The sequence below is a fragment of the Atractosteus spatula genome, chromosome 7, assembly GCF_055471065.1.
Source record: "Atractosteus spatula isolate fAtrSpa1 chromosome 7, fAtrSpa1.hap1, whole genome shotgun sequence".
In the NCBI taxonomy this organism is placed as follows: Eukaryota; Metazoa; Chordata; class Actinopteri; order Semionotiformes; family Lepisosteidae; genus Atractosteus; species Atractosteus spatula.
The window spans coordinates 51,454,385-51,576,280 of NC_142712.1; the positions used below are offsets into that span (position 1 = coordinate 51,454,385).

Below are 121,896 nucleotides of genomic sequence, written 5' to 3' on the forward strand. Positions count from 1 at the left end.
TTAAATCGAAATTGTGTTTAGATTTTGCTCTTGGATTGCCATTTGTGTTAAAATTACATTCGCGTTCCAGTTTTCACAGTTCTTGCACAGTGTCGCTACAGCATAAGTAAAAATAATGTACAAGACTTTCTTTATGTACTGTATGTATAGGGACTGTTGGGCGGCACCTTGTACACCTGAGAATCTATCATCTTGCCAGTTATTCCAACAGGAGCTAAACAGAACACAGCAATCGGAGCCAGGTCAGTGTAACAGTCACCGTCTTTAGGTTCATTATTTTCTTTTGTTTTTGTATGCACTGTGTGGTTCACTTAATAAAGCCCTCTCCTCTTTCATTTTGATGCTTACAAAGGCTTTCTGTTCATTTTAACGATCCAGTTTCTTGGATCGTCACAGCATCAATTGAGTTGCTTAGTGAACTTTTCGCTTTCTAATTTCACCATTGATCATGAAGAAAGACCAGTGTCCCTTGAGCCACAAGTTTTGACCCTTGACTTTGGACACCTTTTTTTATAAACCATTAATACAATTGTACAGTATTTTTCCATATTAAAATAAACAAATGCAAACATTGGAATGATCACAGTTCTGCACATGTAATAGAAATGTAAAACTATTAAGGACAGGTAAGGCACCTTGAACTGATAAGGAGTCTGTGGAAAACAACAGAAAAATACACATTTTAAATGAAATCGGAGAATGTCTCATACCTTAATAAATATGACAATAAATGTGTTCAAAGCAAGCTGTTTAGAGTGGCTATAATCCCTGATGTTTTCTAGTTAGATCCTGCAGGCTCAAAAGGCTATCAGAACTGATGAATACAATCCACAGGAAAAAGACAGAAGAGAGTCCTGCATTACTCTTCCGACATTCCCACTTATCTACACCTCACAATATGCCATCGATAACTGAGCTGCAGGCAAAAAAAAATCTAGGGCTCTTGCACACTAATCTCTGGACACCCATCTCAGTTAGTTACAAGGTGATCCAGGCAGTACTGGGTAACATCCCTGTTGTCTTCAGGAGCAAGGCAGTATCGGTTTTGCAGGAGTGATGGGAGGCAAGATGCCTTTTGTTTTTATGGTTACATTCAACAAAAACTAAAACTTAATGCATTTAAGGACTAAATTAATTTCTAAACAATAATTTAGAACAAAAAGCTTCTTGCAGGATATAAGCGCAGCAGGCAGTCTATAAACAGTTAATTGATAGCAAGAACTGCTTGCATTAACATAGCGCTTTTCATCTCAAAGTAATTCACACGTAGGAAGGGACCCACTGAAGCAGCTGCTATACTACATGGCAGATCAAGTAGAGACGTGAGAAATTAACAGATCACATTATGTCAGTATGCTGTAAGAGTACTTAGTGATTTCTGACAAATGGCATACTAAATCCACTGGAAAAACTATTGTATTCAAGATTCGTAAATCTAGTTCCATAACCTTTTTACTTAAGAAAAACGTTTCTTGTGTTTAGAGCAGGGACCCTCCAGCAAAGGTCTTGAGAGCCATGGTCACCTTCAGACAGAGCTCTCAATTGCTTAATCAAACCCTCAACTTAGTAAAACAGCCACTCCATGAAGACACCTGTAAAAACAAGAGGGCCTGGGGCTTGCTGGAGCCAATAGGGTGAGAGGCTGTGTTCAAACTCTGCTTCAACCACAAGAGTCATCTAAATAATAATTAATAATAAGTGCTTACACTTATGTAGCTCCACTCTGGACACTCCACTCAAAGTGCTTTACAGGTAATGGTGATCCCCTCCACCACTACCAATGTGTAGCATCCACCTGGCTGAAGCAACGGCAGCCATAGTGCGCCAGAACGCTCACCACACACCAGCTCTCAGTGGGGAGGAGAGCAGAGTAATGAAGCCAGTTCATAGATGTATGAACAAGGCAGCTGTGTGGATGGAGATGGCACTTAAGCTCTCGTGAATCAAAGTGACAGAAAAGGTAACTCAAAGCCAGGGCATTGGTCTGTGCTGAGGTTGCTCTTGACTGGAGAGCAAGGCTGGAAACCCCAGAACATTTGGGTTTGCCTTAACAGGAGTTAAATAAATTACCTGCAGAGTGGAAAATACACAAAACATTTCATAAAGGTGGTTTCTTAAACTGATCAAATTCACAGAGATAAACATCTTTCAAGCAAGGTTAATGTCAATTTACCCACAGAAAGAAAAAAAATCAAATGTGATAACAGCCTTTATCTCAGCCTGCAGAGCTGGGGAAGGCAGTTTAAGCCTTTTGGAGAAATCCTGGGGAAATCAAAATAATGAACTTGACATGGAGTTATCAGTCTCTGAATACCTCAGATATTTCATCCAATAATAATGTACATCAGAATAATGTCCAAAAAGAATGACATCATAGGTACAGAATCATTCCTTTTAATTTTATCTTTAAAGTACCCTTTCTTTTTTAACAATTTCCTCTAAGAGAATGAATGATTTTATGGACCTACAACATTGGCAATCCTTAAGAAAAACACTGACATACAAAATTTCAGTGTTGCAAGCTTTCAGCTTAGTTGAGAAGTTTTAAAAGTAAATTTTAGAACTGCAAAAATTAAGTTAGGATCATTCACTGACAACGTAACCATCCTTTTCAATAACTGGCATTAAACTGAGCATTGTCACCTTCTAGAGAAAGGCACCTTCTGCCATTTAAACCTGATAAGCGGTTTTACTGTTGTTTGGCTACAAAATCCCACAATAAAAAGCAAATTCACAATAGCTTATTGCTATATACTGTATATATACACCGATGGAAAAAAGAAACGCAACACCACCTCCTCTGCACACACCACAGTTCTGCATGGAACTGGCTGAAGAGACTCATCCGTGAAGAGGACCCGATGCCACTGCTGACGAGTCCATTGCAGCCTCTGTCTGGCCCAAGCCAGTTGGATATGAGGTCTAGGAGGCGAGCAGAGGGCCTCCGACAGGTCACCTTGCTCTAAGGCCAGCAGCATTGAGCCTCACTGCCTTGTCACTGTGGCGGGCATTTTGTCTGCCAGCAGTTTCAGCAGCAGTACGGGTGGCAGATCTGAAACGATCTCTCAGATGGACCAGTCTGATGTGTCGGTCCTGCTCTGGTGTGGTCACTCGAGGGCAACCGGGTCTTGGATGGTCATCTGTCCTGCCAGTCTGCTGAAACCTTCGCTGCAGTCGGGACAGTGGAGCAGCTTACTCCATAGTATCCGGCAAAGCTGGCACATGACATGCCTGCCTGCAGCATGCCAATGGCCCCCCAGCTTGCTTCTGGTGACATTCGAGGCATTATGGAATGGACAGTGTCTTTAAGTGTTTTAGAAAAGTCTTGCACCTTAAATCAAAATTAATTTCCATTTAAGCATTCAGGTGAAAGTTTATTTACAATGTTTATATACAAGAAAGAAAAATGCTGTGAAGAAATCAATTATAACAAATTTCAGTCCTAACCAAAGTCAAAACAGACTTTGGAACAAAGAAAACATTTACAAAGAACATATTTAAAAAACATTTAGATACAAACAGCTTTGCAACATAGTATTACAGCACCTCATGAAAGTTCTTCCTGAAATTTCCTTTACATCCACCATTTACACAGTACAAAGCTTTATAGCCTAAGACTTAACTCAGCATTAATGCAGACTGAAATGGGTGTCAGTGCCGTAAATGACAGTACCATTGCCATGTAGTCCTTTAAGTAGATTTTAAATAAATCAATTAAAAAAATCTTCCTCCATAACAGGGTCTTTTTTCATCTTTTGCTGGAAAAGAAGCACACTACTGTTGAACTTGTTTATTCTTCATACAGTAAACAGCCACCTTATTAACACTGATATTTACCTTAAGTAACTGAGAAATTAAAACTTGGGGTATTTAGCCAGTGAATGATCTCTATTCTCAATAGCAGGTCTGAACCAGCATTTAGTACAGATGGCAAAGTATTTTCAATTAATAGAACAGGGAATGCTTTGACATAAGTGATGAACTGCAGAATCTCATCTGGAAATGCCAAGTAGAATTACTAAGTTTGCAACAGACATTGCAGTGCTCACACTTGAAAAGGTGTTATGACAATACTGGGTAAAAAAGAACTTTAGCACAATAATACTTTCTGGTTACATTCCCTGGTAAGTAACTTTTTAGCAACCTTCTACAGATCACGTGTTAATTGAGCTGGTTGGGACTGAAGAGGAAGGAAAAGAAACACAATAGACAATGCATCTGCCATGGTGGGCATGTTTGGAGTGATCAGAAAAACAAGAATTGACAAACAGTCCCCGCCACCACAGCCTTGTTCTGACTCGCATCCCAACCAGTTTACAGTCTTTCTAGAGGGGGACAAAGGAAAGACAGAAACGGGGAAGAGAAGGAGACATATGACAGCAGTCCTTATACGGGAGTAGCCAATGGCTAGGCCAGCCTCAGGATGTGGGGTTTTGACAAAAGTTCCTTAGTCCTTTTTCACTATGCCCAAAAATCAGAGAAGCAGAGCCTTTGAAACCAATCACACACTAAACACAAAACTGACATGAAGCAGAACTTACACATGAGAAAAAGTATCAATGTTTTATTATATACAGTATCACAACTGTCATCAAAAAGTGTATCTGGTGTCTTGATAAAAATCCCTTTTAATTGTATCACGGTAAAGTCCTTGGTTTCACACCACACTCTTATGAGCGAAAAGTGAATGAAAGAAATCGACAAAGTTCTTTGCTGGTTTCAGAACAGCAGTAAATGATACATTTCCAAGATAACTGTTTGAAATTTTACGAGGTGGACGTGTAAATAGTCCCACTAATAATGACAGAGAACGCCAATTTCCATTAGTCGGTCAAACCTTTCACAGCAATCAGCGGACATACTGGAGGTCTGTACATCACCGTAGTTATGTCACACTTTCCAGCACACTCTTTTAGGCCAGTGCCCGACGTTGATTTAATGTCTTTTTCCTCCGTGAAGGTGTTTTCAAGGTCAAAACCATTACCTGTGGTCTAGAAAACACTGGAGGTGAGAAACACATGTACTTGCATCCACAACAAAGATCCTCAAAAAACCATCAAGATCAGACAGGATCAAACCGCTTTCCTGTGGTATTCGGGAGGAGCTACTTCATAGTCACTGGCACTAAATAGAGCAGAGGCATTCTTCACTAGATACCTGCAATACAAAAAATAAAGCTATGAATGGGATTCCATTAAAGGAAAATTGATGAAGAGCAAAAGAACTTTGTAAAACACCATGGTTCTTAAGAAGATTACTCAGAAGTTGTTCCTTATGAACTCTTACAGAGGTGCCAATAAACTGGCATGCAATCATTTGTTACCCTGCCAGTGCAACATTGAAAGAAATAATTGAGATAAATTGTGATACATTACTTAAAATTACACTCTATTATACTTCTCCAAGAATATATTCTTTTTGTATTCAAACAACTGCACCATAAAAGCTTTCAAAATTGTTATAAGCTCAAATTAGGTGTGTAGTAATATTCAGGCAGGAAGATTGTTTTGCTATGTTTAGACAATGAAGCCTTTTCAATCAAACAGCCTTCCTTTCAGGAAACGAATAATGGAAGTTCCTCCAGTTACAACACTAAATTGTCTTAATTTCACCACCAACTTAAAGGCCCAGAGAAAAATCTCAATAGGTGTTAAAGGCAACACATGAAAACACTTTGACAGACAGAACACATCAATTTACTTTTTAAAAAAATCCAAAGCTGTTGGAAATCAAATGAACATACAAGGACAATGGTCTCAGGTGCATGCAGCTTTCCCATGCATCTGCTCCACTGCAGTGTTCTTCACAAAGAAGGGAAACTAATTTCTTACCTACTCAAGCACATAAGAGAGCTGATCATTAACTAGCCTTAAAGGGTCTTGCTCTTCGACACAGTCACAAAACGGTCACAGCCCTCTTGAGTTCCATCATACAGCCGTATTATTTTGAAGAGGTAAACAATACCTTCACTACCTTGAACACATAGCGGTATATTTTTTCCCACAAAAAACTAAATATGAAAAATAATGGGTCAGTGGGATTTAGGAAGATGACTCCATGCTTTCCCAACCCCCCTGTTCAATTATAGAGGATGACCACATAGTAACTGCAATTTCTTTGTACAAATCCAACTGGTATGCTTACCAAAAAAAATTAAAGCTGTTATATGGATAAAATACTGTATATTTTCTTCCCAAGCTGAATATTCTGCTAGACAAAACAGTAATGACGCACAGAAGTGACGACACCTCAAAAAGCTAACAAATTTGCTCTCTGATGAGTAATTCAACTTATTACTAGCTGAAGATTCAACTCTGCTTTAAAACCCTCTTTTCTCATCAATTCTCATTACAAGGCAAACTGTTTAAATGCACTGAGGTACTAAATCTTTGCTTCATCTCATGATCCTGTAAACAATGGTATTTTAGACAAAACTCCAGCTAGGATGTTCTTTACAGAGCATGGCAGATGCAAACAAGAACAAGACTAACTTAGGGGGCCATCTCTAGTGCAGTTTATTATTCTTCAGTGGGAATGCAGCTTTGAATGCATAAAGTTTTGAAAAGGAGTTTCAATCATGCAGCAGTTTAACTAGCCTAGCAGCAAAAGTCTTATAAAGATTTCACTAAGAACTGCTTACTTTAAGAAATCTTGCAGGTAGTTCAGAAGCAGAGCTAGACTCTTTTCATCAAGGGGTGTATAGGCCAGCATTGCTCCAATCCGCACTGTTGAAAAAAAATTAATAATGCGTTCAGCTTAGTTACTAAATTGAATAAACTAATTTAAATGCATGTTTTAAAGTGCATTAGCCTCCATGTGAGCAGACAATTTTACTTCCTATCAAACTACATCTAATTACCCTCCACAGTGAATGCAGGCTCATAAATCTGCAAATGAATAGTCATCTACACCAGTCTGTTTGACTTTCTCAGCTTCTGTTAACAGGAATAACTGCTGTTACTAATGTGTGGTCAGCTAGCTATACTAAACTTTCTCTCTACCACTTGCCCTCACCTCCACTCTGAGAAATTCAGATGGATTCCCTGAACAAGACACTTACATAATAGAAATAACCGATTACTTTTATGCAAGTCTGAAGCATCCAAAAAGCAGAAATTTGGGGAAGGAGAAAAACTTGAAAGAATTCTGAAGTGCAGAAAGAAAGCATGCATCTATGACTGCCTTAAAACAGCTACCTGAGGGAAAAGGTTTGGAATAGAGTGAAACGGCAACCCCTCGAGAAAGACTATTCAGAAAATTAACTTCCAGTGTCCATGTATTCAGTACCCGATGAGAAATAATTTATTCAACGGGATTCGTACATTGTAGGCGTTTGTTAAATACATTTAAATTCAATTCTATGTACTCTCTTCTTAATGATGATAGGCATAAGTTAATTCGTTTATAAAGACCTTTCATTAAGTTGAACACTAATGAGCAACTCGCATTTTGCTTAGAAAAGGAGCTAACATGCTTCAGGCATGCTCATTTTACATTTTAAATGAAGACACAAATTAAGGTGAATCATCAATAGTGTTCTTTAGGAGCTTAACTGCCTGTTTAAAACACTGAAATTTAACAGCATCAAATTAAAACAATCACTATAAACTTGTACTATGAAAATAACTTATTCACCTCATGTACATAACCATTGCTAAACTACAGTTTTATAATTTCATAATATACTGGCAAAATCACAATGGACACAGATTATTCTCTTCCTGATGCTTCAGTCCTGACAACCTTTAAACAAAAAAAAAATACGCCACACTCCAGGTACTAAGAAAAACCAAACCTACAGCAGCAGACGTTCTACACCTCCAGCTGAAATCATGACTGGAATTATCAGACTTACCAAAAAGCCTTAAAAGGTGCGGTGCTCCGTAGACCTGCGACATGGGTGCATCGGGGTGGTCGGCCAGTATCTCTGCATACTGCGGCCTTTCAAACTTGTATAGCAACTGAGTGCCCAGCATCACGTTGAAGTATTCCCGGATCCCAGCCACCACTTCGTTGACTGCATACTCCCTACTCAGAAAGGGAGGGAATATTGAAAAATCCTGGCCATTGTGAAAAAGCCTTTCAAGGGCAGCTGCAACAATGCTGCAGCCCTACCGGAGGCAGAGACACAAACCACAACACACAACTCATGACCAAGTCAATCATGTGTTCACCCCCACAGCAAGACTACTTTCTCACTGTACATTGAAAAAACTGCTTTCCCTTCTAAATCCTGATGAATGCCCCACAGGGCATAACTTTCATTAATACAACTTGATGTAAGCATTTCTTTTACAGAATAAATTAGACGTGTTCTTGCTAAAATATCCAAAGGCTCATCACGTTAAAACTTTTGGTTCTTAGTTTCTCTGTTTTCTAACAATCTGAACAGCACAGATTTTTATAATGACCTCAAACATTAAAAACTACTTCCAGACACCTTTAAATACTGCATGAGGTTACCCTTAGGCATTTTGAAAGACGGTCTTTTTATGTTTTCAGACAAACATAACAGTCTGAGCCATATACAAGTTAACAGAAAAATACAAGTGGATTAACTTTACTTACTTATTGTCAGAGTTTCCTCTTGATTTCTTATAATTTGCATAGTCTTCCAAGACAGAATCAACATTCTTTTTAGCAGGCAGGTGAAAAAGCTGGAAGGTAAAGTGAACATTGAGATTTTGTTACCAGGACAAGCTAATGAAGGTCCAACATCGCATCCCTCCTCCACACACATGAAGGCAGCTCTATTTGACCCAGAATAACCCATACTGACACTACACCATTAATTTTGAACTAGTTCAGGTGGGTAGCTGCGTCAGCATGCGTAGGCTGCAAAGGAACAAGCAACAGGTTTATTCCATGCTGAAAAGAGAGGAAAGAAAACGCAACGTTTCGGCCATGGAGCCTTCTTCAGTTGTGAGGTCCCACACCTGAAAATGGCTCCACAGTCGAAACGTTGCTTTCTTTCTTCTCTTTTCAGCATGGAATAAACCTATAAATTCTTCCTTATTAATTTTGAACTACATGTAGCTTTTATCAATCTGGAATTTTTAACTAATAAGAATGAGGTTAAAATCATATGACTGAATTATTCTAAAAAGAGAATAAGAATGAAATCTGAGGACCAGGCATCATTCAGCTGGCTTGGTTTGTCTTGCTTGTGAACCTGCTTCACCTTGAGGGGAAAGCGTATCACAGCCCACTCCTTGTCCCTCCATTAAGCCAAGACCACCCTTACACCGATACAAAACAATTTTTATTGATGTTTCAAATAACTGACCAAACCATGCCTGGGTACCAGCTGAACAATTATTCTCAACAGTGATCCTTTCCAAACTAGGTAGGAAAACACCTTGTATGCATTTTACAGCTGTAAACAGACATAACAGTCCCGCACTTCCAACGGTCCAGAGAGAAAAGTGGACAGAATAACCACAGTGGGATGAGCAGTGAAGAAGTGACAGCTAGGTAATCAACATGCTCCCCCTCACCTGTTTCTGTCGGGTGATCAGGTCCCAGTCATCCACCAGCCAGGGCTTCAGCTCCTCTGGGATCTTCACCTTCACCTCCACTCGGTTTATAAACGTTTCTTCCTGCAAATACAGGCAAGGGTTTGCGACAAACTATTCTTCTCAAAACTCTCTACCCCCTGTCATCAGCAGTCATTTTGAAAAACAGAAACCATACTGAAGTCTTTTGTATTCTGTCGAAAGACTAGATGTGCGGTGAAATCCATCACTACATATTGAGAGCTGTGAAGCAACATCATACAGAAGTTCTGTCTAAATGGATGGATGTTTGCCCATTACGCCTTCCATCACACAGGGGCAGCAACATCCTGTTGCGGTTACTGTAACATTAATTTTTTATGGGACAGGGTTGTTAGCCTTGTGCCCAACCTCCAACGTGGAGGACCTGGCGCCGGACATTGGACCCACGACCCTGAGATTATGGGTCTCATGCTCTAACAGAGCTAGCCGGGGTGCTTTCTGTTTACATGCTTAGCCTTAAAGATTATGGGAAAAAAAAAAGTTTAAAAGCACATTTGCATGACCCCTATCTAGTGCTCTGTACTGGATGAACAAAAAAGCAGATCCAAGATGAATTATGTTCAGAATGAATAAAAACCCCAAACAACAAATTCTTCTTCTTGCTTGACATGTCACTAATGGACCTCTTGCTTTGCATCATAAAAATAAATTGGTTGCAAAGGAATTTTCAACATTCTGGTTCAGTTTTCCAGTATCTAAACCAGGTTGTTCTTCAAGAGATCGATAAAACGAGTTACAGACCACCAAGAGATTACACTAGAAAGACTTCGCAGGTTAAAATCTTGGACGAAACAAAAAAAAACGTACGCTCTCAACTGTAGGGTCGACACGTGCCCTCTTCTTTCTGGGGGGCTGAGGCATCTCCCCAGAGCTGGTCCCTTCGCCAGCTCCTGGTGCTGTCAGACACAACAGTCAATGCCAGAATCGTGAGTACATTTCTGTCACAAAACTAAGCTATTCTGCAATCAAGCAAGCAAAGCGTTACCTAATAAAATTATTTTTTACAGAATTAATCTTCATTTTTCTCTGACAAAGTTATCTTGGGCAACTATTTTTTACTTGGCAATTAATGACAGTTTTCCTACAGGCGATACAGAGCTGTAATAAAATAACGATTTTTTAAATTAATGTTAATATCTAATATGTAAAACATATCAAATTTTTTAATCAAATGATAAACTTGATAGATTATAGATTAATTATTCTTTATGACAAAAGGAAATTGGAAAGTCACTAAAAAGTCCAGAAAAGCAAAAAACACTTACTTTTCTGCTTGTTCTTTTTGGTTTTCCTGTGGAACGAAAGATTAATGTTGGTTAACAGAAACATTAGCAATGGAGAAAAAACATTCTTCTAGTTATTTCCAGTAGGCCACAAGATTCTAATTTTTTACCATTTGAATATGTGTTCAACACCTATACATACAGATGCAGAATTTGCATCTAAAACATTTAAATGTTGGTTGTGTTGTAGTTAAGCATGACATCAAAAATAAAAAAATCACAATGTATTTTCTCTATTTACAAATTTGTAAATTTAAATCATTTAAAATTATAGAGGCTACTGTATGTGTACAATGCTATCACAGAGGATACTTTCTGTAATGCCACCCTCGGAAGAGTGAGCATCAGTTTTAAACACTGTTAGAGAAGTCCTTAAATTAGTGTTTTACAGAAAAACAGTAGACAAGCACATCATGGGTGACTAAAGAAAGCAACTGGGGATATTCATTCAGATCAATTGTTAATCCGGGAAGCCCTACAACTTTGAAGACCCCTATTCCCTCACTCGGCTGCACTCAATATCAATTTCAAATTCCTCCCAGATACACAGCACAGACAGTGTCAGTATCTGACATCTGGCTGATGTCTGAGACCTACAGAGATAAAACTGAAAACAAAATGAATGAAGGCATTCCATCTTGAACAATGTACACCTATCACCTCTGCAACTAGAGTGCTGATTCACCAAATTTCAGGATGTCACACTAGTTTTTAAAACAGACAAATGGGGAGCTGCGGAGATGTCAGATGGCTTCATTTCAGAAATTCTTCACTGAAGTGACTAAAACAAGCACCAGCTGCCAGGTTCAAACTGTAAATTAATGTGGGTAATGATGCAGACAGATCAGCATCCTATTGTTAACAAACTGAAGCCCAGAACATTAACATTTTGTTCCTTGGGATTCAGCACAAAACAGCTGCCAGTGATACTCCAGGGTTTTTATTTTAAAGCAAAACCAAACAGTTTAAACTATGACCACATACAGACACAAATCACTTATAAAACAGTGTAAAAACACAGTAAACATGTAAAGGCTGGCTTCTTTACCATTCTAGTTCAAGAACTTTTTTTAATCCTTCATTTCTATAAAGCTAAACAAACCCACACCATCAAAGCCTGGCTTTAAACAGCTTCATCCAACTCCTCTACCCCAACCAAACACCATTACCCTCCTGGCAGCAGATTCTCACAGTCACACTGATTTCTTTAAGTGCTGAAATGCCTCAGAGTATCATAATCTGACCTGCTACACTGGTAAATCAAAAGGCATCAATAAAGACCTTTTAAGTGACAGTTAAAGGTACAAACAACTAATATTTAATAAGAACAGAATTTTTTTGATAAAAAAAGGCTGGATATTTGCTTTTCAATTTGTAGTAATGAAAAGGGACATGTATGCAATAACTTTTTACTCACAATTCAACATTTTTTTGCTGCACAGCAGCAATCTTCTTGCTTGGCGCTACACCCCTCATCTTTCCCTCTGCATATTGTTCCCTAAGGAAAGAAAGGAACAAGCAATTACAGAGGCATTAAAAGCCAAGACCAACTTCATAGAAGGTGAACATGTTAACTACTCAAACATTCATTCAGAGTCAAAAATCTCTGATGTAGACATAATCGCTATTGCTATCTACAGAAGACCTCTGTAGAAATGCTGAATTGTTAATGCTCGAGCAAATAGTTATAAAATGTTACAGAAAGAAAATGTAGTTGCCATATTAGGCATTGTAAACCACTCTACACTCCAACTGATGTTTTACGAATTTTCTATTAAGGCAACAAATGTACATAGGAACAAGTAATAGGTTTATTCCATGGTGAAAACAGAAGAAAGGAAATGCAACGTTTCGGCCGTGGAGCCTTCTTCAGGTTTCTCACACCTGAAGAAGGCTCCACGGCCGAAACGTTGCATTTCCTTTCTTCTGTTTTCAGCATGGAATAAACCTATTACTTGTTCCTTTGCAGCCTACACATGCTGACGCAGCTACCCACCTGAACTAGTTCAAAATTAATGGTGTAGTGTCACCATTTGATTTTGGTATATTTCAGACATAATATTCTATCACTGAAAGTTCTTAGATAGTTTCAGACCACATTTGGTTTAACAAAAACTATGCCACAAAAACTCACTGATTAGCCTTTTGAAGCTCCTTTTGTTTCTGTAGATTCGTGTCCACATATTTGAGCACTCTGCTCTCAGGAACCCATTCATCCCAACTGGAAAAAAAGAATTGCCATAGAAAAATAATGTCTATACCGGCTTCCATTATCATGCATTTATAAAGGGAAAGATTTAACAGCTAAACAGTTGTCCTTTCAATTATGTAAAATTCTTTATGTAAAGAATAATTGCGTTTTGTGCGGACAAAGTCTGGATGAACTATAATGCTTGTCCGAGCTTAAGACATAGCGGATTAAAAAGAATAAACTTGCTGAAACAATTAGCACATACAATATAACCAATAAGTAAATAACTCACTTTTTATTCCATCCGCTGTAATGAATGAAGTACTTCACTTGCTTGTCCTTGATATTAACCTTTACACACTGCAATCAGAAGACAAAAGGTAAATCAGTAATATGGTTCCACATTCACTATAAAAATTATACAGTATATGTATATACTGCACAAGCACAAAACCTTGAAATCAAAATCAGGTTACTCTAGTGCATTCTAATACAAAAAAATAGGCTTTTTTGTGATAAGCTCTTATGATAGACATTAAACCACACAATGTGAAGGAAACTCAAATGTTTTGGGATGATGTTGTAGTGCTTTGTGGTAAAGCAACAAAGGATCCCAATACCTACAGAACAGAAGAGATAATATGTACACCCAAGAAAAATAAGAATCGAGATACTGGGGCCATGCAAAGCCAGTCATGAACATAAGCAGAATTTTTTTTAATGAACCTAACTGGTCCAATGCAAGGACTCCAAGACAGTGATATCACTTGTGCAATCAGGATTCTAGCTGCCATATTTTAAACATACTGTAATTTTAGAGCAGTTACTCTTAGTAGTGAATGCTGCAAGTAGGGTATTCTAATAAGCATGCCCTGAAAAAATAAAGGCATGAACCAGTTTTTCCACAAGACAAAGACAGCACAGGACACAGCCCAGCAACACTTCTTTACAATATCACCACAAGATTAAAAAAATCAATACAGGAGAGAAGATCACCATTAAATACTTCATGATGGACTAAAAGTCAAGAAAAGTGCCATCAACTGATAAGGCTACAGCACTGACTTTGTTCGGCTGGGGAGAGAAACCCAACACCACCACCAATGTATTATCATAATTTAAAAAATTGTCATCTCTGTGCTTACTACTACCTTGGTGTCAGGTTTAGTGTGGACGGAGTTGAGCATCACCTACTGTATTTCATGTTACTAAATGGTATATAATTTTTTGTATTTGACCAAGGGTGAACATATACTGAATAGCAGAAGGCCCAGTAATAACCCGGTGTAACCAACCCAACCTCAGAACTAAATCTAAAAAAAATATAAAAATGTTGATGCCCAATGAGATAAGATTCAAGCCATTTAAGGGCTGTACCAGAGATGTAAAAAACTCTCCTACCAATGAATGATTTCAACATTGAATGCAGCACTGAGATCTTCAAGAATTAAGACAATGCACCCATATAGGCTCCTATGAGATCATAAGTACCTGTAAAAATAGCACATCCATTGCTATGTAATTATCTAAAATCAGCCTGAAAGAGTTTGAAACGTTCACAGCAAGAGCTTAAGTTGTGGTACAATAGTATGTTCTAGTACCTTCACAAGAAAATGCAAGTTAGAAGTGGGTCAGATATTGAGGTTTTAAAATATACGTTTTAGAAGGTGCAATCAATGTTATACGTTTATGTAAAATACTTCCTTTTCCTTTTTTAATGTATCAGATAGACTTTTTAGCTCAGCTCAACTTTTACAAAAATCAGAAAACTATTACAGAGCATCCAAGTTATTAAAACATGAGAACACATAGTGCTAAACATACTTGTGATCATTTCTTAAAAAAGCTCCCACCCAAGATGAAAGGGAATTGAATTCTTTGTCAGTTCATATTCTGTAACAATGTGCTTAAAACTGCTCATTCCCAATTCCTCACCCTGAACATTTCTTAAGAGATAAGTCTTAGGTGTAAGATGCACACACAGTAATTGTTTTGAAATATTATGAACTGGCTTAGGAGTAGGGTCATGTTTCTACTAAGTCTGTTACAATAATTACTGAAGCTAATATTATTCACAATTTTCTTTAACATTCAACACATTAGGGCAGGAAAAGTGCATATGAAACTATATTAGCATAAATAAAAATCATAACTCTGTAGACTATCCTGAAGAACAAAGCCCCTTTAAGACCCTAAAACCATCACTTTTATACTTAAAATATAAAATGAGAGGGATTTATTTAAAAATTTGAAGCTTGTATTATAGAAACACGATTCAGAACGACAGTAACACACGTACCTTAGCTTCGTAGAGCAATGGCCCATGAAAACACAGAACTCGTTCACCTGCAAAGCAAAAGGGAAATTAATTGAGATTAAGTTGAGATCGAAATTTTATCAACATAGTGGTAAAACAGACTCCTCTGTTTCTGATGGCAGAATGATAAAAACAATCAAATGCAGTTTTTAGCAAATCAGGTTACTGTAATTGTAATCCCACAAGAACAATTTGCAAAATCTTCTACAAAATTGTTATGTAGACTTAGAAAGACATTCTAGTATACATTATACATCTGTAACAGCAGTCATCAGAATTTCAGTTTCAACTTAAGATATTGGCTCTTCCTGTATAGTACAAGATAATAAATATGTTTTGCAGACTTGAGGCAACGGTCTACTTTGATGCACTGCCTGTGTAAGGTTCAGAATTTGATCATTACTTATTGTGTTTCAGTCACACATTGCTTGAGAACAATGGAAATGATGTCCCTTAAAACAAATCAGATTCTGGAACTTGGAATTTGCATTTGTTCAGAAAAGGAAGTGTTCAGAAAGTCTCATTACAGACTCACATTTTAAGTAGTTTGATGTGACAATTTCCTGTCATGGGAAGAAAGTAGGAAAATAATGCCGTAGCAAGACATTTGTTGTGTGCTGACCTCAAGTACAATAACAGCTAAATATTGCACACCTGCAAAGAACAGATGTGTTTATGTCTGCCAAAAATGTGTATACCTTTATTTTTCCATGTAACAAAACATGACATTCTACTTATGTGGTCTACACACAAAACTGCTTAAACCCTAGTATGGTAGATCTACATTTGCAAATGGAAAGAACTAGGTTTGTAAATAAAACAAGCTTCCTTATTTTGGAATAATACAAAGCATTAATAAAACAATTAGATAATATTTGGTAGTAAAGCAAATTGGACATTTTGTAAAAGAGACTACAACACATTCATGGGTTGTCCACAAAACCCAGAACAAGAACTCAATCAATCCTTGTGAAAGTGTTCCAGTAATACTCATTTTCAAGGCTCTCTGCTCATGATGCAAGGGTCGGGGTGCAGTAAGGTAGGCCGTGGCCCCTGACTTGTCTAATTTCTATACTCTCTTCGTATACGGCAAACTGAAACAAAACCTGCCGACACCAATGAGGCTGGTGTTCTTTTAAATCCGAGTGTCTGTTTAGAAAAGTCTAATTTCCATATATGTATAGATGCAGTACTACATACTTGCAAAACATCCATACACATTTTAATATAGTTTACAGTGAACTGTAATCTGCTATTAGATAGAAAGACTGCATAATTTAAACCTCTACATGCAGGCACTTCTCAGACATTCCTTTCACCATAATTCGTTCCTTTAGTTCACCAGCTAATTAAATGCAGAACAAATTCTCACTTCCAGTGGAAACCTGGCGACTTCTCTATACAGCTGGACATGTCTCTATACAGCTGGACATTTACTGGAGCATTATCAGTGAAGTACCTGCTCAAGAGTACAAAACCAGTCCCACCCTGGATTTGAACCCATAACCCTCCACTCTGGAGTCAAAAACCCTAATCATTATGCTGCTAACATACATACACACTGCCTGTACATTTCTTGAGACAAATATTAAGCATATGGGCTATGTACACACCATACTCAAAACTGTATTTCAAGTAACTGTACCCAATACAAATATACCTAAGTCTTAAAACATCATGCAGCCTTCTTAATTTTACACAGTATTTCTAGTTGGATTTCATTTCTTTCTTGGGTCCCTCACATTGGATTTAGCCAGCAGTTCCCCCCCTGTTTCTATACAGGCTTGATGGTTCGTCTGCCCTGCTATCATTTGTAATTGTACTTATGCTCTTACCTTTAGTTGACTTGATTGCTTACGACTTTTCGTTAATTTGTTTCTGCATTCAGTATGAGTTTAAAACACACACTACTTTAAATACAGCATACTGTTTTCAATAATGTCAGCACAAAGGAGCCTCAAGGAGCCTCTCCTGCATTGCTTACACTTGTTTTTCTCTGAACACCTAACAGGTCATTTATAATGAACTGACAAGCAAGTATGACACTGACAAACTCTCCCACTAAGAGAGTTTTTTTTTCCTTTTTGCAGAGATCTGATTGGTTACATTCCAGGAAACATGAAAATTAGGGAGTTTCAGACATTACTACAGGTCTGACACCAATTACAAATTCCATTTGACCGTTTAAAAGCTGAATGCAAATTTAGAAATGGCCCCCAGACAGAAAAGAAATTAACTGTTCTGTGATTAAGAACTCAGAGCACAAACCACACGAGAGTTTTCCATTTGGACTAGGATAGGGAAACTGTTGCAAGCCATGTGATGCAAGCCTTATGTGGATAAGCCTTACTGAGTGAATGTACTAGTGCACTATGGCTGCTGTCGCATCATCCAGGTGGGGCTGTACATTGGTGGTGGTGGAGGGGAGTCCCCATTACCTGTAAAGTGCTTTGAGTGTAGTGTCCAGAAAAGGCTATATAAGTGTAAGCAATTATTATTATTAATTATTATGTTTCCCAAGTTTAAATAAGGTACTGCACCTTAGTGTATCTTCATGTTTATAAGAGCGATTAAGTACCAGAGACTCGCCAAGGTTTACAAAGCACTGCTAATATCTAGCAGACAGTTGTTGCTTCCCAGTTGCAAGTTGATTGATGTTAACTTTAGTTCACAAGACTATCACAGAACACTAGATCTCTTCACACAGACGCAAAAAACTGGAGAGTTAACCCCTTTTAAAAGTATTAGGTCACTTAGTTTCAAATCGAACAGAAAGAAAGAGCCGACCCTAGATTTGTGGGCTATGCAAGTGGCACGTTTTGGCAAGCCACAGGACTTGAATGCAAATCTGGGTTGTTGTACTGTTTTTAATCAAGGGTTTAAGTGCCCATTGGTAAACTCTTGCTTTGGTACATGTCAGGAAGGCCTACGACTCACTGAGGCTTTTGAAGAAATACCTTGGTGTGGACCTTTAATATATTAGAATATCGCATGCAGGTTAAGATCAACAAAAGAAGCTGCATCTCTCTCTCTCGCTACAGCTTCGAAGAGGCAAGTAGTCGCTACATAACTATATTTAGTTACGCCGTGCTGGCACAATGTGATATATTTGTATACAAACGTTATCTGAAGAAGAAGCGCGACTTTTCCACATTACAACTTGTTACTTCATGGCAAAAAAATTTAAAACATTGTTTGCTGAAATATCAAGAAAAAAATTAAAATAATTACCTTAGCCAAAGAAGGACGAATTATCAGAGCAACGTTATCAAACCTAAGTTAAGAAAAGTATATATGAAAAGCTGATTTGCTCATAAATTAGCATTACTAACAGATATTAATGTAAAGGCCGGAACTTATTTCAGATACGACGAGAGAAGCATCGATTATATTCGACTGTTTTAAGGGACAAGAAATATGGTTCTCAAGCAGAGTTCGACGAAGAATACGCTCAAACACACGGTGACAATCAAGACTCAGAGTCCAAAATTAAATATTGTAAGTTTTAGCTGAAAAAACTCCTTGTTCTCCTTACATTACTAATTACAGACACAAACAAAATGCAGATATTTTATAGCCTATTTTTTCTTCAACGAAGACAATAGATCACTCTACTTGAAAAAGACTAGCTAGCTCATACATGTTAGGCCCTTAGAAAAATGCACCCAATAAATCTGGGAAAGTGAACATTTCGCTAGCTAAATTGCTAAAAAAAAAATCCGCCCTGGCCCTTCGTAGTTGTATTCCTTTTTGAACAAGGTTTTAATCTTTACTTAAGCGCGGTTTTCAGTTCTGCTATCTACACAAACACCGTGGAGTGACTGCAAATCACCGCCCTACCCCTCAGTCACACACAGGGCGAAACGCAGGCCTGCTTCCACTCCAAAATTTTACTGATTAAATCGTTCCTTACCTTCTTGAAATTTAGGCTTAGGGTCCTGTTTTGGCGCCATTCACAGATTAAACTATTAAAATAACTGAAAAATCAAATTTAAGCATCGCCAGCTCTGAATTCACCCCGACACAGTGAAGGCGCCGCTCTGCGTCACTAGAGCGACGCACAGGAATTGCGCGCTGCGTCAAATGACCGTGTGACTCGTTTTCTATTAGCGCTAGGTTCCGCCCTTCGGATGTCTATTTGAAAAAAAACAGCTAGCTGGGCATCCTTACTATTAAGATATAGCTTTTCCTTGTTCGTTCGTCTGGAACACGTGTTAATATTAAATCTTCCAAACACTAACTGCTATTTACTAACGAAAATATGCCTCTTTCTAGATCAGTTAGCTACATTTACAAAGAGACAAAGAATCCTGTCAGATACGTAGAAATCCACGTGCTGTCACAAATTGAATAAATTGAATAGATATTTTTATATTTTGCTTTGCAAGATGCGTTTGCCTTTTAAGTCTTCTGAATGAGAGTAATTTGTTTTCTTTGATATAAAAACAATTATCCGATAGCGTTGATTAAAAAAAAATGGTCATAGCCTACTTTTAATCACAACCTCAGAAAAATAAAGTGAAGTGTCAATGCTGTCACTCTGCATGATTTTTAAATATAGATTTTGAAAACGGGTAATTCGTTCCCTGTGCTGGAATGGACTGCATTGCATCCTCTAATACACACAGAACAACCCGTATTAGATAACCATGTGAATGGACAGAGTGGATTGCCAGGGTGAAATCAAAGCTGTGTCTGTGGAAAACATGGTCACTGACCCTCACTTGGAAGGTGATGATGAAATCTGACATCCTGTGGCTTTAGTTTACCCTGCCGTGGTGGGCCTGCAGCCTCCTTCAGGTACTATGTGTAACGAAAGCGTTCTTTCAGGACCCTACGCAGACGACATGATCCGGGGTAGAGTGAGGAAAACATGGGGAAAAAAGCATGCGGGAGTGGGGAATGAAAACGGGGGGCGTGTCCATGGTGCGCCGGTGTTCGGGGAAGGTGTGGCTGAGGCAAACAATCCAGAAATAAGTCCAAGAGGGAATCCAAGAGAAGGCGAAAATCCAAAACTGGTTGGTCCATCCAAGACGAACAGAATAAAAACGGGAACCGGGTCAGAACCGGCAGGAACGGGAACTTAAAAGCTTGACGGGACCAGGCGCTTCCAGGTCCCAGACTTGCCTGGTACAGAAAGCAGTGCAGAGCCCGGAAGAGAGTGAGCGCCCGGCTTTTATAGGACGAGGGGCAGGAACCGGAGGCAGGTGCAGGGAATGAGTTCTGAACAAGGAAGGGCTGGAGCGTCCTTAAGAGGAGGGGTTTACGATCGTGACACTATGGGACCTGATCAGCCACAACTACTAGTACTTAGTCAGGCTGTGGTTCTCCCTCCTGATGAGGCACCTGGTCCAGTGTTTGGCAGAAAAGCAACCAGGAATCCACACCCACGCTGTCAAGAGGAACCAAAGATACGAGACCACGACATGGCCAGAGCTCTGCACCACTGAGCCCTATACAAGGAGGTGAGGGGGGAACTGGTTCACAACTGCCAACCCCAAATGAGACCTGGGAGTGGGCTCAACTCAATGAACTGGACAACAAGCTGTAGGACCTCAAATGGAGGGCTGTGCAGCCAAGGCTGGCGATCAGAGAGGACCTCGGCAGACACTTGATGACCAGGAACACACACTGCCCCTAGGACATGTGTTTTATCAGGAGACAACGGAGCACGTGTTCTGGATTTGCCCCCTTCACCAAAGTGGTGCAGGGAAGGACAGAAAACACTGTACGACTCCTGGGAGTAGGAACAGTGCTAAGCTACCAGTGTGCTGTGGCAGTGAGTGTCCCTCACAATGCTAGGACTGCGGAATGTGAGGAACACTGCCATCCAGCACAACACAGAGTTGGGAGTGAGGATCCTGGCAAACGTCAGAGGCAGAATGAAGCGCAACGTAGCCGAGTGGGCTTTCTCTACAGCAAAGGAGTGCTGGAACTGACTGTGTGCACCGCTGTGCGAATCCAACCATCGTCACCACTTGCTAAAGAACTGTGTAGCAAAGCAGCGGTTGGAAAGAACGGGTGAGTCATCAAGGGGCGGAGTCATTGTATTCAAGAAGCTAAATTCTTGGGATTCTCACAGGGAAATCACGGGATTGGCTGTACCTGATGACTTCAGCTCCCTATATAAGTGGTTCCTAAGGCAATCAAGGTTGTTTTCTCCCAGAGTTCTGCTATAGAGCCCTGAAGGTTATGAGGTAGTTAGTCTGGGGATAAGGTTACGATAGCGGCCTCGGTCGGTTAAGGAGACCGTTAACGAGCGCTCCTTGCCAACCGGAATCGACGGAGACAGGTTATTATGGAATTATGGAAAAATAAGGTTACAGTTCATGTGGAAACCCCCGGTCACGCTACCAAATAAAAGGGGGCTCTTCCACAAACTAATAATGGCCAATCGCTAGTTTAAGAAACTTTTAAAAACATGTCAGAATTGAATTGCGTATGAGAAATGTATACAGAACTGTGATAATTTATTTTTATAATAAAAACGGTGTTTTCCCTGTAAAATTGCAGCTTACTAAATTATGTAATGCAGGACAGTGTTTTTTAGGTCGCGGATTCTGAGGATGCAGACCTTCATAGCCCAAGCACGAGGTGAGCTCTGTATTGTACAGAAGAGAGAGGAATTGGCAGCACGGGGGCGTGTCCTGGTCCTGGATTTCAGGGCTCAGATGCCTTGTGTGTTGAGTGCATGTTCTCCCTGTGGATGGTTTCCTTCTCTCACGCTCCAAAAACGCGCTGTCTAGGTCAGTTGGCATGTTTCCATATGCATGGGGAAATGTGCGCCATGCGGTGGACTGGTGTCCCAGTAAACGTCTGGAATTCATATGTGTGTATTAGACGTTGAGAGTCTAAAAATCTACGCTACAGAAGCCTTTGGCGTTAGCATCATTCTTCTGAACGCTAACCGCAGTCATTTAAAACTGCGAAAACGATGAGGAATGACTTATCCATACAGGGTATTTTAGAAAATAACTGCTATGCCTTGTGACGGAGGCCTACAGCATTCTTATTCCATCTCTTTAAAAAAAAAAGAGGCTAAACAATTGGGAATCTGTCTATTTCTGTATACAGGTTTAAATCACTTGGCTTTTCTCGAATGTATATCACGTAAATTGCAAAATAATCACTCCCCTAGGATCTCCACAGGTTAGAACGGAGGAATTACTTTGAAGGCGACAACAAATTATAAAAGTAACTGCTGGTTTCCGCAATTTGCACAATCTTTCCAGAATGCATACTGGCTCTTGTTCAGTGTCTCTGTAAAACATTTTAATTCATGTTTTTTTTTTCTGTTGATTTGTTTTATATTCAAAGCCGCACAACTCCATAATAAACGAAAGTGCAACTGTGTAATAGGCCAACACCCGAATAACATTGATCAAATGGGAGCTGCGAGCGCCAGGGGAAAGGTTGCTGTGTTGTGTGCCCGTAAATACTGCATGTACATGTGGTGTAATGTGCAAGAAACAGTCGTATTTATGAAAGCAATCACCTCTACTGTTCTTGCATGGAAGTTACCTCCAAACCCTGGGTTAAATTTGCATTAAGACACGTGCGCGTAAAGAGACGCTATTTTCAACCACGGTGCTATTTCGTGCAGAGCTTTTACAGGTATGTTTGCAAACTTTTCGTGCCCATTTCCTTTCTGCATTATAGAATTCTTGTTGAATAGAGAACCGACTGTAACGAGAAATCGTGACCTAATTCCTACTTGGTTTCACCATCTCCACCAGAAGTATTACAAGTCCTGCTGTGTTCGAACTCCAGTTACTTTGTGTCTGTAGGATCAGTGCTGTCAGCCAGCTGCTTTTTCTTGACTGACGCTTGTATTCGCATCACACAGGTAATTGTGAAAACTTATGTTTTTAAATGTGATTCAGGTATTTATGCTTACGGCTGTTGAAGCGCATCACGCACAGATCTCTCTTCTTTCAAAGCGAAGAAGCGCGCCCAAAGAGACGCACTTAAATCAATGAGTAGCGGAGCCGTTCCTTGACCGCTTCCAATGCGCGCTATTGGAAACGGAGGAACTCGGAGAATACAGCGCGATAGTGTTCAAAATGCGACGCGATTGCGCGTGTGCATGCTGGTTTCTTGAACACCTCGGGTCTTTTCCGTCTTGATGGTGTATTTACGCCGGCGAAGATCATTTTCAGTCTCGGATGCTGTGGTGATGGTGATGATTACAACAGCACAGTAACGATAATAACATCTAGTTATAAGCAACGACAGCACCCGCAAGCTTAAGAGCCTTCTTGACAGCGTGAGGCAGTGGCATCCTGTTTGTATTTGTGCAGGGAATGCGCAAATAATCCAATCTAATTGATAGATTAAAGCCATCTTCACTTTTAGCAGGTTCAGTTTGCTACTGTTGTACTGCTAATAAGTTCATTTTCAAAGCTGACACCTTTGTTCGTAAATATTAACTCATAATACAGGTATGGGCAGTGGGCAGTGCGTACATTCCACTTGAGCGCTTTCAGATGGCTAGTGGTTAGTGATTTTCAGGTTAGTGTTTAAAACAAAGGAACCGCGCGATTTAGTTTCCCGATTAATCCAGTGCGCTTCAGGTAGATTGTCTTGATTCCTGCTTTGTTTATTGTGTGTGTGTGTGTGAGTGATAAGGGAAAATATGTATAGGATATCATCCTTTCGAAAAACAATCCAGTGTTGTTAACCATCTCAAAATACGTGATGAATCTGGTATGAGATTATAAGAAATGCCACCTCCCATTCACAGAGCTTTTTGCTCTTTATTTAAAGGATTGTCATATTAATGGTGCGCGTCTGTCTGAAAAGGTACCTTCTTGATTCTGTGATCAAACTGGTAGCGCACGATCCTATTGAAATTCGCGCCAACTGGGGGAGGAAACGAGTTTCATCATCCCAGGAAAGAGGGAACATGAGCGGTACGAGCGGGAGAACTGTGAAGTCGGGATTCGTGATGTCAGGCCAAGTTTCACCTGAAACGCTAAACAGAGCGCTGCTACGCCCGATAGTTTCCAAATCGGGGTTTGTGCTGTGAGATCAGTGAAACCATTATGTCACTAGACAATTCAAATATCCATCACCACAACTCGGGGCAATGAGCAAGGCAGCCTAAAGAAGGGAGTTCTCAGTCCCTTTTGATAAGAGGTGAGAAGTTTAATGCCACAATAAATGCACTCCGTGTGTATTACGCCATCCTCTTACTGAAATCTTACCGTTTCTGGCAACTGCCAAAAGGTCTCGTCATGTCACCATTCGGCAGCAGCACAGTCACCAGACGCGATCTGCAGGAAAATAAAGGCTGCGATTGTCTTCCACGTCGCTTCGATTCTTCGAGCGATAATCGAGTTATTTCTTTAGGGAATGCGTTTGTGCAGATCTAGGTCAAAATACGGCTTTCGGGCGGATGTAAGGGAGTACCATGTTACGCTGGTACCACGCTGCCACAAGACGCAGCACCCGAAAAATAATACTGGGTCGTTTTGAACAACTGTTTGTAGGAAGTAAATGTTCGAAGGATGTATTTTGGATCTGATAAAGACCAGAAACCAGCAAAATCATGGCCCGTGCAAAATATAACGAGTCCGTTTTGCTAACTTCAAATATACTTTTTATTTCTCGTCAAATAAGGGCCGAAGGGAGTTCTGGGGGCGATTCGCACTTTCAAACACTACACATTTTAAGGACTCATAACATTTATTGATTTGAGTAGATTTACACCTTCGATGCATTCACCTAAAATTAATTGATCAATAAACATTGACATAATGGTTGTGGTACAATCTTAACAAATGAACTCTCTCACAAACAAAATAGGAACAGTACAGACACAGGTGTAAACAGATCAATAGAAATTACCTTTGAGTGATTATGATGCTTTGGTTATATGAAGTGTGGGTTCGGCGCACATTCTGTACTTAATACAGAGTACTCGCACTGAAACTAATAAAGCAAAACCAATAACTAGACAGTATTAATTACAAAATAATTTCTTAACATTTTCGCTCTGCTCCCATATACCCACATTGTACTTTAATTGTTTGGTCTAACTCTCTTGGGAGGATTTTTTTTTTACCGCATATTAAGATTTCAGATTGTTTTCTTCAGATTATTTCTTATTTCTGCTGTCTTTCGAAACACTTCACCTCAGTTACAGAAAAATAGATGTGAAAGTTTTAACAGACAGTGAAGGGTTCGCTGATATGCTGTAGCGGTTGCTCATTCTTTAATAAGCTCGATTAAAAAGCTCGAGGTTCACTTGATGAATGACAGTTTTACATACGCGAAACAGAGACGCCATTAAACAGACCAGTATATTTTACCTTTAAAAGATTGTGTAGATTACAGAATATTGGGTATGCAACTTTTCGGTTTACATACTGTTTGATCGTGTTTTTTTTTTGTTAAGATTGCTGTTTTTAAAGCCTCTGTTAATCGATTTTGGGTTTTACTGGTAGAAAATAAAGGTTACAATTCTTTTGGTATAGTCGTACATGTATAGAGAAAGACAAGTCAGAAACCGTCATGCGCTAGTTGTTAAATGCCAGAAGCAGTGAATCTTTTCTAGACAGCACTTATCACACTTTTAACATGTCTTGAAAAAGCAACACCAGACGCGAATGCTTGCAATAGACACGCTGTAGTAGAAGAATAATTTGGCATATTTAACACTTTTAAATACAACAGTATGAAATATTACAATCAGATATACTTTAACAGATTTCCGTACATTTTCACGCCGGTCTTTTGATCTTGTTAGTGGCTGGCTGTTGAACGCTACATTCGTTACTTATCAGGTAACAGTTTGCACTGAACTCCGCGGCGGCTGTCCTTTTTCCTCAAAACTCAGTTCTGCTTTGATGCGACTCTGATCAGGTGTCGCTTCTCGTTTGGAACACAACACAAATGTCTCGCAATTGCGCGTTGCCTTGTGTACTTTACAGTACATCAGAGTTTGTGAGAGGATTTTCTTCTTTATATGGTTTCGTGAGCTTTCAAATTAGATCCTGCTCGCCGAGCGCTCTCGTTTTATTTCTGCATGAGGGCGCTTGAAGAAGGCAAAGTGTCACAGCGCCCGTTGAAGACCGACGTCAGTCTACACTGCTCGCTCTCAATGATGTGGAGAGGGATAACTACTTGTGTATCTTCATGCTCAGGTTTGAAGGAACCCGAAAACGGGCGGATGGGACAGGTGTTGGAAATTGTAGGGGACGAAATCCGCCAGAAAACATCCTTTAGCATCTTTCTGAACTCTCTTCTCATAAGGCAGTACAGAACAGGGTTCAAACAGCTGTTGGCATGAGCCAAGCAGACCGTGACGGGAAAGACGTAGGTGTGAACCATATAGTAAGATTTATCCCAGTGGACCGCATTAAATTTCACGAGAACTCCCCAGAACGTGATGGCGTGATTGGGCATCCAGCATAAGAAGAACGAAAGGACCACGATGGTGACGGATTTAGTGACTTTGGACCTTCGTTTTGGATTATTGTTGTTCATGCTGCGCTGTCGGAGGAACCGCAGGAGCAGCAGGTAGCAGACGGACACGATCAACATAGGAATGACGAAGGCGATCATGATTTTCTGCAGGTGGTATAGCGCTAACCAGTACTGACCATCGGGGAACCTGAGGAGACAGAGCTTTTCTCCGGCCACGGTGGTGACCGTTGAGAAGATGGCCGTTGGGGCCGTGGCCACGGTGGCCGAGACCCACAGCAGCGCGCTCACCCACTTCACTGAACAGGTGATCTGGCGGGTCCGGTTCTTCAAGGCCGAGGCAACGGACCAGTAACGGGTGACGCTCATGGCCGTGAGAAAGAACACACTTGCGTACATGTTCATGACGGTGATGGAGAGAATGATCTTGCACATCGCATCCCCGAACGGCCAGCTGAAGTCCAGAGCGGTGTCCACCGCCCAGAATGGCAGAGTCAGCACAAACTGGAAGTCGGTGACCGCCAGGTTGATAATGAAGAAGTTGATGGTGGATTTCTTTCTCCCTTGTCTCACCTTCATGAGGAAAAAGACCAGCAGGTTGCCCACCAACCCCGCAGCGCACACCACCGAGTACACCAGCGAGATCATAATCCTCAGAGCTGGGCTGCCGTCCGCCGTCACATCGATGTCGTCCAAATTGCTGAATTTGTGCAGGTCTGCCAAAGAAGCGTTCGTTGTCCTCCTGCTGTCGCTGTAGTTGAGAATGTCCCCCATCCTTTCAGGTAAAAATGCCACTGAGGGTGCTCTCGCCAGCACCAGGCTGTTTACTGATAACATCACCCGTGCACTTTACAACTTTTATTTTTCTAAAAACAATCTTGACGCTTCCTCTTTCCACACCTCTGTCACTTTCAGGTACAGGCAAAATATTTTTAAGGAAACGGGCTCACATTTTTTTAACATTTTCCCAGGTCAGCCCTGTGTCACGCATACCCGGTGATCACCTGCTACTGAATGAAAAGCTTCTAACACGAGCTTTTTAATGCAAGTGCGCTTTCTCGGAGCCCGCCTCAGGTAAGCGGGGGTTGGATAATATATTTTGATTGGCACGGGTGTCGGGCAGCGTAGAAAGCTGAAACAGGCTCTTAAGTCTTCATCCCACCAGATAGGATAAAAGCAGGCTGGGGCGTCTATAACTCCGAAAGAGGTGTTGTGCAAAGAGTTTGCCATGCCTGTTAGTTTATTACATCAGTCACTATATACTATACCGAATGCCGTTATGTCTATGCAGTTATGTCTATGCTTGTATACAGCCAAATGTTCTGTAAGAAACAAGGCGACGGATATCACAGTTTGATGGAGACTGTGATTTCACACCTAGTGTCAATAGAATGTGTTAGGCATTGGCTACTATTTGCAGAAAAGGCATAGGATACACCCATTCAAAAAAGAGCGTAAAACAGGCTTTACAATTTGTAAGAAAGCTTTAGCAACTGCAGTTTTAATTAGAATTTAGTCGGATAAGCTACAGCTTTATCTATGGATGGACACAAAATAGATAATTTCAGTATCCAGGGACTGGATGTTTTAGAAAATTATGTAAATGTATTCAGACCATTTCAGTTTCTGTAGTAGTTCAGGTGGGTAGCTGCGTCAGCATGCGTAGGCTGCAAAGGAACAAGTAATACTGTAGGTTTATTCCATGCTGCAAAGAGAAGAAAGGAAACAACGTTTCGGCTGTGCCTTCTTGGCTCCACAGCCGAAACGTTGTTTCCTTTCTTCTCTTTTCAGCATGGAATAAACCTTTACTTGTTCCATTTCAGTTTCTGTTGCTATATCCCTCGTTATTGCTTTTATATAATAATACCCCTCACCTTTAAGTAAATAATTTTTATTACGGTGATTTGGATTATCATTACGAATGTCACATCTCATACCTTATTAGCGATTAAAAGAAAACATTTAGAGCTACACCATGCTGCAGTTTCACTGATCTTTCAGGTCTTCCGCAGTACTTCAATTGCCGGCCTCGTGTATTCGCTAATTAGCAGATTCCCAGCTACTCGGAGCTACAAGAGGCGCTCTATGCGAGAATAGCTTGAAAAATTCTCTTTGACTGCAGAACGTTTCTGCTTGAGTTGGTATCGGCAGGGCTTCGTGCTCGGGGTGCTGAAGGAACAGCGAACTGATCTGGCCAAGCTGTGACAAGCCACAATGAAAACAATTCTAATTGAGGTTACAGGATGTGAGTGGCAATTTTTTCCAACGCAAATGAGACGAGAGCTACAGTTTTAGAGGTGTCTGTATTCCCTGACTAACACCGTCACAGCCTCATCACCAAAATCTCAGATGAAGCATCCTGACCGTATTGTACATGTGCGAGCGCTAAGGAACAGGGCGAAGACGGGGTTAAGGCAGGACAGATTTGTCGGATGTTCAACATTGAAATGGCCGAATCTGGTGATTAGAAGACCTGCGATGCTCAGGCTCTTTGTCTTGGCTGTGGTGCTGTGTCTGGACTGCTCAAAACTATTGTCCAGGTTAGCATCTTCCCAGAAGTTCAAAGAGCGGTCTGAGCGAGTCGTTCTTCGTGTAGAATTCGGAAGTCAATGCTGTCTAAATTTAAGATCCCTGGATGATTTCTGGTGCTGGATCTGGTGATGGTCTCTCCCTACTAAATCTCGGTTACGATAGGGCTTTAGGAAGAAGACCAGTTTCCATTTAATAATGTCTTGATTTAAATTAATGGCATCTGGTTCTTAAGTCGTTTCTCATCTTTTTTGTTTTGTTCTTAACACCCGAAAACGTATAAGCAAAACCAGTAAGAAACCTTCATTTGTTTCAAGGAATATTTCATTAGTTTTTTCTCAGGTTGAAGTTTCCTGGCTAATATGTTATCCATATTTTTGTACGTTGTCATTCCTTTAAGTTACCCACTATCCGAAATCCAAAATCAATGCTGTACACTGGCGTGTCATTCTTTGGAACAAACAATATATCGATCATCTCTGTTTCGATGTTTTAAAGGCGTTCATCGGTGACATTGATCTGTGCAGATGTAAAGCGTGCAAAGCAAATATTGGATTTGGAAAATATGGATTGTGTCTAAACAGAATGTATGTTGAAAATGAAATATTAATAGCGTAGCTAGCTTTCCAAGCTTTCCATGGACAGGGAAATAGGGCGTTCGTTGCTGTTGAAAATACCGCTCTCTTTTCGCTAGAGGGCGCACGGAACGAAGATAATCGCGGGTAAAAAATGAGCGCTGTTTAAAATGAGCGCTAAATAACTCAATTCAGTGAATTCGAATGTTAGAAGTCTGTCAATTAACACTACGATTATATGTAATATCGTACAATTTATACTGTAAAAAAAACATTATAATTTGACTTGAACGACAAGAGTTTTTGTCGGGTACACTTTGGTATTTCCAATCTAGCCACAGAACAGTCCTAGCTCATAATGTATTTCAGTCTTACTACAGCGCCGTTATCGCTTCATATTCACTGCATATATCGTAGCTTCATTTTTTGATAAAAGGCATTTTTTTTTACTGCTGTGGGTAATTGCTGTGCTGAATCACGGTCCTGCGGATGTACACAGACAAACGTCAGAAGAGCCCCCTTGACGAGTGCAGACAGTAAATGAATCTGACAAGCGCTGAATAGTTCTTCTCTGGGCTATAATTATAACTTACACTCGAGCCCGTTATGTCTGCATTAGTGCAACATTCTTAAAATAGCAATCAATATCAGTCAAGCAATTTACTATACGTTGCCACACAGAATGATAATTACCATGGGTAAAACTTTGTTTTAGGAACTTTGAAAAAACAAAGGCTAAAGATAGCGTTTGACTGTGATGTGCGAGCTTGCGTGTGAAAATCGCACAGTATTCATTTTCATATTAGCTCCTTCTTTTCCAGTTCCCAATACTTCATAATGGTCTTCAAGGCAGCGTAAACATTTCTAATGCTTTATGAATAGAGCAATTATTTTCCGCCTCCTGCAGACTTGTCCTAGTTCATATTATTATTCATAGCGTAATTTTGTTTTTGATTTATTCTTTTAGTTATTGACGATATTAGCGGTGTTATACAAATGAAAGTTTTTTTTTTGACCGCACTATCCCATTATAGCGAAAATAATCCAATCCAAAAATGAGTGTCTACAAAAAACAATTCTCGCTAAGAGAATTTCCCTTCTCGGTCCTAGACCAGAGTTTGGTTGTGTTGTCCTGGGACAATGTGCTCACACACTGCCGGGTCTTCCTGTGGCGAGAGGCGAGCGTTCTAGGACATCAATGAATTCCTTCTTTCTCCTTTGTTTCGGCACCGGGCTTCTTATCCCAAAGAAGCATTCACAATGAAGTCCTCCCACAGCGATACTAGCGTTATGAAGGCAGGGCGTTTCACATTCACAGTTTTGCTAACTTCTCAGGAAAACTTTTGAGCTGCAATAGTTCCACAGATTTGGGTGCTTTTAAGAGGAAGAAGTCTAAACCAAGTCAAACTAGCGAGCAAACAACCAAACGGACCTACTATTTGGGGGGGATGGCGAAACCCTATTTGCTAAGAAGTTTCAGCAAACTGAACAGAAAGCGGTGACAGAGGGTAACATTATCCCGATGACCAGTGAGCCCGGTACTCAACAGTATAGAACTCGATTCGTTCTCCGTTTTGCTTCAAAGAAACTGTAATCTTTTTGCGGTAGACTAAACCGTAGCGTTTTAACCTAAACTTGTTTGGCAACTGTTTTTCAGTTATGCACTAATCCTTAAAAAAATCCACCTTCTGCGAAATGACAGTCGGCTTTGCAGGGTTTAGGAATCTTGAATAACTTTTTTTTTTGTTTAACTCTCCATCTGCTCTAACAATGCTAGTTTTGTGGGACAACGAACCTACGGGCTCCAAAGTTTTCATACAAACTTGTGCTCGCTTCATGGTAGCGGCAGGGATTTTAGCTCTTGTGGGCAACGGCAAAACATTTGCACATCAACAAGATCGAGGTGAGTGACGTCCGTGCAATTAAACAACTCGAAAAGTTTGGAATTTGGAGCCCTTATTATCAACAACATTACGACATGCGACTCATTTCAACTGTTTTATTATTCTTTGAGTTTGTTTCGTGTTGCCAGCAGGCTTTTCTTTTTTACCTGAAACATACAATGAAGAACAAATCTTCTTGGGGTTTCGCATTTCGTAATTATTATTTACTGTATCAGTGCTTGGTGTGAAGAGAGAGTTCTGCTTAGCGTTGATCATTAGGCAGGTTAAAAGTAAATTTATAAACAACGTTCTTTATACAAATGAGCTAAAAAATGTTAGCACTCTGAAAGCACCGAGCCAGACAAGCGATTCACCGAGTTCACTTTCTTCGTTAGTCGTTTGCATTATTCACATGAAGTGAGTCCTTTCATTGCTTTTGCAACTTTGTTCTTCAAAATACGTTACATATTATATAATTCAGTGCCACAGGATTTTCCATTTTTACTGTTTTGTCGCAGGAGGCAAATAAAATGTATAAAATGGAATTGGAATACTCCGAACAAGAATGAGATTTGGAGTGGTGTGCGCTCACTCCTTGGGATCCCAAATGATTTGTAGAAGACACTTTTTTTTTTTAATCTATGGTGTTAGATAATGTAAGCCCCAGTTTGTACCAGGAAGATGTATTCCTTCCTTTATTCAGAATTCCCTTCCAGAAGAGGTTTTACGTGTTGTTTTCTGTAAATCAGTGCTCATCGGGACGTGCAGCTGTCATGCATTGTAAACGTTTTGGTGTTGCTCCTCCACAACACCTTATGTGGGGGTACAGACACCCATCTAATTCCTTGCAATGCTTTTCTCCACTTCAACTCCTGCCTCAGTCAGCCGTCAGCCTTCTTCGATGCATTCAGCCACAGGATTTTTAAATTCCAAATTCTGAAAGTTGTTTTTTTAACTGTGCTCAGGAAATGTTTTATTTCAAACTCCGTGGCTATCAAATTATTTTTCTTAATTTTTTTTTACTGTTTAAAAATTACTGCCTTAACACTAGTCTCCAGATAGCTCAAGTGCAAAAGAAGTGCTGATTTGACTTTCTTCTGGTTTAACCCCGGCACTAATCTTCACTCACTGTGCTCAGTCTTCTCTGTTATTGCTTTGTTTGTCCTGAAGTGGCATTAACCTTTGCAGAATGAGCTTACTACAGTACCTGCACAGGCAGAATCGGAACACTCTGTTCTTTTCGACATTCCAAAAAGAATTGACAAGTTATCCTAAATTATTCACTTCTTTTGAGGCTCCCAGAATAAGTGCTTTTCATTAGAATATATTAAATATAACATAAAAAGATTTGTTGGAATACTTTGTTGTAGATGCTATATTGTATTGCAACCATGCTGTGTCAAGATATAGTTTTTGTTGCAACATTATTCCTGTTCCCCATGTGTTTAGTACATTCTGAATCAGACAAGTGGGCAATTAAGCCAGAAGTGCTTTTTGGAACACTTGGGGGTAGTTGCACTGACCCTGTTTAGCGATTTCTGTTTAATTAACTTAAGGGTGGACCAGGAGAAGTGAAACCATTAGGTTAAACAATCTCTGGTGGGCTGAAAAAAAGATTTTTTCCGGATTTCTTTGGATTGTAAGAGAAATCTATGACCGACAGAATGCTGGGATGCAAAAACATTAAGGATTCTCAGCACCATAGCATGAAGTCAGTCAGTATTAACAGAAGTGACACACTGTTTACTAGGGGATCCTGATATTGATTTACTATAGTTCATTTGATTGGAAAACAGATGTACACTAAGATACAGAGTTGAATACTGTTAAAACATATTCTTCCCCAGTTTGCAGCAAGAAAATCCTTTTTGTGGTATGTTGGTAGCAGTCCATATTTAAATATCTTACACTCAGTAGTTACAGCTCAACTCATGGTTTATGTAATAGACAGGATCAGGGGCAAGTGTAAGTCTTTCTTTAAAAGCTAATGCTACATTAAATTATTAGAAGTGCATTTTTTATTTCTGGCTTGTGATGTCAAGATGAAAAGAATTATGTTAATGCCAGCTATAATTTTGCTGATTTTACTTTCATTTCCCATTTTGCTGGAGGACAGTGAACACTGTGATGGATAGATGCCAAATGAATAATGGACAGACCTTAAACTGTTTAAAGTGTGACGTTTCCTTCCTTTTTCCATCGCAGAGGTTTTGCTTTTTGTTATTGTGATGACTCAATAACATGGCAACTCGGGCGTTGTGATCCCAGATTATCAAGCGGGTTTTTAAAATGGAGCAGTGGTTAGGGTGTTGAACTTGAAAGTGCAAGCTGAGACGGGCCTGTTGTGCCCTTCAGCATGGTACCTCACCCAACCTGACCCATTAAAAATACCCAGTTGTCAAGACAGGTGCAAATTGAGTTCACTGACACTATTGCTTTGGACAGAAATATCAGTCAACTCTACAGATACAATAAATGGGCTGACATTAGTTCTTTGAGCTGACCGTGAGGTACAGGGAGCCATTTCTTTCACAGTGTAGTGATCTTCACGGTTCTTACTCTGTCCTCGGTGCCATCATTCTGTCACTGCTCACGTTGGCATTGTCAGCCCATCAGTCTTGGCCTGTAGCTGACCTCACTGGCACATGTGCGAGTCATTGATTCATTGTAGCCTGGAAAACAGAAAGATGCTTCATAAGCGTCTGAGAAAAACATAAGGTTCACAACACTTTCAGCACCTGATTACTGCATTTTATATCTAGGTTGCGGTTCCTATGCAGTGTTCCTTCTGACTCTACTGTGGGTGCGGCTTGTAAAATGCTGTTTGCTTCGTTCTGTCAAATAGACAGATTTTTCTGCTCCAGACGTGCACTTGACACATGGCCTGGTGAAGCGAGGAAGGGAGTTCTCACGTGCGACCAGTCACAGCCTCTGCTCTGTCCCTTTCAGACGGCGATCTTCAGGGACTGGGTCAGTACGAGGTGGTCCACCCCTCCAAGGTGGACGCCGTTGGGCGGTTTGTGTCCCACTCGCTGTCCCACCACGTGAGCCGGCTCCACAGGCGGGACACGTCCTCGCACGACGGGGGCACGCGCGTCTTCTACCAGCTACGCCACGGCAGGCAGGACCTGCTCTTCAACCTCACCTTCAACCCGCACCTTCTGGCTCCAGGCTTCGTAACCGAGAGGCGCTATGGGGGCCTGATGGGGGCCAAGATCCGAACCCACGGCCCCTCCCTCTGTTACTTCACGGGGGAAGTGTGGGACGAAGCGACCTTCCGGGGCAGGGCGGCGGTCAGCACCTGCAACGGCCTGGTGAGTCTCGGACCCTCTGGGACAGCAGCCGTGGGACGAAAACGACACGGCGAACTTCGGGTTGGAAGGAGGGGGGGAGGGGTTGGTGGAGGATGTGGGCCATTAAGGGGCTCACTCACAAGTCTCTCAAGACCTTGCACTTCCGAACCTCCAGTAAGAATCGGGTTGTAGGGAAAACGCCTCCGGCGTTTGCGCTGATCTGGAAAATAATGAGCTGAGCTGCATGATGGTGAAACCAAGCTCTCGTTCATAGTCCAGGCACGGATGGACGTGTGTAGGCTGTTAAATGTCTGGTTTTAATTTGCCCAGCTCCCAGTACGTAGTGCTGTCTGCTGTGAGGATACCAAGGAAAGGTCCCAATGCACTGATTCAGTGGTAAAACAATCAAAGAAGCAATGATATGTGCTGTATCTAGCAGCTTCTGTTGCACTCTGTTAAAAGATTGACATTTACCCCTCTCTCTGAACTTAATTATATGACCAGTTTTAAGATTTTTCTCTAAATAAAATAGCCCATATTTTATTAAAATCATTACAAGAGATTTAGCCAAAATTGTTTAAACTCTGTTTAACATCTATGGTGCGGCGTGCCAGGGAAATTATATTTTTGACTAAAGGCATTAGTCACTATTGATTGCTTTGTTTTTCCAGACACGTTTGTTGATTAAATGTTAAAATAATGACTATAGAGACTGTTTTTCTAACCATAGTACCATATGAATAACAAAAGCACTCATAACAGCTGCCAGAAAGTCCAAAGTTTGGTGAAACAGGCTACATCATTCCGTTTTGGAGACAGCACTGAAAACGAGTTTGTTGATTTGTAATGAATATTAATGTCAGAGCTGCCTGTTGTGAAGAATCTACACTGCAGGTCTATCAAACAGGGTCTTAAAGTATTAAGGTGTCATAAGATATTGGTCATTAACCATTCAAATTACGTACCAAAGTTGGAACAGTCCCGCTAGGCTAGGAAAAACTTCTGGATTCATACGAATTCCTGTCCTTTCAGACAAATAATGGAGTATAATATAGCACAAACCTGCCTGCAGCCATAGAATAATTAGCAGATTGTGGTGTTGTTAAAGCTTCAGATGGCATGTTGGCACAGTGGGTTCCCAGTCATGTTCCAGGAGAAAGCTGACAGGCCTCCTCTTGTAATTCATCTGTAATCCAGGTGTTACCAGATAATCATGTTGCCAAACTCTCGTAATAAATAGATTCAGACTGGCAAACTGGTGTTTAACTACGGACTGTTAAATGCTTGAATTTGTGTGGTACAAAAACAAAACGTGACAGCCATTTCTACCTTTGTTCTCAGAAATCTTCTTATCTCTGTCTTCTGAAAGGAAGAAGAGAGCTGACTTTTAGCGATTCGTAACTCAAAACACTTTATGATGGTTCTTTTATATAAAACCTTTTATGTTAGACACTTTGCAAAGTAAGGTAACAAAAGGACACGAGCATAACAAATGAAGACAAGATGAAACACTGTAAAACAAAATCTTACCTTATATAAACGAGTACAGTCTATTGTAAAAATCAAGAAAAGCCAGTTTAAAAGGGGTTTTATGGTGTCTTGGACAACAATCCAAACTCTCCATTTGTACAGGGTTGGGCATTCTAGATGCTTACTTGCAGAAGGCCCTTTGAACCCATAGTATGGTGCTCTGTTTTATGGACATTTAATAGCAGAGTCACTGCATCTAAGGTACCATAATGGGTATAGGTCTTATCTAGTGACAGAGTTAAGACCCTATTGTCAGTTTAAAAAAAAAACAAATCCTAAACTTTATAGGTAGCAAATTCAAAACTGCTAAAATAGGAATAATGAACTTGAACATACAGTAGAGGTCACAGCTAACAGAACCCTACCGTAATCTACTCTAGAAAACACACAAAACATGAACTCAAACCCCAGTAAGATAAGAACAGAATGGACAAAAGTCTGACAAGCACTTCTCTCTTATCATTAAGTTGCAAAACAACTTTCTGCATCCATTGCTTAATTTCTGCCAGGCAAGTAAATGGGCAGGGACAGCACCGACAGTGCCAGGCTTAATCTCTGAAGACATAAATCTAAATATCATCAGCATTAGAATCACCTTGCTGAAGTTCCATCACATAGACACCAGAAAAGGAAAGGCACCGAGCCATATGGAACACCCTTGCTTTTGACCAGACAGGTGGGATCTAAACAAATCAAGAGTAATTCCAGCTATACCGACACATCAAGACACCATGAAACCATCACCCACCTTATCCAGAGCCATTTTGGTTTCGGCAAAAATATCGGACTGAAAATATTGAAAGCACTGATTTTGTCAAATGCTCTTACAATTAAGATGCCACAACACTTTTTAACATTTTAGAGAAAGAAGGAAATCTAGAAATGGACACATAATTTGAAAGAAATGATAAGTTTTATTAATTCAACAAATGATTAATACTAGCTTATTTTGAGTATGGTGGGCACAGTTATGAATATCTACTTCAGATCTTTCCAGACTTTGTGCTTTGCTACAAATTTTGCTCCATTTTCATCGAACTTCAAATGAGTCACAGCAATCTTTCCAAAGTTTGAGAGTCCTGAAAATGTTTCTTTAGGGTGATGTTTTGAAACTTTTATGAAAATCTGTGTGTTAGCATCTATTACACACCAGTGCTTCTTTTAAAACTGCCAAAAGCCTCAAGCTGTCAATGGCTGTGTGTCTACTCAATAGGATCCAGTGAGGGAGAAAGGAGAGAGTAACACCTTTAATAATGTTTCCATCCACTGAGCCTCTGGGTATTGGGGACACTGAAAAAGGAAGCATCCATTTTGAAGCATCTCTGTGAATGAGAGCATAGAATAGATTTTCAGATGATATAGAAAGCCTCACACTGGCATGAAAACCACACAACTACAGGCCTGTGATCAAGTCAGCATTGTTGGGAGGGGGCTGTTTCATTTTCTGCTGAGATTAACATAACTCTTCAGTTATAAAACAAACACAGAAAGTTAGCAAGTAGCTGTTCAGTTGGAATCTATTTTTGTTGCATATCTTATCCTGATTGATTAATTTAGATCCAAAGAAGCAAGCGGTTAAGATTTTATTGTAACCTGAGGTCCATTTTTTATGGACACACAGCACTCCTGTACATTTAAATAGAATGCAAACAAAGAAAATGAAAAACATTGCACATTATTCTATTACAAAAAATAAGAAAAACATTGCACATCACTCTATTGTACATGTACAGTATAACACATAACAACATGTAAGATTTATAACACGTCACAAAACATATTGCACTCAAGTGGGTTGTAAGAGTCAAAATTGTTTACCCTTGACATTTGCGTTGACCGCTTTAATGGATAGTGGAACAAAGGAATGTTTGTATCTGTTTGACTTACATTTGGGAACCCTAAAATGTTTGCCAGAATAAAAAAGTTGATATTCAGAGTTGAGGAGGGGGGAAGGATCTGCTAGAATTTGTCCTGCCTGTTTGATTATGGATGTTTCAAAGATCCTCTGCAGGGAGGGGTGCTGTTTCACTCCCATGACCTTCAAAGCTGTCTAGATGAGGCGGGTAATTTGCGATCATTTCATCATTTACTCCCAAATATTTCACCTTTTCCACTTATTTTTTCGTCTCATTTTGTTGTCAATTTCAAACAAGAAAACAAAGAAAGGACAAACTTCCAAGCTCAGCATATTGCGTGTTGTTTTTTCTATACTGTGCTTGAACAGTCAGCTGCTCTTCCATCACTGTGAGAAAGTTCTCTGTGTCCTCAGACAGGGTTGTTTAAACTGTCTGAAGAGGATTTCTTCATCAGGCCTGTGGAGCCAGCGAGAGAGGAGGGCGTGGCTCAGGCACATGTGATTTACAAACGGCACGCCCCTGCCCCCCTGAGTCACTCCTATGAGGAGCACAGGGTCAATGGGACATGTGGAGTGAAAGGTAAGGTGTCATTTCTCTCCAGTTCTACTCAACAAAACAAGCAGCTGTGTTGTCAACCCTGTTTATTAATAGCAATTACGTAGCTTACATCAGAGGCTACTTAATGAGCTCTGAAGATGCTTCACTTCTCTATCTCCACCACCATGATCTGCTATCCAAAGCAAGGGTGATGTTGCAGATCAGTGGAAAGTGAAGCAGGAGGCTGAAACTTCACTGCATTAGAGGTGCTCTGTCACTTGCAGAATGATTGCAGACCACACAGGGGGAAAAGGCTGCAGTCATGAATGGGTTTCCTATAAATAATAAAGCAGGGCTGCTCCACTTCCGGCTCTTGCAGTTAGCCCTGCTGAAGCACTTAAGGACATCAGAAATCTTGCAAACAAGAAGAGACCATCTAGCCCGCCTGGTAGTCAGCAGCTAATTGATGTGAGGATCTCACTCAGTCTTGACGAAGCTAGAACTCTGAAACAACCCGTGCCTCAGTTGTCATATTGATCCCAGTGATTGCTAGTGAAAATAATAGAGGAACTGGACTTAGCAAAATTAAACAGTGGAGTGACCACAGATTGAGGCTAAATGTAGTATATTATAGCTGGCATTAAAGCATGAGATTTTGTTCTACTTTCAAAACGTGAAAAAATTATTTGAATTCTAATTTAAAAAAAAATCCTTTGAAGGGTTCTCTCTATCTCCAGCAGCAGTTTTATGCAATTCCATGAAGATTAATGAGCTTAGGAAACAGAGCCACTGTATTGCTCATCTTTAAAAGCATTAAAGACGTGTGTTTTGTATCATGCAAACGGATATACTTATTTTTTCACGACTCTCTGTACTGTTCTCAAAAGCCTTTTAATTCAGAATGCCTCCTGAGTTTTTATCTTTGTCACATTTAAACGTATCGTGTTTCTTTCATCTTGCATCTGTAGGCTTGTGCAGAAGCAGCAGCAGTTTAATTCGATCCCTTCCTACACCAGCCTGTACAGGAAAGTGGCGAATGAGTAAATAAGCAATGGAAGTACATGCATTGCAATTTTCTGTTAATTGACCAGGCTGTGGGTTGCATGGTGATGCTGTGGCTAGCATTGCTGCCTCGCAGCTCTGGAGCCTTGAGTTGAGTTCCTGGGGTGCTGTTTCCGTGGAGTTTGCATGTTCTCCCCATGTTTGCGTGGGTTTCCTTAGGGTGCTCCATTTTCCTCCCACAGTCCAAACATGTACTGGTTAATCGGCTTCTGGAAAAAGTGGCCCGATGTGAGTCTGTGCCCTGTGATGGACTGGGGTCCTGTCCGGGGTGAATCCTGCCTTGTGCCTGTTGCTTGCTGGGATTGAATCCGTTTCCCCCCACAAGCCTGTATTGGATCAAGCGGGTAGAAAATGGATTTATGATCAGAGTATAAACAGATTCCATCTGAGACATTAGTTTGGGCTTGAAACTAGTTAGAACCAGTTAACAGAAAAGCAATGCCTCATCATTATCCCAACGGAGCTCACTGAAATCCGCACTTTGACCGAGCTGTGCTCGCTGTCTCAGACTCGCAGGACGGCGGGGAGCGGGCGGAGCGCCGGCGGGAGCGGTGGGAACGGCGGCAGCAGAGGCGCCGGATTCGCCAGCGCTCCATCAGCCGGGAGAAGTGGGTGGAGACTCTGGTGGTGGCCGACCCCAAGATGGTGCAGTACCATGGCAGCCAGCAGGTGGAGACCTACGTACTGACCGTCATGAACATCGTGAGTCACCGCTCCCCTCCTTTCTCCTTTTTTGGTTTTAAAACTGCAAGATTCCCGGGTGCTCTGGAAAACCGGGGATGCTGCGGATCCTCAAGCTTTGTAGTGGCGTTGTCTCCTCTAGATTTTAAAATGGAAGGGATCTGTAAAGCTGAAGTGTGGTCAGCTGTGATTGCCAAGTTAAGATCTTGTTCTTGGATACACTGGGTAAAGGCATCAGCTGCAGAGGTGCATCTGGAAGCTGAGATTGGCCTGGCATCACACTTCCTGCTGATACTGATGTATACACATGGCATTGGATCATTCTGGCTGGATCCACATCGCAGGCCTGGCTTGTTGTCCAGTACGGCTCTGGATCCTAGCTTGTTCCTGGAAGAGGTTGACAACACATGACTGCCAGTTAAAAAGCACCGATTTAACTTAAATTATATATAATTCATTCACTAGTACTTTTCATAGTGCGGTATGTGAACTGAGGTGACTGGATTCTTATCTGGAAATGACAGAAGCTGAGAAATACACTTTGTCATCACGTATAACTTCAGTCAGCACAGAACAGCTAGAATACCAAAAACACATGAGACCAGGAGTGTGGTCTTCATTCTGTATTGTAGTTTAAGGAAATGCCTTTTGAGCACTTTTCAGTTAAGGGCCCCGTTAAGCAGTTAGTCACATTTTAAAGCAATCGGAGGATCTCTCATTCTAGATTTCATCTTGTCAAGTAAAGTAAAGATGCTTTGGCATTGTGAGAAATTATTACTGCAGACATTGTAGATGCTTGGAAAAGAAATTGATTCTTAGAAGGATCTTAATCTGATGTAAAGCAGTCCAAAATATTATTACAGTAACCTACAGTGTATTCAACAGTGTATTCAACTTTCAACAGTGATGCATTAGTGTAAAGTATCCAACATGCCATCAATGTTCTTTTGGATTTTGTACATACAGTAGGAATGTAAGAATAGTAGAATGGTTGCACGTGAGAGCAAGTCTGCTAGTTGGTAGCTTTGTGTATAGAAGTGCCTTCTGTTTTGGATTTCAATTGCACGTCCCTCTAGTTTCCACTTGTGTGTTCTGATGTCTGCAAGGTTTGACTTTATCAGCAACATAAAGGCTTCTGGTTACTTGATTTCTGTACTGTTCAAGACAACGCTGGTCTAGTCCAAGATCCGTTGTATAATCAACATCTGTTGCACCTTGATGATGTTTTAAAATACGATCAGTTCTGTCATTCACACTCACATGGGACCTGGTGCTGGAGGAAAGCAGCCCTCCGGGGAGCAGGATTAACATTGTGTGTTCTGCAGGGTTGCTGTGGAAGCATTTTTATGCAAAGGAAACACCTCTGTGCCCCCCCACGAAGTGTTCCGATCTGCTGCCTCACAGATATTCAAGGCAGATTTAGCTCTAATCCTGGACAAATGTTTTTTTTTAATTGCTCAAAATTAAATTCCTTCTATTTAAACAGAATCTGTTATCGGAAAGCCACTCGTTCCTGGTGTAAAGGTCACCAGAGCCTACCTAATCCTCAGGCAGGCCTACAGCTGTGGGAGATGTTTATCCATCACAGGGCACACAAGCAGAATCTAGAGGCAGCTAGTTAATCCAGGCAGCTTTCTTTTGGAATCCAGCGCACCTGGAGAAAACTCACAAAGACCTAGGGAGAACATGCAAACAGCCAAAGGGCAGAATCAATCCCAGGACCCAAGAACTGTGAGTCACACCAGAAACCACCATACCACCCAGTGCCATCTGTTGCTTAGAAACAAATGATGGCAGACAAATATCAAGATAGAGAAATGGCGTCTAAGAAGCCAGTCGATACGTCATAAACAAATGCTGCATTGTCAGATTTTGTTTTAAATAAGTGAAACTAATAAGTAATAAAAACATCTATTTGAAATTCAAATGTAAACATTCACGCTGTTATAAGCCGGAATTAGAATAGCTGTTTTTGGTCATTCAGGGTGAAAAGCAGTTGCATTCAGCAGCAGCAGAGGCAGAGTATTGTAATCAGCGTTTTGAGCAGTCATTGGTCAGCCAGATACAGTGATCAGCTGGTGGAGTGCTGGCTGAAGAGTGTATTACTGTTGCTCAGCTGTTGCAGTACTGTTGCACTATCCTTTTCAATGAAGGGTTTCCTCTGCGGCTGCAGGGAAAATTCCAAAACAGCCAGCTTTGGGATGAATGAGTCTCTTTGTACATTGTGTGGTAAATATAAAGCTGGCACAGAAAACGTTCCAGATGAAAATTCCTTCTGATGGAGTGATAACAGACTGTTGACAAGTCATTGTTAATGAGTTGAATTTTGCACAGATGACTCTAGCTCCATACCTCCTGCATGAGCTGTGTGGAAAAGGAATGCAATATAACTATAGGGATAAGGAAGCCTACCTGGCTATGTAGAATTCCCACCCTGTCTGGTTTCTTATTAACAAAGTATTAGTGGAACAGAAGATACCTGTTATACCTCATTGGCTGGCTTTAAAGTTGCCACAGTCTTCTTTTAAGGTTGCACTGAAAAAGGGATTTCTAGCCTGCTAACTGCACAGCAAAAAATAAAATCAAATTACTCCTGTCCCAAGCTGAACTGTCTGTTTCGCATTCCCACAGGAGCAGCTAGAAGTAGATCTACTCACGCAGGCAAGCTAATTCCCCTTTAAAACACCTGACATCTGCAATGAATTAGTTATAAGGGTTAGCAAAATGTTGCAGCAGATTTTCCTATTGTTAATAAAAAAATAGTCCTTTATTTTACAGAAAAACACATTTAAGAAAAAAACACCCCCTACAGATAACAAAATAGTTCAAATTATATGTAGTGTCAGAAGGTTCCTCACACCTTGTAGACAAGTAAAGGTTGAAGACCACGTCTAAGGCTGAGTAAGAATAAGTACTTCTTGAGTGGTTATTAAGTTATGTGCAATAACTGACCTTATTGAATTCAATTCAATAATATGCATTCGATTAATTTTTTAAACAGTGCCATAGAAAAGAATAGTGCTGACATTTTAAAGAAATCATCCACAATTTTATGCTTAAATGAGAACATTCTTGGGAAAACTCTGAAGTACGAAATTAATTCCTACTTTTCGCCCACAAATAAGTCTGAGGTCAGGATTTCTTCCAGTTGCTATGGATACCACATAGGCCTCTCACAACGTATTCTGAAGGACAGTGAAGAAAAAGTTCTTTTCAGTGTTTATTAAATTGTTTTTTTTTACTATGACAAAGCACCATAGTTGTTTTTTTAAAACATATAGCAAAGTGGGGAGTAGTTTCATAAATGCTTATTTGTTCTTCAGGAATGCAGCAAACAAAAAGGACTACTCAGAAAAGATTTTTACACTTGACACAACAAAACGATATTCAGGAACAAAATGAAAAGCAAAGGTCAATAAAATTACCCTGTGGCATTGACACATTGGGCTAATAATGTATTATTTAATCTCTCCACTAACATGGTAAATCTGGAGAAATGAATCACGGAGAGCTGTCCTGGTACCTGTTAGTGTCCTTGTCATGATGTTGAGGGCAGTGTGTGGGGATTGGTTTTGGATCATTTAGCCCCGTAGCAAACAGGAGGGCTGCTGAGATCCTGAAGCAGAAGGACACCATATTAGTCCACTGTCACAGACCTCATTGTGGTATTTGTCTCTGTTCTAGGTTGCAGGACTATTCCACGATGCCAGCATTGGCAATTCTATCCACATCGTGGTGGTACGGTTGATCCTTCTGGAAGAGGAAGAGGTAGGAGGGGAGAGCCTGGGCCTTCTTGCGGATTAATATAAATACTGTAGATCTTCTCATTCTCTCGTTCAGCTCGGGGGCCACTTAAGGGGAAATTTGAGTTGCTTTATGTAAATGGACACTGCCTTCTGTTACAGTGGTTTTAGTTTAATTAGCACTAGAGGTTACATAGACAGATTGTTAGTGAACTTTGAAATACTGTAGATGAAATGCTAATGGAGGCTTCAAAGGTGAGTCATCCTTGTCTCCTTAAAGATCAAGCTAAAGGAAAGATCATTACCATGAATTGTCAGGATCTTGCTGTGGTTCTCGGAGTCTGTGTTTTTTAAAGTCCTCTTAAATCAGAAGAAGTTTCTAAAAATACTGTAAGTTGCAGATGGACATGCTGCTCCTAAGCCTGCAAAATGAATACATCCTGTACAAGAGACTCAAAACAGCACTTAGGCTTTCGATAAAGACCCAAACTCTGTTCAGAAACAGTTGGAAGAAGGTTTAGATTCATTTTGCTCCTAAATTATTAATCTCTAAATTAGTGAGTAACATGGGGCGAATTACCTCCTCTCATTACAACCTTTCCTGTGTTCTACTTTTGTCCTTTTAAAAACCAAAGAGAATATCATGGAATGGGAGAATGGCATATGAACAAAAATGCTCATAAATAACAATGTTTTTCCTTCTCTACCCACATAAAAACATAATGCATGCTTATGAGGTGTTGTAAAGTGGTTTGACCAATCTTTTCAAGAGACGTGCTCGTTTTCTGCCTAGAATGCTTGAATACAAATCTCCAGGCAGTTTTGTTTTAGAGAGACATACATGAATGTAAATCAGCATAACTATAGGCAAGTTGGCAGCTTTTTGTTCTCCTTTTACAAAAAGGTTCATGTGCCATTTCATTGCATGAATGGTGTTGAAGAAACCTTTTTTTAATTACCTTTTTGACCAGATATGTCATTTGAGAACAAATTCTCATTTAAACTGGCGATCTGGAGACTCATTTACACTAGCAAGGGTGCAACACTAGCAGCCCTGGGATTTGAACATGCATTTTACAGCCTGCAGTGAAAAAGCTCTTTTCTGCTGCTGACGTAAACTAAACTGACAGTTTCCAAAGACACCACTACAGATGTGGGGAAATGCATATCTGTTCAAACAATCTATTCTTTATTTTAAAATTAAAAATTAGATGGCATTTAAAAATGATGCTTGCAAATGATTACAAGTCACAAACCCAGTGCTTGAAAGGGGGTAGTTTTTGACAAAGACATCTTTCATTTAACCTACTGGAAGATGATCCTCAAGCACAAGCAAATTATTAATCTGAGCTTTAGATTGAAGACTGAGGAACTGGGGACTCCTCACCCAAAGTAGTGTGTTTTTTGCTCCAGCAGATTATTCATATCACTTTAAGTTTTTCCTGTGGCTTAATTGAATCATTCACAGTCATCTGTCAGTCCGTGGGAAGCGAAGATGAATTTCACACCACATAATGATAATGCAGGGATTTCAAAATGTCACAGACATAGCTGTGCTCTGGGAGATTTTTTAAAGCATAGCCTACCAATTCTTCTGTCATACATTGTCATTACTCAAGTTAAATATTTTCTACTTCCTCTTGTGTAAAACCCCAAATGTGTTAATTTAATGTTTGTAGGAGGTAAAGGAGATGTGGCATTATGAAGCACAGTGACCTCCTGGAGTCTGAATTAGGTTACAGAGCACAGCTTCTCTATTGAGTTTAATTACATACTGTAGTGGTATCTGTTCCACACAGAGCTCAGGTAGGCATCAGCACTCTCCCAGGTGCGCTGCAACCAGATTAATTAGAGTAATGACTGCATTCATATGCCTCCAGAATCTTTAACTAAATGCCTGTTCAGTTTGTACTTCACGCACTGTTTACCAAGCATGGTAAGGCTTTCCCTCAACAAGTCATTAAACTACTCACCACGATTGCACACACTCCGTGTTCCTGTCTTTTGCCCCCGAGGAGCAGAACTCCTAATAGTCTCTGGAGTTTTGTGATGCCCCCCCCCCCCCCAAAGTAATATATAATCTTATTCAGGCATATAATTTTGGGTGGTGTAAGCCTTGAGGTGATTTGCTCTGTTCATTTGAGGAAACGGCTCTTGAGTTTGTTTTGACAAATAGCATTAGGAAAGGAATGAAACTGGAGTGTATAGGTAAGGGTGTTTTTATGCTCCATTGCTAAGACGACTGCTCCCGGCTAAAACGCCAAGCCAGTCTTGAATGCCTAAGGCTAGTGAAGAGCTACTCCTTAACTCGGAAAAGCTTTCACACCCTGAGGTTCTTGACCGTTATACCGCACTCTAACGGCTGTGCGGGAGTGCAGTATTAAGCAGAGCGCAGGAGTAAGGAAGGAGAGAGGGGAGAAAGACGTTCACAATTGTGTTTTTTTTTTCCTGTCAGGAAGGCCTCAAAATAACCCACCATGCAGACAACAGCTTGAATAGCTTCTGTAAATGGCAGAAAAACATCAACGTGAAGGGCGATGAGCACCCTGTTCACCATGATGTGGCTGTACTCATCACCAGGTATGCTGAAGCGTTTGTACTGTCAGGATCCACCTGTAGCCAGTTCTGTCTTTGGAAGACTGTGGTGCAAAAATCTGTATTGGTTGATGCCTGACTTCAGCTTACTAACATTACAGGTCAGGTGTCATCTGTGTCATCTGAATTTCATCTGGAGGAAAACAGTACACCTGACGCCTTATATCCGAAATCATTTGCTTTTGAACAGTAAAAACTAAAATTATACCTTCAAAGCAATTCACAGTGACCATTCAACCCGTCTTCTGTTAAGTATGATACATTAACCTCATATCAGCCTAGTAACGATGTAAGCAAAGACCGGCCAAAGATAAAAACAGAAACGAGACGCATAAATCTCATTATAAAATAAAAATATATTTTATTAACTTAAGCCTGTTTTTTGTTGATGGAGGCTAATTGGGTCTGATTCATTGTTGGTTCTGCTCTCCCGATTAAAGGCTTTCTCGGCACTTAGCCTCATTTCATGGACTGCCTATAGTTGGCCACATTTTTAATAAGCTTAATAATTAAAATGCCAGATCTAAACGCTAATCTGCATGATAGAATGAAGGGGTCCATAATGGCTTGATATGCTGTTGGCAATGACCAGTTTAAATGATGGTCACAACAAGTACTCTTTATATTTAATTACTCCAGCACAGAGGAGCTTTAGATATATATTTTTTAACGCAGTAAGTTATTAATTCTATTCAGAATTGCCTTTGATTACTCAAATGAATTGCTTTGGGGATAAAATCAGAAACATATCATTTGCACTGTTCCTTTTGTGATAGATAATTGGAAAATCAATTTGCAATTTGCTCTCCTGAATAATAAATATGACACTTTCTTTTATGGTCTGTAATTCTTGTTACTGGGTTTTATATTCATAACATTTCTCACTTAATTCCTTTTGCTAAGCTGTGAACTAGGGAAAAAAATACATCTTGGTTTGGATAACTAGAATTCAATATGTTCTCAAGGCACGACCAAATGTTTCTGAATTAGTGGAGCTATTAATGCTGAGACAATTATCACCCTTAAAAGCTGCATTTAAAGAATATAAGGTTTTTGTAAAAACAGGAATCAATGTGATCATTTGCAGCTGAAGTATTAAAGGTGTTTAAAGAGAAGGTTTTTCTCACTATCAAAGCTTAATTCTCTGCTGAAGTTCTCAGACATCCTTTTCGGAAGTTGTTTCTCTTTTAAAATCTTGCTCTGATAGGAACGCTGCATCACAGTGAATCCAAATGGGTGAGTTTCGGCACAGGATTTGGTTTATGTTGGAATGTTATTAGATCAGATACTGGCTGGGTTATTGCAGGGTACAGCCGTGTCACATCTTGGCCATGTTGATAAAGCCCCATGCAACCATGCCAAGGATATACCTGATTCTAAGGCAGCACAGTACATCTGCTGAATGTCACTTTATTATCTCAAGATATTTCCTGTATATCCCTGGTTTATCTGTCCTTCACTGCAGTGTTTGTCCTGGACAAAGCCCCGCAGGTTTGTGGAAAAAAATAACAGAAGGAACTTTCCCCTTGCTTGTACTTCTGCATTGAAGCTCACTGACATCCTCGTGCCCAGAGTGAGTGAATAGCCCTGAAACACACAGCACAGGGGTTTCGCGCAGTAGCAGATTGAGCTGGTCAGTGAGCTGGTCATATGTGCTTCCCTCAACAGGAAGGACATATGTGCAGCCATGAACAAGCCCTGCGAGACGCTGGGTCTGTCCCACGTGGCAGGCATGTGCCAGCCTCACCGCAGCTGCAGCATCAACGAGGACACCGGGCTGCCCTTGGCCTTCACCGTGGCACACGAGCTCGGGCACAAGTAAGACTCCCCCAGCCCCACCCTCTGGGAGCAGACAGTTTGAGATTAGACAGGAGCTGGAGGACGTGTGCGACCATGTGTATTGTAATGCTAAACCTCCACCTCCTTGCTATTTAAAGGCGAAAACGTTCAATGCAAAAAAAAAATCGTATTTCTGATTATAAACCTCTCCAGTGCTTTAGTAATTGTGGTGTTCATTTAAAACTGGAGGTTTGCTAACTATGATTGCATGTTCATGAATCTTTTCAAACTTTTCATGTACTCAGACTGGAGTTTTTGTCTTGCTTGTTTTACGTCTTGTGTTGTGTGTATTAATAAGAATACGGTGTTGTGGAGGTTAGCACTGCTGCCTCTCAGTGCCTTGATGCAGTGGGACTGGGGTGCTGCCTGTGTGGAGTTTGCATGTTCCACTTGGGTCCATGTGGGGCAGTTTTCACTAAAACCGTATGCATGTGTGCCCTTGCTCCTTTGCCTCTCCCTATCTTGTACCTCTCTCGCTTCAGGAATAGGCTCCGGGTTGCTAGGAGTCAGTGGCTTTGTACATATGGATGGACAATGTTAGCATGAGTGAAGTAAAGAGCTGCTCTTCAGTGTTCTCATACCAGAGTTGAAAAGGGTTTGCCAATAGGGGAGTTTTTGCACTGTTTTATCTCAGACTGAGAGGGACAGGGGAGTTTAAATGGATCCCCATTGCATACATTCCAGAGGCTGGGCTGCAAATGTGGAGCGAGCTGTAAATCTGTGCCCACTAGGGCTCTTGCTGAGCCTTCCTAATGAGGAGCAAATAGATTCTTCACTCCGACTCGGCTTCCCAACGCATGTCCCCGCTCCTGGAGGGCCACACAAACCAGCTCTTGCAGAATACAGTCAATATTTTGCCTTGAGGAATAAAAAGCTATTGAAAAGTGCTTAAAAGAAGGGACAACACCACTGTGAGTCACAGTGTAAACGCTGCCCACAGTGATGCCTGTTATTGTGGATTTTAAAGTCTTTTTTCACACCTTTTCAGAAGAAAACTGAAAGCAAATGTATTTTTAGCTTGTGTTTTTTTTCTGCAGTAGGGAAGATTAAAAGAGGCAGAAGGATTAATACGAGAAGTATAATAGTACCAACTAAAAATAAATACAATATAAATAGATTTTATTTTTAGTAAGCGAGAGAGGCTACCATTCAATGTGGATCATGTGTAATAAACAGCCTCTAGGAGCTTCATTTAGAGTTCTCTCCACTCACTGTCACATCACCTTCTTAATTCCCTGATTTAACAACCAGGATTAAGTCATGTTAGGCTTTGTATTTCAATGCGTTTCACCCTTAATTATAAACCATAAATAAACTAACACTGCGAACTAAGAGCTCTTATGATCAAGTACAATAAAAATTATCGTTAGCCATCTCTCTACTGCCCCATCTGTCAGCATGACCCATACTGCATGTGTTCTTTCTCTTACTCTTCATTTGACTGGTTGGTAAATACGAACATGCGACTTCCTGCCTGGTTGGGCTTGGAGAATCTTCCTGTCGAGTACCCCAGAGGTTCGGGGTTCAAGCACTAGCTGTCACACAGAAACACTGGAGCAAAATTCTTAAGAGGCTGTAAAAAAGCAATGAGAGAAAGCTCTGCCCTCAGCTCCTTGTTCAAAAGTTTTCAGATTTAAATTGGATGTTCATTTTTTTCCCCTATAAACACGGAAGTTGGGTGTCAGTGTATATATCAACCCACGTCAGTTACTGAAAGTGATGTATCCTTAAAGCTTTCCATTGTGAAGAAAATTCCTCCTTTCCTAACAATTTACTTAAACATTTTCTAAGACTATGTGAACACAGTGGAAAATAATTAAAAAAAAAACCTTTCTTTCAATCCTCTCCTCATGGGATTATTTTGAGGTTTTGAATTAAGAGTGAGAAATTGTGAAAGAAAGGGAGCATTTTGTCCTGGGTTAGACAGAAAACCAAACTCTGTGTGTGCATTTGGCAGCAGTGGGGAGGGTGGGGGGTATTTGTTTAGGGTCTGTGTCTCTGTATGTACAGCTGGCCACAGCCAATAAAATTACAAAGTGGCATTTGCTGTTTGTGTCCTGTCAGCACTCCACTTGACTGAGTTAAATGGCTCAGGTTCCAGGTGCCCTGTGTTGACTGTCTGGAGAGAATATTCAGACCACCAAACAAGACTGAGAACATGTATTGTTACCTATGTTCTGCTGATAAGAACTTAATGCCAATTGCAATGAACCGACTTCATTGTTGAGGTCAGCAGTGGTAAATGAAATGACTTGGCTTGTTAATGTGGTCTGCCTTTGTGTTCAAAAATAGTACAGCTGTGAGCCCTAGACAATCAGGTGTGTGTGTGTTAGAAGACAATGATAACTGCCAAACCCAGATGACCTTGCAGTGCATCACACTTTATCACCTGGGCCTTAGAAGTCAAAGAAACACTTTATATTTTTAGTGGAGTAAAATTCTTACCCAGTTACATACTGTTTGATTAGAATATTGCATTGGATCACTAGAAATGGGATAAACTAAAATCCTTATTCTCCTGGTAGGATGGGATGGTGCCTTTGTGGTTATGTGCGTGTGTGCTTGTTTTTTAGGAAAAAATATTGCCCTGCATAGTTCATGGGTGCCTTAGGTGAACATGACTAACTTGCTTTCCAGTCAAAGACCTCACGTTTATCAATCTGGCTGCACTAATAAAACCTGCTCAATGAATCAATCAATACATCAACCACTTCCTAATTCTGAAGTATGATGATGGAGAGACATTGTAGAGAGTTCATATTCGTCGGCCACTATAAAGGGTTATGTGACAAGCTGTGCACGTTGATTTTTCTTGATGTCTGTTTCATTGGCGTGGCTCGATCGACAAGCGTGAGGTTTCAGGCTGAAGGGCTACTTTGTCTGGTTTGTATTCACCCTTGAATTTCATGGGCCCCATGTGTAATCTGACAAAAAGCTCACTGTGTCTGCAGATTGTTTCTGTGCAGCTCTCCCTGTAGGGCCCACTCATTTTCCCTCTCTCTGGGATGTGCTCTTGCGTCACAGCTTTGGGATTCAGCATGATGGGAACGGCAATGACTGTGAGCCGATTGGGAAAAGACCTTTCGTCATGTCTCCACAGCTCCTGTACGGCATCACGCCCCCCAACTGGTCCCGCTGCAGCCGGCAGTACATCACACGTTTCCTCGAGTAAGTCCTGCCTCTCTCGCCACGCGTCCGCTGTCTCTCTGTCTCTGCTAGGCCCTATTCACGCTCGGCTGAGCCTGTTCTGTTGACTGACTTTACAGTCTACTTCCTGAGCCATCTAGCGAGAGAAAACATGGCGCATTATAGTGCTATGTGACTCCTGGGTCAATGTGTGGGAGATCTTAAAGAATCAAATGTCAAAAGATCCGCCTCATTGTTTCCTTCTTTAAAGACAGGGGAGGCTGCATCTGTACCTTCCAGATTGTAAATTGACAGCTTGACAGTTGATGTCTTTTGTCTTTGGCTTTCACTTCACTTAGCTATCATCCTCTGAGCAGAAGCAACAGTACCATTCTTAATTGTGTGGTTGTCTTGACTTCTGCATGTCAGCTCCTGACAATATGATTGATAAGAACTGGCAGTGAACTTAAATACAAGGGATGGGAAGATTGAAATGTACTATGATTCATTTATTGTCAGAGACCTGCTTGTTGCTGACTAGGGTTGTAGCAGCCCAGAGTCTGCCCTGGAAGTACAGGACACAAGACGGGGGTGCACCCCGGGTGAGGCACCAGTCCATTGCAGTGTACACACACAAGCACATACTGACAGTTTAGAGACATAAGTGATCCTATTCTGCATGTCTCTGGAAAGTGCGAGCAAACGGGAGCAGCCAGTGAAAACTCCTGCAAACATGGAGAGAATGTACCAGCTCCATACAGAGAGCACCCCAGTACAGAATCAGAATTATTCTGACCTGGCTGGGCCAATATAACCGGATACCCAATACAGAACCCAGGACTCAAGAACTGCGAGACTGCAGTGACAGCTGCAATGTCACTGGGATACCCATGTAATCATTTAATTTGGAATTCCTTTCATTGCTTCTCTAATAACATAACATTTATTATAAGAAATAGCCACATTTAGTCATAGTTAGTACACTTAACGTGAGAGCAGATAAAGAGTTGTACAATCATGACAGATAGTATACATAGCAGAATATGAGAAAGTATATTGAAAGCAAGCTAGATTTGTGGTACATGCGTAGGCAATCAGTTCTCTGTGCCTTCACAAGTCTCCCAAAGGGCTTGCCTGATTGTAGGTTGTAGGTTCAAATGCCGGGTGGGGCACAGCTGCTGTAACCTTCTGCTAAGTACTAAGATTGCCTAAATAAATGCCCAGCTGTAAAAAAAAAAAGCGGTGTACAAATTGAAGTGCTCCTCATATAAAAACATCAGCATCATAATAACATTGAGTCCAACCATCTATTTCCTAACAGCTTCTTCCAGTTCAGGGTCACAGGAGAGCTGGAGCCTGTCCCGGCAAGCAATGGGTACAAGGCAGGAATAACAGAATATTTCACTTATTTCTATTCTGTATAAAAAGAGGAATATCGATGTAATAATTCTGAACTGTGTCAGAGTGTACGTGTTGCAAGGTGTTTTTGCCCTTCTGTGCTCCTTGATGCAAGGATGCCGATGGGATGCCAGACTGGTTAGAACAGTGCCACGCTAAGACTAAGAGCAGAAAATGTCTTTTTTTTTTTTTTACACTTTTGTTCTATTTGACTACTCTGACAGGCTTTGAGATTTCGTCAGCTCCATGAAAATATGGGACCGCATGTGTTGTCTTTTTTTGTGTGGAAGAAAGGCTGCAAGTTTCTCAGAACTGATGTCCGTGACGCCCCTCCTCCAGGCTCTCCTCCCCTTCCTCTCATGACACATGCTCGAAATGTTGGTGGTGGGAAGGCTTGTTGTCAATGAGACTGTTTCTAGTGTTGCAAATTTGCCTCCGTGCCAAACATATGATGTTTCCATATGGAACAAATTAAAACATCCGTCTCCTTGCTGCAGGATGACCTTGTGTCAGTGATGGATAAGCCCTCCAGGGATCCTCTCAGCCAATGTGTTTGCTGGGACTTTTCAGGGCAGCTCAGCTAAAATCTATTGCTGGCTGTTTCTTTAGGACCTCAATAATTGATTTATATTAAGTGGCTAAGATTCCTGCTATACCTCTGGCCTCAGTAAATCCCCTCCATCCCCCACTCATCCTTGACTTTGACCTTATCGGAGGCTCTCGTTACTACTTTTAATGAGGTCGCTGCTTGCATGGTTGTTAAAGCATGCTGGTGGAATGCAAATGGACAATCAGACAACAATGTCCATGTTGTGGAACCCAATACCCTGACTTCAAGAGACTGCTGGAGGAGAACTTTGGATCAATTAGCTACTAACTACCAAACAGACTGGACAGACAGAAAGGCCTCCTTTCGCTGGTAACTGTGCCTATGTTTTTAATAAGAGAATGATGAAATAGTGAGACATTTAAGCAAGGATGGTTTAATGGTACAAAAAAACTACTGTCTTCTGCCTTCTCAAAAACTGACTGGAAATACTGACCACACCGAGGTGTTTTTGTTATATATAAATTAGACTAATAAGTGATCACACTGGCTCTGATGCCATTTGAGAGCTACACTCCCTCACCAGTGTCTGGCTGTATGGCATGCCCTGCCAGGGGAGAGGGAGGAGGCCGTCTTCGTGAGTTTCTGTGATAACTTCCCTCCCCCTGCCTGAGAATACTGTTTCTCTTCACTCCAGCTGGCACCAGCTGAAGGCTTCCCTGACCTCTCTCCCTGCTGCCAGCAGCACATTCCAGCTCTCAGGTTCTCCCCAAGAAACGGCAAACAGCAACGGATAAATTTTTTTAAAAAAAGCTGCTATGAACGAAGCTACAGTACACGAGAACGAACCAAAATAAAAGAGAGGCGAGTCTCATCTAGGAGACGGACAGTTTGCGGCCCATCATATGGTGTTTGCTAGGACTGAGCCCGCGGCTGGGCAGGGTGATAATTGAGCAATGCAGCCCTGAGCCAACAGGACTGTTGTCAGGACTGGCTGTGTCTGGGTAGAAGCAAAAACTTTCTTTTCTTGTTTAATCCTGTTTTTCTTGTTTGAAAGATGCATCATGGGAGGGGCGGGGGGGCAAATCCAGTCTGATTCCAAGACACGGCTTTCAGTTAGCACCCGATTAAGACCCACAAAACACAGCCTACTTGACTTCTTATCCCCGTGGGTAGTTCAATTAATACACTGTCAATGATTGATTGAAAAGCAGGAGCGAATCCCATGCTCAAGAACCAAAGGAAACTATCTTCTGTTCTACAGTATTATACTGTATATACTAAAAAATGTATGTGGTTTTAGTGAACTACAGGAAATTGGAAAATGACCACAATTTTTTGAGGAATGGGGACGACTCTTACACCACATTCCCCACGCAAGCTACAGAGTGTTGATGTGCCAGGAGACTGCAGCTCTGCCGGGGTCTCGGTAGATGATTTTTGTTCCTTCTGTTTCACAGTGTTTGTTAACTCATTCAAACAAATTGGCTGTAAATATATGTATTTATTTCATTTTTGCTTTTTACCAGCTCATAAAGCATGCAAGGTTTTGCTGGGTGAACTGTAAGCCTAAGCTCCTTTGTGCACTGAGAAAATGACTAGGAATCTTTTCTAATGACAACAGTAATGTTGGGGAAATAACTGTTTTTTCCTGTTTTAAACAGACCATTTCGCTTGCAAAGCAGCAAGTATGTTAATACTGAAGTTTTATTTGCTTTTATTTTTATTCTTGAACACTTTCTGTAAATTATAATAAGCTGCAAATTCATTGTTGTTTGCTTATTAGAAAACGGATGGCTTAAGCTTGGCATGGTGGTAATGTTTCATGAATGCCTCTCTGGACATTTGTTTCAAATTACACCTGACACATGGGTATTAAGCCAGCAGCCATATCACCCTGCAGCTCTCAACTCGGTACCCACTGAATTTGAGCAGGGTCGAGCCTGGTCAGTACCTGGATGGGAGACCTCCTGGGAAGCTATGGTTGCTGCTGGAAGTGGTGTTAGTGGGACCTGTGGGAGGCGCCCACCCCGAGGTCTGTGTGGGTCCTAATGCCCCGGTGTAATGGTGGGGACACTATACTGTAGTGGGCGCTGTCTTTTGGCTGAGACATTAAACCGAGGTCCTGACTCTCAGTGGTCATTTAAGATCCCCAGGCATTTCTCGATAAGAGAAGGGAGTTATCTCAGTGTCTGGGCTGAATTTCCCCCCTCGGCCTTTACCGAGGCCTCAAAATTGTCCCAATGTATTGTATGATTGGCTTGCACTTGCCCTGCGATAGACTGGCGCCCCGTCCAGGGTGAACCCTGCCTTGCGCTTGTTGCTTGCCAGGTAGGCTCCGGCTTCCCACGACACCGTATGGTATAAAGTGGTTTGGCAAATGACATGGGTATTAAAAATGACACGGGCTGTACAGCCTGAGTACCTAAAAGAGCCAATTTTCCAAAAAACACAAATGCTAGTTGTTGCTCAACCAGTTCAACTAGGCTGAAGATCATTGATATCCCATACATCATCCCTTGTGCAGAAAGAAGTTGACCTTTCATTTACAGTAGATATGAAGCCATACATTTAAGCTTTTGAAAGACTTCACAAGTATGATTAAACAGAAAATAGATACACAAGTCAAGAGCTATGACATAGACCCTTTCTGCAAGAGAGTTATTAAATACACAGGATGCAGGCAGTTTATCTCTCAGCAGCTTTTGTGATGTCCTCTTAATTCAATGAGTCATTTTCCATCATCTCTTCAGAATTTACAGTGTATGGAATTAAAAGGGCGTTTGATGGGCTTGTGCTTCATTGCCTATCTCCAAGGAAAAATTCTTACTAAGAAAAACTGGTGTAGCACATACTGTAATGATCACGTATTATATTCCCTTTCTTAAGATCCTTTTCTTTCTTGTTTCCTTGGAAGGAAATGAGGCAGTGGCAGAGTACTGTACATCTAATTTGAACAAGAGTGATTTGAAAACGGGAGGCACAGTGGTGCAGTGGTTAGCTTTGTTGCCTCGCAGCTCAGGGGCCCCGAGTTCCATCTGGGGTGCTATCTGCGTGGAGTTTGTGTGAGCTCCCCATGTTTGCGTGGGTTTCCTCCCATAGTCCAAAGGCATACTGGTAGATTAATTGGCTGCCAGGAACACTGGCCCTGGTGTGACTGCGTACGTGTCTTTGTGTGCCCTGCGATGGACTGACATCTTATCCAGGGTGTATCCTGACTTGCACACGTTGTTGGTGGGATAGACTCCGGCTCCCCTGCAACCCTAAACTGCGGTTGGAAAATGGAAGGATGGATGATTTTAACAACAGGCTGCGTGTATTGCCAGATTGCAGGGTGACATGGAAGAAAAGTATTAATTTGTCTGTGGGCATCGTTCCCTTTTGTTTTAAACACATCTGGAACATTATGCCAGTGGTGTACTAAAGCATGTTGAATACTATTGTTATCAATAACCCTTTTATTTGCAAAATAAAAGGCTGCATGTTTTGTTCAATGTTTTAAACATTGCAGTGTAACTCCCATAGCTTATCTTAAACCTGGCTGCATCTAGTACCATGGGGTTAGTGGATTCAGTAAGGAAATCTGTCATCCAGAGTTTAAATCCATTTTTGGAGAACCACTGAAACCAGATATTATGGTCTTATTTGTGGGTGTTTGTTTTAGAGCTTGTTGGCAGTACTTGTCACATGGATGTATTGTTCCTGGAGTTGTAACCATTCCTCACTGGATAAACTGTAGCAGCACCCAGAATCTCCAGCCTTCCTCTCTGTGTGCTGTTAGCTTGCCAGAGGGCTCTGAAGTATTTTGTAAACTTCCTGCTCTGATCATAATACAGCAATTACTGAGCATGTTACCAGGGCTTGCGAAGCAAATTAAAAAGAAAGACTGCTTGCCAGCCGGAGTCAGGGAAGTTATGCTTGTGCTGTGTATGAAAATGCCACTGTTGCCAAAGTAATCATTGCAAAGAGTGGAACTCCTGTTAAACTGCAATTGCTTTTGTGGATCTTAATGGATTATTTCACATGGGTATTCTGTCGAGAGTGTGAAGCTTGAAGTTTTGCCAAACTCCTAAGAGAAAGGCCTGTCAAAACTGCAATTCCTCCACACTCTATCATGTTCAGCATCTTCATTCCTTATCCATTAATTAAAGAGAACTCTCTACTCTGCTCTACCAGAAAAAAAAAAACAATTCAAATTTCATCCATGTCATTTCTTGGCAAGGCAGGTGTGTGCGCCTCTTCTATCCTAAACACTCCCTGGCCTGATCATTCAATGAAGTCTAATACACCTGTATCTGTTACCAGTCCACCCTAAAGATGAAAAACATCATTCTTGTTTTGCACATGATATTTTTAAAATTGGAACAGTTTTTTTCTGCATTTTGGCAACATAAAACCCATATTTTTGTTATACAATAAACCCTCGGTTTAACAGACTTCCCCTCTCAATGATGGAGAAAATGCAAATATAATTAAAACAAGGGAGAAATAAATGCTACATAGGTTTAAAATTCAGGAATACAAATGGTGCCCTATAGGGGTAGGTCATCTACTTACAATGAGTGTTTGTGTCTTGAATGCTTTAACATTTATGACATATGAAATAAAGAGCTTGCATATTTATGATAAAAGCACAGGAATAATTTTCATTGATTGTGTTGATTGTAATTGTTAAAAAAATTATGGAAGATTCAGATCCAAAAAAATGTCAGAAGATCCAGAAAGCCTATATATGTATTTCTCACACAATTATGTGTTTTGGGGCTGAAAACAATGTCATTGGTGATCTAATGGACATTTGGCAGTAACAGATACCCCTTTCCGTTTGCACCTGCTTAAGTCTGTTCAACTGGGGATTTACTGTAGTTTCAAAAAATCCCATTAAAGATTATAACCTTTTTTAAGAAAAAAGAAAATTGCCTTCCCTTAGTCTGAGCTTTGTACAAAGAACGATTTTTATGTATAACCTACTCAGCTCTTAGAATCTCTTTGATTGCTAAATGGAAAAAAAGTAATATATCCCTTTTGCGTATGCGAACTGTGGGAGTTCCGGCTGCTGCTTTTCTAAATTTCACCCTCAGTCCTAGCTGCTGCCAGGAGAGACAGTTTTTTAATCACAGCTCAGGGGTGCTAATAATGCATCAAGAACTGAAGCAACATGAATGATGCATAAAAGCAAAGAACAGGTAGATTGAGCGCTGCAGGAATGCATAAATTCCTTATTAAAATGGGATGAGGAAGTGTGGTAATGCTGTCAGGGTAAGTTCAAGTCACATTGTATCTCTGCAGGCCTTTGCATTATTTCTAAGGGAGAGTTGGTGGGAACATTAACAGTGTCACCCGAACAATACTGGGTACGACTAAGTGGAAGGGGACTTACTGATTTCTTAGGTATCATGTGGCCAGTGTCTGTGCTACTGTGATGAGCAGGACTGAATGACTCCCAGCAGACTGTCCTGCTTCTGGTCCAAAGGATGGTGCCTTTTTTATGGGTAGTCTGCAGGGTTAGCACTCCTTACTAGTCCCACTAACACCTCTTCCAACAGGAACGTCAGCTTTCCCAGAAGTCTCCCATCCAGGTTCTGACCAGGCTCACATCTGCTGAGCTTCAGTGGATTGCCAGTTGTGAGTTGCAGGGTGATAAACAGTAGCTGCTTGCTTTTGCAGCAGGGTCCATTGTGATAATAGTTGTTATTTTGCAGTGCTTACCTTGTAGGGGTTCATCAAGGAACTTTCACTAAAGATAATTTTAGCAACGGAACCAACCCACTCCTTATTGATTATCTTGTGCAGATTATTACTTCAGTTTTCTGCCACTCCAGGAGTCAGGCACTGCATTAGCGTATTAGGGGTTTCAGCTTTCCTAAGGATCCTTATGGGCAGTGTGGACCCGCTAGCGGTCTCATCTGTCTGATGGTGCTACTGTTGTCCACAGCCGTGGCTGGGGCCTGTGTCTGGACGACCCTCCAGTGCGGGACGAGCTGGAGTTCTCCACTGTGCCCCCAGGGGTCCTCTACAGCGCTGCCCACCAGTGCCGCCTGCAGTACGGCTCCAGCTCCCAATTCTGCGACGATGTGGACGTAAGAGACTACTGCCCGTTTGCCTGCTCACCCCCCATCCCAACAGCTATAGCTAAGGGTATTCAGAGTTTTTGCACCCCATGAGGTCCAAATCACCTTAACTAATAACCTGGCTAAGTGGCTACAATTAAATTAATTTAACAGGTCTTTAGAAATTAACAATGTATCGATTACCTACTGTATAAAAACCTGTTGGATTGGACATGTTTGGAGACTTGAAGTTACACCACATCAGTAAAATGATGTTTTAATCCAGGGGTATCAGACTCAATTCCTGGGTGGCCTGGTGTCTTCTGGGCTTCATTTGCAAGCTTATATTGGGCCCTTGGTTACATGGTTGGTCTGAATATTTCACTGTAATAATTCTAATAAGGCTCTTAGGTGCTTTACAGACAACTTGACTGTTGTGAGTAATTAACTGTGAAATAAAAACGCTATAGATGTCTAACCAAGTCAAAAATAGGTTAATTGTTTGACTGCTCAGGCCGAAACAAAACCAGGAGAAACTAGGCCCTCAGGAGCATGAAACCCCTTTTATTTCTTTTGCTTTCAGCGCAAGTACCCCTCTCTCATTCATTCTTTGCTTGCCATTAGTGACCAACTTTGACTTTGAAGTTGAACCTGGGTCTTACGCAGAATCAAAAAGTAGGAGTGTGAACTTCACACTGGAGCAAAGGCTTGGGAACTTCCACCAGTTTCCTCAGTTTCTCCCCCCTATCATCTAATAGGCTTTTTTTGATTTGGTAATACTTTCCACTCTATAATTCCCAATTCGTGGCAAAAAAAGACGGAAAAGCAGGTTTAACTTACAAGTGAATCGGCTTGCAGCACACCTTGGGTAGCAAAACACGAATGAGTACATACAGTATTGGCCATTCTGTTCACCCTTTCAATATCATTAGAATTATGTTTGCGCACGTGGCCAGTTATGTGAAACTCAAGCCACACTAAAAAAGGGATCCAAGTTTTGAGTTTAGTAAATTTTATTATTAAAGTTTATTAAAACAACACCGAAATCTTGTGAGCATTTTACCATGCTTTGGAAGGTTAAGTACTTCCTATTCAGCACGAACGTTAATGGATTGTGACAACTTCCGATCTGCTCCCTGTGCAGGTGTAAAGAAGATGTAAGTGACCTCCCGCTACAATGCAGCAAGAACATTTTAAGACCAATTTCATTTGCACAAGCTTATATTGTTTCAACGATGGCAGCAGGAAATGGAAAATGGCTGGAGAAATAGGCTATGAAGCTTCAATTAACCTATTGACTGTCGTTATGATGTTATTGGTATCAATCCATTTTCTTGTGCAGAGCAGCTCTTGATTGAACACATTGCAAAGTGCATGGTGAAAAAGACATGATAATGCAGAGAGATTCAAAAGTAGAGAGATACAGAAGTTATTACTAATGTCAGTAATAGGATCTTTAGTTAAATCTTTATTGCAGCTCAAAAATGAAATTAGTGATCTCTAGTGACATTCTAAGAAGTCATTAAAGATTATTAAAGTGAAGGCAAAAACTTTTGAAATGCTAATAGCTGCAGGAAAACCCTATCCTGAATAAAAACACACTTTCCTAATTAATTGATGCAGGTTGTGCCTGACTTATAAACCACAGGAAGCTGCTTCTGTAATTATTTGATTGAAAAAATATTAAATGCACTGCCTTTGTTTAGAATTTATCTTCCAAATCCCACATTTTGGGCTGGATTCGGATGAGTAATGCAATAGTCTATCCACTGTGGCCTTCAAGCACGAGCTTATCCTGGTTTCCATGCCAGTAAGCAAACGGAGCACATGACTCCTCCCTTGGACAGGATACCAGTTCAATGCTGGGTTTACACCTAGTAAATGCTGGTCCCCATTCAAACAGACTGAAGCAGTGGGGTCAAATACCTCACTCACTTGTACAATAGCTGTGACTGTAGGGGAGTCTTGAACAACCCACCAGTCATGAGATAAAAAGCTTACCTACTATGCTACACTGCTCCCTGGCACTTGAGATGAGTGAGATTTGATTAGTCCTGCACATTGATTTAATACATATTTCTGGATAATTTAGCTCGGCACATTCTTTTATTTGTTCCAGACATTTCTGTTATCAGGAAGGGAAGCATTTGGTATGAATTAAAGTGGACTGTGGTGTACAGGCTGTTCTGAAAAGCCCGTTTCTAGTTGAAAATTCAAAGCAAACTTGGGTTAAAACTGACTTTGCTCTGTGATAGACTTAATCAGTACTTACAAATATGTCATTTGTTGATACATAGGTGTGTGAACAATGTTGAACATTCTTTGCAAAACATGATGCTCCTATTTTTATTAGTGAAAAACTGTTTTCTTCTCACTTTTCTTCACAGAATTAACAACTTGTCAATTAAGTACTTTGTTGAATGTAGTGAGTTAAAGACACTTCACTGAGATTTAATCAAATATACATCCCATGTTGTCTAGATCTTGTACCGTTTTTAATATTGAAACTTGCTTTACTTTGCTGCAATGTTAAGACATTTTAAATATGAGTTGTAAACTGTATATTGTACAGGTGTGATATTAAAAATTTGCATGCAGACCATACATACAGTACAAAGATTACTCAAACTATTCTCTGCCTTGGGTGCTGTGGAATATTACAGGGTTTTCAGGAAAAGGCCACGTAGAGCCCACACAGAAACAACAGGGTCGTCTAATTAACCAGTGCTCTAGCTGTGCTCAGCTTGTGTGTGGTTTGGGGCCAAGTTGTACAGATGTTTGGAGTACATTAACTACAAATACCCTTAGTAAAATTGACCATTGACACATTTCCCAAAATCACACCTTTCTATGGTTTTGCATTGTTTGTATCGTGCTTTATGATACTCCCTTGTACTTTACCTTGATTTCACTGTGTTTTACTACACTGTACTTTTAAATGGTTATTGTAAGATATGTGGTGTGGCTGCTACAGGCAGACCATTTCTGTTTGATTTTTCTCTCTTTTTAACACTGTTCTCTTAGTTACAGTCAATGCCAGATTCAAATGGAAAGAAATCTGAGTGTAATTGTAGGACTTTGAGTTTTCCCTTTTCCTGTTTTTGTTAGGAGGGTGTAGACTGTGCTGTGTGGTGGCCCAACTGGTTTTAATCAGAAATCAGTGGTTTTGGAGAATACTACTCACAGTGTAGTAGAGCAAAACCTTTCGTTACTGACAAAGAGTCTGAAGTAAGTCTTTAAAAAGGATGAAAGTTTTAATATTCAGATTGGCTCCTGCTGCTAACAAATCTAAAGAGCATATGCCTGTGTTTGAAAAGGCATAGAAAAAAGAACCATACCTTATTTATTTAGCAGGGACTGAACATCTTTGCAGGTTATATACAGTATTTGAATGTTGCACTTATTCAGATGGTCATTTACAGTAATTTTCTTAGACTGGAAAAATCAATAATAAGGGACAATGCTGACCCAGTTTTTGTTGCTAGGTTGGCTGTCTGCTGTGATGAAAGGTTAATTTTTCCTGCACTGTTCTGTTATAATTGTCTGAAAAAAAATCTTCAGGAAAAGGAAATCTGTTGTCCAGTATGATGAGACTTTGGGGTCGGATCTGAAATGGTTATTTGCAAAGGGCATCTGAATTTTGAAATCTTGGTGAACGTTCAGTCAGTCTCTATCTTACTCTGTAACGTGGCTCTGAGGCAGCAGACTACCCTTGAGCATTTGTCATGGCCAGATGGACTATTCTGATTACATGCTGGACGCACAATTAATGGCTTCCCATCACCAGCTGAAATGTCACAGCAAACGATCAGTGAAGTTGATCAGCTGGGCTTCACGCTGCGATAAGCCCTGAAATTTTGCTTTGTCTCCTTATCTGCACCGCTGACACCAAATAGAAGAAAGTTTATCAACAGGGAGGGATGATGAATTCATTCTGGGCAATGCATGTAGATCTGCATTCCAAGTGGGTCTGTAACCCTTGAGACTCAGGTGCAGTGGTAGTTCAATAATGGTTTTTGACACTGGTGCAGTCCTGATTTGCAAGAAAATGTCAGCTTATGTGGAGATTATACTTTACCTGACGGAGAGTCTCTCACTCCTGTAGTATATGTTGTTCCTTTAGTTTAGTGACGCGACATCCTGCCGAAACCTTTGAAGTGGCAATTTAGCACCAGTCCTGCCTGGCCTCTTTGCATGCTGTTTGGTCTGTAAAGGTTTTGTTAATTGCAGAGGATGGCAATCGTGCTACACTTACTACATATCTTCTCTAAATATATTCAGTTTCTAGCATGCTTGTCTCAGTCTCATGTTCTTTCTCTTGTTGAAATGACCGCACTCCATTTATGCAGGCATTTAGTGATAATCAGGCTCTTAAATAACAATTGCCATGATGTATTGCAATTTGTATTAAAACTAAAAAAATATTGGGGTGAATATTGGATCTCTCTAAGAGGCAGTGCAGGTATTCACAGGCTGTGTTAGACACAGTAACAGTCCTGCACTGTTGCAGGCCTGGGCTGAGAGGACTCAGGATGGGAAGTGTGCTCTTGTTGGGAGCTTTCTATTCTCTCAGACAGGTAGTATAAGCCCTGTTTTCTACTGTGGGCAAACTTCAATCTACAGTAGTTCATTGACCGCAGGATGTAGGGTGGACAGTTTGCCTAGGGTGGAAAACTCGGATGTAGTAACTCCAGTCACTGGGTAGAGGGGTGCAGACTGATGAAACAGACTCTACTGGATAATAGAAGGGGACCTTGCAGGACAGGAGCCCTGAGTATGCAGGCCTATGAACAAACAACTCAGCTGTCTGAGTATGACTGATGTCAAGGAGTCTCTGGGCCAACTGGTCACCCATTGTTTTCTTTGGTCAGTGTTCAAGAACCATGAAAATCCATAAATCTGTCCTCAGAAATCACATGATCCATTATGGCAGAATATCCATGTTAAAAGATGTTTGCAGTGCAGTAAAGATGAATTGTTTTTGAAATTATGCGAGACAAAAACTGCACAATTATTTTTTAAATACATTTATTTCCTAAGTCTCAGTAGCCGCAGTAGTAAATTGGGAAAACATTAAGCATGAATAGATGGTCTTTTAAAAATTGGTTTTGTGCTTTGGTTTTTAAATTTGGTTCAGACATTTAAGCCAATTACTATTATCTATTTTCTAATGGATCCTATCAGACTCTGCTCAGTGCTGTTGTCCATACTGGAACATTTCATGCAAACCAAGTTCTGTTATTTAAAGACCCCTGTGTTACTGTACACCAATATATTGATTTTTTGTCAATATATTGGGAATGACTATGACCTTTAAGTTTGCACTGCCAAGTATTAAATATGTATATATACATTAGCCAACATCTGGTCTTCTAAATAAGAACTAACTTGTCCTGCTTACCTGCAGATGACCTGAAAGGAGGAAAACAGAAGTCGCTGTACACATCACACGAAATATTTATACATATTTTCTAACATACAGTTCTGCATAATACTGTTTTTATATTTATGGGAGAAAATCAAAAAGGTCAATCAGTAGCTGTCATTTTTTATGATTAGATTGCAAAGACATTGGTTTCAGCTCATGAAGAGAGCATTATTTTTAATTCATGTTGCCTTCATTTTTCCTGATATAATCATTTTAATCGGTGAAACTGCCTTGTGTTCTAATTCGCTTTGTGTTTTCAGAGTTGTTAATATTCATATAAATTGTCCGCATAATTTAACACCATCTAGTCCCACAGTGATATGTAGGTTATGTGTGGATGTGGTAATATTTTTAAAACATGGACATCTCGCATGTTTTAAAAAGCAAATTACTTTCTTCTCTCGTGTTTTTCTTCAACCTTGCAGAATCAATCCCTTAAATTGCTCTGAAGTCATTGTGTTATTCCCAGTTTATGATTCTAGCACTGTCTCTGTGACAGGATGTCTGTAGCACACTGTGGTGCACTGTGGGTAATACGTGTCACTCCAAGCTGGACGGAGCAGCAGATGGGACCAAGTGTGGCCTGAACAAGGTAAATAAGAATGTCATTGCTCTGCGGTGCTGATGTCAGTCTGACTCCATAGTTGTGGTGTTCTTCTTCTGATCAGCTCCCATTTCCCCCATTGCTGAACAATTAACGTCAACATCAATCCCAGCGACGTTCACAAGACTTGGGAAGTTGCTCGCTGACGTGCCTCGCTTAATTGACCACAAAGGTAATTTTGCATGCCCAGCATGTGTAAGCTGACTAGTTCCTGTCATTTTTGCATTAGCATGTGAAAACGGAGTCGGAATTCTTGTTTTGCATTCCAGCTGCGACCGAGTGGTGTTCCTTCTGCGGTTTTCTGTGTTTTTGCTCTGACCTCTGTCGGTCTGTGTCTCCTACAGTGGTGTTTTGATGGAGAGTGCGTGCCGGTGGGCTATCGGCCTGAGAGCCTAAACGGAGGATGGTCATCCTGGAGTGTGTGGTCAGCCTGCTCCCGGACCTGTGGCGCTGGAGTGCAGAATGCGGAGAGGGAGTGTAACAACCCTGTGTGAGTCTCAGCCATCAAGTCCTCCTAGTCTTGGGTCACGAAACCACAGGGCTAAAGCACAGCAAGGGTTAATGGTTTCATTTTTCTGTTGTTGTGAATGACTAATTTAATAATGGGTCAGAACACATTTTAATTGCATGCAAATGACATATACTTCCAATTTTCTTATCAACGGGACATTAAAATTTAAGTCCTCTCTTTTCATTTTGTTTTTAAAATGGCAGGACAAAAACGTTTTAGAGCAAAGTAATTCAATGAAGGGCAAAGGGTTTGCAGAAAGCTGTGATATATTCTAAATGATCAAAACTGTTTAAATCCTTCATGTTAATAAAAGTGGACGACAGAGTGGATAGCATTGCTGCTGGGTTCAGTTCTGGAGATGGGAAGGTCAATTGGCTCTTGTGTAAGTGTGTGTGTTGTCTGTGTGCCCTGTGATGGACTAGTGTCCTGTCCAGAGAGTACCCTGCCTTGCGTCCACTGCTAGCCAGGATAAACTCCAGCTGCCCCACTACTCTGTATTGGATAGAGTGGTTAGAAAATGGATAGACAGAAGTAATATAAGTAAAAATCAAATCTAAAAAAAACTACTAAATGGTGTCTATTCTGTATTGATTTTTTCTATTGAAATATACAAGCTGAGAATACTACATCAATGAGATGAATTTAAAATCCATAGGGTTTCATATTCTCACTTGAACAAGATCTTTTTGGACAAAGTAGGTCCTAATTCAAGATTAGTATTCATACATTAGGATCCAAGCTGCAGGTGTTTTTATAGGGCTTGTTAGATGAGCCTGTGTGTTGATGATAATGTCATTGAAGGTCACTGGTTTGATTAAAGGCTGTGTTCTGGTAAGCAGGAGAGTTCATTAGTTTCAAAGGGTTAAAACTTTGCTGTCACCAACCTAAAGGGCTTCTGGTCACCCTTTATAGACTGAATTATATCTTTTAAAAGTTTAGTCTTGTCCTTTTTATCTTTTTACATTATCCAATGGGGTTGCTTATCTAACCGCAATACATTTATAGAACAGTCTAGGGAATGACATTGGTTGATCAGGCTTAACTGGGATTTTTAGTTTGATAGAGATGTTGTATCATAGTCTCATTGTGAAACTTGTCTTTATTTTGGCAGAAGAGTGGATTTTTAATAATAAAAGCTGGGGATATTGTTCAGATGATCAGTTGATTGTGCTTAGTAATAGAGTCATGCATTTTTTCACATTGGTAAGCTCTACAAGAGAATTAAACTTCAACTAAAATGCATGTAAATTATAATTTAATATGCTCTTGGGGTAAAATGTGATATGGGTAGTGACTTTTTGCAATCACTATTTTCCTTTTGGATTCCCAGCTCCATCCTCCAGTTTGGAAACAGGGATTGCTAATAAACTCCGTTTTCCACTAAATTCCTCTATCAGCATGAGGGCCAAAGCCATGCATTCCTTCTTCCAAATGCCCATTGTCAGGGTTCTGCAGGGCTCACAGAAGAGTTAGCATCATCTGGAGGAGTGATGCATCTCTCACTAATAAAACTGCAGGCTCACAGGGCATCCAAGCAGGTCAGAAGGGTGAAATGGAGTGCATAGGCTGAAAAACTAGGCTAAATATCTGAACACTTCAGCAAGTGATTTTAAATATCACTTTCCTATAGAGTAGTTTGTGTAGGCAAGCATACATATCATGGCTGTGCATGTATCGAGACATTCCCTTTGTAAAGGGACCTCTGAATTCTGAGTATACCCACCCATGTGTACAGTACAGTATATAATGCATTTCTCTAATGTACAGCAAAGCAGTTCCAAACAAATTTTATCTACTACTGCTAATTGCTACTATTTTTGGCGGAGACTCTTCAAGTGTTTAAACAATGGAAAATGGGAAGAGCATGATGACCACAGGCTGAAACAACTGGTCTCTTTGTTGCTCTGCAGTAATGTTATTGCAACTGTAGCAGAAAAGCCTTATTATAATAATGGAATTATACATACTCCCTTTAGACTAGAGCTTAGGCAGCACGGTTATTGTAACACCGTCATACAAATAAAAAGCCCTTTTATAACTGAATTCTGAAGCCTGTTGAAAAATCTTTTGAGAGAACATGTGTGACAAAGATATGTGCTGTTTTTTTGTCACTGATATTTTCAATCTCTTATCAGTCCTCCGTATCATGTAATCAACTGCTTTCAGAGCATTGCAACTCTATTTTCTTGTCAAGACACTTTTTGTGAGAGAGAATGAGGTAAACGGAATTAATTTTTTCTTTTTGTCACCCACAGTCAGGCATGCTTTCAGAGTAAACAAATGTCAGTTCCATGGGAAAGGAATGCTGAAGGAACGTTCTTCGTTTTAATGTCCTGCTGTTCAAAGAAGATAGGATTTATCAGCCGCTGTTAAATGACTACCTGTCATCACGCTTATGGAAAAATTTAAGATGGAGCAGGAATTGATGTCCCTGGTTGTTCTGAGAATTTGAATGTCTGTCTGTGGATCACCTAGACTGCAGTGAGACTTGAGGGAATCTTGCATGCTCTGAATCTCAATGGCTCTGTGGGGATGAGGCCGTTCTCTGCATGCACTGTGCATCTCAACACCTCACACTCTCTTACATAGGGGTGGTTTTCATAGAAACAACTTTGTCTGCCACTTCAGCCTTCTCTAGATGAAGAATTTCAAACTTCAAACACCATTGCTGAGTGGCTGTCAACATTTTGAGTATGCAGGCTCCCTTTTCAATTTCCAAATCTTTTTGGATCACTGCATGCTTCTACTGTAGTTGCCCTGGCTTGAAACACTTCAACAAGACTGTTCTACAATTGTGTTCACCATGTCACTGTTTCTGTAATGTACATCCACAAGGGTGATGTCTGAAATACTTATTCTAAAACATTTCCTGAATCTGATTTGACTTCAAACAGATGCAAATATATATTTTTTATAAGTTTCTTATAATGCCAGCATTTTACAGATCTAAAGTGTGCGAATTAGTGTATATATACTTAAGCGCAGCCTGCAGACACGACTTTGATCTGTAGGAAGAGAAAACAAGATTAGCAAAACCCCACGGAGCCCTACATTCACTCCATTAAAAAGAAAAGTTGGTTACGTATCACCTTCCCTTGACATCTTTGAACCTGATTCCTCACTACCCTTTGTTCTACCGTTTGCAAGCTAAAGTGAAACCTAATTCCTACTGAAAGGAAAGCAAACAAAGATGCTAGTTTTAAGCTTGACAGATCAAAGCTTCTGGACACAGTAACGTGCTGTAGTGTGGGGACAGTGCAATGAGATGGCAGCTGTGACTGACCAGAAAGGGCAGCGATAATGATAGTCAGAACTTGTGACTGAGATACTGCGGCAGACCACTTCCCTGCACTGTTCCTGCAAATATTTTACTTATCTGACAGCAGTTAAGTTGCTTTGCAAGTGGATTGAGTGAATGACATAAGTGCTGCGACTTAAATTGGGCAGAGGAGATTTAAAATATCGGGCAGCTTATTCTGACATCAGGAATTAGTTCAGCTCCATTTATGGCTTTGTTTTCCAGCTGTTGCACTCGAACTGAGGGAGGAGATTTGGACTGGGCAAGCTTGTGTTGGTCTTTTAGATGTTTTTTTTTTCTGGCTGTGCACCCTTCTTCAATTTCTAGCAGAAAATCAAACCAAAATCTGTAACTGATTAATAAATAAATGGCTGGCACTTTGCATCTTAGTTATCTAATTATGCTGGAATAAAAGTATTCATTTAATCCATTTAAAACTCTTACAGTTTCTGTAGTCAGAGGAAGCTTAAACCGTTCTAAGCTTGAATAAAAGGGTGCAGTGAAGCTTAAATCAAGAATTTAAAATTGCGTACAGGGCAGAGGGCAATTATTAGTATTATAAAATATCGGATGCTTACCACTGGTTTCCCAATCCTACTTTTGAAGTATTAACCTGGATTTATATCACAGTAAGCAACAGGGTGCAGGTAAGCTATAATCTCCATCCTATTGCACGTTGTGATATGTTCCCATTTCAATTGGCTCCCTTTGCGTTCCTCAGCCAGATCATGATAAATGGTGTCATACACTGTTCTCAGAATGTAAATTGGGATTTCTCTTGTGTTGGACAGGCCGAAATATGGTGGGAAGTACTGTCTTGGGGAGCGTCGGAGGTACCGGGTGTGTAACACTGACCCCTGTCCAGCAGGGCTGCCCTCCTTCAGACACATCCAGTGCAGCCACTTCAACACCATGCCCTATAAGGGCAAGCTCTACAAATGGGTTCCTGTGAACAACAGAGGTAGGCAGGAATACAATTGCCCATGATAATGGACTCAAAGCAACAGTTTTTGTTTTTAGTTTTAGAGCAAGACTTCTTAAAAGTTGAATGAATGTCACAATAAATCAAATCAATCAGCAAAATAAATTTGCATGTACTGTGTCTTTTCTGTCATCACCACCTCCTCCCTTCTCCCACAGAGGAAATGCACTACAGCTGTAAATGGAGAACAGTGCCCAATGACTCATGGATACTAACCAGATTTTGCCATTTGATTTCCCTTACTTCACGTATTTTTGAGAGATTGTGCTGGTAAAAGGAGGTGAAATGACCATAATAGAAAAGAACGAATGGGTAGAGGGTTTAGTTCTAGTTGTGATCTTGGGTGTTCTGGTTTCAGGATCTCCTTTCAGATGGGTCTTATTGTATCATGACAGTGCTGAAAATAATAATAATAATAATAATATATTATTATTATTATTATTATTCTTTGACCTATATAGCACTTTTCTGGACACTCCACTCAAAGTGCTTTAGAGTGTATTTCAGGTATTTAATTTGGCCAGGATGCCGGGGTGACCACAGAGATTACGTCTAATCCGAAGGACGGCACCTTTTTACAATGTAGTGAAGGGCATTAGGACCCACACGGACAGCAGGGAGAGTGCCCCCTACTGGCCCCACTAACACCTCTTCCAGCAGCAACCTTAGTTTTTCCCAGGAGGTCTCCCATCCAGTTACTGACCAGGCTCACACCTGCTGTGCTTCAGTGGGCTGCCAGTTGTAAGTTGCATAATGATTTGGCTGGATTATAGAAATAGGTCCATCCGGTCAGGTTCCCAGCACCTCAGGTGGGGGGTGAAAGCTTTTTCTCTCTCCTTAGATTGTCTTGTTTCTGAGAATGGCTTTTGTTTGTCTTTTTCTGGTTAGTGATTTGCAATGATGCATTGCTGAAAATGCATTCCCGGGTGCTACTTACACACACAGCAAGGAAATGCCGGTCATGGCATTAACAAAACATGTCCGTATTTACAGGGACTCAAGGGGCAACCTTTAATAGGGAAAAAAACCAGACATTTGCCATCCTTGTCTGTGCCCTTGTGTTAATGTCTTAACTGCAGCAGAGGCTCAATGTGAAGGCTCAGATCAGCTTGCAACAGGGCAGCTAAGAACTCCCTATCCTGCTTCCTGACCCCTGAACTGACCCGTGCTCGTGTGTCTCTGCCCAGCGAACCCCTGCGAGCTGCACTGCCGCCCCCAGAACGAGTACTTCTCCGACAAGCTGCTGGACGCTGCCGTCGACGGCACGCGGTGCTACGAAGGCAGCTCCAGCCGTGACACGTGCATCAATGGCTTCTGCAAGGTAACGCTGAACCGCCGTTACTAGGCCCTGTTAACGCTTCCCTCCACTGAATCGGTCTACAGATCACCCATAAAATCCATCCACACGTCCATTTTCTACCCGCTTTCTCCAGTCCAAGGGTGGGGAAGCCAGAGCCTATCCCAGAAGGCAACAGTAGGCAACAGGACACCAGTCCATCACAGGGCAGACACAAAAGCAGACATACACAGTCACACCAGGGCCATTTTTCCCAGACGCCAGCTAACGGGTATGTTTTTGGACTGTGGGAGAAAACTGGAGCACCCAGAGGAAACCCATGCAAACGTGGGGAGAACGTAAGAAATTCCAAACGGATAGCACAACAGAATTGCACCCTGGGCACCTGAGCTGCAAGAGCTGACCACTGTGCCTCCGTGTTGCCCTCACCTGCATCCAGTCACAGGGGATGAAAAGATGAAAAAGCCTTCATCCTCATGCTGCCTTGATGTTGGAATACACAACAGTGCATCAAGAAATAAACGAGCTTGTGCTATCCAGGGAGGCTACTTCAAACATATATTGAGTGCAAAAAAATCCTGGCACGGTATCAGAGCAGATGGCTGTTATTGATGGGAGGATGCTTTTATATTACTGTTATCTTAAATGGTGTTTACTTCTTAGTATCTAAGAGTTCCAGATTCCTTCAGAGTAAATACAGATGTCTGTACTCCACCATGGTTTGTCATCTGCAGAACATGAAGTGTTCATCTGTGTTTAATAGATGGTGTTTGTCATTTACGTGGTAAAAACATCAATATTTATTACCTGAATTCCACAGTATTAAGTTAATATTTGAACATCTTTAGGTGTTTTTTAATGTTTGGATGATTTCTTTAAAAAAATAAACTTAACTCAGGAACTATCTTGCTCTTGCTATCTGTTTTCAGGTTTCAGATACCTCATAAATATACAGCCCTTGGTTATTTAATAAATGTTTAGACTATTGCTGCAGAGAGAAGAGTAGGTTTAATGGCTCTCCAACACTATGTGGCACGGCTACCAGTTCACTGAAACAAGGGTTTGACTTCAGTTTTAGGTGTTTTTAATGACAATCTTTGCATGTTTAGTCTTTTCCTTGTCCTTTTAAATATTTACACATTCTTTACAATATTTGTATCTTCCGTTTTAATTAACTTTGGGTAAAGGCCAAATACAGTATTGTACTTGGAGACCACTTATGAAAATGAACTGAATATGAACTGAGAGGGGAAGATATCAAAATTCCTATCACAGGTCACATAAACAGGAGCGGTCATCTGCCTGACCTGAGAAGTGTAATACAGCTTAATTTTCTCAAAACATAATACTAGACAGACAGCAACACCCTAAAGTAAATCAAGCAAAATTCCTAGGCGCTGTCACAGTGATTTGTAGCTGTGGTAGGTGAGAACCTGTTGATCCTCTTCTCTTTTCCAACGTGCTGGGCGCTTCAGAACGTGGGCTGCGACTACGAGATCGACTCCAATGCGGTGGAGGATCGGTGTGGGGTTTGCCATGGCAACGGCTCCACCTGCGAGACGGTGAAGAAGACGTTCGAGGAGAGCGAGGGGCTGGGTATGGCAGCACGCAGCATTGTGGGACAGGGGAGGGGGGGAATGGGGCTCAGCACAGCTGTGGCATGGAGAGATGGGCGTGGAACAGGGTAGCTGGTCTCACAGGGAGGAAGTTGTGACTTTTATGGAGATGTCACTTCCTAGAATTCCCAGTAGTGCTGTTAGCCATCCTTCCCCAAAGCCTTCTTATATAGTTGTTGGTGGCGATAGTGTAGTTCTGGGCTGGGAGATGCCCAGCAACCAGAACTATGAAGTAATTTGTGTTAGCTGTGGACCAGGCTATGGTATACTCATTGACTGCTTTACTTCAGCATGGGATACACTTGAGCAGCTCAAAGTTCTAGCAGAGGAAAGCAAAGCCATGTTTGGGGCTCTTGCATGGCCCGTTTCTCTGCGTCTTCAACGTGGATTCTACTCTCGAGTGGATCGAGTCAACGGCGCACAAAAAAAGAATGAGTTCCTAAAACCTTTACCTTAAGCGATGCCTTTTGAAGCTCTTGGGCCATTGGGTAAGAGTGGAAAAAATTTAAATGAATCTCCACTCTACATAACCCAGAAAGAAATGTAAGTCTGTTTCAAACAAACCGGCACTGCCTTTCTCTCACTGTCAGAGTCTTTGTGCATTTGTTTCTCATGTCTCTCTCTCCCTCTCTCACAGTGCACACGTCCAGCTGATCTGCTCTCTTCCTCTCTGTGTCTTTCCCCCTCACTCCCTTGCTCAGGCTATGTGGATGTCGGCTTGATCCCAGAGGGAGCGAGGGACATCCGGATCGAGGAAGTGGCGGAGGCAGGGAACTTCCTGGCTCTGCGCAGCGAAGACCCTGACAGGTACTTCCTGAACGGGGGCTGGACGATCCAGTGGAATGGAGACTACAAGGCTGCGGGGACAACCTTCACGTACGAGAGGACAGGGAACCTAGAGAACCTGACCTCCCCAGGACCAACACTGGAGCCTGTCTGGATACAGGTAGTCAGGACAAGAGTTCTGTGCTTATTCAACAGACGATGTTGAATCAGTTACTGGAGTTAAGATGAGATGAACATGCAGATGTTACAGACGTTGCAATATTTTAATTTTTTTCCATTCATTCTGAGCTCATGCTTTGGGCATAAGTACCTTTGCTTTTTACAATATTCTTTTTTTTGAAGGCTTTATTCTTAAACGATTCCAAGGCTGCGCGAAATAGGATTGTATTTTTTCCGAACAATAGTTTCTTGTGTGAGCCACACATCAGAGCACGAGGAAAGATGGAAAAAAAATTGACGTTCTGGTATTGCAAAAACTTCAGATGGAGGGACCTTAAAGGCCACAAAGCTGAAACAGTTTCTGAAAGCCGTGAGGCACAGTGCCCTGTGGAGTCATGCAGCTGCAGTTCCCTTTGTGTTTCTTTTCAAGCAGCCGCAGTAAAGCACAGCGTCTCTGAACGGCTGAAAGAAGAGACATTTCAGGAGCAGTGAAGAATTATTGCAATTTCTTAAGGCATCCATCCAGAGACTTTCTTCATTTAATATATCATATCATGTTCTCTTTATTTACTGTATCATGTCACTAAATTAAGGCATCATCAAGATAGAAATTATTATGTATGCAGCTGCATAGCCTTCAAAAATAACTTCAAATAAGTAAGATTAGCTTTGCTAAAGGGGCAGGGCTTGTTGGACAGTACAACAGAAGTTAGACTTCTGCTAGATCTTCCCATTTCATCTACCCTGAAGTAAAGTATCACAACCTAATACCTGCTAATACCTGCACTTCCTGCCCTGATCCTGTCAGATTTCTTCACCAGAATGAAGGTTGTATGGCTGTGTTAATCAGTACAGTCAAGAGAAGAATGGGAACAAACTGAGCAGACACTGAGTACACCTTTTAATTCTGGAAAGAGACTTGTTAAAAAGGTCTGCAAATGCATCATGCATTTGAAGTGTGAACCACATAAAAGCTGCAATGGGATCATTAATAACCTAGCCAAGCTAGAAAAGAGACAAAGGGCTCCCACAATAGACAGATAGCCATTCAACTAACAGCTCTTAATGATAGTGGGAATGATGAATTGTCTTTCTGTATCTGGAAGTGTAGAGGAGGTCACCCTCTACACACTAATAATAATCCCTCTGTTTGTTTCCTCCACACTGGGGGCTGTGAAGTAAAAGATCTGATAGTGTAGAACACAAGCTGATCCAGGTGTTCTCATTAGACAGGAGCAGTTAGGGGTGATTCTGACTTAGAGGCGTTCAGTCATAATCTCACAGACGGTAGCTTCTCACCAGAGGCTCCTCAGCCAAACACACGCACCAGACGTCTGAGCCTGCGGTTCCTCTCGTACTGAGCAGGATTACTATTGCAGCAACACATCACCAGCAGGGTAAAACTAACCTGTTTCAGGACGGTCTAATCCCAGCTCTCATTCCCTATTAGTGACTGTATGAGCAGCTGCCTGGTGCTGTGCAAAAAGGGGCCACACGTCCCATTGAATAAAGATGTGACATCAGGCATTTGTGTGAGTGTTCAACAATGTTTTATGCCCCTAGTTGTTCAATACATTCCAGTAGTGCTGTTTATCTCTCACATATAAAATATTGACTTGAGTGTGTCTCGGTCTATTATCTTCGTTTAGCTCATAGAGTAAGACATTCAGTTTTGAGTGTGCATATTTGCTCTGGACGTTTCCCCAGCAGAATTTAGACTTTTGAATTTTTTGTGATTATGAGAAAGCAACTGCCTCCCCCCCCCCCCTCCTCCATCACACCTTTATTGTTGATGCTTTTTTGTCTGTCAGTAGCTGAGAAATTCTGCCTTCTCTCTTTTGTCCTTTAAAACAATATTAACACAAGAAGCAGTGTTTGTTGGAAAGGATTTCACAACATATAAGCAGTGCCTTGCCTTATTTACATCCAGCATAATGCAACTGGGACAAAACTCTGAGCCCAGTCCGGAGAAGACATCTCTGTTTGTGCCTTGTGAGTGTGTGTATTCGGTAGCTTGGTCATGATAGGGCTGATAAAGACATTCTTCAGAGAAAGCTGATATCAACATTATTTGTGCAAATCTGCTTTATGGAAAATTCCACTACTTGTTTCTCATTTTACCATGACAGCCTTTATCATACATATCCTTGCAATATGTAGGAAACTTCTTTTTAGTTTCTAAAGCCCCTGAAAGAGTTCTGGCGAGCCTCTGTAGTCCTTGCAGGTGTAAACTGGCCTTGAGTGAGAGCCCAGCAGAGCTGTACCTGCAGTGACAGGCCCTCTAAGAGAGGACAGTCTCAATTATACATCCTTCTTGTGCTCCCTCTTGCTCTGTCTGGGAGGCATGTCAGTCTCCCTGCACATCAGCGTGGCCGGTAGTTCTGGGCTCTTTTTCAGTTGGAACTAATTAGAGACTGGACTGGAAAGCTGGAGCAGGACAATCTATTGATTAATCCATCCTTTTTCTAACCACTTTATTCCTTATATGGTCTTGGGGGAGATGGAGCGTATCCCAGCAAATTAGTGGCACAAGGATGCCATTCCATCACAGGGCACACACCGCCACAGACACACTCACACCAGGGCCAATTTTCCAGGAAGCCAGTTCACCCACAGTATGTCTTCGGACTGTGGGAGGAAACCAGAGCACCTGGAGGAAATCCACACCAACACAGGGAGATCATACAAATTCCACGCAGACAGCATCCCAGGTCTTGAATTGAACCCAAGTCCCGAGGCCATGCTCTGAGGCAGTGGTGCTAGCCATAATGTCCAGTCCTATCAGACAGTAGCAAAGTTACTTGCAATTTATTTTTTTAACTGGGGAAAAAAAACAGGGACTTGTGGAGGCTTGTCTATGTTGAGTCTAGTCTGGGAGGAGTCAGAAAGGCGGAGGTTTATAGGGCAGCTGGGAAAGACAATGTTAAGAGCAGTGCAGCATTTTTCCCCAAGCAAAGTTTACACCTGTTTCTCCGAACAACACGGCAGGTTTTCCATAAATGTTTTAGGGCTCTGGTTGAAAGTCCCTTTGAGTTGTTTAAATATTTGCTTTTGTTTCTTTAGCTTTGGGGACTTATTTTTCCAGTAACTACAACTAAATGAGTCAAGCTTATTTAGCATGGCTGGCAATATCTGCCTGGCACCCGTTCATTTAAAAAAAATGAGCAAAATAACAGCACATGAAAATATTGCTCCTTGCTGATGTGTGTATTTGACTGACAATGAAGTTGAAGCAAACTGCAGGATAATGCTGCAATTTCTTAAGGCTTCTGATCCAGCATTCTGTCAATTTGTGATCTTGGTAATGTGTCCTCTGCTGTGCACTAAAAGCTGCGTACAGCAGGGAAACTGTCTTAAGTGTAATTTTGATTTAAAAATAGCAAATTAAGAAAAAAATGTTAGATGTATCTACAGGGAAAACAATTACATCCGACTTATTTCTCTTCCACTGTTGAACTCTGAGCAGGCATTATCCTCATGGGGACACACCATCTCTTTTGAAGACTGCTTGAAAAGCAGCAAACCTCCCCCTCAAGAAAGTTTCTCATGAGCATTGCCCACTGTGATTTCCTTGCACCCAAGTCTCTCAGCTTTCCATCCAACAAAGGGTCTCGGGTTTTTTTTAGAACAACTGAACCGCACAGCATTGACTTCACTTAGTTATTTTTCATCTCATGTCAAACTTGTTTTTTTTTTTTGTAGGGCTGGTTTTGCAGAGCTTTTTTTTCCAAGCTCATCACTTGATTTATTGCCATCAGCAGCAACCTTAAGAATTATTGAGGTTGCTCTGCTTCAAATATACTCACATTAAAAAAGTAAATTAAAAATTCACATTTCTCTATCCTTTACCATTAACTTCATAAATGGTAGGAAATTGTAAGGCATTGTGTTTTTCAGTGAAGGAGGACATGTTCTTCTGTGTTATTTACAGAATCTTCAATGTCCAGTGAAACAGAATCTCAATGAATATGTGGCATCAAAAAAATCTGTTTGCATTTTTGTTCTGGGAAGAACATTATCGCACACACCTTTTCTTGTTCATGATCTTGTAAGATGTGTTGCAGTGCAAAAATCTCTGTTTTTCCAACTTACAAAATGAAATGTACTTTTTCAGATCCCATTCCAGTTACTCATGATAATGATTCGATATGATAGGTCGCTAAATGAAACAAATCAGACGAATCGGCATTAAATAAATCGCATGCAATTGATTACAGGATCCAAAACAACACGTAATAGTTCATTAGTGCTGTGATTGCACAATCCTATGGTCCCAAAGTCAGACAAAGTAAAAATGCGTTCACCCGTGCTTTAACAATACCATGATTGATAGCACTGAGGGTGCTTGAGCACACACAGCCCCCACAGACCTGGTGCCTAGGGCTTCAGATACAGTATGTGCAAGTGCGGCCATGTCAGTTTTTCAAAATCACTCAATATTCTGAAGTGTAATAAGCAGCAAGGTATGAGTGCTTATACAAACACATGGCTTTATCTGAACAATAAACAAGCCGAGTGTGGGCACAGTTCCCTCTAGCTCTGATGATGAGTTAGTGATTGACAGTGGTTCACTGAAATCAAGGTTGTTTAGCTAGCCAGCTATCGGAGCAGAGCTGTACAGGCTTCAGATTTCCATTTCCCCCGCCCTGGTTCTGTTTGATTGTGTTTTGGCATTGCTGTGGTGCACCGTGCTCTCTTTGATTATTACAGATGATCCGTGATTCATCTGGCACTGCAAGAGAATCAGCAACACGTCAGTCAGGCACTGCATATGCCAATTGGTACCATTTGGCTTTGTGAATACACTTGGAAAACAAATATTAAATGATTTATATGCACCTCATGTCTTTCTCAATCTTTGCACCTGTAAATGTGTAGGAGACTAGGCGGAATTTCTGCCTTTTGCCAAAAGTAAGTGTGACGGTGGTCTGTGCATCTGTACAGTATGTACAGTACCACTACAGATAGTGCTAAGGTGTTATGTGCAGGAATAGAAGAATGTCAGAAGGGCTGAAAGCTCCAGGAATCCATGTGACCTGTCTTGCTCGTTTGAGTGGCGAGAGCGAATCGATCGGGGAAAATCTTCTCCAGTCACTTTTTGAAAGATGCCTCTCAAAGGGAAGCAAAAAACCACTTTCCAAAGTGGGTCAGACAAAGTTGAGGTGACTTTGTTTCGGAAGGTTGAGCAAGTTTTATGTGGTCAAAATAAAATATATTGTCAAGTGCTTTCTAGATATTCAGTAATCCACTGAATCTGACAGCTTCGGTAAATGTGACTGCGCAGTTAGTTCAACAGCTGTCAGACTCGGCGCGGGGTTTTGTAAATGCTTTGAGCAAACATCAGTAAAATATATTGCTCTGTTCCAGTTGTAAGCTACTGCACGACAGCTGCGAGCGAAATGCACTCTCCTGGCTGCTTTTCAGCTCTGCCACTCTTCCTCTGCACTGTTTGACAACTTGAAAGGAGTCTTCTTCCAGTGTGACCGATACATTTCTTAGGCGCCCTAGTGTTCAGGTTAGCCAGCCTGATATTTGAGATTTAAGGGGCCCTTTTACACTTTGCGTTCCCTGGCTTGCTTTCCACGACTTACCATCTCAGCTGCCATGCAATACGAGGCGAAACAAGCTGCCAGCTTTCAGGCAGAAAGGGCCCTTTTGGAGGAAATTCATCTGCGGGAGCTTTGTCCAGCCCACACAGATTAGTTCAGGTGTCCAGATGCTGCGAAGACATTGCCCCTGGAGTAGCAGTCTCTTCCAGGGCTCAGGGCTGTGTTCCCACGCGGCTCCATGTGTCACAGGGTAGGATATTACACATCGCTGCCCCCGCCCTCCTCCCCAAAGCAAACATCCTCCTGGAGCAATCTCACCCGGCTCAGAGACAGCCTCGGCCTGGAACCTCCCCTGCAGATAACCCCAGGAGCAAATTCAACAAAAAGGGAATTAAGAGTTCATTAGAGCCTGCTATTTTTAAAGAAGTGATAAAGTTTTCAACCCCTGCTGACTGTAAATCCTGAATCCATACAACATGCTTTTTTTTTCCAAAACTAGCTCTTGAGTCTTCCCTTTTCTTAATCACCTCCTTGTTTGCTCATCCTCTGCTTGCTTTCTGCCTCCCTTTGTTTCTCTCTTCCTGTTGATATCGTGACTGTCTCTGATATTAACCAGGGTTTCTGCAGTCTGAAGACACATAGCCAGTGGGTGGCTGGAGCAACTTTAATTTATGTGATTCTATACCCCAGGAATAGACATGCAGTTCCATCTTGATTGTTTGACACTACAGGAAGTGAACAAAGCATGATGCTCTGAGAATTGTTGTAATCTTTATATTTTAAAAAGACTGTAATATAAATAAATCACAATTCCTGAATTCTCCCAGGCTCTGGCATAATTAAAAACAATGTAAAGATTTTTTCTCCTGTTAAAAAATAAATGAAAGCTTTATTTTACAGACTATTTCAAATAGGTAACTAGGGGAAAATATTTCTTCAAATTGCATGTGCAGGGCATATGTTTTGTGGGGTTTTTTGTGTGAAATTCAGTTGAATGGCTTATGTAAGTCATTGGAACATGTTGCTGTTTTGCAGTTGCTGTTCCAGGAGACAAACCCTGGTGTGCGATATGAGTACACCATCCAGCGGGAGGCCGAAACCAACAACGACATCGCCACCCCAGACTTCTTCTGGCGGTATGGCTCCTGGACTGAGTGCAGCGCCACCTGTGGGACAGGTGAGGCGGGGCAGAATTTAAGGGATGGCTGCTGACTGGGCTTCAGGTTTTCATTGTTATTGTTTTGTATTGTATAGCACTTTGCAAAGTGTTTTATAATGGTAGTAACACATCAACAGTAAATAGGTTGAACTATTACAAAAAAAGCTTCCAATCTCAGGATGCTGAATGATCTGTCTCAGTCAACATGCAATATTTTATTATGATTTCCCCACCCATTTCAAATTATGAATGCTTTTATGTGGGAATTATTATATATACTCCCTTGTGTAGTTTTAATTTATTGCCAGAAATGTCAGATTCTTATGATTAAGGAAAACAACATGGAGTGGGAAAATGCATTACATCATAAAATAGTCATAAATTCTTTCCTCTTTCTGTATTTTCATAGAGTACAGCAGAAATCCTTCAGTATTGCCCGTAAACTTTTTTTTGTAAACTTCCAAAACTATTACTCTAGACTTTTGGCTCCAAAATCCCTGAAAGCACAGATCCTCCTCAAACTCAACTGTTTCATAAGTACATACTGCCGTCTAGTTTCTCATACAGTGGCAGAAGAATTATTACCATCTGTGAACTATGTTCACAGTTTATCAGCAGCTGTTCTGTGTTTACACTTGGAAACGTCCAATTTGTTTTATTTTCAGTATTCCTTCCCCCCCCCCCCCAGAAAAAATAATCTGCAGTTGGTAAACATCAACGCTTGTTTTTTTGGCGGAAGAACATCAGTTGAGCTCTTCGACGTTTGGCCGATTTGAGATTCTTTTGGTTCCTAGTTGCTGTGTGTGATGCAGAGATCTCATCCATCTGGTTCCTTGAAAGAAACTGGGGGTATTTGATACGACAGGGGCTAATCCTGCCACCCTCCTGCTTAAAAAAAAAACATTCCTCCTGTTAACAGTTTTAAAATCTATCCCCGTAGTTTCCGTTTGTGTTTTCTGCTTCATGCTTCACATTTCAGCATTTTGAATGCTGTATTTGAAACAGCTCTTCTTTTTGTCTTCTCTTTTCAAAACCCTAAAGGTTCCATTATTTTAGGCCATTAAATCAGAGCATTTCTTTAAATGGGAAATGTAGTAGGCTGTATCTGAAAGAATTTCAGAGGAGGAATGTTTTTTTGTGATGTGGGGACACTATTCTAAATTAGGTCCTTCTAAAGTATTGTACTATGTAAATGTATATCTTAACATACATGTAGCATCACTTGAAATTGATGATGGAAATTCTAAACTTTAAGCTATATACCCTGACATTCTATTTTATCTTTTTTATTGCTTTCAACATAAACACCTACAGTTTTCTCATGTGTACCTTTTTTTAAAGCTCAGTGATTCACATTTTATATACTGTACTTTGCTCTTGTGTACGGTAAATGTCATCTGGCTGGGTTTCCAGCACATGTAACACTTGCGCCTCTTCTCTGCTAATATTATTTAACACAGCACTCTTGCTGATTTCTTCCTTGGCAAACCCCTGAGTGAAATATTTTTATTGCATCTGCCATTTCCCTTTCATCATCTAGACATTTCCAATCATTACCTCACAGATCCTTTACTTCATTCTCGTTCCTTGTTTAAAAATGTTTTTTTTAATTTGGATTTAAACTTTTGCGGGAGTCTAGAAAGCTTTAACAGGATTATCTGTTATAAACTGGGTTACTAATTTTGTCTTTAGGTACTCTCAGTTCTCACAGTGATCAGTGACAATGTTTTCACACAGAAAATTGAGATGCAAAACACATTGTCATTCATTTGGTACTAAAGCTCCACCAAAACATGAATGTCATTTGAGGTAGTCATAAATTAACAATTTTTGAATTTGGGAATTTGAATTGGGTTTACGGGTATTGTTTATGTTATGAATATTTTCCTCTCAGGATACACTGACTCCTCATTTAAGGACAGGGATGTCCTCAGTAAGTAAAAATTGATTAAGAAAAATGTAGGTACCATTAGGTGGCAGCAGAGTGGGTGGGGTGGCAGTGGGGAGCATTGCTACCTCACAGCACGGGGGCTTGGGGTGCATTTCCAGACCTGGGGTGCTGTCTGTATGGCGTTTGTATATTCTCAATGGATTTGCGTGGGTTTCGTCCTGGTGCTCTGGTTTCCTCCCGCAGTCCAGAGACATACTGGTAGATTAATTTGCATCTGAGAAAAGTGTCCCTTGGTGTGAGTGTGTGCGTGTCTGCCTGTGTGTGTGTCAGCTCTGCAATGGGCTGGCATCCCACCCAGAGTGTGGCTTGCACGGAGCTCTGCAAGGCAGCAGTGCTAACCACTGCACCGCTGAGCACTGTGCCCACCAGAGCATGGTCGTTTTTCAAATGCATTAGAATTTTCACACTACAGGAGAAAGCACAGCCTTTTAAAAGAAGAGTTTTTAATCCCAGTAGATCAGCTGTGTTTAACAGGCTCAGGTGGGTCAGTGCCAGGATTTTTACTGTGTTGTGCTCAAAACTCTGTGAGGTTCTTGTTTTCCCTGTAACCACGGAAGCTCTCATAGCCCTTCACCCTCTACCAGAACATTTGAAACCTCATCGAGGTCTTTGGCATCCCCAGCAGTTCATTATACATCAAAGTAATGTTATTGGTGGTAGTGAAAGTACAGACATTAACAATTTCAAGACCTGATTTAACTGGCAGATATCGGTGCCCACTCATTTTGTGAGTTAATAAAATGAAGTTACTTATATATCTTCTAGGTTAGCTTGTCTGTTGTAAGACATCAATATTGCTCAGGCCATGCCTACTTATCAGTGTATATTATATATATATAATATATATATTATTATATCATGCTCTTGTATGTTAGGCTTTAGAGCACAGCAGCTGTTATATCTAGACAAATTCAGGCATGTTTAAACGGATTCTGAGCAATGTGCTGTTTGATCATCTTAAGCCTCATATTTTCAGCCTGAAACCGTGAAAATGTGTGTCCTGAACAATTTTTTTCTGTCTTGTCATATTTTCCATTTGCTCTTTGATCCCTTCTCTGTTGTTCTTGAGCCATTTTAGTATCCAAGGGATTTCTCAGATCTATTCCCGTTCATGCATTTAAATTAATGATAACACCTCGAAGTTTGTTTTTAGAAAATCTGTGCTGCTTAAATATAGATACCGCAATGGCCTGCTGGCCCATAGGGATAGGTAATTACTAGGCATGCCAAATGGAAATAACATTACCTTACATCTTCTTACATTTCCACTTCTTAAATTTAATCTTTGATAAGGCTTATCATGGTCAGCAGCCATATCACCCTGCAACTCACAACTGGTAACCCACTGAAGCTCAGCAGGTGTGAGTCTGGTCAGTACCTGGATGGGAGACCTCCTGGGAAAAACTAAGGTTGCTGCTGGAAGAGGTGTTAGTGGGGCCAGCAGGGGGCACTCACCCTGTGGTCCATGTGGGTCCTAATGCCCCAGTATAGTGACGGGGACACTATACTGTAAACAGGCGCCGTCCTTCGGATGAGACGTAAAACCGAGGTCCTGACTCTCTGTGGTCATTAAAAATCCCAGGGTGTTTCTCGAAAAGAGTAGGGGTGTAACCCTGGCGCCCTGGCCAAATTTCCCATTGGCCCTTACCAGTCATGGCCTCCTAATAATCCCCATCTATAAATTGGCTTCATTACTCTGCTCTGACTGATAGCTGATGTGTGGTGAGCGTTCTGGCGCACTATGGCTGCCGTCGCATCATCCAGGTGGGGGCTGCACACTGGTGGTGGTGGAGGGGAGTCCCCATTACCTGTAAAGCGCTTTGAGTGGAGTGTCCAGTAAAGCGCTAACTAAGTGTAAGCAATTATTATTATTATTATTATCCTCATAGATGCTTAGGCATCTGGAATGGATTTCTTCTGCATTGCAAGAACAGATTTGGCAGTGACAGTACAATTATTATGTAAAACATTAAAAGTTCTCTTACATTAATTTGGTATATGCCCAGCACAAGTAGGACCCTCGCTAGGGAAGAAAAGTTGCTTATCTTTTCCAAAAAGTGTTTATTTTCGAAGTCTTTGTTTCTTGCTAAATAATATGGATCAAATGGTTTATAGCCATCTTTTAAAAACCATCTTGCTTTCAGTCTGGAGAAGTTTCCAGTAAGAACAAATATATGCAGTATCCTGAAGCAGACAAGACAACGTTCCATGTTCAGTGGATGTGATTAGGAATAGGGTTGGCATTACTCCAGATCTGCTGGGTCTGACTCCCCAGCAGCCTCCTGCAGGTCAGCTTCAGCTCCAGTCTGGCTCCGGAGCTGATCAGGAAACCCCAGCTCCAGCTCCGGGTCGCCCTGCTCCAGGGTCCAGAGCTGCTTTTTATAAACTGGGTATAAAAAAGATTTTGGACTAGAAGTATAAAATTTACAGTATGAATACATAGGTTTTCACAATTAGAACTGTGCTTTGAACTGTAGTTACATGTTTTGAAAACAGAGGCTCTAAGAATGTCGCAGTGAGCTCGGCTGACAAAAGCTGAATGAAATGGCTTTTGAATAGCTAACATTTATGGCTTGCCCTTGATTTAAAAGTGAAATAAGTCACTGATTGCCAAGTGCTTTAATCTCAGATAGGGATAAACAAACCTTCCCACAGCAGAAGAAACTGGAGTTTAGGGTTCCCATGCAGTTTTACCAGTAAACAACTGGAGATCCAGTTTTAGATGTTGCGAGTTCAGTTTGGTTATGTTATAAATTGTTTTAGTGCAGGACTCTCTGAGCAGTAGCCATAGTTGACTGTCTGTGTAGTTGGGTGGTCTAGTGTTGACCCAAGTATATTGTTTTCAGAGTGTCTAGTGTTTTCAAAGCTTAAGGAACCCAATGATATGCCAGCTGTCTGTGAATTTGCAATGCTGTCAGTGGAGAATTCGCCGAACTTTTTGAGACAAAACTGGAGTTTAATTAACCGTTAGAAGAAAAGAGTTGATTAAGCATTGGCAGATCCTGATCAGGGATTACAGGAAGAAAAATAATTAGGGATTCTGATTTTCTTTTTTAAAGAGTTAACTTATTTCATTTTCTTTAAAATGAGTTTCTTATCTATAAAATTGGGTGGCGAATAACTGATTGCAACCCAGCTGATAAGACGTGTACGCATAGAATGCAGACATTTGTGAGAAGAATTGAATACTTTTGTGAATATAATTTAAAAAGTGAAGCTGGAACAATCCTGTGTAACAGGATCTGAGAGGTAAAGGTTTAATGGGTTTTAGATAATGCTTTGTCGACTTGATTTGTGGTCTGTGTGGGGTGGATGTTTTAACAGCAGCCTCTCTGTTTGAAAGAGATGGAGATTTCACTTTTTATTGACTGCTGAAGCCTGAAAGCTCTGCAGGGCTGTGCTCAGATTTAAATGCATGAAGAAGATTGTATCCCATCAGCTAATATTATGAAAGCCTAGCAGTTAGCTGGATTACAGCTGAAGACAGTCTGGAAGTTTGGAACCCACATAAAACTGTCTGAAACAAGAGTGATGGAAAAAATAAGACTAATTTTCTGTCTGCACAAATCACCTTCACAAAATTGCCACTGGCCATTCTGTGGTATCTCCTGGGCTGTAACCAGTGTTTTCACAAGAGTACACTGTGCATTGTAAAAAGTCTTGTAAAGTCTGAAGACATTTTGAAAGGCAGCATATGTCCTTAGGATATTGGTAGTCATTGTAGTTGAAGTGAAACAGTGCACACTGTTGCTGACACATCCTGGGGAGGTGACTAATACCTTGGATCTTCTTGACTTTATTTGTTGTGAAAGTCTTCAGAAGAACCTCCAGCTGAGGGAGATTCGGCTCTCCTTCCCCAGTTACTACCTTTTTCAGCACAATTCACTGGAGGGGGTGTTGTAAGAAATGATCACTGTAGTATTATTATAACAGAAACATTCTGGTGTTCATAGGATACGTTCCACAAAATTACTGCTCATACCACTGTCTTTGAAATACACAGACCAGTGCTCAAACACTTGGTGAAATAATAAAATGAACTCAAACGTTGAAAGACATTGGATAGTATCACTATCATCAGAATACACCTCTTTTTCCATCTTTAGGGGTTTACAAGTGTGGGCGGGGGCACCTACTTATTCAAGACGCCTTTCTTTTAAAACCACGTAATTGCTATTCCATCAGTTCAGAAACTTGAGAAAATATCTTGTGTTGCGATTATTGTATTCAGCTGGGATAAAGATCATCAGCATTACGGAATTGTATTGGAAATCAAATAATTCTCGCATTCTGCCATTGAATCCATTTGTGTGGTAATTGCATACTCTTTTACGAAATTTAATTAACAATTATAATTTTTAGAACTTGGATTAACAGTACTGTAGAAACCACATGAGAAACACAAGAGATTCTGCAGCAACTGGAATCTTTGCCAATCTAATATACATTTCAATGTCTGTGGAATCATATGGAAATGTTGGAATAATTATAGAGGTTACCTTAAATCACAGTGGTTTATTTCACTCCCTCAAGCACCGAATAACAAGACGTCTGCATGGAGAGATATGTTGTGCCTGTTTACTACAGTTGAGGCTGGGGGTAATGGTTATTGTATAACATATGGATTCAAAAACCAGGAATTATAAGCAGAAAACTGCTTGAGTCCTGCCTGTCCTCAGGAGTGGAGCTGCACAGCGCGTGGTGCGAGCAGATTCTCAGTGTTGTGGCTGATCAGAGTGTTAGGCTTTTGATGGCCATACTCTGGCCCTCTGGAATGCAGGGTTTTATTTTTTCATTTGTGGTGATCCCACGATCCTCTAATATTTTTTTTCCCCATTTTCAGACTTAAATTATTGGCACATGTTGTGGCCTTTCCTCCCTCTTTCCACTCTTTAGAACAGCAGCGTTCTTCGGTTGTTTTTTAGTGCTGTAGGGGTTTCCTTTATGCTTGTGACAAAAGAGAAATGCGTTGGAAAACTGGGCTTTGAAGCTGAGTAAATTGGCCTTTGCATTGATTCTTCCCCTAACAACCTTGCGTTTACCACGTGTGGCCTCCTCACTAGCAGAGGTGAAAGGTGAGGGTGAAAGGACAAAGAACCTGAGAGCCATGCTTTCATTGGGGGTGACTGATGAGAACCGGTCTGGACAGCTGTGTATCCTATCACAGCAGGTCCTGTGGTGATTGCAGGGGTCAGGAATTAGGGGTCAAGAGGCCCTAACAATCTGGCTACAGAACGACTGTGATTTCTGCCACAACCACGTCCCTCCTAACCTCCACTTGTAACCTCTCTCCAGCTGAATCCTGCAGCACTACTTTTTGGCTAATGTTGATGTGCATTGAATATATAATTTACATAGAAAAAAATGTAAAAATATTATGAAGACTTGTATCTCTTTTAGTTCTCTAAGGTGTCCATTAATGAAAAAGTTGTCTGTTTTAAAAACCAGTACTGTGTGTCATCACTTTGTTAAAGGTCTTATTTTCTTTTAATCTGGTAGGGTTTATTGTCATTTATGACAAATAAACTAGTTTGAGAAAAGAGTCCTGTGTTTATCTCAGCAGATGCAGTTTAATTAAGGATTAATGCATGCATTGTGGTAGCAGGCTTTCTCCATGGAAATACAACTGCCCAGATGTTTCAACTCCTGTCATACCAGCTGTTAAAAAACTTACATTACCACACTCTCTGAGCTCGGTCCTTATATATTCTGTCATTATAACAAGGCTTCTAAAGCTGAAGCAGGCATCTGAATGACAACAGAGCTCTTTCTGTCCACTGCTTCTGTCTGAAACTTTACATGTCTGTGAAAGGGTGAAAGAGGGACTTGTTTGGTCTTATCTCTTTAGCACAAAATAGGGCAGCAGGGCTATCAGCCTCTGCTCTTTTGTGCCGCTTTAATGGAAATGCAGAGTGGATGGTTTGAAACCTTGTTACTTTTGACAACTGATTTCTAGTATTGGTCTAAGTTGTTATCTTTATTCATAAGGTTGCATGCAGACATTCAACACCAAAGGCGAAATGAAATGTCACCTACAGAAACTCCTTTGTCAGCTTTTGTTGTTGTTGGAAATGACTATGGGAGTTTGTAGAACCTTCAACTCTTAAGGACATTGTATTGTACTGTTTGCACGCGTAGTAGGGAATGTGAGTGGAGTCTGGGGGCTGGCAATAAGGAAAAGCGCATTTGGAGAGGCCAGTTTTGACTTACCAGTCTCCTACAGCTTTACGTTGGAGTTAAGATATTAGATTGTCCATGAAGCACTTACATCATTTTCTTTTTGCCACATACTTTGTGATCTAGAAAATACAGACCTGTGAAAAAAACATTTAATTGTCTTACCAACATTTAAACTAATATTCTTATATCCCAACCATGACACCAGATATTTTATGAATACAGACTCTTGTCTTTACTTTCACTTTGCTTTCAATTTTCAATTTCCCTGCAATTGGTCATCTTTAGAATGCTGAGATGTGATGCATATATCTAAGTGCTTCCTTTATATTCCAAATCTGTGTTAAAAGCAAAGTCATAATTACTACTGTTGAATTTTTTGGGAAGACTTGGTGGGATAACAACCAAATTGCAAATACTATTCAGACAAATTACAGCTAACCTTTTACACTTCTCAAACTTTTGTTAATTATTATAGCAATTCCATAGCAGTGTCATAATTATATTGCAATCTGTTTTATGTTTGTTTGCTTCTTCTACACATCTTTTTGACAATACGTGATTGCATGCAGCAGCTAATTTATTCAGACTCATTATGAGGCTGTGACCTTCCTGGCTATTGTAGATTGTAGATTGCTGTCGCATCTGACACATGTACTTTAGAGCTTTGCTATTATTTTGAAGCAGTATTAATGTGGAGCTTTGCAGACTGAAAATTAGGCTGCTTTGGTGTGCAGTACAATAGCTGCATTGTTATTCCGTGACTTGGCAGCCATGCGAAGGAGGGAAGTTAATTACATGCATTTGAAGACCAGAAGCAATCACACAAGTAGCATAATATGAGGATTTTTTTTCCTTTTTTTATTAAATCTCTTTGCAATAATCATAATCACTATTTATGATCTGCAAATTTGATGTGGCTGTTTCTGTTTTGTTATTTTGCTGCATTTGTTGTCTTTTTTTAATTCTTTTCTCAGCCTTGGTGGGGAAGGTGCTGACACCCCTTAAAGGTTTCTGCCTTTATATAACATGTCTTCTGTATTTCTGGCAAGGCGGGTGAAAACTAAACCTGTGATTAACTGTAGCTCTAAAGCATTTACAGAAATTCCCACAAGCTTAATTCCCAACGAAGCTCTGACAGAATTTACTCTGGTTTCGTTTTCAATGTAGCTTGTACGCAGCTGTCAAGCTACTTTGTCTCCATAGGCTTTGTTACCATACCTGTCCTTCTGCCCACAGAAATACTGCTGATCTTTCAATGTCTTTTGTTCCAGCTGGGGTGTGAAGTCGATTTGCTAAATACAACAGTATTTCTCACCAACGTATATGGGTGCAAAGTGAATAGAAGTGACTGATTCAGTCCACATACTCGTCTGCACATGCAGAGTCAGAGAGATGGGTTTTGGTTTTTCTTACTCAATATCCATCTGGATATTGGCTATGCTACAGAAGTGCAGTTTACCAGCTTTCCTTCTTTTTCTAGGTTTTCATCTATTTAATGGTGTCCAAGGATCAATACAATTTTAACAGTAGTTGTTAATATATCTGTCATAATCCTAATGGGGTTAAGAGTATTTATAGACACCTGAATTTAAAGAAAAGAGAAACAGAAATGTATTCTAGCAAATTAAAGCATAGCAAACTAGCTTCCAAGAATTTACTGAATGTAATTCCCCAGTGACTGGTTTAGGATCATTAATCCATATTTTGTTATTTGTCCTTAAGAGGCTGGAAGCCTGTACTGACAGTGAATTAAGTCCTAAAACCAGAAGAGAACATTAGTCTGAGGGCGTTTGTTTCTTGCGCATGTCTAATCTACCTAACTTTCAGCCTCCTTCTGTGACCTGTTTCACAGTGATCATCTGGCTGTAAGCTGACTCTCTGTGGAAATCACATTATGTATTTCTTCCCATTTTCTTGATTTTTCCACATTCAGCATTCTGCTCGCTGGGGTATCTAAATCTACTCTGAACAAACTGCAGTATGTCCAAGACTCAGCAGCCAGAATCCTGATCAGGTCTTGTGCAAGTGTTCACATTACTCCTATCCTGGAGTCCTTGCACTGGCTTCTGGTCAAATTCTGTGTAGATTTTAAAATCCTCATGCTCGCCTATTAGGGTCTGCATGGCTTGGCACCTCAGTACCTGTCTGAACTATTATCGCCCTACTCCCCACCTCGCAACCTTCGCTCTTCTAATTCTGCCCTCCTTACTGTCCCCCAAGCCCGTCTACATTGTATGGGTGACAGGGCCTTCTCCTGTTATGCCCCCAAGCTCTGGAACTCTCTGCCCAAGGATATCAGAGAGTCACCTTCTCTGAACTCCTTCAAATCCAGACTCAAAACCCTCTTCTTCAGAAAAGCCTTTACTGAACTGGTTCCATTCTTCACCCCTCTGCTCTTCTTAGTACCACCATCCACGGTCTCCCCTATATATTGTAATTGTGTTTTATCTTGTGTATTCTCCTTATTTATTGTTGTTGTCATCCTGTAAAGCGCTTTGAGAAGCCACCTTTAAAGGTGCTATATAAAATAAAGTTTATTATTATTATTATACTATTATTAATCATGGGTGAAGGACAAAACCAAATTAATATTTGTTTACAGTGTTCTTGCAGAAATTAACCAGAATTGTGAAAGCACATTGAAAGGTTGGGCCAAAGTTGTCTGTTCACTGGCTTCAATCCTATTTCATCTTGCCCTTTTAGAGCAGATCACTTCTACTTTAGTTCCAGCCTTATTTTTCATTTTCTTAACTTGGATGGATGTGATCGTTACTTACCCGGTGTAAATTTAAAAGCTCGTATATTTATTGTATGTCACCATTGAGAAGAATTTATACGGATGTCTACTGAACAAGTGATTATTACTTTTATTATTTATTTAAGCTTTTTTTAGAAGTTTTAAAAGATATCCAAAGGGAATTGTTAAAAAACAAATTTGTTCAAGGGAAATTTAGCATTCCAAAGAGACAACAGGTTAATGCATGTTAAATGGTTCTTGTTGACTAGCGGCTTCAGCTAACTGTTAAAAATTATTCTTTGTTTTGTAAGTGATTAAGAGTTGTGAATTCCAAGAATTCTCTGTGGGAGGCTAATTAAATTCCACCTACAGTACAACAATTGAGGTTTGCTGGTACATTTTTCTACTCTTTGCCTTTTAGCAATGGTATGCAAATGTTAACCAAGAATAATTGATCTTGTAAGATGTAAAATGCTTGTGAAGTTAATAGCCCTTTTCTTGAGCAGTTGGACCACTGAACACATAGTCGAGAAATCTGGGATAGTGTGTTCAATTCCACTAGTTTTCAGCTGAGATCAGATTAAGCAGCACAGTAGTCTTTTTGTATTCAGTAATTCACAAGCATTGTTCTTGCAAACCTCCATTGCAATGTTTCTGAAAGGAGGAAAATACTCTTTTCAAGTCAGAAAATATGAAGTGAAAACTAATTCTATGGAATGTTTAGAAGAGATTATTAAAATGTGATTTCCTGATGACAGCAGGACATTTTTTGGTGTGTGTTTTGGTACAAACACAACATGGCCTGAAGGTCCACTCTTTAATAAATGCATAAAAACAAATATATTAGCAAACACTTTTTGAAGAACCTTTATCTAAAAGAAACTCTATAGCAGGGGTCTTTAATCCTGATTGTGAATAGCGTCAATCTAGCTGTGTTTGCAATTCACCTGAAATTTCTAAAGACTGGGAACACTATTGATTAGTTAAGCAATTAACTTATTTAATTATAGGGATCTGGTCAATGAGGGCAGAATAGTATCAGGTTTTTTCTATCCAGATGTTCTCTGAAAAACTTAATTAGACAATGCTTTTGTTCAGTTGAACCACAGTTAGTTTTAGGTCTTTAGAATTTTAAAATTACCTTATCTGATTGGTGGTTACCTATGCAATCTGCCAGACTCCAAGAATAAGAACAGGAATACAATGCTGGTGATGAATTACTCATCTTGTGTTCCTTTGTAACATTATTAGAAGGTGAGAAGCTACCGGTCTCCTTACATGCATCTTTCAGAATTGAAATCACCTACAGTAATTGCTGTAGGAATTATAAGACTATATAATAGATAACAAAAACAGTGTATAATATATTCTCAGGTCATGCCTGCTCTCAAAAATGTGAACAAGAGTTTAAAAAAAACATGCATCCTGAATATTGCAAGGGTTGTTAGTGAGATCTGTCCGATTTACCACACAGAAGACAGATATAAAACTCTCTTTGATATCTAGTGCTGTAATTGTGTCATTAAGACTGTCTGTCTCCTTTGTTGTACCAAGTTCTTAATGTAAAGCTCGTAATATTCTTTCTCCCTACCTTCCCTCTCTCTACCTACCCTCTACACCCTTGACTTTAGGGCTTACTTCATTTATTCAGGAGACTTTACATTTGGTGTATTTCTGTAATTGTTGGCAATCTGGGCTGGCAGTTAAAAAAAAAAGTAAATTAGAAGATTAAAGTGGAACAACTGCCTGAAGGAGCTGGGAGAAAGGTGCTTCACGCAGACAGAATGGCTAGCCATGGGAGACAGAGGACTGCAATCAGCCAGCAACATAAATCTCCCAGTGTCCTCTCACGACCCACACCACAGCCTGCCTCACCTCAAGGTTCATGTCATCAGCTCACTGGCTTTGAAGACACCGCTCCGCTGTCAATTAGAAATGAATTCAGATACAAAATGAGTTACAAAGTTTGGTCCTCTTTTTCCCGTTTTTTTTTTTCCATTCAACAAAAATGTCATCGAAGGAGATATCACCTTGCAAAAAAAGAAAATGGACAACGTTTCATCTGAAGTGTGGTTGTGCTTCAGCAGTCTGGGACGGGTCATTTTTCTTTGAACCTCACTGCACCATTAACATGACACCTTAATTGTGACCCTAAGGCGCCTGCAGACAGTGGAAGAGGTCTCATGATTGCAGCATTCCAGACGTGAACTGCCTGTCTGGTTACTAGAGCTCCCTGCAGGTGTGCTACTGAGCCTGCCCTTTGTTCACGTTTGGGAATTTCCTGGCTGTCCAGACTTAGCAGTGTCTTTGTGCGTCTCTGCATCTGCGTCTGCTTGTTGTGTCTCTGTGCCGCGCCTGTGTGTTTATACATCTGCGTTACTTTGTTTCCCCCTCTGGCTGTGCCTTGGCTGTTTTCGGCACTTCCAGGTGTTCAGAGGCAAATCGTCCACTGTGTGGAACGGACTGCGGGGATAGTAGAGGAGCAGTACTGCGACCCAGCCACGCGCCCGGATGACAAGCAGGCCAGCTGTAACGAGGAGCTGTGCCCAGCCAGGTCAGTCTTCAAGTCAATTAAAATGCAGTAAACCCCACTGTAAGTAGCCGTCAGCAGATCATGAACAGTTAGAGGAAGGCTAACATTAAGCACCAGTAGGGTCTTTAAATTCTAATCCATGAAGTCAAGCTTTTAAATACACCAGGGGTTTCAGCTGACTGTTTCAAGTATACCCCAAATTCAGACTTTTATACTGGGGAAACTGGAGTAGGCCAGTGCAAATCAGCTTGAAGCTAGTACCTTACTGATAGATTTTCTTCCAGTTTTCCTGCTGTGAAGGAATTCTGTTTAGAGTTGGCATTTAGCCTGATTGTGATCGCGCCGAAATTCCTGTCGTTCTTTCCATGTGCAGATGGTGGGCTGGAGAGTGGCAGAAGTGCTCGGCGAGCTGTGGGGACAAGGGGCTCATGAAGAGGACTGTGCTCTGTGTCCAGAGTGTAGGGGCGGACGAACAGCGAGCCCTGCAGCTGTCCGAGTGCGAGAACATGACCAAGCCCAAGTCCGTGTCTCCCTGCAACACACAGCCCTGCCCTGCTGACTGGACTGTGGGCAACTGGTCAGAGGTGAGGAGGTCAGATTAGTCATGGGTCATCCTGAAAGCGTCCAGAATTAGTTAGGCAAACATTCTCAGCAAGCCACACCCTGGGTAGAACAGCACAAGTGATGTAGTCTGTAATGCTTCGTGACCCTTTTCAACCCTGATTTTTCTTCTACTTCTTTGCATCATCATGTTTTCTGGCTGCCCTTATGTTCCAGAAGCTCTTGGATTAACTTGGCATTTGTCAGTGAATCACATACTTCTGGATATGAACAATTGTTAGTCTTGTAAATGACAAAAAAGACAAGAGCTCCCTTTCCAGAGAGCTGACCTATCATTCCTGTATTTCCCAAAGCTCTGTCAGCAACTTCTTAGTACAGGTCATCATCTTTGTTAAAAAAAATCTGTAGCTTAAAAAAATAATCACAATATTACAATATTAAACTTAATGTGTATTCTAGTACAGTGAAACTAGTACTTGAATATGTGCTTTTTTATCAGAATGCATAAATGCTATTTTGTTTGCAGTGTTTTCAATACCCAGATTGAATGAAATTTAGGTGGATAGTGGAGATCAAGAAAAAATGTAATTCATATAAATATAAAAAATAAAGGTCAGTCTTCTAGTCATCTTCATTCCTGTGGGATACAGTGATTAGTCCCACAGGTTCCAGAGGTGTATATTTAAATATGGCAGGGCTCATTAACATCAATGTCCATGATGTTCTTCTGCAGTGTCCAGTGACATGTGGTGGGGGCAACAAGAGTCGTGATGTTATCTGCAGCAGAAACACAGGGGCTGACTGTGATCCCGAGAAGAAGCCTCCTTCAGAGACTCCCTGCAATGCACACAAATGCCCAAAGAAAGTGGACATTTTTGGAACAGATTGGTCTGGAAGTGGGTCCTCCAGCAAAGAGCTGTACAATGAAATTAATTCCATTCTGGACGGAAGTCTCCCACCTAAACCTGGGCAAGGAACTACCAAAGCACGCCCTCCAGACTACGCTGACCTGAATAACATTATCAAAGATGATTTTTCTATACAGAATCACATAGACCAGACGGGTGATGATTCTTTTAGCAAAAATGTGTTTGTTGATGATTTCTACTATGACTACAACTTCATCAACTTCCACATTGACCTGTCTTATGGCCTGGGAATTGAGAAGGAAGATGACAAGGAGACTGAAACAGAAGAGAATATGGGAACAAACAGGGCTGGGGAAGGGCATGATCACAGCTCAGGCACAACAGATAATATTGACCAGAAATCTGCAAATGCAGAGTTACATACAGTCAGCCCGAAAGGACCAGAAGACCTGCATTCCACCATTCACCCACTTAACTGCACTGAAATTGAGCTAGACAAAAAAGAGGCTGATGAAAGCAACCCAGAGATGTCTAAAAACGAAGGGGAGGAGGACGATAAATTCTATTTATTTAATCACTTGCTGCCAGATTCAAGTCCTACAAGTCGGACCTCAGTGACTGTGACTCCCAGCTTCTTAGACAGTGAGGAGTCAAATGAAGGATCACCAACTGAAAGGCCTTCCTCTTCTCCTTTGACTTACAGTCCTGATAAAGTCCACACTCAAAGCTTTCCACATGGTGAACCAGAACTAGAAGACCACTTCTCATCCAGCTTGGTAAATTTCACTGCAAATACTGAAGCTGAAAATAGTCAGAAGCACCAGAAAGATGGTGGAAAGAATAATGAGCATCTAACAGAGGACCTCTGGACAGAGGGTGACCTAAATGATTCCAGTGATGCTGGAAATCCTCATGGACTTACAGAAGATAGGAGGGAAGATCAGAAGGTTCATACTGCTGATGAAAGAAATGGGACAAGTGATCGTGATTTTGGGAGCCATGAGCAAGCTGAGACAAGCTTTCCATCAGAAAATGAAGAAGGAGGCATGCTTGACATTAATGAAGATCAGGAGAGCATCTTAACTTCAGAAAAAATCCCAGATGCTCAGAAGATCCTTGATCAAACAGAAGGAAATTTACCTCCTCTTACTCCTCACCCATGGTTTTATCTCAAAACTGAGACACCCTTACCAACTGTACCAGACCAGTTTGATTTGATGTCAATCGTGGGGCATACCTCAACACAGTTTTTTAAAGAGCAGGCCCCCGATCCAAATGATAAAACAGAAACACCTCTTTATAATGAAATGCCAAAGCAACCCGACATTAGTCCAGAAGCTGTGACTTCCTCACCATATGTTTTCTCACAAACACCACCTTCTGCTCTGCCTGCTTTTTGGGATCCAGCCTTGGAAATCTCTGCTTCTCCTGAATGGGACAACAAGGCATTACATCCCATAGGTCAGGAAGAAGAAGCACAAACTGTGTTAATTTCAACAGGACCCACTTCAGATGAAGCATCAACAGCTTCGCCAGATGGTCATCGTCCCTCTCCTGGTGTCACCAAAGTTCCTGTTCAGATGGTGACCAGTCCCCCTTCTCCCACTGCTGCGTGGTCTGAGATTGATTCCAATGAAATTATAAATCCCTATTTGATGAGAAGCAGAATTACACAGCAGCCTGTCACCGATCACCCTGATAATGACAACTCAAGCCTTCCTGAGGAGTCCACCAGACCTCTGGGACTGACCCAGTTTCTTTCCTCTCCCACACCAGCTCCTGACACAGCTGGCTTTTGGGTCGCTGGAAAATGGAGTGCGGTAAGTTGGAGATTCTTCCGATTTAAAAAAGGAGAAGTAATCGCTATTTTAAGTTTCTAGTGATATTAAAAAACTACATTATTGGGGGCACATTATGCTTAAGCTATTAATTACAATTTGAAGTACAACATTTGAATTTGCTTATTGGCGATTCGGTATTATTTGCAAAAGAGTCTTGGATGGCAGAAGAGCAGAACAGGGTGAAACGGAGCTAAAGGTTGTTTAACGAATTAGCGGCACAACAGACTAGAATTGTGAGACGAATATAGCTAGTGAGTGAGCCACTCCATGCCACCTGCAAAAGTACCTGCTACCCTGCATCCGCAGCTCAAGGTGCTCTTGTTTTTATACTGTAACAGGTGCTCCTGGTTCTGTGTCTGGAGGTGACTTCACAAGCTCAATGACAAGTTTATTTGCTTGTTTATCTGAAGTTTATTGCCCGTTTCATTACACTGGGATGTGCAAATCATGAAGGCAGGAAGAGAAAGTGCAGACATCTGCTGGGCACAGAGGAGAGATTCATATGATTTATTTTAGTGGATTACTATGTGTTTGGGATGACTTGTTTTTTGTTGCTCACTTTTATTTTAGTTAACTTAAAGCCAATGCATTAGTACTTTAATTACCATATAATGGAGGCATACTTCTGTCTTACTATATACTTTCTGTATACTTCTGTCATTCTATATACTGTAGTACATCATGTGATGGTATAGTGGCAGACTTGCTTATACTGTAAGTGAATTTGGCTAGTGGTGATAGTTCTCTGCACCGAACCCTCACAAATATCGAGACTCTATTGTAGATAAAAGAAATGCTGATAAAACACTAGAAAGAAATCCATCTAGTTCTTATACTACTATTTTCTATTACTATGGGTGTTTCAGTTAGTGCTTTCATTGTCAACGCAGAACTGCTCCTTCTTTCAACATCCACTTCTAACAGACTCCAGCTGCATCAGTGATCCTTGCTCTTAATCTTGGAGAGTCACAACCATGCATGTTTTAGAGGATCTTAAGATCTACAATAGCTAAAGCTCCTAAAGCAGTGGAAGTTCAGACAGACTAAATCAATAATTAAATGAAATGAAAACCACCAGACTCTTCAGGACTTGGAGTGAGTTGCATCTGATTAAGATTAAATTATTAACTCATGCATTTCCCTCTTGAAGTATGACCTCATTTGTAAAAGTACAGTGAAATCTGGTGTGCAGTCCCATCTCCCCGAGTCATGACTGCCACGTAATCTATAAAAGTGTTCCTTGAAAGGATGCAGAAAATTAGTATTACATGCAGTAATTAGTGCTAAAATATACCCAAGGCTTAAGATCCTGCCAAAGCAGTGCTAACCAGAGAGTCAAGGCAGCTCAGCAGCTGAATCCTCTTATCTCCACTTTGCTTTCTGATGTAATTTTAAATATTTGCATATTTAAGAGCTTTTCATTGTGGTGTGTGAATGATGGGTTTATCTCCAAGTCATGATATTGGGTATGTATTTACTGCAATTAAAGGATTTATTTACTGATGCAGTTTGTATCTTAGCATTTCACAAAAACTACTGCTCTCTTTGGCACATCGCTCTTCTTCCGGGAGCATATTAATCACATTAGTGATCTCTAATGACAATTTTATATCTAACTTTATTTTTTTATGTTCTTCCATAAACATTAGTTTTTCATGGTGTAATAAAACATGCTGATATTATTATTTTTTTGTCTGGAGCTTTATCCAAACGCAGCTTACATTTGTAGCCACTAACGGCTACATAACGGCCACTAATTCCATAGCAGCAGTCTGAGTGAAGCACTTTGCTCCAATGTGCAACATGAGTGCCCAGCCTGGGATGTGGCTCCACAACTGTGACCAGTCCCCTGGACCCTGACCGCTCCTCCACATTGTTATCCCTAGTAAAGCACTCTTTGGCATTTTGACAGTTTGATCCTGGCTACTTCTAAATCTTTAACAGTCTTAGAAATGCATAAAATATTTAACATTCTCAGACGCCTATTACTGTTTCTCAGACGCCTATTACTGTTTCTCAGACAAGTAAGCTTAATGCAGTAAAAATATGCAAAATGTAATGAACTGAGGGCTTCATTGACCCTGGGGCAGAACTGGTGATCAGCAGAGCTAAGAGGTGGAGGGTGGACAGTGTCATCATGGACATTTAGAAAGCTGAAGATGGTTTTAAAAATGAAGCTGGCTTGTTGATCTGAATTACTGTGTCTGTGTGCTCTGGCATGCATTTGTATTTCATGAAGTGAATGCGACTTCAAAGACGATCAATGAGAGTTAATCATGTTTAAAAGGCCATGAGCATTGCCAGGGGTACAAAGAGCCAGGTCAGTCATGTGTGGTGCTGTGTCGTTGTTGCAGTGCTCCACCAGCTGTGGGCTGGGGGCAGTCTGGAGGACAGTGACCTGCAGTACAGGCAGGGATGTGGACTGTGACATCACGGAGAGACCCCCCCCTGCGCGCCGCTGCTACCTGCGACCCTGTTCCGCCTGGCGGGTCTCAGAATGGGGGAAGGTAAGGCACTCTTTGGCTGCAGCCACCATTAGCCAATGCATTAGTACTTTAATTATCATATAATGGAGACATACTTCTGTCCTGAGCCATACATACTGTATACTGTAGTACATTATGTGATGGTATAGTCACATAATGGTATAGTGGTATAGTGGCAGTTACATGAGGGCACAGTGGCAGACTTGCCTATAATGTAAGTGAATTTGGCTATTCGTGATAGTTCTCTGCACTGAACTCTTGCGAACATCGAGACCCTATTGTAGATAAAAGAAATGCTGATAAAACACCAGATAGAAATCCATCTAGTTCTTACACTAGTATTTTTTTATTACTGTATGGGTGTTTCAGTTAGTGCTTTCATTATCAATGCTGTACTGCTACCGCTACAGTACTGCTACAAATGCCATTGCTGCCTGTGACCCTGCTCTGCCTGGTGGGTCTCAGAATGGGGGAAGTTAAGGCACTCGTTGGATGTGGCCAACCACGTATGGAAAAAATAAGCCTCAAAAATGGTGAGCTAGAAAAAGCAGGGAAATACACTGACATTTCTCCATTCAGACTGTATTCCTCAAGTGTTCAGTTTTCCAGTTCTTGCCTTTTACTACCTTACTTGCCTTTACTACCCAAGAACTGTACTGTACTTCAGGAAGGATGGCAGCAACCAAGCAACCTCTTGCCAACAAGCTACAAATACAGCTTTAAGCCTCTCTGTCTTGTTCGCATTCATCTTTCTGTATCCCTTCTCCACCCCATCTGTATCTGTGCAGCTGCCCCTTGATTAACTCCTCTCTGAATGGATGTCTGAATATTTTCATCCTGGTGGCTAGCTTTTGGTCAAGTGGATTAAACCAAAACTTCTAAGCCTGACTTCTCAATAAAAATCACCAATGCATTTGCTTATTGAGTGATGTTATTCCCTGTGAACAAAGGGTTATTAGAGGTCTATGATTACACAGAAAGGGAAAAGGTAATGTGTAACAAGATAACTGAAATACCCACACATGCTTTCCACAGTTAAGGCTGGGTCTATCCTGCCTTGTGTCTGTTGCTTGCCTGTGACCCTAAATTGGAGCAGCTAGAAGTTGGACGGATACATATAAAACACTTTAATCTCTTCCAATATCAAACCAAACACATACTGTACAATCTAGGACTTTCATCCACATCCATTGAATTTTCTGAGTGCTACACAGAACATGCCAAATTTCATGTGAATGTGCACAGACGTCTGTGAACGATTAGGCGCCATATCAAACTCCTGTGAACGAAGTGTTGCCCTGTATGTCCAGTGCTTGGTGAGTTATGCGCTGTGCGCCCGTGCCTGGTTTTGCAGTGCTCCCAGAACTGCGGAGGCGGGGAGATGGTACGAGAGATCCAGTGCTTTGACACGCGGGACCGCCGGCCATTGCGTCCCTTCCACTGTCGCGCAGTGTCCCACAAGCCCCCAGCGCTCGGCGCCTGCAACACCCAGAGCTGCCTGGACTGGTACACCTCCTCCTGGGGCGAGGTAGGGACCACGCCTGCTGCTGGAACAATACTTTTCAGAAATGTACCCAGCAGTGAGAACCTCTATGTTTTCAGGCAACACGGAGTTTCTTGCTGTGTTTTTGAGCTCTAGTGGCTCGGCAGTGATACTCCTGCTTCCTGTTTCCTGCAGTGCTCTGAGCTGTGTGGTGGAGGAGAACAGCAACGCTTTGTTACCTGCCCGGAAATGAGCAAATGTGATGACTCCCTACAGCCCAGCAATGTCCAAAGCTGCAATACCCATCCCTGCACAAAGTGGGTCTTGGGTTCCTGGGGTCAGGTGAGAATGTTATATCTTCTAACATGGGACAGAAAGCTGTTAAGTTTCAGTTACATGTAGAACTAGGTAATTCAATGATTCTGCATAACTACTCTTTTCAGGTTAACTCAGTTATACAATATCATGCTCAGACCCCTGTTTGAGTTGTAAGAGTACATTGTGGTAGTGCACTAATGAAAGAAAATCTGCTCTTTGTTTTTAGAGCCTCAGTTATCAGTTCCATACATATCTACCAACACTTAGCCATGAAAAAGAAAATAAACAGACAAAGCAAAGAATCAGAGTGCTCTGATTTGTTGGTTATCTTACAAAAGGAATGCCATGATTTTAATTTAAAATGAGGGAATCGGAAATGGGTCTCTTGTTCTTTTTCTTCTATAAAAATGATTGCATGATGAGTGAAGAAGGAAAATAGAAGTCAAAAACGCAAATAAAAACCTAATCCCTTTTCATACACAAGCAAATCTCCTAGCTACTATATGACTCACCAACAATATAATACCTCCCCCACCTCATCTGAGCTTGCTGTCTGGAAGCCCTGTGATGCACAGTGTCGCTTTAATCCAACAGCACGTCAACATTGCGCTGTCTTCCCTGGGAGTCTTTGTGCACCACATGCAATCAAACAAAGAACCCGTGAGGGGGTTTCAGATTCGCAGGCAAGGTGGTAATGAGAGATTTCTGCTGCACGTGTCTGCTGAGGATGACTGATGCATGTGTTCGTGTTCAAAAGGAAAGTTCAGGTAGAATGTCCAGGAAATTTTTTATCTATGTGTGCCATGTCACCATCCACAGTACGTGATTTATATTTCTTATATAGAGTACATGGGCGGCCTGGTGGTGCAGTTACATTAACAAATTGAACTAAGTACAAAATCATGAACTTTGTGAAAGTACTGTAAGTCGCTATGTTGTCGAAGACCGCGGGTCTCGCTGTGAGCGAGAGCGAGCGTTCCCACAATTTGTGCCGCGCTGCAGCCCTTCCTGCTCACTAGTCACTGTAATGACTAATGTAATGCGATGTACGAGTGAATTAAGTACAAGATGTGCAGCAGACATTTCACCTCAGAAGTTTTCCAACGTGATCTGCGTGCAGTGTTAACAAGTAAGTTCCATTTATGGGCAAAACCGCCTTGAAGTTGAGAACAATATTTCAATTGCATAAAGTGGTTATCCAACCAAGACTGCTTGATTGCAATTTAATAAGCCCACAACACTTCACAGAACGTTTTGTTGCCTCGTTCTGAATTGCAGTACATGGTCTATACTGTACCTGGAAATTTGGTCTATTTTGTAATCTAAATTGGAGGTTTTACAAGCTCTGGACATTTTACTGTTATTGTTTGAAATGCACTCATCAGTGCTGATTCTTTCTATCCCCAAAACATAAAAATAGCGCTGCAGTTCCCCATTAATGGCACCTAGCGGCAGGTCGGCTGTGAAGGCCATCGTTTTCTTTCCTACTCTGAGAGGGCTTGCTGCGCGGGAGACCTGAGCAGGCCCTGTACAATGAGGAGAAGGGGGAGGCAGTGACGCGCCGGGCTCACTCTGCTCTGTCCTGACAGTGCTCGGCCTCGTGCGGGGGGGGGCTGCAGCGCCGGCTGGTGAAGTGTGTCAACACCAAGACGGGTCAAGAGGAGGAGGACCGGGCGCAGTGCGACCACGAGCCCTGGCCGGAGAACACGCAGGAATGCAACCCCCAGGACTGCGAGAGCGTGCCGCCCAGTGAGTCCGCCTGACCACACTGCTCTGCCGCGCCAACGTGTACAGTGGCTTGAGCTGAGGCGTCCCGCGCTACGATGTTTTAGAGAAAAGAACACTTGTGGAGTTGGCAAAAATGCCATCATCGGCATTTTTTATGCAACTGCTGGAGCGCTACGGTACAATTCAAAAGGCTTGCAGAAGCTGAATGCCTTTAAAAAATGCTTTCAGGTCTCCGAAGTATCTAATGTTGGAGCAGCGTTGTAACATTTAAGTGTGCACATGTTTTTTGAGGCCTCATGGCATGCTTTCAGTCTTGAGCAGTTTACTGCAGCCTTGTACTGAAGGTTTGTTTCTGATTCTAGTTTTCCTTGTGCACCTGATGGGATTACATATCTCTAACCATTGAAGTAATCCTTTGTCTCTGTCTACATTCTGTATGTTGGATCCCTGCCATTTCCTCTCCGAACTCTGAGAGTCTGCAGTCCTTCACCTCAGTCCTCGGTGACCTCTTAAATCTCTGAGCTCACATTTCTTTTGTGGGCAGCACCTGCTGTCCCAGAAGAAGGAGATTCTGGGCTGCTTAGATTTCATTATTCATGTCTCTCCTTTCATGGAAGCATTGTCTGGAAGCCTTATTAGGATTATTAAGAAAAAACATACCATTTAAATACCAAACAATTAACTTCCATTATAAAACCATCTCTTCTTTAATAACATCACTTATCGGGTCATCATTATTTTTATTTTTTCATTATTTGGTTTGATTTTAGACTCCGCAGAAGGATTTTTTTCGTAGCTTACAGAACCTTGAAAGAGCAGACAAGGCTCAGGATTTAAATAATCAGACGATTACACAATGTCTACCTCCATGCTGTGCTGAACACTCTGATTTGCATAGTTAACCTCTTTTAATGAGCTGTGCGTTCTCAAAGCTCTTTGCATAATGTGCACAATTACCATCAACATTGGACTTAATTTCCTTAAAGGACTTTCTTTCAGAATGTTAAATGCTTTTAAAAAGGATAGTTATTTGCATTTTTTTATTCATCTGTAACTACATTTAAATTTGTAAATAGACAAAAAATGTAATTTGGTTATTGGTTACATTCAAATAGTGGCATCCATTGTAAATATCACAGTGGTAGAGTAAATAGAGGACTATTGAATTCTACAGTAAAGTTCTCTTTACAATTTCTTTTAGATCAGCAGTGCAAGGTGTTAGTCATATTTAACAAGAGCTTTGGCTTTTTCCATAAATAGCTTAATATCAGGAAAGTGTGGAGCACCCTTTTTGTTTTTCATTTCTGAGGTCAATTTTAAACATTTTTGAGCCATTCTCAGTTAAGAATCAGAATATTTGGTTATTGCTAGGCACTGTTTTCTATTTCCTTTTCGGACAAGCGAGGCCTCTCCCATTGCTCTCTGTCTGAATCACATCACATTCTCCCAAGAAAGGAAAATAAAAAAATATGAAGTTCTGGCATTTGGGAATAGTTAATTAACAGGCACAAACCTGTGAAAATGTCAGACATCGTCTTTGTTGTCTGATTAGGGTCTGTTTAAGGGTAATGGAGAAAAGGATTTGGTCTGCAATGATTCAGATTTAATTATTTTTCCCCAAGATGGGAAATTGTTCCCCAAGAACAGCAAGATTTTAATTCACTGAGGACTGTTTTGTAGTAGAGGGTATGATTTTTCAGGTCTCTGAAGAATTAATTCTAGACAATTTAATGGCAAAGACTAAGTGCTATATGCAGTCTGCTACCTGCTTGTTGATTTTATGAGTTCACTTTATTGGCCATATACAATTTCTTGTATTAGGAATTTTGTCTTTTCGAATACCCCAGCTTGCTCTCCATGAGACACACAGGCAGGGAGAGAAACTTGGGGTCAGAGTGCAGCGTCAGCCATATTATACAGCGCCCCTGGAGCAGTTGGGGTTAAGGGCCTTGCTCAGGGGCCCAACGGAGTAGGATTTCTCTGCCAGCTGTGGGATAGGAACCAGTAACTTTCCAATCACAGGCACAGATCCTTAGCCACAGACATTATCCTGTTGCCACTGCTCTTGTGCGGATGAAAGAATAGGAACTATTTCGAGTAAGCAAGGCGTGGTAAAGAAGAAAAACCAGGAACTTTTGCAGAGTAGAAATTTGCTGTGCTCTAGCTCAGGCATTTGAGTTGCTCCACTGTTGCTGAGGAAGTTAAATGAGAGCAATGTGGGTCTATTAATAAGTATTGCACATTTTTTTTGGCAGTCATTCCCCTCTGCCCCCTCTTTGCCTTTCCCCTCCTTGTCAGGGAGTTGTTTTAGTATCTAATACTTCCCCCAGTGCTGCTTCTGTTTATAAAACAATTAACGGAAAGCAGGATTCTCACTGCTCCGGTCTTCAATCTAATTGGATTCCAGAGGGCCTCTGTAAGGCATTTGTAATTCAGCTTTTCAGCGAGAGATTTTTATTGCCTTGGATTCTCAGCTAAAGAAAGAAAAGCAAAACGAAAACCGAGCCCATCCCAGAAAGAGTGAATGTGGTGTTTTTAAGAACAGAAGAAACTGGGCAATAGCCAGAGGAGGATGGGGGGGGGCGGGGGGATTCTACTTGACTAAACACATCATTCTTACTTGATAAATTGAGATGCAGTGCATCGACTCTATTTAAGGAGAAAACCACAAAAACGGCAGTGCCGTAAGCTCTGTCTGGCTTTCTTTAGAAATCTGTCTCCAAAGGCAATTCACCGATGCTCTTCTGTAAGGAGGGTGTGAGGTGAGCACCTACTTTGACTGGGGCAAAGCCAAGCTGCTGTTACGGTTTGTTCGCCCCTATCTTTGGACTCCCTGCTGAAGGAGCTCTATTAGGTATAAATCATGGCCATGGAGCGCCCGAGGGCCAAGACAAACAAAGGAATCTGTGAACACGACACTCCAGCCTAGGCCCTGCAGTATGGGGGAAGACAGCCTGTCAGCACTAGTGCCTGGTTACACTGAGATCTGAAATAATAGAAAGGATAAACATGTGGGATTGGACGCGAGTTTAATGTAGAGGCCCAGGGCAAGAAATTTAAGAGTTGAATCATCTGGCCATTAAGATTTTTTTTTATGTCTATGGTAAACAAAACCATTTCTTGGGCACTTGGAGAACAGCCACTTTATTTAGGGTTCCAGCAGTGGCGAATGGAAAAGAAGCAATAGGCAGCTAATAGCAGCAGTCTGGGATTCGGTGATGCCAACTGTGGTCCAAAATACTATTCAGGCACAACACGGCCTCAGACAGAGTGGATTGTTTTGTTTTGTCAAGAGAATTGCAGCAGTTGGGCTACAGCAGAGTAATTGTTTGGTTACAAGATGAATGGTTTCAGAAAAAAGAGGAATAAAGGGACACAACCTAAAAAAAAGAAAGAAAGCAGACGAAGGTTTATACGTCCTTCCCATTTGACACAGAACCCGAAACGCGACAGGTTTGGCTTTGTTTCAGACTGCCAAAAGTCCCCATTGGATATTTGACCTAGTTTCAAGACTTCAAGCTCTCTGCTTGTGTTAAGCACAATTGGAAAGATTTCTTTGCTGCCAGTCTTCTGTTTTTCGATCTGTGAGAGGGTGCAGAGGTTCATGGAGAATAGAAGAGCTCTGATAGGACCAAATACAAGCTGTGGCTTTCTGTACTTTACCTCTCCCTCCAGGTTGCTCTGCTGTCAGATTTTATTTCACATTAAATGTTCATTTCTTGTGTGTTTATAGTTAGGGTGTAAGTCTTTCAGGGGTTAGAATAGCGCAGTCAAATACAGTTTACAGAGAACTAGTACCGTATGTCTCATGTTAAACATTACCTAAACAAAATAAGTGGAATATCATATTTATATCTTCTGCTGAAACATAAGGATGTCCTTGTGATTCAGAGGTGATACAGCCTGGGCTGACCCTGCTCTAAGCCAATGAATTCTAACCCTTGTACTGGAGGAATACTCTGCCTTCTGGTTCTTAATCACAAGTTAATTGATTACAACTTTCTGCTTGAGACATAAATGTAAATTTACTTTCAGCTCTTAAAAGGTCAAATGGAATATGAATTTCTCAGTTTCACGACAGTCATCATGCAGGTGGGCTGCCTGAAATGTAACCTCTGCAGAAGGAATAATCTCATCGTCTGAGTGACTGATGCAGTGTCATTCCCACCTGGGTCTGTTCATCATCAACCAGTGAGAATTATTTAACCAGGAATACCCTCAAGCAAGTCAAGAAGAAGTTGTGTAAAATTCTATATGCTGAAGTTAGCGGAAACTGCGTCTTTGAGGTACTGTAGGGCATTTTTGGACAATCAGGATTGACCAAAGAAGCAGATCAATCAAGGCCTCAATTGGCACTGCAGATGTAGAGCTCGGCTAGAATGCAAACCAGCAGAGACAGCTGCTGATGTTCCTCCAGGACCAGGGTTGGGATCCATTGGTTTAGGCATTTCTGAGAATTATTTTGGCTTGGTTCTCATGTTTTTACCAAGCTACTATCAATGACTCCAACTGCTAATCCTAAAACGTAAATGTTTTCCTAAGCTTTCAGAACTATTCATGTCAGTTGTTGTATTCAGTATGACACTCTTACTTTTATAAAGTATATGCATATACATATGGACATATATACAGTAAAGTGCCTATAGAAAGTCTACACCCCCTTGGACTTTTTCACATTTTATTGTGTTACATCATGGAACCATGATTAAAAAAAGTGGGGAAGCTCCCAGACACAGGTATATTTCTTCTGAAATCATGTGAAACGCCTCAACTGCACACAGGTGGACTCCAGTCAAGTAATTATGAAACCTGGAGAAGAGAGTTGGTTACTTCAGAGGTAGTTTAGGTGTGTCAAAGCAAGGTGGTGAATGCTTATGCATTCAATTAATTCTGTTTTTTATTTTTAATTAAATGTCTGGATTTTATTTTCACTTTGATGTTATAGAGTACTTTGTGTTGATAACTGGCAAAAACTACATCACGGTTCCATGCTGTAACACAATAATATGTGAAAAAGTCCAAAGGGGGTGTAGACTTTCTATAGGCATTGTGTATATACTGTATATATAGGATGTAATTACATTTGAATACATTTCATTTCACCACAAAGTATGTCTATGGAGCATATTTGTATTTAAACATTACTTAAAGAACCTCCAGACAAGCCTTTATAGCTCAGATTGCCCTCATCTTTAAGACTTTCAGATTGGTGTAAGCAAGAAGAAACTCGTAAAAGCTGTATTGTTGTAAAATACAAAGCATTTTCCAATCCCATAACTGCTGTGTAACATTCGTCACAAAGTTCACGGATTATACACAGCTACAGAAAACCAGTCTTCAAAACCCTCCCATTCAAAAGGTTTAGTCATAGCAGACATCAGTAGCCTGACATTTAAAAGAATTGTGCAGGTGCTGCTATTCATCTGTCTCTCTGGGGCCACTGTATTGAGTTAATTCTGAAATGGCATTGAGTTAATGCTGCACATGTCTTAGGTCTACTAATTGGGCAATGGAATTTCTAATTTGTTACTTATTCCAGTATTCTACAATAGAACATCTGTCCACCCATCTTTTATCAGAAAGTTGTTTATTCCTGAGAAGTACATGGCAACTTGGAGTCTGTCCTGAAAAGTCAGGGTGCAAAACAGGGCTACATCGTGAACGGAGAGACTATTCCATTGCGGCACATAAAGACACAGACAATTCAGAGAACAGCTTTAACCATAGGCAGCCTGACGGGGGAATGCAGGAGAAAACTGGAACACCTAGCGAAAACCCATTCAAACAAGGGGAGGACATTCAAACCTTACATTGAAAGTACCCTGTTCTGGAATTGCCCTCAGGACCTAGGAGCTGTGAGCTGGCCTTGCTGACAGCCTCACCACCACACCTCCCACAATAGAACATGCAAGACTGCTTTGTTATATGTAGTGTAAGGCACAAGGGTACATACTTGTATGGCCCATTTAATCAGAAAGCCATTCTCATACATTTCTTATGTTGTATAAGGACTCATTTTTAGCATTAAATCAGTAATTCAACAGCTTTTGGTGTTGTACTTAATAGCAGAGTTCTGAATTAGCTGTATACAATACAGCAGAAAGGAGACACTGCAGTGATAAGACAGAGTGAGGAGTACACGTGAGACGTCATAGCAGGGTTTAGGGCTCTGGCTATGGAAAATCATGTTAAAACAACTCTTAGGTCCATGAGGGACCTGGCCCTGTGTTTGTGAATTTTATTAGTCCAGTTTCCTGGAGTACTTGAGCTTGTGGAGAAGGCTGAACAGTTGTTCTCTTGGAACGCCATGGAGATCAGTGTGTACTGTATGTCTGTAGAGGCCTGTAGAGGTTCATTACTGTTGCTTTCTGTCACTGTTATCTCTAGAGCAAACCCAGCCAAGCAGCCACATACCCTGTCACATCTGATATCAGTACTAAAAAGCATGGGAGCGTAGGACTCCAATATTTTTCTAAAATATGTTTTAGTAGAGTAAACAAAAAAAAAAGAGTAAGGCAAACATTAGTTTTAAAATAGGGTGCATTTCTGGGGCTAGAATGTACTAACAAACCATATAAGAGAGGCCTGGTATCTTGTAGTCTCTGTTGATGTTAGTATGTATTTAGCCATTGAACCAAGATCAAAATGAATGCCAAGTCAATTATCTCCAATTTTCCTTACTGCTGTTAGAAATCTGACTTATTTTTTATTGTGAGATGGCGTGGATCTAATTTCTTGTAATTATTCCAGATCTCATAAATCTAAACGTGTCTCTGACACTGTCTGGATAATAACAGATATTTAAGTTTTAGCCAGCAAGTCACTCACTGCGTTTTCATTTGCAATCATGAGTTGAAAAGTACAAAAATTGGCCTGTTGTGTGTCTCTCAATTATGGTGATTAGAAATAATTAGCTGAAATCCAGTGGTGGTAATAACACTGATCTTAATGAAGTGGTATGGAATAGAATCCACATGGGAAAGCTCATCACAGAGGTTTGTTTTAAATTTTAGTGTGCTATTTTGTAACTGCTTTGGTATAAGGAAAAGCTTTAAAAAACAGTTTTTTTGTGTCTTCTATCCATTACTTAAATCATCAGATGTATTTGAATTTTATGTGGTGAACATCATCATTCAGGGAAAGATGTATGGACTTTTGAATCTGTCCATTCATTTTATAATTGCTTCTTCCAACACGGGGGAGCCAGACCCTATCCCAGCAAGCAATGGGCACAAGGCAGGGTACACCCTAGATGGGGCACCAGTCTATCGCAGGGCAGAAATGCATACACACCCTGTCTTTCAAAACTTCACCTTAAAATGAATTAACACCCAATGAGATTCTGCTATTTTGCTCTTTCATCCATAAAAAAAGTATTAGGGTGACATTTGTGTGTATCTGCCTTGCAGACAAGATAATAGCTTCTCTTGTCTTGTCTCCGTGGATGTTAGCCATGTGCAAGGCTGCTAGGATGCCTGTCCTTGCTGTGATGAGCCCTCCACATCTCATTGTTATTTCTCTCTTGGGAAGGAAGATGCTTATTGAAAAAAAATATTGTCACTCAGGTATCCTGAAACAATGGCAGAGCAGGCGGTACTGTAAGTGATATGGAGCAGCAGGCTGTTTGTTGTATCTATTAACATAACATCACTTTATTATCCCTATACAATTTCTTGCATTAGGAATTCATCTTTTCACATACCCCAGCTTGCTCTCTATGAGACACACAGACAGGGAGAGAAGCTTGGGGTCAGAGCACAGGGTCAACCATTGTACTGTGCCTTAGGGGCAGTTGGGGTGAAGGGCCTTGCTCAGGGCCCAACGGAGTAGGATTCCTCTACCAGCTGCAGGATTTGAACCAGCAACCTTCCAGCCACAGGCGCAGATCCTTAACCACAGAGCCAATGCTCTGCCCCTCGCAATGTTCTTTCATATTGGATTTTGAAAATATGTACACCTTGCAAAAGTGCAGGGTTTTCAGAATGTCTGCTTTGTGAAGTGCCCAGCCATTTAGATGTTCAGGGGCAACTGAAATTGCTGTATAAATATTACGCTGTGGCATACAAGTATTGTTAACTTGGAAAAGGCAGCAGAACTAAAGAGTTTGTTATTCACACTCTGTCCATATATGGCTTGCTCCATTTGACATGCAAAGCATTTTTTGGCCTTCTGCTAACTTATACATAAAATATTAAAGATGTTTGACTTGGGCCATGTGATTGTAAACAACATGAGATGTCAGTAGAACTGTTATACGTAGTGTACATTAAATCATGATTTCAAACAGCCCAGAAATGCAAAAAACAAGAAGAAGACCTTGAAGGTGAACTAAACAGGTGTTGTGTGTCTGGGCAGTTTCCGTCAGTGGAATTTAAATTGATTTGTTAGTTTGGTATATAATGTTCATTCCATGTGTCTTTTTATTGTGCGCTTGTATTTGGAGTGCTTGTGTTGGCCTCTGCAGTTCAGACAAATCCAATAATGCTAAACAGAGACCATGCCGCGAGAGCCCTCCCTAGAATGGACAAGTCACTCAGCGTGATGGACGCTGTAGGCCAGACAGGCAGGAGGCAGCAGATAGCAGCACACCGGACAGGGCTTTTTAAAAAAACCCTGTCCCACCTTGAGTTTAAGATTAATGAGGGCTTGGTCCTGCTGTGATCAAGCAAAATCCCTCCTGCTTTTATTAATGAAAACAACATTTTGTTTTTTACCTGTTTATCCATTTCATAACCTTGGGGCAAACAACACGCATGAATGCTGATGAGACTGAAGAAATCTATTCTGTCACTCCCAGATCAATGCAGCATCCAGGGAAGGAGGGAGATTTGCTTTGTAAACACATCAGCAGTCATTTTTGTACAGGGATATAGGCATATAGAAATATATACAGATGTATTCTATTGATAACATCTGGAACTTCTAAACCCTGATAAAATGACAAACTGCAAATTAGATTTTACAGGATAGTTGATTTTAAGCAAATAAGGTTGTAATCATACAGACATTTAATGATTGCAAAGCAAAATGCAGACAAATTACTGTAGGAAAGAGTCTTTATCCAATGCATGTGTTGGCATTTGTAGCAAAACAAGGGCATTTGTCCAGTTTCTGCTTGCACTACAGTATTTGAGTCTATAGGAAGTGACCAATTTCAGACGCTGATAGAAATGTTTGGTCAGCACTGTCTGTCTGACCACTGCAAGTCTATGGAGAGAGTACAGGTATTACAGGGGCTGAGCGCATTACTGATACTTCAGGTATGGGAAGGAGTCCATTTGCATCCAGCACTGAAATACAAGTCCATTGTGCACTAAGAGCCCACCTACACAACAGATCAAGTAGAGAAGAAGAAACTGCTTCACCAATCAAATTTAGTTTTCACAGATGTGATATGGCTTTTGGCGTGTTTGAATGAAACTAGACTAATTTGGCAGCTGGTGATTCAGGATGTCTTTTTGTAAGAATCAGTTTTCTTGGGTGATGAGGAGCATGATTGACAACCCCATGGCTGTCAGGCAAAGGGAAAAGTAGCGGTCCTGCTGGAGATGAAGAGGACCAAGGAGCGCAGCAGAATGACTCTGCAGCTGTGACCTCTGACCTCTCTGATGTCATTAAGTACTGTGATCTGGGAAATATGGGAAAAGAGTGGTCTTGTGTGAAGAGGAGGGGAACCGTGTGGGCTTGGAAGTACTGTTTGATTCCAAACGAAGCCTTCCAGTCATTTCTGCTCAGAAAAGGGGAAAAAAAAAAGATTTTCTCTACGTAATAACAAAACAATATCTTTCCTGACCAGATGAATTCTTGTTGAATTGATAGCACAATCAATTGGGGTTTCAGAGTCATGCATGAGAACTAGCTATTCGGAGGAATTTCTTCAAAGAAATTGTGGAGTCTGAGGCCTCGTGTGTGTTCACATTGTAGAAATTAACAAGCAGTCTTTTCAATACTCTATTATCCTGGACTTTTGCAGCAGAAAAGTTTGTGCTCTTTTTTCCAGTATTCATTACTCTGGGGAAACATCCTTAACTTTATATTTGGATTCTGTACAAGATGACTGCAGACTATTGAAGTGAGCCATTTTTACTTTAAGCCAAATATAATGCCTGGGGATATTTAAAGGCAGCTATATTGTTAGATTTCAGACTTAATTTATACTAACGACATTTATAGACATATTTATAATGACATAACGACATGCTATAGATTTATTAGCAGTCCATCACTGCTTCTCACCTCAACTAGCTAAAACACCAGAGAGTATCAGAAGACATGCTGTGAGATTATGGAATAATTTGTAAAGCTCTCCACACAGTTCCCTTCTTTGAGGTTTACAATATAGCAAAACATTATACCTGAGAAAAAAAAAATTCTTAAGGAGTACAAAGAGACTCCAAAGTGAACCAGCATTAATTACTACTGGAGAAGGATTCCTCTTTTTCTGTAAAATGTAAAATTCAGACTACAGTCTCCTAATGGATATTTTGGCTATATAAGCAACTTAAGAAACTTTATTATCATATGAAAGTGTCCCCCTCCACCAAGAGAGAATGGCATGTCAGCTAAGCAGCCGATGTGTGTGTATATGTGAAATATGAAATGCGGATTCAGCCATTGTCTGGAAAAGAATGACCATGGACTTGAAGAGCACCATCAAAGAGAGTGGGTGTGCTGCTTCAGGCTTGTGTGGAGTTGGCCTTGGTCTGGGAAATCAATACACCAGATGGGACATGAAAGGCAGTAAGACAGCCTAGTGTGGCCAACCTGCCATAGCCTCTGCCGATCGGGAAAATTCATCAAAAAACACAGCCTTCGCTCTTCCTGTGAGACCTCAGTCTGCTTAGTGAGCGTTGGCTTCCTGCAGGAAGAAGTGGGCTTATTTTACAAGCCCTGCAAACCCCGTCTTCCTGTCCTGTGCTTCAGATTGTGGTGCTCAGGGCAATGGGATTTCATTATGGCAGCGATAACGACAGTAAGGATACCGGAACATTTTAAGTCCTTTCCTGTATTCTAGAATGAGAATACTAAGCCATTACCCAGAAAGGTGCTGAAAGAACTGGATGCTCAGCTACCAAACCTTTTTGCCAAACAAAGAAATTTATTGTGTAAATTTTTCATAAATGTCTTACAGGCAGTTGTTAAGATAAGATTACTTAATTGGCCATATACAATTTCTTGCATTAGGAATTTGTCTTTTTGCATACCCCAGCTTGCTCTCCATGAGACACACAGACACAGAGTGAAGCTTAAGGTCAGAGTGCAGGGTCAGCCATTTTTACAGCACCCCTGGAGCAGTTGGGGTTAAGGGCCTTTCTAAGGGGTCCAACGGAGTAGGGTTCCTCTGCCAGCTGCAGGATACAAACCGGTAACCTTCCAATCGCAGGCACAGATCCTTAGCCACAGGGCCACCACATCACCGTTGGCTGTTGTTAATCTTCACAACAGCAAACAGGCTGGGTCCAGATTAGACAAGCCATATTTAATTTAAGCACTCGATCAGACTACAATGATTATTTTTCAAAGCAATATTTAACAAATACATTTCAGATAACAGAAATAGTGTTGCGCCTAACTTTTATTTAAACTGTACACATAGATTATGGAGATAAATGAAGTTGGCTACATTTCAGAAGGAGAGTACATTTTCTTTCACTGTAACGGCGAAACTATGAAACTTTTCATTTATTTATTTATTCAAAAACCATGAGGGATAAGCAACTGAAAAGTTTAAAACATAAATATTAAAGTCCCATTACTTCTCTAGCCTGATTATTCTTGTACCGAAGCATAGATAATAATATTTTGAGGACAAACTCTTAAAATGTAATTCGTTTCTGTGCCTTCCAGAATTTGATTATTTGAATTTTGTTCTCAGGATACCCATTATAAATGGTTTCATAAAAATAAAAACCAAAGTTAATGGGTTTTGATTTTCTTTTTCAGGGGTAATGTTTTGTTACATACCAGAAGAAAATTGAAAACTGTTTTTTATTCCATCTAATTTTACAACCTCATTCTGAACTGACAGCCCACAATGTTGAATCAGTCACTGATGTTTAAAGCTCACACAATTATATTTCATGTTCAAAATTATTCATTTCAGGGACAAAACCTACAGGAGAGGTCAAGTCTAGCCTTTTGGGTGTGCACGGTTATGGACTGGAGTGATTCATCTTCACTTAGAGGTGAAAGTTGGAAATGCTTCTGAGTCTTAAAAATGTAAATCAAGATTAAGGCCTCATGCTAAACTCATAATGTAATGCGCTGAGCTTAGGAATTGTTCTGCATTCCTGCGAGTTCATTGCCATTGAGCACCCACTGCTAGGCTGCTATTGCTGACAGAGAAGAACAGAACAGCAGTTGGTGAGTCTCATCTCCAGAAAGAGACTGGCGGCAGGCAGCTGCTTCAGATCAGTTCAAAATCAACCAAGTGCCCAAAACAGGGCCATGAGGATCTAGATACATAGGAGGGAGGGATAAAATGCATAGTAGTATTGGAAGTTAAGAATGTTTTAATGAGGCATATTTTGAAACGACATAATAACATAAATCCAGATTGGGTGATGTTCATTTTCCCTGAGACACAGTCACATTTTTTTTTCCCTCCAGTCTAGGTTTGCCATTGCTCTGGGGATGCGTACCGGCTCAGGGGATCTGAATGAATCGATTGTTCGCTGCGATGTATCCTTCTGAAATGGGAAGGCATGCAGCTCGGCGAATACTGACGAGCTGGGAGCTGTGTGTGTTATCACTAACGTGGCACCTTCTGTAACCCTTTAACAAAGAGTGATGGCTGTCAGTCTTGATGAGCTGGGTTTCCATTTCTTGGTCTCTGTAATTTACCACTATTAGTATTCCTAAGATAGCAACAGAGGTGTAAAGATTCCCCCAACACTACAGTATTTACAATAATAAAACTTACTTTTATTTTATTTTTTGATTCTTTGAGTGCTCTTTTGGGGCCATTTGCAATACTTTCACAGGATAGGCAGGCTTCTGTGCTTTGCCTGTGTAACGAATACACTCCTGTGTATAACGGGGATCTCAGGCGGCCAAGCTGAGGGAGGTCTCCTTTAGCTCAGCTGGCAAGTTCCCTGTTGCGTGACGCTGGAGACTCAGGTTTGTGCCCAGGCAGTGAGGGACAAGGGTGGAGACCCCAAGAACTGTTACACCTGCATGGGCAATTCAACCTTTGCCACTAATGACTGTGCTGCGCTCCTGTTTGCTGTTAGTGTCCGCTGCTCCTTTGTGACGAGAACGAACGCCTTCTCAGCGACAGCGCCTGCTTTTTCCTTGAATTTTACTGAGGGCAGAGACTGTGGAAAACGTAAATAAATCATGCCATTTCTTGGGATGTGTTGCTAATGGTAGTGGTTACTTGAGGTTGGCTTTAAAGAGGCTCTTTTAAACTGAGTTTTCATCTGCTTTCAAAAGCAGGGTTTGATATGTGCGGCTGAGAGCTGTGGCCTTGGGTGGCCCTCTCCAAGTTCCCTTTAGCATCAGAAGGTTAGAGTCTGTAACTTTTTGATCTGATGATTCTGATGGGATGTGTATGTGTGACAGAATATTCGGGCGTAGTATTAGGAGTGAATAAGCCACAGATATTGCTCTATGCCCTGGGATGTGAGATAAGTGCATATCCTTAGCCTGCAATGCCAGTATTATCACATTCCTCTGGTAAAGACCTCAAAATGTGACATTAAGTTAAATCAGTCCTTGCGAGTGAGTTAATGTAGTAGGAAAGATGGAAGCTTGTTTCCGTCTATTGAGGAAATGGCTCGGATTACTCATTTAAAGCGTGCAGTTGAAGCTCTGTTCGCGTCGCTAAATTGCTGAAGCCGTCCTCTTTTCCTGAAACCGTTTTTCTTTTTAACCACCCTGTCCCCCCTTTTCTCTCTCAGGCCAGCCGTGTCAGCGAGACCGACTCACGTTCCGGTTCTGCCAGACCCTGAAGTGGCTGGGCCGCTGCCAGCTGCCCACCGTCCGGGCCCAGTGCTGCCAGACCTGCGGCTCACGGACCCGGGGCAACGAGCGCACAGCACGCCGGTGACGGGGGCGAGCTGACGGACACGCGCAGGGGGGGTGCTGCGGCCCCCCGAACACGCACACGTGGTGTAATAGGTCCGTCTGCAGCCAGATGCATCTCTGAGCTTCCTGCTGTTTAACGAAATGCCGGGGGAAAAAAATCAAGTCACTTGTAGAGGGTGAAAGGCTGTCTTTTGATTCCTGTAACTTTAGAGTGAGTCAGCTTCCTTGTTTCCAAAGATTCCGATCTTGTTTCAGGTTTTCTCAGACTTTTGTCGGTTTACAGCATCTTGTTGTGAGATCACATTTATTATTATTATTATTATTATTATTATTATTATTATTCCTGACCACTGGAAACTGTTGGATGCTCTGTGCTTTCTTTTCTGTTGTGTTTTGCTCTTCTTTCTGTTTTATTCAGAAAGATGTACTCCCTCAGATGGCTCATCTAAATACAAGTTGAAAGCTTTCAAGACGGTGCTGCGATCTTTGACTGGTGCTACAAACAGCCTAGCTTTTTTTTGGCTTTACTGTGGGTGTTGGCAGGCCAGTACCTTTTTGTACTTGATCTGTATTCTCTCCTCAGCCCTGTTAGATTTTATACATGTCTAAATTACAGGTTGCTTTTTTTTTGTCTATGGAAGCAGAGGAATTGATCGCTGCTGTAGTGATCTGTGCGTTTGGATGTTTTCATGGCCTTATACATCACTACAAATGAAGAAAGTGCTGGCCACGTTTGAGACCGCTTTGAAAATGGCACATAGTGACAGCGAGTGACTGCTACTAACAATGAGCTGGTTTTTACACATTCCGTTGACCGACCTTACCCTGCAATGTACAGCAAGGTTGATAAGGTTGAGTGAGTAAAATTAGCTAATTGCAAATGCCATTTGTCTCCATGTTGAGTGGATCATTATAAATGAATGAAAACCTGCACTTCTAAAATCAACCAACTGTAAACCTCACGATTCTTAAACAATAAAGAAACCAAAATCATAAGAAGCTATTACAATGGTCATTGAACCACTTTTGTAAACCACTTTGCAGTAAATGTAGGTCTAGAGATATAAATGTAGTATTTTAGATTGTGTATATTTCTACAACATTATTCATTTTAGTGCATGTGAAATATTTGAAAACAAACTATTCTTTTGTTAGGGCATCTTATTTAACGTTTACACTCGCCTCTTTCGTGCTATTTCCAGAAGCATTTTTTTATAAAGCTAGGGCACTGAAGGTTCTTCTCACATTTACAGCAATAATACAGTCTTTGGGAGCTTAAAAATGCATTTTCTTAATTTTATGCAAACAATCAAGTCTTCTGCTTCATTGTGCTGTGAAATGGGGAAAACAAATAATTCAATCCTTGATAAGTAGTTAGTATTTCCCTGCAGTGAAATGTGATCAATGAACACTGTACCCAACTCACTTGTCAGGCTATCCGAGTTACAGAAAAAAAAGATGGAAAAGACAATCCTATCCATAGGAAATGAGCCCTGGGAGTGTGAATAGCCAATGAAGAGAGAGGAGTGCCAATTTCCTTGATTACTAGGTACCGATCCCTTTTACAATCAGGAGACTAGCTCTTATACAGACTGGACGGTTGATTTCCAGGGGTCTGATGTCTTTGGAAACATTTCTTTGATTTTAGAATATTTGTCAGAAAATGTCTGTTGTCAAGCTTTAGTCAATGTTGGAACAACAATGCTCATCAGTCTGTACCCTTTGGACCTAAATGATGATTTTTTAATGGGATTTCTATAAAGCACAATATGCTGCCGTCACTCATCTTGTGAAATTACTGTTGGGAAACCTGTCACACTAACTGATTCTGGCAATTAAAAGATTAAATTGAGACGATTTCTATGCAGATAAATACTGTATAAAGATATAAAACAAGGAGTCAAGTTTGAGTGTTCTAGCTAATTTCTTAGTTTTGTCTTCAGTTTAAACGGAGTTCACAAGTTACTTTGTTTTCCTTCCAAACACAAAGATTGTTTCACTGTCTGATCCGTATTGGAAAGGTCTTGTTCAAATGTTTTCTTCCAGCAGAATTTTTAGGAAAACTGTTTTTGTTCATCTAAAACCTGTTTTGGTTTTGGATGTTTTTGTACTTGTACCACTACAAATTAAACTGAATTGCTAAATGTTTAAAATGCTTTGAAATATTTGCGTGCAAGGCTGTTGTTTCAGGAATGGAGAACAAAGCAAAGACATTGCCTTATTTTACAGTAAAGAAATATTCTTCTCTAACAGCCTGTTGTTTGGAGTGTTATTTTTGTAGTTGCATATAACCATCACCTTCAAGGAAGGCAGTCACAGTTTTGAAACATATTCCAAATAATTTATAGATTAAGAACCTAGGATTTTGCTCTCTGAGCTGCAGTTCAATATTCTTGTGAACAATGCACTTAGCAGACTGATCAGTTTTGATTATAAGTTGAACTGTTTCGACGGGTTGTATTCAGTGATGCACATTTTCCACCAACTGTTCCCTCAAAAGCTATTTGTGGGAAAAGACTGACTTTAACAGCATTTCAACTGTTAAAACATTTTAAAACCATTGACAAAACAATCTGGGGACATTCAGCTAATAATGGAAGACTATGAAAGTAGAGAGTAGGATTCCTCTGCCAGCCACGGGATTTGAACCGGCAACCTTCCAGCCATAGGCACAGATCCTTAGCCACAGTGCCACCGCTCTGCCCTCTGCCCATTAGAGCTACAGGGTATTCTAAAAATGTTACACAGCTGGGATACAGAACTGTTATTTTTTAGTTGTTGAGAAAATATGATGTTAAACTAATGTTGAGCCTAAAGAAATGCATTTTTCAGTTACTTGTTGCAGGTCCTGTTGTGTAAGCAGAGTGCAAAAGAAGGTTATTAGAGCAGCTCTGTCTTTCATTGACAGCTCCGTATGTTCTATACTGCTGAAATGCAAAGCTGTCTCCTTGCCAGACTGATGGAATTCTTCAGTGGGTCCTTAGTCACTGTGAACGAACTTTAATTCAATGGTCTAGGAAGAGGGCATCGCAGAAATGACTGCTAGTTTGAAAAGGTCAACAGCAATTTCACCTTCGCAATAACCAGGATCCCGAGTAGAGAGAAAATCAACACAGGCTTATTGCACAGAATCCTGGTTGTTAAAACATGTAAGAAACAAGATCAGAAAAGCTCTGTTTACTGACAGGGCTGTAGGAAAAGATGCTTAGTATAGAAATAGAAACTTTACAAGAACAAAATCTATGCAGGGGTCTCACATTACTTTTCTCATAAACCAAAAGCATCTGGAATATTGACTGTGCCTTATAAATTCATATGGTTTTAATTATAGAATAAGACTGTTACTTATTCTGTTTAAAAATTGGTTCAATTTAAAAGCCATCCTTTGGGACTTAACAAATATTATACCCAGTCATGTCATGGAAGGCATCAGGTCAGTATGGGGGCAAGGAACAATATAAATACCGGGATGGAATACCAATTGCTTCAGCAAAAAATATAGTTGGATTAGCCGTTGAGGTATCTGAGGTAAAATGCAGCTGAGTGTTATTTACATAGTCAACTTTCTGTAGTATTGTTATATTTGCTATTCATCAACCAAACTTTGCTCTGATAAATAAGTTCTAAAAAAGGGCAGCTTCAGTCCATGACAGCAGCTGGTATGTGGCAATTTTTCATTCTATCATTAATTTTAATTATTTCATTGAAATACTTATTAAGATAAGCTAATTTTCATTGGTTTTATTTTTCAGTCTAATCAGGTGCTAATTGAC

At 40.9% G+C, this 121,896-nt stretch overlaps 3 protein-coding genes across 4 annotated transcripts; 1 reads left to right on the forward strand and 2 right to left on the reverse strand.

Moving 5' to 3' along the window:
* Positions 1–3,365: 3,365 nt before the first annotated feature.
* On the reverse strand, positions 3,366–19,424 carry morf4l1 (mortality factor 4 like 1). 2 transcript variants are annotated; one of them, XM_088921399.1, is made up of 12 exons: positions 19,262–19,424; positions 15,331–15,377; positions 13,324–13,391; positions 12,975–13,061; positions 12,258–12,338; positions 10,823–10,848; positions 10,365–10,453; positions 9,498–9,599; positions 8,569–8,657; positions 7,856–8,028; positions 6,641–6,725; positions 3,366–5,157 (listed from the first exon to the last, which is right to left on the reverse strand). In XM_088921399.1, the coding sequence occupies exons 1-12, from the start codon at positions 19,299–19,301 to the stop codon at positions 5,073–5,075; spliced, it is 972 nt and encodes a 323-aa protein (XP_088777525.1). In that variant the 5' UTR covers positions 19,302–19,424; the 3' UTR covers positions 3,366–5,072. The 2 variants fall into 2 exon arrangements, with proteins under 2 accessions (XP_088777525.1, XP_088777524.1); XM_088921398.1 differs by having other exon boundaries at positions 7,856–8,031.
* Positions 19,425–26,197: 6,773 nt separating this feature from the next.
* Positions 26,198–27,612, reverse strand: LOC148831369 (relaxin-3 receptor 1-like). The gene has a single exon (XM_088921948.1). It carries the CDS (start codon positions 27,610–27,612, stop codon positions 26,368–26,370), a length of 1,245 nt encoding a protein of 414 aa, XP_088778074.1. The 3' UTR covers positions 26,198–26,367.
* A 4,037-nt stretch (positions 27,613–31,649) lies between these two features.
* Positions 31,650–120,373, forward strand: adamts7 (ADAM metallopeptidase with thrombospondin type 1 motif 7). Its single transcript, XM_088922382.1, has 24 exons — positions 31,650–31,782; positions 34,712–35,076; positions 38,855–39,020; positions 40,549–40,742; positions 44,406–44,489; positions 46,920–47,044; positions 48,728–48,877; positions 51,923–52,066; positions 59,905–60,049; positions 65,947–66,039; positions 66,396–66,541; positions 70,652–70,821; positions 72,030–72,163; positions 73,615–73,735; positions 74,457–74,701; positions 81,285–81,426; positions 94,704–94,830; positions 95,183–95,393; positions 96,104–98,059; positions 100,435–100,587; positions 101,921–102,094; positions 102,245–102,391; positions 103,957–104,116; positions 117,997–120,373. The coding sequence occupies exons 1-24, from the start codon at positions 31,650–31,652 to the stop codon at positions 118,143–118,145; spliced, it is 5,634 nt and encodes a 1,877-aa protein (XP_088778508.1). The 3' UTR covers positions 118,146–120,373.
* The last annotated feature ends 1,523 nt before the right edge of the window (positions 120,374–121,896 follow it).

Coding starts and splice junctions, on each gene's coding strand:
- morf4l1 (XM_088921398.1), bottom strand. CDS start 19,301: ATGGCGCCAAAACAGGACCCTAAGCCTAAATTTCAAGAAG. Junction 13,392..15,330: donor CATTGCTCTACGAAGCTAAG/GTACGTGTGTTA, acceptor TTCTGATTGCAG/TGTGTAAAGGTTAATATCAA. Junction 5,158..6,640: donor TACCTGCAAGATTTCTTAAA/GTAAGCAGTTCT, acceptor TTTGTATTGCAG/GTATCTAGTGAAGAATGCCT.
- LOC148831369 (XM_088921948.1), bottom strand. CDS start 27,612: ATGTTATCAGTAAACAGCCTGGTGCTGGCGAGAGCACCCTCAGTGGCA.
- adamts7 (XM_088922382.1), top strand. CDS start 31,650: ATGCTAGTTTTGTGGGACAACGAACCTACGGGCTCCAAAGTTTTCATA. Junction 70,822..72,029: donor GGTTCCTGTGAACAACAGAG/GTAGGCAGGAAT, acceptor GTCTCTGCCCAG/CGAACCCCTGCGAGCTGCAC. Junction 100,588..101,920: donor GGGTCTCAGAATGGGGGAAG/GTAAGGCACTCT, acceptor CTGGTTTTGCAG/TGCTCCCAGAACTGCGGAGG.